At 37.4% G+C, this 144,179-nt stretch overlaps 4 protein-coding genes and 1 long non-coding RNA gene across 9 annotated transcripts; 4 read left to right on the top strand and 1 right to left on the bottom strand.

Annotated features, from left to right (window-relative positions):
* Window positions 1-42,600: 42,600 nt before the first annotated feature.
* Window positions 42,601-49,680, top strand: LOC307167379 (uncharacterized protein). 2 transcript variants are annotated; one of them, XM_079886431.1, is made up of 8 exons: window positions 42,623-42,808; window positions 42,879-43,018; window positions 43,236-43,449; window positions 44,813-44,966; window positions 45,052-45,112; window positions 46,409-46,483; window positions 47,531-47,567; window positions 48,254-49,675. In XM_079886431.1, exons 1-8 carry the CDS (start codon window positions 42,709-42,711, stop codon window positions 48,292-48,294), a joined length of 822 nt encoding a protein of 273 aa, XP_079742557.1. In that variant the 5' UTR covers window positions 42,623-42,708; the 3' UTR covers window positions 48,295-49,675. The 2 variants fall into 2 exon arrangements, with proteins under 2 accessions (XP_079742556.1, XP_079742557.1); XM_079886430.1 differs by lacking the exon at window positions 47,531-47,567 and having other exon boundaries at window positions 42,601-42,808; window positions 48,254-49,680.
* A 1,350-nt stretch (window positions 49,681-51,030) lies between these two features.
* Window positions 51,031-67,925, top strand: scn2b (sodium channel, voltage-gated, type II, beta). Of its 2 annotated transcripts, XR_013822860.1 has the most exons (6): window positions 51,053-51,550; window positions 59,443-59,609; window positions 60,295-60,505; window positions 61,776-61,971; window positions 62,059-62,126; window positions 65,025-67,134. XR_013822860.1 is itself a non-coding variant. In XM_079887017.1 (5 exons), exons 1-5 carry the CDS (start codon window positions 51,469-51,471, stop codon window positions 65,053-65,055), a joined length of 687 nt encoding a protein of 228 aa, XP_079743143.1. In that variant the 5' UTR covers window positions 51,031-51,468; the 3' UTR covers window positions 65,056-67,925. The 2 variants fall into 2 exon arrangements, 1 of the variants encoding a protein (XP_079743143.1); XM_079887017.1 differs by lacking the exon at window positions 62,059-62,126 and having other exon boundaries at window positions 51,031-51,550; window positions 65,025-67,925.
* Window positions 67,926-82,524: 14,599 nt separating this feature from the next.
* scn4ba (sodium channel, voltage-gated, type IV, beta a) lies at window positions 82,525-112,580 on the top strand. Of its 2 annotated transcripts, none has more exons than XM_079887091.1 (5): window positions 82,525-83,089; window positions 103,686-103,849; window positions 105,468-105,687; window positions 107,605-107,734; window positions 109,967-112,580. In XM_079887091.1, the coding sequence occupies exons 1-5, from the start codon at window positions 82,999-83,001 to the stop codon at window positions 110,058-110,060; spliced, it is 699 nt and encodes a 232-aa protein (XP_079743217.1). In that variant the 5' UTR covers window positions 82,525-82,998; the 3' UTR covers window positions 110,061-112,580. The 2 variants fall into 2 exon arrangements, with proteins under 2 accessions (XP_079743217.1, XP_079743218.1); XM_079887092.1 differs by lacking the exon at window positions 109,967-112,580 and adding an exon at window positions 108,882-108,960 and having other exon boundaries at window positions 82,599-83,089.
* A 4,321-nt stretch (window positions 112,581-116,901) lies between these two features.
* tmprss4a (transmembrane serine protease 4a) lies at window positions 116,902-133,706 on the bottom strand. Of its 2 annotated transcripts, XM_079887089.1 has the most exons (14): window positions 133,592-133,706; window positions 133,225-133,322; window positions 128,265-128,319; window positions 127,980-128,120; window positions 126,654-126,806; window positions 125,943-126,072; window positions 124,893-125,006; window positions 124,238-124,281; window positions 123,094-123,256; window positions 119,582-119,751; window positions 118,407-118,502; window positions 118,152-118,294; window positions 117,915-118,064; window positions 116,902-117,832 (listed from the first exon to the last, which is right to left on the bottom strand). In XM_079887089.1, the coding sequence occupies exons 1-14, from the start codon at window positions 133,617-133,619 to the stop codon at window positions 117,821-117,823; spliced, it is 1,497 nt and encodes a 498-aa protein (XP_079743215.1). In that variant the 5' UTR covers window positions 133,620-133,706; the 3' UTR covers window positions 116,902-117,820. The 2 variants fall into 2 exon arrangements, with proteins under 2 accessions (XP_079743215.1, XP_079743216.1); XM_079887090.1 differs by lacking the exon at window positions 133,225-133,322 and having other exon boundaries at window positions 133,592-133,687.
* A 6,251-nt stretch (window positions 133,707-139,957) lies between these two features.
* LOC307167378 lies at window positions 139,958-143,557 on the top strand. The gene is made up of 4 exons (XR_013822771.1): window positions 139,958-140,136; window positions 141,857-141,967; window positions 142,077-142,104; window positions 142,450-143,557. It is a non-coding gene; the product is annotated as an uncharacterized lncRNA (long non-coding RNA).
* The last annotated feature ends 622 nt before the right edge of the window (window positions 143,558-144,179 follow it).

Here is a 144,179-nt window from a genome sequence, read left to right as displayed (position 1 = left end):
GGAAGAGACATCAAAATTACAATTACTTTGGTACAAACAAAAATAATTAAATGTTGTATCAATGTTTGAGCATATAAACAGCCAATGTCCTAGTAATATGAATGCTAATAAGCAACTAGTTAATAGTGAAAATTGGACCCCAAACTAAAGTGTTACTAAAGTTTTTTTAAATCACTCAGATGATGCTGTTTATGAAATCCAATCACTTATCAGGGATTTTTTGTAGGCCAACCCAAAGAGTGATCACTTTATGAACTTTTTGAAGCATCAAAGTGGTAGTAACGTGGCTGTTAATGTAGGGACAGAAATTTCTCAGATTTCACCAAAAAGATCTTCATTTGTGTTCCAAAGATGAACGAAAGTCTTACGGTTTTGGAACAACATGAGGGCGAGTAAACGATGACAGAATTTTCATTTTTGGGTGAACTATCCCTAAGATATAGTTTAAGATCAGTTCTTAAAAAAGTGTCTGGCAAGAACAATATAAATGTTGCCACATGATTATATTATTCCATCAGAATAAAATTAGAGGAAAGAATTGAAAATATGACTGCTTAAAAGCATCTTTTTACAAGCAACATAAATATTACTAATATTTCATAAATAAATAAATTCTACTCTGAGCTGTTCTCAGAATTATAAATGTCTACTGCAGCTAAATCATTTTGCATCGAATATGTGGTGAGATCTCTCAAAAAAATAAGAGTTTACATGTTGTAATTACAACTTCAACGAGAATGTGAACACTTATTACAAGTCAGAACCTTATAATTACATATTTCCAACATGGCGTGAACGCACTTTTGTGATATCACCGGTAAGGTCATGGGTTAAATTCCCATAGAAGGCAAATGATAAATTGCACTCTTGATTGGAATGTAAGAAACTTCGGATAAAAGTGTCAGTGAATGTAAATGTTTCAGCGGGTCCTGCCAAAGAGATGAATGAATACAAACGGATAACTCATTATGCGTTCTAAAGAAACCCAACAAACCTTAAAAAGTCCCATCCAGCACACCTGGTTTTGACAGGCTCATATCAGGGATGGATTATGGGCCGCACCAGGTGGGTCCATCAGGAACCTTAAAAGCCTCAGGCCATGAGACTGCCAGACAAGGATGAACTCCAGGGTTCTCAGGGCATACGGTGCCAGCTGACCATTATACCCCCTGATCTCTCAGCATGTACACCATATGTGGGACACCTGCACCACTACAAGCTTTAAAGGCCTTCACAGAGTAACTCCAGAGCACCCATGTTCCTCTTAGATGACTATTATTAGTCTAACTAAAAACAGCCTTCAAAGCCTTAAAGTGATGAAAGTGGTGAAAATCAAGTTTTTAATGTTGTTTATATGACTATGTGGTGTTTTTAATATGCTTTAAGATATGCTTTCTCAAAAATGCACGTTTCCTACCGTCACAAACATGCAACCAGTCCCGTAAACGTGCAGGGCTTTTCTCCACTGACTTTTTTTGATGTTCAAAGTGTTTCTAAGGATGCTGATTTTTTAGAAGGCAGCTGTTTGACTCTGAGATGGCGAACAGGAACATGGTTTGTGTAACATTAGCAACACATGATTAGCTGTTTAATACCGTAGTCAAGCCAAAGGCTAATCATATCAATTACTGTTATGTGTCCGATGTAGAGAGCGATACATAAAACACATTACCATTCTGATATATCGACTTTTTGGTTCAAATTTTCATTAAATGGCTGAATTAAACCAATATTTCCACTTGCCATTGTGTAGTGTTTACTACAGTTGACCGAGTAGATCAGGTAGTTGGTGTTGAGTTGGTATGATTGAGCGGAGGGGGGACTAATTTGCATTTTAATTTTCGAGAAAAGTTAAATTCATCTTACATAATGCAAAATATAAGACATTAATTATTCAGGAATTGTACCACATGACATTTCACAACCCGAACTAACCTTGCCTTATGTCATATTATCTGATATTATATTACTATTATATAATAGAGTGCAGGACCGCATCCTAAAACCCAGAATCATGCATGTTTACTCTTCCAGCTCAATCGTCCCAAATACAATGGATTTTTTTATGCGTTCTTTAGTTAAATTTCTGAAATAAGTTACGTGGCTAACACAAGAGCAAAGTATTTTCACAAGTTGTTCTACGACAATACACATATACTGGACAAAAAAAGCTTTAGGTCATTGACAATTAAACCATATTGTCCTTGTCATTTAAAGTCGGATAACAGGTAAGGTCACTATAGTCAACAGACGTGGACTTCAAAGGGCCTAGCAGGAACATGAAAGTATCTTGTTTAGATGTGTAAAGGTCCTTGCATTATGTGTGAGATGACAAACAACCAGGCGAGCACTTCGGCATTTCTCTGCAATCCCTCTTCGCCTAAGCATGGCATCATTATATATCAAAAGCTCTTCACAGCACTTTCTACCTCACTGCGGAACCGTTCCTATTGCCACAGTGTCTTTCTCTAGTTTATGACCTCATCTCCAGCGTTCACCACATTCAACGGCTTATCTGCGATGCCATCATTACAGCTCGTGTCGGCATCCTGCCTTCCCTGCATACTTTATGTCTCGATTTATTTACCTATTATTCTGTGACTACGACGCTCCTGGAAGCTCCTTGGCTTCGCCCATGCGTAGTGTGCCGAACAGATCTCGCATGAGGCGTCAGCAAGTTGTACATCTTGCAAAGCAAGGCACTTTTTTTTACACCTTAATCTCAACCATCATTGGACGGAGAGACTCTGTTATTTGCACCGTAAAACATACTGTATACCAAACACCATTAAAGCAACTACCGATCCCGAAGGGAGGGGGTGAGTGAGCAAATCCTTGCACATAAGGTTTTGTACAGTAAGAATAGAGTTGGCTAGTGAAGGCGAACGTTTTTCGATTTTGAAACGGATTAAGTCCTCCTCCTCAATTTTTATCCTTCTTTTCTCCGCATAATGTGCTAGCAGTTTGTTTTGAGTGCCGCATCCTTCGCTTCCTTTCACTTCGATCTTCCTCCCAGATGGGGGCACGATTAATTTGGTTCATTCAGGCATTCTTGAGAAAAGAGTGAAAACTGCCAAAAGAAGGGCAGAAAGGATGAGAGAATCACTTCTGTGAGTCACAGGCAGTCAGCAGAGGGGCTCCATGCTCTGAGTACCATCGTAGCCAGCTTTCAGAACCTGAAGGCCTGGATTACCACCATAGTGCATTGTTAGGAAGACTGTAATGTCTTTACACTGCCTTAGACAGATGAATGCACAAGCCATAAAACATAATGCGATTAATTCATGGGTGTATTTTCACACTGCCCTTTCGTTTCACTCCTCCTCAGTCTATAGTGCAGGTGTGTATGTAAAACTCAAAGCCACAACCGGTCCTTCTTTTCTAGATGCAACCATCTGTAAAAAACGGCATCAAAGGTTATATAATAAAACCAGCCAATAGGCTGAAAAGAAAGAATGGGTCCTATACAAATTTAAAACCTGACTGGAGATTAACTACAGTAGTACAGAGTTTTGGGTCTCGGTAGTATGACATTATACAGTGAGTGACAGTAGAAATGTGTCAAATTTAATATAATATAATCATCAAATCTCAAATCACAATGATCAGTAGGTCAACAGTCAAAGTCAATGGGTTTTTGAATGGGCTTTTGGTTACATGACTGAAGGACCGTGGTTAACAAAAGCGTGAGATATTTTCATGTTTTATTCTAAAACATAAAATACATCAGCGATACACCACTCACTTAATTTTGTGTTAATTTGTGTTAAAAACACTTAATTAAAAGTGTTTATGTGTCTCGAAAAAGGCAATTGGGACCACAGAGGTTGTCAATGGCATTACATGTTAATCTGTTAAAGGCACAGTGTGTAAGTTTTGCCACTAGAGGTCGCTTTTTTAAAACAATAACAAAGACATAGCTTAATGATGCTGTGAATGAGCGTGGAATCATGGGAGTTGTCGTCTTCACCTCAAGAGCTGATGGAGAGCAATCCGACTGGACTGGGGCAGAAACTATGTTCATAGATAAGCTATTGTATTAAAGTTTTATTAATGTTACTGTGGTATGAAGCAGGGCGGGCCGAGAGACTGGGACATTTTACGTTGCTATTTTTATTGTGCTTACAGTATACGATACTGCTCTTTTTGTTTTGTTGTTTATGCATATTTTACAATTAAAGTTACGTTTAAAGTTCGCCTCTTTCATCCCTGAACTTGAACTTTGTTACTGGTACTGTTTTACTTGGTCAAAACCATCATACTAAAAATGCTGTATTACTGTTACTACAAATAAAGTGCTTTCTGATTATGCTTAAGTTTGTAAGATATTTAATTCACTGGATTATCAAGAACATAGACTTCTGGTTATGCATTATGCAAAACATTTTGTAAAATTTTCCAACATAAAAAGCAACGTAAAATAACTTATCACAATATAAGATTTTCATACCACCCACCTCTAGTGGCAGGTATAAATAAATTATTGAGAAGTGAATTCCCCGGCACCTTAAACCAAGGGTATAGCTGTGAGATATGTAGCGTAATTTCACGCTCTTCACTCTCACAGAATCTTTTCAAGAGTATGTGGGGTTTTTTTTGTTTTTTTTTTTTGTAGATAAGATTGTAGAAAGGAGGAAACCACTTGTCACCATTCTGAGTGTTTCATTTTCTATATATTTATACATCAGGAGGGAGTTGTGTTCCCGATGTGCTCCTGGAGGTAACTTCTGTCAGATTTGTTTGAATACAACAACAACACAGGGGTATAAGATTCCAGTCTGTGAAGCTTTAATAAAGGTTCTCAGCCCTCATGCAGCATCAATTTACTATCAGCTTGTAAACTATAAGATTTCTTGTATACCTTTACCAGCTATTCCTTCCGCTCAGTGCTTTTGTGTGTTTTGAGCTAGTTCCAAGACCTGTCTTTTGTCTGCTCATGTGTGTAAGTGGATGTAAAAATGTACAACAAAGGTTGTGAAGAGAAGTGTGATGGGTAAAAAAATATATATAATAGAGAAGTAATTCAGTGTAGGCTCCAGAGAATGAATAGAGGGTGTGCGTGTGTTTCTGTGTGTGCATGAAGAAGAGGAAAAGAGACAGACTGTTTCTATAATAGGAATTTTCCATGCAGTCTTGCAGGCTAATGTCCTAGATCCTCACTGCTCTGTTGACAGAGGCAGAAAGACATCTCAAAACACATCAGTGTGCTATTGAGTGGACACTGAAAACCATCAGTGACACCTGCCAGCTTTCCACACAGGAAAGAGAGCATTGACTAGTGGTGTGTTCACCTGGAACCAGGAATGTATTTCACAGTTATGCACAAGGAACAATTCCTTATAATATAATATAATATAATATAATATAATATAATATAATATAATATAAAAGTAAGCAATAAGGTACGAGAGGCTGTGCTGTATCATGAATAAGTCACGGCTGAAGGGCGTTGTTAGGCACGACGCGAAGCGGAGTACCTTATTGCTTTTATAAAACGGTTACCACACAATACAACTATAAAAGTCAAAAAATATGTATCAATGGAACTTTCATGATGTAAAATCACTAAAAGCCTTCCTTCCGCTGGAAAAAATAGTCCCTGACTGAACAGCAACAGAAGTTACATTATTTCGTCATTAGATGGCGACAAAGAAAGTCTTTACGAGTGAGTCTGTCAGTAGAGAAGACTTTGATATAGAAAGGACTGAAACTTGGAGAAGCAAGGCGCAACTTACAAAAGACTAGAGGGCAAGGGGAAACCCCTTAACTTTTAAAAGGACAAGATATCGCAGCGGACATTCAAACGGATTTTTTATTATAGGTCTGACCTGAAGGAAAATTCTATATCTACTATAAATGCAGGTACACTCATTTACTCAATCTCTCACAATACTCTACTCTATAAGCTTCAATGAACAATATCAGTGAGAACAAACATGTTTACGTTGCTAAGAGTGGTTTCTAGGGGTCTTTGCAATATTAGAACTGCTCCAAGATTCAGCACCCAAGGACGACTTCCTGGAAAACAGCCAGGGAAGCCAGGACAGCATATTACAGCCTCCGATAACACCAGAGCAACAGCCCCTTTAACCAGACACGTTATCCCTCTCTCCAGCATCTCCACTTCTGTGCTTCTCACAGAAAATGGAGGATCTGGTGTATGCTGGAACCAAACTATCCCACTCTTTTGCTGCAAGCCCCCAGATACCAACCAAAAAACGGCAGGCACCTCAACCACCAAAGCCTGAGGTCCAGCTCGCCCTCCCCCTCCTCCTGTGAGAGCTCTTCGGCCTCTGCCACAACGCCAGGGCCCACACCCTCCTCCATCTGCTCAAGGTGAACCAAAAACAACTGATACCAGCTCTCAGTGATATGTGTTGGGTCCCCGCTATGATAACAGTAACTTTCTCAAATGTTTACAGAACAAGCAGGAACCCAGTGTGCCTGTATCTTTCTCTGTTGCTGTTCTATTACAAGATAGAAAGTCTAAGGCCTTCAATAGCCGTACAGCAAACCCAACTAATCTGGTGCCTATTACACGTCAAACTAATATTGCTGTGGGGAAAAGTAAGACTGTTAAGTTAGCACTTTTAAACATTCGCTCACTTAAAAATAAATCACTTCTAGTCAACGACTTAATAACCACAAACAACCTGGATTTTATGCTTCTAAATGAAACCTGGCTAGAAGACAGCTGCAGTGCAACAGTCCTCAATGAAACATCCCCTCCTAACTTTACTTTTATGAGTGTCTGCAGAGCTGTTAAGAGAGGTGGGGGTCTAGCTGCTCTTTTTAAAGATATCTATCAATGTAAGCAAATATCATTTGGGAACTACCCGACTTTCGAATATCTGTGTTAAAAGGTGCTCCACCCATTTTACTTTACAGAACTGTTATCAACAATTACCTCAGAGTTTGACTGTTTTGCCATTGCTGGAGATTTTAACATTCACATAGATAGTGCAGAAAACAATATGGCAAAATAAATCAAAACTGTTTTAAAAACTTTTGATCTGACTCAGCATGTACATAGACCCACACACAATCGTGGACACACTCTAGATTTACTTATCAGTAAGGGTCTAAACATTTCATCGAATGCTATTAAGGATGTAGCACTGTCTGATCATTTCTGTATTTTCTTTGATATATTGATCTCTCCTGCCACTGAAGCTAGATCTGTCTGTCAAGAAGAGATGCTTAAATGAGAACACTAGTGTACTATTTATGAAGGCTATATCCTTAACACCAAGCATATCTGCTGACTCTGTTGATTTTCTCCTTGATTCTTTTAACTCAAAAGTTAAAAGTGTAATTGATGATATTGCTCCTGTTAAAGTCAGGAAGAAAAGTGGCAGACAAAAAGCACCTTGGAGAAACTCAACAGCAGTGCAAAATATGAAAAGACAATGCAGAAAAGCAGAGCACATGTGGCGGAAGACAAAACTTGTAGTCCATTATAACATCTACAAAGACAGCCTTCATGCTTTCAATATGGAACTAGGCAAAGCTAGACAGACTTTCTTCTCAAATATTATAAATAGCAATTTAAACAACACACGCACTCTTTTTGCTTTTTGCTTTGTAGAGAGACTGACAAACCCCCCAAGCCAGATTCTCAGTGAAATGCTCTCAGACAACAAGTGCAGTGAGTTTGCTTCTTTCTTCTCTGAGAAAATCAATAATATCAGAAAGGTGATCAGCACATCCTTGAGTTGTGCTGGGGTCAGACAGATCAGACCACCTGAGAAAGTAGTTACTATGTCTGATTTCAAAGAAATTGATGGCAAAATTTTGGAAGAAACCGTACAGCACCTTAAAACATCAACCTGCGATCTTGACACACTTCCCACATCTTTTTTCAAAAGTGTGTTAAACAGTTTAGAAGCAGATCTTCTAGAAGTGGTAAATGCCTCACTTCTCTCTGGGAGTTTTCCAAACTCCGTGAAAACTGCAGTTGTCAAGCCCCTCCTGAAAAAGAGCAATCTGGATAAGACCATATTAAGCAACTATAGGCTGATTTCAAATCTTCCTTTCATAGGCAAGATCATTGAAAAAGTTGTCTTCAATCAGCTGAACAAATTCTTATGCTCGAATGGATACTTTGACAATTTTCAATCTGGTTTCCGACCGCACCACAGCACAGAGACAGCGCTCATAAAGATAATAAACGATATTCGCTTAAATACTGATACAGGCAAATGATCAGTGCTGGTACTACTCGACCTCAGTGCTGCATTTGACACTGTCGATCATAACATACTTCTTGACAGGCTGGGAAACTGGGTGGGGCTTTCTGGGATAGTCCTAAAATGGTTCAGGTCATACTTAGATGGGAGAGATTATTATGTGAGTATAGGAGACCATAAGTCTGAGTGGACATCCATGACATGCGGAGTCCCTCAAGGCTCAATTCTTGCACCACTCCTATTCAACCTGTATATGCTCCCAATGAGCCAAATAACGAGAAAGAACCAAATTGCTTACCACAGCTATGCAGACGACACACAGATTTACTTAGCCCTATCGCCTAACGATTACAGCCCCATTGACTCCCTGTGCCAATGCATTGATGAAGTCAACAGTTGGATGTGCCAAAACTTTCTTCAGTTAAACAAAGACAAAACTGTAGTCATTGCGTTTGGAAACAAAGATGAAGTTCTCAAGGTGAACGCATACCTTCACTCTAGGGGTCAAACAACTAAAAATCAAGTCAGGAATCTTGGTGTGACACTAGAGTCAGATGTTAGTTTCAGTAGTCATGTCAAAGCAATAACTAAATCGGCATATTGCAAAAATATTGCAAGAATATTGCAAGAATTAGATGCTTTGTTTCCAGACAAGACTTAGAGAAACTTGTTCATGCTTTCATCACCAGCAGGGTGGATTATTGTAATGGACTCCTCACTGGCCTTCCCAAAAAGACCATAAGACAGTTGCAGCTCATACAGAACGCTGCCGCCAGGATTCTGAGCAGAACTAGAAAATATGAACATATCACACCAGTCCTCAGGTCTTTACACTGGCTCCCAGTTAGATTTAGGATTGGTTTTAAAGTATTATTACTGGTATATAAATCATTCAATGGCCTAGGACCTCAATATATTGCAGATATGCTCACTGAATATAAACCCAACAGATCACTCAGATCATTAGGATCATATCAGCTAGAAATACCAAGGGTTCACTCTAAGCATGGCGAGTCTGCTTTTAGCTATTATGCCAGCCGCAGCTGGAACCAGCTTCCAGAGGAGATCAGATGTGCTCCTACAGTAGTCACTTTCAAATCCAGACTCAAAACACATCTGTTTAGCTATGCATTTACTGAATGAGCACTGTGCCACTGTTAGTCCGACTGTTTGTACTGTACTGTATTTTATTTTATTTTTCTAAACTGTTTTAATTATTCTTATTTCTTTTTATTATTTTAATTTCTTCTATGTAAAGCACTTTGAATTGCCATTGTGTATGAAATGTGCTATATAAATAAACTTGCCTTGCCTTGCCTTGCCTTGCCTTTGGTAGTGATACTTAGAACCGGCGTTGGGTGAAGCAGTCATAGCCGTGTTTTATCATGAATAAAACACAGCTATTGACCAATCAGAATCAAGGACTGGTCTGGAACTTTATTATATAGTATACTATAATATAATATAATGTGACCAGTTTTTTCAAGTGTACATAATTATATACTTTTAATACAACAATATGCTGATGTTACATAATGCAATAATAAACCTGAACCATATTCATCTTTCAGCAGACACTCACTTATTATCTTCAATTATTTCCACCATCAGCACACTGTAAACACAATTGATTCGCAACCAACACCTATTATTACACAGCAAATTACAATATTGGACAAAAACTAATTTTCTAAATTTGCCTCATAAACTATATTCAATGACAAATCATTTTGAGGTAGAAGAACCTTTTTTCTTTAATAATTCGTTTACTTTTGCTGTCAGGAGCAAAGATTAACAACCCTCGTGGTCTTCAAAGGCTCTATGTGACTCATAAACACTATGTGTCTCATGTTGGGGTTTGGAGGAAGTGGGTCAGCGGAGTTCAGGGAATGGTAATTTAAGATATAATCTATATTCCACTGCTGATCATGCAGTCATGTGTTTTCTCCTGAGCTGTATCCCAGGGACATGGAGAGCTCCCCTAGGATCATTTTTACGGGATGTACATTATATTGTCTATTAAAAGTATCTGTATAAATGCAGATGGTTTGCACATTCAGCACTGTTTTTCCTGACCTCTTGAGCTGGTCTTCATGGATTCGTCTGACTCATAATTTTAGCACAATGAATGTTTGATTTCTACTATAATGCTGGGAGATCAAAATACAAATGTGTAGGCATCTCAGTTTTAACATGTTCAAAGCACCATGTAGAGGTTGATCAAAACATTTGCACAAGCTCGAGGAAAATAAAAGAGAAAAGCTGAAGTGTAAACACAGAGCTGGCATAGTAATAATGAAATCAAAGGATTTAAAATAAAATTTGGATTTTTGTGGCTTTTTAGTTTATATCTTTAGCTTTGAGGCCAAATATGTGTACAAAAGGCAGAGCAAATAAGCTTTTAGTAAATATGCTAACAAATAAAATTTACATTCTCTGAGGCTATTCAGAACCCATTTTTACATTCAACTACACTCTGCTTTTCCATTATTTTTCTATAAATACGAGTCTTTGAACGTTGCACTAGTGGCTTGCATCTTTTCAAGCATTCTAAAAACGCAGATCTCGAGTTTAAGTCCCCCTGTGGTGAAAATCAAGCTTTTAATATTGTTTTTATGAGGTGTTTTTAATATGCTTTAAGACAAACCATGTGCAAAATCATAAGTCAACACCATTGCAACACCGAGTATTTTCTCCTTAAACCTGCAGTGTGCAAAAAAGCGCGTTTTGAAATCGCTGGTGTTTACCTTGTAACCAATCAGGTCAACGTGTGATCGTCAACGAGTGGATCTCTGAGTTGGTCGAGTGAGTGGACAGTGGAGGCGGGGCTAATTTGCATATTCATAGAACCACATATACTAAATGAGGCAAGGGCGTTGAGTTATATTGAAGCATTCAATTACATTTGATTTTAAGGATTTTTTTTCAAGGAAAAACTTTTCAATATGTAATTTTGGTGATCAAAGATGAGTTTTAAGGAATACAGTTATTGACTACAGGGTGACTTCAAAACAAGTTCTAATGAGACCTTTTTTTTTTCTTTTTTTTTTTATTCCACTGCCCTGTACGTCTCCAGCCCTTTCTGTTGATAACTGATATATTGTGCTTCAGGTTCTACACTATATATTAAGGAAATGTGCAAACATGATTTTGAAACAGCACTGCATTCAAGAGTATTTACATTTTCTTTCCGCTTTAAACTCTCTATGCTGTTTATATTTGTTTTTCTTACTACCACTTGTCTTCCTTCATTCTTGCATCTTCTCACCTCCAGTCACATGTTTTATGCAGAGAGTGGGTGTTGTGGAGGAACCCTAGGGGTTTGGGACACGCTCTGACTCTCTTTCATTGCATCTTTATATCTTCATCTCTCTGGACTGTGAAAGCAAATTGCCTCTCTTTAGAGCTCCCCTCTATTCACTGTTTCCAGAGTGTAGGCAGAGGAAGAGGGAGGAGGAATAAAAGCCAGTTAGGATGGCCTTCAGTTACAGAGAACATGCTCAGCTTAAAAGAAAAGAAAAGAAAAAATACAGCTGTCATGATTGCAGCCCAATAGATAACTCTGTCCTCCACTTCAATGATATTGCCACGTAACTGCCGGCTGTTCAGGGCTCATTGTCACAATAACTTTCCGACTGGTCAAAGGATTTCTTAGGATTTCAAAGGACTTTCTTGGGAGTGTCAGCACATGACTACCTGCACACAGTGAAGTCATAACACATGCAGGACATACGGTATATCCTTGTTACCAAATGCCAAAACCATGCTGGACTTAATAAAGCTGCATTTATGGTCTTCTAAAGCCATATGATAGCTGTGAGAAACATACATTCAAACCTGGTGCATCGCAACAGTGACATCAGTGATCAAACTATGACTTAAAAATGACTTACATTTCAGTCTGTTTCTTATAAAAAGCTATCATACAGCTTCAGAGGACTTGAAACATGGTGCTCACCCTTGAGAAAAATGTATATGTGGCGAGCATGACGAGGCCGAGGGCCGTGAGAGATACGAGACCGGTGCGTCGCGCAGGTGTCGCTCATCATTAATCACGCCACCGGCCTCTCGCCGCTCTCTCATGGCCCTCGGCCTTGTCCTCGTCCTGCTCGCCACAGTACATCTTAGCACACTTTTAAAAATAGTAATAAAATGATATAGGCCTACTTTAAAATAGTACTGGGCGGTATATCGTTTTCAATTTCGCATACTATATGTATTAGGGATGATAAAGATTAATCAACGATCGATTAATTGTCTTATTGATGGTCGATTAAGCAAGGCCATCATTAGAGTGGGTAGTTTTGAGGTGCGTGCAGGTCATGCGCTAAACACGTGCAGAAAAAACACGTGGAAATAATATAATATAATATTAAGCAAGCATGCCATAGTTACATATTCTAAAGTATACGTATCAATTTTAAATGTCATATCAAATAACACACAAGTTAATATAATAAAGTATACCTTTAATATGTCAGTCAACACCTCAAAATTAGTGTACTATTTTAAAGCAGGACAAAAGATTCAAACTTAAAGTGTAACTTTGACGATTTTCAACCCATTTTTGTATTGTTACAATGTCGGTAGTGTGTGTAGATGAACAATATTTGCTCGTTCTCTGTCCAACAAATTCACATTTAATTGTTTGCAATAGTCCGCCAGAAGATGCAAAATGCGTCACAAATTTGACATCTCCAAGTCTTTCCTCAAAAAAGCAGTTTCTTTCAGGTTTCCCTGTCATTTGGCTTAAAACATTGTGTTCGTGGTCATCTAGTTTGAAATGTTGACTACAAAAGATTTTCTGCAGAGCCATTCTCTCTGTATTTATGTCTTTATCGACTGCCTACAATGCGCTGGATCCTTCACTGGAAACTAAAAGTAACTCACTCCCGCTAAACGTTTACTCTTTGAATTCCTGCACCTGGGAACAATATACAGTAAGTCGACATCATTTTAGCTAAAAGTTTGCTAAGAAGGATTTCCTACTAAAGCAAGGCAGTATTTGACTCTGGTCAAGCGTATCCATAGCAGACTGGTGAGAGTGGCCTTGGACGACAACATGACCAGCGCATTATGGGTGTTGAAGCTTTCCTATTTGGCAGAAGGGAAGATGACAGCCTTTTTGCTCAGGTAGCACCAATCTAATTTTTTCCCTCGCCTTTCTATTGTATAGGCAGCAAAACTTTATTGAAAGCCCATTTTGCCAGTGGTGAAGTACCCCTTCCAGTGGCCTTTTATTTCATTAATATTAAATTATCTGCACCCTATCTGCAAGTAAGATTTGAATTACACTACAAGTCCATATTCAATACAATTAACCAAACTTCTTTTTCACAAGGGCAAGTAGTACAGCCCAATTTTATAATGCTTTTATGGTGGTTGTATGACATTAAAGCTTAAAAACCCCTGCTCCCATTCAATTTCGCTTGAAAATAAGAGAACCCAGGACATTCTGCTATTCTTTTCTTTTTGTTTTCCATGGATGATGTTTCATGCAGCTTTGGAACAACATGGGGATCCATTTTTGCTTGCACTATCTTTTTAATACAGGCTGCAGTCATACTGTTAACAACAAAAGACTATTTCAGCGTTTTAATTTTCAGCATAATGTTGACAGGAAGTTTTTTCTTTTGTTGTTGAAAACTTGCAGTTAGCCGAGGGTCTCATTAGTCTCTAATACGAGGCGTCAAGTGGGCAAGAGCTACTGCTCCAAAGAACGAAATGAAGTGGGAATCAGCAGCAGCTGGTCTTCCTGATTGGATAATCTGTGTATCTTTGGTCTGGGCAGCCCACAATATGGTGGCAATTTCATTGCTAAGTATGCAATTACTGTGCCACAGCACTTGAGGTAAATAAGCGAAGGCGAAAAAGGTTATTATTCAGATCTAATGATGTAAGTGGACATAAACATCAATTACGGAGCTCTCCCACAGGTGCAGAACATTATGCTTTCAAAATTCACCGGAAACTGCAGTTTACATCTTTTATTGTATCATAATTCCTGTATACTGTTGTTTTCAGGGTCGCTTCAGGAAATCAGGGTCATTGAAAGTGGTTGACACGCAGTCTGTAGTTCAGAAGTGGAAATGAAATCCATCCCGCCGTGGCGTATGTTTTGACCCTCAAAAGCTCTTCTGGCACCTACAGTCGCCAAGAAACTGCCACTTTCTCCTCAAATCATTCATCTTGAGCAGCACTGCATCTCTCGCATACTCACTCCATCTCTCCTCTCTCCCAGACAATCAGCCATAAACACTTCACCCTGACTGGGGGCGAACCAACGATTTGCTGAAGCACCAAGTGCGCAGGATTAATACCTCTCATGAGGTGTAAATGAATTGAATTCACATATTTGGCTAATCAAGGGCAAAGTTTTAATTTTACCCTCTATAAACAGCAGATCTCTTTTACATACATTTCCACAGCTTTCTGAGGGGAAGGCGCCTGAAGGGAAGTGCGAAATAAAAAAAAAAATGGATGAAAATAATGCTTTTTAACAGGAACTGTTTAACAGGAACAAGGTTGCTCTGACATTTCAGTGGCGAGTGCGCTGATTCATTCCTCCCTCTTATTCCCGTCTCCACTCCTCAGCCCACAGATTTTTAATGCTGTAGGCCTGGCGGCCTGCTTGCCTGCCCCCACTTAGCATAAGAAAAACATTCTCTTAACCCAACGTTGTTCAGATGCAGGCAGAGAGGAGATTGCGGCTATACAATGCATCGTTCTACAAAGTGGATACTCATCGTGTTGTTTGGCAATCTCACTGCTAGTACTTATTTGCCATATTGGTTGGAAAAACATGTGAAATGCTCACAGCTCCTGCCATTGATATGAACACATAAATGACACAATTGTAACCATAGCTGATTACCCCAATATATCTGCGGAAAGGTCAAGATCCACGCATAAACACGAAAGAGATTTGACGGATGTGGCCAGTGCTGGGTAGTAACTGATAACATGTAATCTGGATTACGTAATCAGATTCCAAAAATCAAGTACTTGTAATTAGATTGTATTACATTTTAAAATGCTCGTAATCAGACTACAGTTACTTTTTTTATTTATTACATAATTACATGTTATTCACACAATGGCGTACATATTAAAGGGATAGTTCACTTTGAAATTAAATTTTGGTATGTTTTAGCTTACCTCAAGGGCATCCAAGATGTAGGTGTCTTTGTTTCCGCAGTAGTTTCAATTTTGATATTTTTAGGTCAAACCGTTCTTGTCTGTCAGTCATATAATGCAGGTCTATGGTCACTATCTGAAAGAGCATGCACAAAGAAGTCCAAATTAAACAATTCCCCATCGTAAGTGATGGCCTAAGACACGAAACGAGCGGTTTGTGTGAGATAACGAACAGTATTTATATCGTTTTTACCTCTACACAACCACGTCCAAGTGATCTGAGGGCGCGCGCTCCCTGGTGTGTGACGTGTGCACGCGTTAATCTGCGCTTAATCTGCGCAAGCGCCGGAAAGTGTACAAGAGGTAAAAACAATATAAATACTGTTCGTTTTCTCACACAAACCGCTCGTTTCGTGTCTTAGGCCATCAATGTGTACTTACGATGGGGAATTGTTTTAATTTGGACTCTGTGCATGCTCTTTCAGATAGTGACCATAGACCTGTATTATATGACTGACAGACAAGAACGGTTTGACCTAAAAATATCAAAATTGAAACTACTGCGGAAACAAAGACACCTACATCTTTGGATGCCCTTGAGGTAAGCTAAAACATACCAAAATTTAATTTCAAAGTGAACTATCCCTTTAACACAATAAATCATTTATAATTGATTGATTCTCCCTAATTCTTCTTTTTCATGTTTTAAATTTTCCTTATGACAAAAGGTTGAAATTCAATAGATATTAGAATCAACCAAAATAACTATAGAGCTACTTACAAGAACCATATATAAATACACTTGGTACTGCGTAATTTTCTTTCGCATACCCGGACAGCAACATAGTGCTGACCCAGATCCGGCCCATATCTGGTATGTGTTGAATCCACATGTACCAGATGTGGGCCGACACTATGTTGCTGTCTGGATGGTTTAGCATGAAGAATAATCAATACTGGGTTCCTTAACTGACCATTTATTTATATTGGAAAAATGCCAATTAAAGTTGGACACTATCAATTTAGCAACGACAGCAGAATAGCAAGGAACAGAACAACAGCGGGAAAAGAATATCAGACACAATATGTAAATATGACATTTGTTTCTGCAGTACTACCTTGCTATTATTTCTTAATATAAAAGCAAGTGCTTTCCCAGAGGCATTGGTTTCATTCAAACACTGTGCTAGAGCACATTATAATAGTGTTGTCATCCATAATGGAGTATGCTGAGAATTAAAAGATCAAACAGAATGTTTTTACAAAAGCTTACATGATACTCAATACAGATCAGTCCCTCTTGGCTAAAGCACAGTCTTAGAGTTAGAGTTGATCGCTTGCATGCTGACATTGACCCTTGACATTTATCCACTCACCTCTGGATGCATCCTAACACCCTGTTTCATTTAAATCTTGCCAAGGACTGTCAAGTGTGTGGTGATGCTAGCACAGCTGTAAATTATATAAGGGCATAACATTCAAATACATGAAGGCTCTTGGCTCAGGCCTGCCACAGCTCATTCTTTATCAGCCATGTTAAACATGACACATGGAGCTCACATGGGAAGTTCACATCGCTCACAGTCACGGCATATGTAGCAAAGTGTCACCCTCGCTACTCTTGTTATGCAAATCCCAGGGCCGAAAGATAAGAGATTGGCCGATGTGATAATGCTAGTTCAATTTGAACTGCGCTAAAAAGACCGGCGATGTTGCGTCTTGCTCTCGGCCTATCAGTGTCAAGAGCCCACTTGCAATCAGAGGAGGTTTCTTTCATGTTTAGGGCTGCTGTGAGTCTGACATTATTCAAAACTGCTGAAAGCAATACAATAGCTTTATGTGAATTTAAGGTGAAATGTGTAATTTAGATGCTGAAATACTTTCTCAGATCTCTGTGTAGGATATTCATAGTTTGACTTCCCAAACAGAGTAAACACTGTCAGTCCTGTCACACTTCAACATCTCTGTTTTTGTTTAAACATTTCAACATGTCAATTTCTTGCCAGCGGGATATCTTTTTTTTTTTTTTAAGCTTTAAGAACGTCACCATTCACTGTCATTATATGGGCCAGTACGAGTAGGCCATTTTTTTGTATTCTTCTTTTTGTGTTCCAAGAAGAAAAGAGAAAATCATACCATTTAAAAAACCCACCAAGGTTAGTAAACCCTTGAGAAAAAGTAGTACACTACTGTGTTTCCTGTGCTCGTTTTGTAGTTCCATCATTAGTTTTGTTAGTTGTTAATTAATTTACGCACCTGTTCTGTTTTCTGTTGATTACTCTGTCTGTGTTTAAGTCCTCAGTTCATTGTTTCTGTGTCAATGTTTTATGAGATTGTATTTCTGTTATTTACTCCAGCGGTCTCCTGCATGTTATTATTAAATAAAGTGTATTCGTTGATTCCTCGTCTTCGTGCGATTTACTACAACATTTTTGACATTTGTAACAGTTGTGTATGTGTCCCTCAATTGTCCTCCATTTGAAAAGATAATATAGTCACTGCTGGAAAAGTAAAAAAAAAAAGGCAAATATGCTGGAAAATGTGAATGTGCAGAACTTTTTGAAGAACAGTGGGCAGTTTAACTGCTCAGTACAAACAAGGGACTTGTGAACAACTACTGTATCACAAAATATAAAAACAGTCATGGATCATTCAGGTAATAACACAGTATAAAGAATCAAGGTGTATGTGTATACTTAAGAACTGGGTCATTTTTATAAATGCAGTTATTATTTTGTCTTGTGGATTATATGTAAACATCTGTTATGTGAAATAGTTTATTCAGGACAGTACTAAATAAAAAAAAAGATCCCTCTTATTTTAACATTTTTGCAGATATGTAAACAGAGCTAGTGTCACAGTGTCTCTGCCTTCTGTGATATTTGAAAAAAAATGGCCATACAAATTGACAACTGAGTTTATGAGAAATATAAAAGGCAACTGTTACACAGACAAGTCAATGACTATTTCTCCTACGTCACTCAGCTGTCAAGCTCAACCCCAAATTTAGTTGATTATTCCATCAAGTCATTCCAATCTTTAGCCAAAAAATCCATTCTCCAGATGGCCAGCCCTCTCAAGTGCTCTCTTGCAAATTCAACAACCTCTATGAGCTGTATCAATATTAATTCATTCCGCTTCCTGACCTTACCAGGGGCTCGTTACTCGACAAGCGGGGTCAGTCTGCGTTTGGCAAGTCGTGTCACGGAGTGGTCGGCTTCTAATGAACTGGACACAGCTCAAGCCGTTCTGTGCCATACCACCTCATTATCACTCTGCCAATGGCATTAACAGAAATGCTTGTCACATACAGAGCTGCTCTCTTCTGCTTGGAATAGCATAAATGTCGCTTGATTTAAAATGCTATCGATCTTAAAATGCTATCGAGTTACATGTTGTGAGATTTTTTTTTAATTTTTTTTTTACTGAGTTGCTTAAAAAGCAGTTAATGGACAATGGCACTCTTTAAATTTGCTAGAAAAAAATATATATATACACACATGAGTGACATAGTCTTACTGAAATGACCTAAATTCCACTTAATCTAAATAGGCTGCCACGAGCAAACTGCATTATTGGATGCTTTTCTGATTTTGATGGAAGTGTTGTCAAGAAGTATCAGCAATCTTGTCCTGAAATTTTTTTATTTGGAACAGTTGAGGAGTTGAGGTTAAGGGTCTTGAAATTTATAAATGTATTAAAACCGTATAATTAATTATAATAATTATATAATTATTATAGTATTATATAATAATGTGTATGTATATATATTTTTTTTTTTTATTTATTTATTTTTTTTTAAACCAAGTGAAGTTCCAAGTGAGTAGATGATGACAGAATGTTCAATGGTGAAAAAAATGGTAACCCTTTTTTTTTTTTTTTTTTTTAAAGGACCTTAAAGAACGGCTCTTGTTCATTAGCCAAAGCAGGCCGGTAATGAGCATCACAGGCTGAAATGGGGTAGATCACATTCTTTTTAAAGGTCATTCATGCCCTAAAATGCTGGGCTGGATGTGAACATGTTCTGCTTCAAATCTATTCACTCGCTCCCTCTCTCCCCCTTCACAGCACTGTACTCTCTAGTGGATGTCAGATGTCTTTCAAATAGCCAATTTCTGACACAAGGCCAGCATGCCGCAGGAAGCAGCTTTCAAAGTGATGGGCCCCAGGCGCCACTGGCCTGATTCAGCCCTACAAACAGAGAGGAGAGATGAGAACTAATCCTCAAATTAATGACTGCTTTGTTTCAAAAGAGAGACCTCACACGACTCATATTTCCTCACATGAAGATTGTATTTGTCAAACAAATCTGTGAGAGCTAGAAGCATTGGTTTCAAGTTTTGTAAAGGCTATGGGGTATATGCCAGTTGGAAGCGGGGAAAAAGGAAATCACAAATGAGATCTCATTTTTTCTTCTACTCCTGGACCGAAAAATGGAGAGCAAGCCTTTACTAGGCATATCAGATTTATCACCTGAGAACAAGACCCCAGTAACCTCATATGTGTCACCTGAAGACCCAGAAGAGAACTAATGTCACAGTCTAAACTCAAATTCTTCCAATACTTTGATTCTCCATTATCTGGACTTTGCTATTCACATTTATTTTATAGCGCCAACAATTGTCTCATGTTTTCCTATTTTTATATTTCCTAGGAATTTTTAGAAGAAACAGAACTGATACTTTAATGAGACCTGAGATGGTCATTACATCCACAAAGAATAACGATAGCGATATTGGTGATTATGATAGTGGTAGTGGAGATGATGATGGTGGTGGTGATTTTGACAGTGATAATTATGATGACTAGTGATGATGAAAATTGTAAAAAAAAAAAAAAAAAAAAAAATTGGTAATGATTGTAATGATAACGGTGGTGGTGATGATTAGGATAACAATGATGTGGTAATGGTAACGGTGAAAATTATGGTTATGATAACAGTGGGGGTGATGATTATGATGACAATGATGATGAGATGAAGATGGTGGAAATAATGAAAATTATGGTAATGATATCAGTGGAGGAAATGATTATGATAAGGATGAATGATGGTGGAAATTATGAAGTTATGGTAACAATGTTAATGATAAAATTGAATTGGTGATGATGATGACAATGATAATGGTGTTAATAAAAAAATTGTGAGAATGATAGTAATGACAACAGCAGTGGTGATGATGATTGTGATGATAGCAATGATGATATTTTGATGATAATAATCATGATGATGACAGTACTGATTAGGATGAAATTATGATATTTGATTAAATCTTCCTTTACCATCCCCGTTTTATAGGTTTTATATAACTTATACAGTACCACCACAAACCCAGCTGGTTAACTTCTATCATTTTGGCTCATGCTCTCAAGTGGTTTACTGACTGTAACTTTACTGTGAGAGAGAATTCAGAGAGGACAGCTGATACATCATCTGTCTACAGACCGCCGTTTGTGCCCTTGCATAATTGATAAGCCCCACGTTTACATATCTCGAATGAGGCACATGCTCTATGCCCAATGATGACTGGCGGTTTTCTCCCCCTGATCCCAGACCTGCACTTACTGAAACAAAACAAAGATTTTGTGGATCTGCTAAAGATATCATTAACTCTGCAGGGTTCATACAACAATTCTTACCATAAGACACGATAGGCACCTCTCAAAACACGCTTTATTGTTGGAGACGAGTCAGTTTGATAATATAGCTTTATCTTTCGGCTTATGCTTGGCTGCATTGTTGCACTCGCACAATAGATGTATTTTTCATTGAAAATGAATGAATAGTGGTGCTGTATATGTATTCCAGGAAGAGAAGCGAAGACAATCAAAGACATGGGAAAACACACACACACGTGGTAAACAAAGACAAGCACACTCACACACTGGAACGCACTTACACACTGGAACATAGACTTTGTTCCAAAGCCTTAGTCTCCTGCCTACATATACAGGTATCTGACTGAAACTATGACTAATCTAGATCTACAGAAACTTTCTAGTGTCAAATGCATGTGTTCGCGCACACTATCAAATGGAGTATCCTTTGAAAGGTTATATTTCTGGCTGTACACATATGCTAAGCATTTGCTGCTAATTATTATAGAGTAGGCTACATTTTTGTGGCATACATAGAGAGCTAGTTTGGAACAGAGCAATAGAAATGTATTTGTACATTGTAATAAAAACAGCTATGACAATATAACAAATCTGTATCTGTATCTGTATTTGTTTTTTTCAAAATCACAAATTTCAGATTAATACAGCACTAAAACCTTCCTTCAGAGACATCTAAAGCATAGCCCTTGCACGCCAGAGTCTTCCAGTGAAAAACAATTGCTACAGACAAGACAATTGCAGAAAACCATGACCATCTCAATGGCCTCCATCTTAGTGTTGTTCACAATTAGATGATTGTTTGGTCTGACTAGCAAAGCATTGTTTTGGCTGTGACATGCAAGATCTCAACACACAATCCTACGATATCTCACGACCAATTCGTACGAATTCGACGAGTGTGGGAAAATTGGCTAATTCGTACGAATTCGTACGACCTCACTCGTACGAATTTGAGCGATTTGTCTAAACTCACGTGATGGGTAGGTTTAGGGGCGGGGTCAGGGGTAGGTCATTCGTATGAATTCATACGAATTGGGTAAATCGTCAAATATGTACGATTTAGGAAAAATCGTACTAATTCGTACGAGTGAGGTCGTATGAATTCGTACGAATTAGCCACCTCGTCGAATTCGTACGAATTGTCGTGAGATCAGGCTGCACAATCCCATCTCCATTCCACAATGCCTGGTCAAAAACATTAGTGTGTCATCATAATTTATTTTTACTATATAATCAAACAAGCTTTCCTTAAGAAGTTAGCATTATGCTATGCTAGTGGCTAAGCAGCTTGCAAAACAAAGGCTAATTGAAAACAAATAAAGGGATTTGATTATTTAATCTTAATATAATGTGATATGCAATTCCAAAGACACTAATTATTATATTTTGATGAATAAGAATAAATCATGTTCACTTTGTTAAATCTTTATGTATTAGATATCAAACTGCAATGCAGTGATTGGTGAAAGGGAGTAATGTATGTCGTCATTACCTGCATCAACCCTTCATTAACCTTTATTGATCAAGACTATATAGTTCACTGAGTAGGGTCCAACATAGGTTATACAACAACAAAAAAATAGAACAAAAACAGATGTTATTTTCATTAAGAATGATGCTTATACGACTGTGAAGAGAGTGTCCATGTTATACAAACATTTGACTGAGTAATCTGTTTGTTTGTTGACAACAATCCCTTAATCCCATCCGCTCTGTGTGTGTGAAAGATGGATACATTAACAGAGAAAAAAAGAATGTGAGTTCAAGAGCATCGACAGGATGCCAGATTGTCAGAGATAAACTTGGGATGAGAAAACGGAGAACAATAAGAGTGAGCAACTGTGGATATTTTCCCATTCGAAAGATTATCCATAATATCAACACAAGCCGATCAGCCACATTGCATAAATAAATGTTTAGCTGTGTCAAGTGGGGGCTAAATTAATTAGATTTTTTATCTTTTTTATGAATTAGATGTTGTTTTCTTTTTTTAATTTCAGTTTTAATTTATTTCCATCCACTGGTTTGTTTAGATAATAAACATTAGTTTATATACTGTATATACAGTGCATACAATCCCTTTTGTCCATTGTCCATTTGTAATGATTTTATCAAAATAATTGTTTTGACATTAATACAAATTTTAATATAAATAATTAATAATATTTGTTTATATTTTTGCTATTAATTAATAAGCATATCATGTAATTTCAATTGGCCACCTCACCATTTTTATGGTCTACAGCACAAAGCCCTATTTCCCATTGATAAAGTAATAATATTCTATATAAAAAAAAAATACTCCACTTCATCTCCACTGTTTATTTACTGGCTGTGGTTTACGATCTGTCCCACTAATCTCCCAGTGAGATAATCACAGGCCCCTCATTTGATCTGGCCCTCCTGGGTGAGGTCTGGCCAAAGTCTCCCATCAGCAATTTCCTGTTGTCATTGATTTTGCTGTTGTTCACCAGTACTCAAGAGACCTAATGCTCGTTTCAGCTGGCCCAGGACCAGTTTACCTGGCCTCATGCACTGCACATACTAATGCAGCTGAGCTCCAAAGCGCTGACTTCACTTGAGCATTCAGGACAATGCAGAAAAAAAATGTCTCCTGATCTTGTGCATGGGGACGTGTGCTATTGCTAATCCCATTTAAAACTCCTCAACAGGAGTGAACGGTTGGAATATTCACGAGGTAATTAGAGGAATGCTAATTAATTCCTCATAAATTATTAACAAATTGCCAACACACATGCTAACATCTGTTTGGTTTTGGGGTTGCAGGAAGGCCTATGTGTTGAGTGGTACCACACTGCATTCTAGTGGGTGGTGATGGTATTACATCACATCCATTAATTGAATAATCTGGGTTAAATGCAAGCTAAACTCTATTAACGTCATCTAAGACAGGCTGTTGATTACTTACTATGATTAAGCATATCTCAGTCTGTAAAGTAAACAAAATGACAACACAAACTGGAGGTACATTTTACACTTTTCCCTACAAAAGTAATTGTCAAAGCAGCAATGCCTAAGTAGTGGATATGATACACAAAATATAGTCGATTAATTTATATAGATGATCATTTGTATTTGTATGTATGTAGAAAAGCTTTGAGATCAGAAGGAGGTAAGTGTGCATCACAGAGGAACTATTGAGAGGCCAGCTTGATGAACAGTGTTTAGGTTAAACAGGGGAACAAATCAATGAAGGGCAATCGATGGGGGGTCAGCTTAGATGGACTTTGCATTACATACAAAGATGTAGCTCTCAAGCGTATGTACACTAGAGGATACCTAGAGAATGGCTATTGACAGCAAGGTTACTATATAGCAAAACAAGGCTCTGTAATCAAAATCATTAATTTTCAGAACTTTCCTTTATACGGATAGCTCACCCAAAAATGAGAATTCTGTCATCATTTACTCACCCTCATGTTGTTCCAAACCTGTATGAATCATATACTCTCTTGGTTAGATTCTTATTTTGAATAAATAATAACTTTACGACCTCTAAAAAAGTATGCTTTATATAGTATGAATGTCTGTAGTAAGAATGTAATCTAGATGAATTACATTCGCCATACTGTCATTATCATGTGACCTACCAACGTCAGTTACGTCATATCCTCTCCCGTGGCCTCATGGGATAGTAAAGTGTCCATTGTATGCACACTTCAGAATCTAGCCAGAAGAAGTAGTTCATCTGGGTACTTTTTGCCTACTTCTTTAAGAGTATTATGAATTCAGACATACTTATTTTGTCACATACTGTTTTTGACCTACTATATATTAGGGAAGTATGCAATTTCGAATGCAGCCCAAGTGTGCTGCACATGTCCTGAAAAGTAAAGCCGAAACATTTCGATCACCCCCTGGTGGCTGTCTGCAGTATAGGTTATAGACCCCGCCCTCTGTAATCAAATGGGATGCCAGCCAAAAAAAACAAAAAAAAAACTTTAAATATTTTTTTTTTCCGAAAATGATTTCTGTCATTTAGGTAGTACTTATCACGCAGACCCATGTTCAAGTGTTCATTTTTAAGTTTGGCTTTAGTTATTTTATGCAATAAAAACAGGGTGTAACATCATAATTGACAGCAACTCCACAGACTCTGGATCCAAATGACTTGATCAACAACAAGCGTTTCTGGGATATTTTGGCTTCATTTTACTACAGTGAAGTCAAGTCAAGTCACAGACAATACAGATTGTTTCAAAGCAGCTTTACAGAGATAACAGGAAAATAATGCAACAAAGTTTGTTTCCAGAAGAAAATAGCGTCACAGTCCAGCTTAAGTAAGTTCAGTGATGTTTCTTTTTTTTTTTTAAAGTTATTATTATTATTCATTTAGTTCATTTCAGTTCTCCCCTGGCCAATGAACGAACAATGTATGATTATGATTCAGGCAGCATTATAGGTCTGAATTCAGATTGGTTTGGAACAATCAGGATATTATCCAGTTCCATCTGGTTGAAGATCGGAGTCACGCCGATATGGAGACGGGTTTGTTGAGGATCAGTGACGATAGCTGTTGTGTCGATGAGGCCTTCACAGGGGAGTTAGAAAAAAGTGTTTGTGTCTAGTTGACACAAAGTATGATTATGACAATGAGTGGGTCCTGACACGTGTTGTCTAACTCCAACAGAGTTTAGAATGTCTGTAAATGCTAATCCCAATGCGTCTTTTTTGTTATCCTCATGTATATTAAAATCACCAACAATTAGGACTTTATCTGCAGCCAGTACTAACTCCAATAAAAAACAAGCAAATTCTTTGATAAAGTCTGTATGGTTCCTTGGTGGCCTGTATACAGTAGCTAGCACAAATGTCAAGCGTGATTTATCATTTACACTAGATAGTCTTACATTAAGCACCAATACTTCATAAGGATTATATTTGAAACTAGACGTCAGTAATTCTGAATATATAACTATAGATTACAGCAACACCACCCCCTTTTCATTTTTATAACAGTAATCTTGGGGAGTGGACTCATTTAAAGTCATGTAATCGTTTGGTTTTAGCCAGGTTTCTGTCAAACACAGCACATCTAGGTTATAATCTGTAATCATATCATTAACAATAAGTGCTTTTGAAGTAAGGGATCGAATATTCAGCAACCCAAGCTTCATCATTTGTGCATCTGTAATATATCTATTTTTTATTTGTTGAACATTAATGGGTTTGGGAGTTTTTTGTATTTCCTAATTCAGGGAACAGACACAGTCTCTATATGATGATATCTAGGTGAAAGAGTCTCTATGTGATGGGATTTATCTGACCTTGGTGACGTGAGACAGCTAGCAGACGATCGCTTTAGCCAGTCTGTCTGCTTCCTGACCTGAGCTCCAATTCATGTTTGAGCTCTAAGACTATGTACCATATTACTAGAGAGAAGAGCGGCACCATCCCAGGAGGGATGAATACCATCTCTTTTCAACAGGTCAGGTCTGCCCCAAAAACTTTTCCAATTGTCCATGAACCCTATATTATTTTGCGGACACCACTTAGATATCTCTTCACTCCTTCGAACAGGAAGGGGGCCAGAGCAAATTACAGTGCCTGACATCGTACTTGCGAGTTCACATCTCTTTAAGGTTAATTTTAGTGATCTCCAACTGGCAAAGTCGAACATCATTAGTGCCACATGAATAATAATCTTAGAGAATTTACGATTAGCATTAGCCAGCACTTTTAAATTTGCTTTGCCTTCGGGCTCTCTGGCTCCCGGCAAACATGTGACTATGGTGGCTGGTGTCTCTATTTTCACGTTCCGTGTAATAGAATCACCAATAACTAGGGCACTTTCAACAGGATTCTCAGTGGGTGTTTCACTGAGTGGGGAGAACCTGTTTAATGTTGTAATCGGAACGAAAGGGCGGTGTTTTGTCCTGCGACTACAGCGTCTCGCGGTCACCCAGTTGCCCTGCTGCACGGGCTCTACAGGCGGAACCAAACAATGTACAGAGTTTACTAAGCTAGTCGCATCCAAAGCAGTATCTAAAGCCCTTGCACTCTTACTATCCTCGATTAAAGTTTGGATGCGTGTCTCTAGTTCTGAAATCATCTCCCTGCATTTTTCACATGTGTAGTCCTCACCGCTGACAGAGAATGCTATGCTATACATGTGACACAAATTGCAAGTGACAATAACATAAGACATAACTCACCGTGTTTGTTGTCTGATCCTACTCACCACAGTTGTTGATGGACTCGTAAAAAGCGCGAGCGTGCACGAGACGGCAAGCACAGATGGCAGGTTAACAGGCTAGTGAGATACTAGCGTGTTGTGCTAGCGATAATGATTTAGATAAAAGCTAGCAATGTCAGATTAATGTGATAGGCAATATTAGACAATATCTAATATATGTTGATGAGTAAGTTATATTTAGCAATATAAACAACAAGGAATGATAGTAAATAGAGATTCAAAGCAGAAAGCTATACAGAGCATAAAAACGCAAACCAGCAGCAAGGCAGACAGGAGCAATCGATCAGGGATTATTAATTAAGATTAAGATACAGTGGAAGGAAGTGCAATGGACCAACTAAACCAACTAACCAATGGATTCCAGAATTTGGAAAAAAGAGGCTGTCAATAAGGTTATTTTTAACCAGTGTTGTCCATTTCTTTTTACAGTCTGTGTGGACAGCTGTCAGATGAAGAAACATCTAAGTCAACAGTTAATCCAGTGCACTCAACAATGTCGATGAAACATTTACTGTATTTCCTCTAGAATGAACTTTCTCACAGAAAATGAATTGTTCAATCTTTCATAGTCTATGCAGTCATGTATGAGATTATACAGACACTTCTTCAACAATTAGCTATAAATCCTGAGTAGAACATCTCACAAGTGTTGTTACTCTGCAAGAGTGAGCCGGTTGCTGAGCAACAGCCTTCGCCAGTACCTTGGAGATAAAAGACATTATGTGAAACAGACTGATAATTAAACCAATCACAAGGATCTGTTTTCTTAATTAAGTGTTTAATGTCAGCTATTTTAATGAATTTGGGCATGTGACTTAGTAAAAGCATTGGGTTATTTTTACTAAGTCACATGCGACAATTTAACTTTACATTTTGAACATGAGCAGCATTAGAGGTACAGGATTTGACAGACATGTGCTGAGATGGGACCGGCCAATTGGCTAAAAGATAACAAGCTGTCAGTGGAAGGAACACATACTGTTACAGTAGAACAAGACAATCTCAGTTACTGCCAGGATCTTTGCAATTCCAACCACTATATGGAAAAGGAGCCTTTTTATATTCTTAAAGAACTGTATTCTAAAAGGACCTTTGAATTTAAAGAGCTTAATGTACTTTAAAAACATACTGTAACTTTCAGAACTCAAAAGTTCCTCCAATGTGCAAAAATATGTTTTTTTTTAAAACTGCATTACAAAAAAGTCTTGCTCTGGTGTAAGACAGATGAAGATTGAAGATATTAGCATATAACCACCAACATTTACATGTCAGCAACATTCTGTGTTCATTAACTTGGCAACTAAACTTGGCAATTACAATCAAAGACAAGAATAATATTAAAGCTGCAAGCAGCGATGAAAGGGCCCTCGCACCCGTGCCATCAACACTCGGTGGCTTTAGGAAGGCAGAGCATGGTTGGGAAATGTACATTTAAGGAGGTATATATAGTAAGAGTATGTCAAAGTCAGTTACAAAATGTTTTGTATAATGGTGATAATAGCATGCTTCATGACTCAGCTAAGTGTTGCTAGCATGTTCAGTCTGTTTCTAGCATGCTTAGTACACAATAATTATGTGGTTAGTACTGCATTACTGTGTTAACCATGTCAGTTTCTGTTGCCAGTAGGTGGCGTTATGACTATAACTGAATATGAGCATGGATGTGTGTTCAGGACAGAACTCTTATCAAACATGTGAAGTTTGGTGCAAATTGGACATTGCCTTCTTGAGTAACAACAAAGTCATGTTTCATTGAATTAGCATTCTTTAGAACTTAGCTAAGCATTGTTAGCATGTTTTAACATGTTGCTAGAACGGCATCAACGTGTTAAACATGTCACTTCCTGTTGCCAGTTGGTGGCGCTATTACTATAACTGAACATTCTCATGTAGATGTGTTCAGGCCATGACTCTTATCAAAAGTGTGAAGTTTGGGGCAGATTGGACATTCCATGCCTGAGTTACAGCAAATTCCTATTTAATTGCAATAATAGCATGCTTTAGCACTTGGCTAAGAGTTTGCTAGCATGTTTTAGCATGTTTCTAGTATGTTGTTAGCATGTTTAACACTTGCTGGCACTTTTTTATATGTTATTAGGAGTCCACAACAGTGTTAAACATGTCACTTCCTGTTGCCAGCAGGTGGCGCTATGACTGTAACTGAATATAAGCATGGTCATGTGTTCAGGACAGAACGCTTATCAAAAGTGTGAAGTTTGGGGCAGATTGGACATTCCATGCCTGAGTTACAGCAAATTCATATTTAATTGCAGTAATATCATTCTTTAGCACTTAGCTAAGTGTTTGCTATTATGTTTTAGCATGTCTCTAGTATGTTGGTAGGATGTTTAGCACCTACTGGCATTTTTTTATATGTTATTAGGAGTCAAGAACAGTGTTAAACGTCACTTCCTGTTGCCAGCAGGTGGCGCTATGACTATAACTAAATATGAGCATGGACATGTGTTCAAGAGATAACTCTTATCAAACGTGTGACGTTTGGGGTAGATTGTACATTGCCTTCTTGAGTAACAACAAAGTCCTGTTTCATTGAATTAGCATGCTTTAGCACTTAGCTAAGTATTGCTAGCATGTTTTAATATGTTTCTAGCATGTTTAGAACTCAATGGCATTTTTAACATGTTGCTAGAACGGCATCAACGTGTTAAACATGTCACTTCCTGTTGCCAGTAGGTGGCGCTATTACTATAACTGAATTTGAGCATAGGCATGCGTTCAGGCCATGATTCTTATCAAACATGTGAAGTTTGGGGCAGATTGGACGTTCCATGCCTGAGTTACAGCAAATTCCTATTTAATTGCAGTAATAGCATGCTTTATCACTTAGCTAAGTGTTTGCTAGCATGTTTCTAGTATGTTGCTAACCTGTTTAGCACTTGCTGGCTCTTTTATATATGTTATTAGGAGACCACAACAGTGTTAAACATGTCACTTCCTGTTGACAGCAGGTGGCGCTATTACTATAACTGAATATTCTCATGTAGATGTGTTCAGGCCATGACTCTTATCAAACGTGTGAAGTTTGGGGCAGATTGGACATTCCATGCCTGTGTTACAGCAAATTCCTATTTAATTGCAGCAATAGCATGCTTTAGCACTTAGCTAAGTGTTTGCTAGCATGTTTTAGCATGTTTCTAGTATGTTGTTAGCATGTTTAGCACTTGCTGGCACTTTTTTTATATGTTTTTATATGTCCACAACAGTGTTTAACATGTCACTTCCTGTTGCCAGCAGGTGGCACTATGACTGTAACTGAATATGAGCATGGTCATGTGTTCAGGACAGAACGTTTATTAAAAGTGTGAAGTTTGGCGCATATTGGACATTGCCTTCTTGAGTAACAACAACATCCTGTTTCATTGAATTAGCATGCTTTAGCACTTAGCTAAGTATTGCTAGCATGTTTTAACATGTTTCTAGCATGTTTAGACCTCAATGGCATTTTTAACATGTTGCTAGAATGGCATCAACGTGTTAAACATGACACTTCCTGTTGCCAGTAGGTGGCGCTATTACTATAACTGAATATTATCATGTAGATGTGTTCAGGACAGAACGCTTATCAAAAGTGTGAAGTTTGGGGCAGATTGGACATTCCATGCCTGAGTTACAGCAAATTCCTATTTAATTGCAATAATAGCATGCTTTAGCACTTAGCTAAGAGTTTGCTAGCATGTTTTAGCATGCTTCTAGTATGTTGTTAGCATGTTTCGCACTTGCTGGCACTTTTTTATATGTTATTAGGAGTCCATAACAGTGTTAAACATGTCACTTCCTGTTGCCAGCAGGTGGCGCTATGACTATAACTGAATATGAGCATGGCCATGTGTTCAGGACAGAACTCTTATCAAACGTGTGAAGTTTGGGGGAGATTGGACATTCCATGCCTGAGTTACAGCAACTTCCTGTTTCATGGCGAAACATCGAAATTTGTAAGGCCGCCGAGGACCCGCCCTTCGACGAAAACTCAAGATCTTCGCAATTTAACGTCGCAAAGGCCTTAAGATTACACTCACCAAATTTGAAGATGATCAGATTAAAACTGTAGGAGGAGTTCGTTAAAGTACGAGGCCTGAAAATGGCAAAAACTGCACAAAAATCTGAGAGGAAGTTCAAAATGGCTGACTTCCTGTTGTGTTTAGGGCTATGCTCCAAGAGACTTTTTTGTAGGTATTAGGTCATTACACGTATGTACCGAATTTCGTGCACGTACGTGGAACGTTGCAGGAGGCGCACTCCGTTGAACTTTTATAGGTGGCGCTATCGAGCCATTTTGCCCCGTCCAATTCTGAAACCTATATCAGATGTAAATTTTCGCCAGTTCTGACGCGTGTGCAAAGTTTCGTGAGTTTTCGCGCATGTTTAGGCCCTCAAAAATGCAATTCAATGCGGAGAAGAATAATAATAATAATTAAAGCTGCAAGCAGCGATGAAAGGGCCCTCGCACCCGTGCCATCAACACTCGGTGGCTTTAGGAAGACAGAGCATGGTTGGGAAATGTACATTTAAGGAGGTATATATAGTAAGAGTATGTCAAAGTCAGTTACAAAATGTTTTGTATAATGGTGATAATAGCATGCTTCATGACTCAGCTAAGTGTTGCTAGCATGTTTAGTCTGTTTCTAGCATGCTTAGTACACAATAATTATGTGGTTAGTACTGCATTACTGTGTTAACCATGTCAGTTTCTGTTGCCAGTAGGTGGCGTTATGACTATAACTGAATATGAGCATGGATGTGTGTTCAGGACAGAACTCTTATCAAACTTGTGAAGTTTGGTGCAAATTGGACATTGCCTTCTTGAGTAACAACAAAGTCATGTTTCATTGAATTAGCATTCTTTAGCACTTAGCTAAGCATTACTAGCATGTTTTAATATGTTTCTAGCATGTTTAGAACTCAATGGCATTTTTAACATGTTGCTAGAACGGCATCAACGTGTTAAACATGTCACTTCCTGTTGCCAGTAGGTGGCGCTATTACTATAACTGAACATTCTCATGTAGATGTGTTCAGGCCATGACTCTTATCAAAAGTGTGAAGTTTGGGGCAGATTGGACATTCCATGCCTGAGTTACAGCAAATTCCTATTTAATTGCAATAATAGCATGCTTTAGCACTTAGCTAAGAGTTTGCTAGCATGTTTTAGCATGTTTCTAGTATGTTGTTAGCATGTTTAACACTTGCTGGCACTTTTTTATATGTTATTAGGAGTCCATAACAGTGTTAAACATGTCACTTCCTGTTGCCAGCAGGTGGCGCTATTACTGTAACTGAATATAAGCATGGTCATGTGTTCAGGACAGAACGCTTATCAAAAGTGTGAAGTTTGGGGCAGATTGGACATTCCATGCCTGAGTTACAGCAAATTCATATTTAATTGCAGTAATATCATTCTTTAGCACTTAGCTAAGTGTTTGCTAGTATGTTTTATTATGTCTCTAGTATGTTGGTAGGATGTTTAGCATCTACTGGCATTTTTTTATATGTTATTAGGAGTCAAGAACAGTGTTAAACGTCACTTCCTGTTGCCAGCAGGTGGCGCTATGACTATAACTAAATATGAGCATGGACATGTGTTCAAGAGATAACTCTTATCAAACATGTGAAGTTTGGGGTAGATTGTACATTGCCTTCTTGAGTAACAACAAAGTCCTGTTTCATTGAATTAGCATGCTTTAGCACTTAGCTAAGTATTGCTAGCATGTTTTAATATGTTTCTAGCATGTTTAGAACTCAATGGCATTTTTAACATGTTGCTAGAACGGCATCAACGTGTTAAACATGTCACTTCCTGTTGCCAGTAGGTGGCGCTATTACTATAACTGAATTTGAGCATAGACATGTGTTCAGGCCATGATTCTTATCAAACGTGTGAAGTTTAGGGCAGATTGGACATTCCATGCCTGAGTTACAGCAAATTCCTATTTAATTGCAGTAATAGCATGCTTTAGCACTTAACTAAGTGTTTGCTAGCATGTTTCTAGTATGTTGCTAACCTGTTTAGCACTTGCTGGCTCTTTTTTATATGTTATTAGGAGACCACAACAGTGTTAAACATGTCACTTCCTGTTGACAGCAGGTGGCGCTATTACTATAACTGAATATTCTCATGTAGATGTGTTCAGGCCATGACTCTTATCAAACGTGTGAAATTTGGGGCAGATTGGACATTCCATGCCTGTGTTACAGCAAATTCCTATTTAATTGCAGCATTTGCATGCTTTAGCACTTAGCTAAGTGTTTGCTAGCATGTTTTAGCATGTTTCTAGTATGTTGTTAGCATGTTTAGCACTTGCTGGCACTTTTTTATATGTTTTTATATGTCCACAACAGTGTTTAACATGTCACTTCCTGTTGCCAGCAGGTGGCACTATGACTGTAACTGAATATGAGCATGGTCATGTGTTCAGGATAGAACGTTTATTAAAAGTGTGAAGTTTGGCGCAGATTGGACATTGCCTTCTTGAGTAACAACAACATCCTGTTTCATTGAATTAGCATGCTTTAGCACTTAGCTAAGTATTGCTAGCATGTTTTAACATGTTTCTAGCATGTTTAGAAGTCAATGGCATTTTTAACATGTTGCTAGAATGGCATCAACGTGTTAAACATGACACTTCCTGTTACCAGTAGGTGGCGCTATTACTATAACTGAATATTCTCATGTAGATGTGTTCAGTACAGAACGCTTATCAAAAGTGTGAAGTTTGGGGCAGATTGGACATTCCATGCCTGAGTTACAGCAAATTCCTATTTAATTGCAATAATAGCATGCTTTAGCACTTAGCTAAGAGTTTGCTAGCATGTTTTAGCATGCTTCTAGTATGTTGTTAACATGTTTAGCACTTGCTGGCACTTTTTTATATGTTATTAGGAGTCCATAACAGTGTTAAACATGTCACTTCCTGTTGCCAGCAGGTGGCGCTATGACTATAACTGAATATGAGCATGGTCATGTGTTCAGGACAGAACTCTTATCAAACGTGTGAAGTTTGGGGCAGATTGGACATTCCATGCCTGAGTTACAACAACTTCCTGTTTCATGGCGAAACATCGAAATTTATCAGGCCGCCGAGGACCCGCCCTTTGACGAAAACTCAAGATCTTCGCAATTTAACGTCGCAAAGGCCTTAAGATTACACTCACCAAATTTGAAGATGATCAGATTAAAACTGTAGGAGGAGTTCGTTAAAGTACGAGGCCTGAAAATGGCAAAAACTGCACAAAAATCTGAGAGGAAGTTCAAAATGGCTGACTTCCTGTTGTGTTTAGGGCTATGCTCCAAGAGACTTTTTTGTAGGTATTAGGTCATTACATGTATGTACCGAATTTCGTGCACGTACGTGGAACGTTGCGGGAGGCGCACTCCGTTGAAATTTTATAGGTGGCGCTATCGAGCCATTTTGCCCCGTCCAATTCTGAAACCTATATCAGATGTAAATTTTCGCCAGTTCTGATGCGTGTGCAAAGTTTTGTGAGTTTTCGAGCATGTTTAGGCCCTCAAAAATGCAATTAAATGCGGAGAAGAATAATAATAATAATAATAAACAGAGCAATTCCAAGAGGGTCCTCACACCATCGGTGCTCGGGCCCTAACTAGTTGGTACAGCAGCTAACAGTAATGATATAACTAACCAATGGATTCCAGAATTTGGAAAAAGAAACTGTCAATTAGGTTATTTTTAACCAGTAGGGGAAAGTTACTTTTAAGAGTAATGCATTACAATGTTACATTACTCCCTAAAAAAGTAACTATAATTGTGTTACTTTTTCTGGAAACGTTACGTTGAATTACTTTTTCTCACTTGGGCTGGGCTTGCTTGTTTGTTTTTTAATAACCAAAAATTTTTTTGCCAAATATAAAGGCCCTTTCACGACAAATGTGAAATAAAAAAAAAGCCTCAGGCTGGAGGAAATGCAAATTTATGAGTTTGAAAAAATGACACCTTTCAAGTTAGCTGAACAATTTTGTTGTTTTAATTTACACTAACTGTCTTTTTAAAGTTACATTAACTTAAACTCTTTCAGCGTAGCGTTTTTTGCGTCAGATGCCATCCCTGTACACGCAAACTGCCCGCGTTTAATTTTTCTCTCAAGATGTCTAATCGGTCTTGTTTCACGCGATGCTCGTAAATCTTTTTAAATTTGTGGACCCTATAGTTAATGTTGTCATGTATATCATCTCATTGTTGACAATGAAGTGTGATGTAGAGTCATAATTAGAATGTGTTTCGATGTTTTGCAGGAGAGAAAACGCAAGCTCCACTTGTTGCTAACTACTGAAGTTACATAGCTAGATTTTGTATAATTGGCAAATATCAACCTTTAATTCGAACTGACTACTTTAATAACATAAATTATATCGTTTTTGAAATCAGCAGATGTACAATTCCAATTTTTAGCATGAAGAGTTTGAATATAAATCCTGAATTCCTATTAGTTGCCTCACCCCGCACTGAAGCTTGTTGGCTAATAAGATAAGCTTTTAGTTCAGTGACCCGAGCTGCTACCGAAGAGCTCATGGTTTGTAAATTGAATTCACTTAAACGTGGATTTAGAACTAAATTTTTTTATGTCATGTTAGTTCATATTTCATTTACAGAGACAGTCTTAGGGCAATTATTGTGTGCTTTTCATAATATTGAAATTGTTTAATCTTCATCAACGTTGCTTAGAATTCAGCAGCGAGAGATGTGAGACTCTGCTGAATATAAATTTTTACAAGGTGATAGTGAACATACAGGACTAGTAGAATAAAACTCAAAATAACGCATCAAAATAATGTATTACATTGAAGAAAAAAATATAAAACACTGTACTCTGTTCTCATTTCTTATCAATTCACACTAATAGCTACAATGAAACTATGACCTTAAGTAACCATCATTTTACATTTTTGTATAAATGAAATACAGAAAAAGAAGAACACAGACCAAAAATTGCACAGTTCAGCACGTGCGAGCATACAGCACATGTGCTAATGCTAATACTCAATTCGGCTAATATTTTAAAACATACCTGCAATTAACATAGGTAGAAGCTGCACTACACAATGCATCAACGTTGCTCAAAAGTTGCTTAAATGAAATAAACACAGGCTCGGAGTTTAATCAGGTTAACACACATACTGTCCATTAGGCCTATATCATCGCAAATAACCAACACAGTCTCACCCCCAAACGTCACATACTGACGCGTCTTGACCAAACGGCAATATACGACGAAAAGGGTACCCCTAAAACGTCAGTATGTGACTATTCGGGTTATGGGTAGGTTTAGGTATGCGTTAGGGTACCGCTAAGAGGCGCTGCTGGTGCGCTTATGTCTTCGTCTCATATGGACGTTTTAGGGGTACCCTTTTCGTCGTATATTGCCGTTTGGTCAAGACACGTCAGTATGTGACGTTTTGGGGTGAGACCGGGCTGAAATAACACATATTTGACTCGACTGACAGACAAATCAAGTAAACTTGTGTGTAGTATAAAAGTCCAACCTTGCACTTGACAACAATCTAAACTCAATATGTAAGACGCAGTCGTTGATGTGACTTACCAGTAGTGAGAGATGTGAGACTCTGCTGCTGATGACGTAGCTGCTCCGCCCCGCAATATCGTGTATGCAAATGCAAGTGATGCAACAGCCAATGGCGAGTTTTCCCAATTTATGCATGAATTTAACAGCATTATTTAATCTCTGTTACACATCATTTTGCATGATGTGTGTCAGATTCACAAACAGTCTTTTCAACCTCATAGTATCATTATTTCTGTGATGAAATAGTTCAAACTTTCATAGAAGTACTGGGATAAAAGTTTATAGTTCAAATATAAACACTGATGTCTGTGGAAGTGATCAAAATAGAGTACTATAAATCCAATATTAACCAACCGCAGAACCAAACGTCATAGCAGTGTGAGGATGACAGCGCCAGCCTAACAGTCTGATGCCGGAAGTGGGCGGGGTAAAAGCATCTAAGGGGTGGAGATGGGTAGGTTTAGGGGTGGGTTTAGGGGTCAGGGGGTGGAGATGGGTAGGTTTAGGTATGGTATATGTAAGGTGGATATGTATGGTATGCGGTTCCGGCATCAGACTGTTAGGCTGGCGCTGTCGTCCTCACACTGCTATGACGTATGGTTCTGCGGTTCTGCAGTCAGACCTATCTCACTAAATCAGCTTTTAAAACTTGGCACTAACACATTTATCCATTACATCATTTCGCCACTAAGTGGCGACAGATGACTGTTAAAAATGTGTTTGTTATTGAATAATTTATTCAAGAGAGAGATACTCTAAATGTGATTCTTACATCCTGCTTGTTTATTACTGTTTAAATCACAAACAGTAGATTTAGAAGAAAAAAAACTGATTATAAATAAGATGGGCTGGAATTGCAAGGTGTGCAGAAAGATCCATCATTCCCGAGTCCACCTCATCAGACACTAGAGTGGAACACAGCCACTGCTCTAAAATAAATCCACTGCCATGTACTGTATGTATCCTGATTGCCCCTGCACATTTCAGACATTCAGTCCACTTAAAACTCATTTGTGTAGATACCATGTAACAGATAGTAGCCATAGTACATGTCAAAGTCAGACATACATTTAATTTAAATGTAGTCTGTGTACATTTGAAAAATCCATTTCTGAAGATGCACTTTTTAGTCTCCTCAGAGCCCGTCTTTAGAGCCATGAGAAGGTTGTTTGCCCATATAAGAACTGCAATTACAGCACCAATGTGTATTTGTCATTCAACTCACACAAGGTACACCATGCTGGTGATCCGTCAGATCTCTATCCAGAAACTCTGCCTCTCTCCTTTACTTCTGAATTTCTGATGCATATGTTAGATGAACTTGCTGGTAATGAAGATAATGATAATGGAGATATACAGGACAGAGATGAAAATGATGCACTGAGAAATCAGCTAAAACATAATGTTGCATCTTTATTTCTGAAGATGCAGGCTATTCTTTACATATCTAACACGGCTTCAAACGAAATCATTGAACACCTCAATGAAATATACTCATTATCACTGCTGTTGACCAGGGAAACTGTTAGTGATGGTTTTCAGAAACATGGCTGCAATGTCAATGCAGTTACATTGGATGGATTGGTCAGTGCTGTCATGGATTGTAGTGTTCTGTTCAGTGCAACCCCTGAATGTGCAGCGTTGTCTTCATTCAAACACAGAAAGTCATTCATTGAACACAAATATCCACTTGTAATGCCATTGCAGTATGACTAGCCGCAATCTGGACATTTCAGTATGTTCCAGTTCTTACAGTGATTCAGTCTTTGCAGGCTTTGTTGAATCCTTCAAATCAGGGAATATTTGCCGATTTTGTATGGCTACTACTGAGGAAGTGCAAATGAATGCAGTGAGTGATGGGACATTTTTCCAGAGAACTAAAGCTGAGCATGACATTCATGTTCAAAGTGTAATGCAAAATGACTCCATTGACAGTCACTATGGAGTGAAGAAAGACTGTGTTCAGCGTGAGTCACAAACACATTTCCATCCCATTACTGGTTTCCAACCAGACATACTTCATGATCTTTTGGAGACTATAGTCCCAAATTAATTATGTATTTGTTCTTAAAAGGTCACAGTTGATGGTACAGATTGTCAATGGCATGTTTGTATCATTTGGAGAAAGTGGAGGATTGCCAAAGTTCTTCAAAATATCACAGATTTACTTGGTGAATGGACTACTTGCACAACAACCTCCGCGTTCTAGTAAGTACATATCGGGAGTTTCAGATGAGAATGCAGATTATCACTGTTTTATGGCTGCCAATTGATTAAAACAATGAATAATGATCTCTGTATTAATTATCTTGAGCCCGCTGAAATGTTCCTATAAATATATTTTCTTTCCAACTCTGCATTCTGAATAATAAATAGGCTAAATATATTTATCCACTAAGCTGCAGCAGGCTCATATGCTCGTCTTCTCATTAACAGTTTTTTTTCTCTTTCTGACATTTCATACCTGTTAGGTTTACATTTTTTAAATGAAATTGACTATTAAAAGGATTGCTTGTGTGTGCTTGTGTTTATTCCAGTATTTTAAGATAGTTGAATGAATGCTCGTGAGGTGCCTGTAACGATGTTAAATAGGCTTGGCTATGTAATCAATAACGTACACAGTGTGAGGAGAATGACAGTCAACTACTTTTAATATTATAGCATTTGGGGCATAAACATGTAAATAGTGAAAAGTTTGACAGATATCCTCACTGAAACTGATATATGATGTTAAAGTATCTGTGAGCTCATCCAGATCGGTGGTAGCAGCTTCAAAAACTTGGACTGGTTTTGAAGCTGCTATCAGTGCAATCGAAGCAGGCCTGTAGATCCTGCTCTGCTTCATTAGTCCAGAATATACCTTCTCCTGTCAATCAAAAATGACAAAAAATTTTAATCTTATTGCAGACACTCATTTTAGGTGGCGTTTGTTCAACTCATTGACCACAGTACATTGAAAGTAAACATAACCGGAATAAGTGAGACGTACTATTTCCAAACAGAAGTGCGTCACAAAGCTCAGTGAAAGTGATCCATTTTTCCACTGTACTGACTATGACTGTTGGTATGTGGAACATCTTCGTTGCTACGAACTGTCCCCTATTGTATTAGGACTCACTCACAACTAAATAATACTGTGACATTGTGTGCCTACAGAATTGAAGGACACTTATTGTTGAGTACAAAGAGGTTCTTACCAGTTACACATAATGGAGACAAGTAAAATGTGGGTTAAATACATATTTTACATCCATCTATATCTAGTTAGAATAAACATTTCAGAATTATTTTGAAACTGTGCATTGAGTTAATGTTTGTAATGTTGCCTCCTTTTCCCACAGCACATCAGAAAGCACAATGTCTTGTTCAATGATACTACGTGTTGTTGAAGCTGACCGTGCAAGGAAAACTGAAACTTAGTGCACGGCCAGCCTCTGTCACTGCACTGATTCAAATTCTAAAAGACCAACTTCAGCTGGATGTAGAGTTCAGTTTACAATATGAAGACCCTGATTTTGATTATCAGCTACAGTAACTTCCTTGGATGACATGATTTCTAAGTTATCTCAAAGGGCAGTTGTTCATATCCTGCCAATAGAATCAGTTAGCTCCAGTAGGCTACTGTCATTCTGTCAGATGTGTCGAACCCTGAACGTCTTAAGGTACAGTATGGCCACGTGGTGATTTTCCAATTCCATGGTTTTCTTATGATGTCGAGCTGAGGTTCAGACAAGGAAATGCAGACTTGAAAGAGTCTGAAGTTGACCAGAGACCAAAAGAATGAAATTGTATTTCTGTCTGGAGTATTGGATGTCTGGAGGTAGCCGTCAATGCCGGGAAAATAAGTCAAGGCCATCCTGAGAATGAACCATCACATTCCAAAATTAAGAAACCAATGTGTTCTGAGGTTAATTATTTGCCTAACTTTCCTCAAGGGGAGGATGAAGCATCCCTTGAAACAATTCGACAGGAAATTACCCAAGAAGTAGAGAAGACAGAACAAATACTTGTTTCATTCACGAGAAAATGTTGAAAACTTTTGCTCTACGACGACAGATCATTGTAAACAGCAGCCCATCAGTGAAAGAGTTTCTGCACTTCTGGCCTGCACTGCATATAATATCTGAGTAATAACATTTTCTATCAGGTATACTGTGTGACTGATTTCAATCTATACAATGTTCATTCTACATCTTGGGTTCTTCTGATACTTTGCACCTTTAAAGCAGGTTCGGTTGACTCCACTGATTTTACTTTGTGTTATATCAATTAGAGCTGTGTAGAGATAAAACAAACCTAAGAATTTTGAGAAATTGTTATTTGCTAGCTTTTGGGCATTCCTTGGTCATTCCAGAATATATTGTCCATTGTAAATACGTTTCTTATGTTACCGTGAAACAGGTTTTTAAGAAATTTGTCATTTTATGGATGTTTACTGCAACTGTCTCAGGTCGGTTTTAATATAAAAAGAAAGTTGACGGTTGGGCATTCCTTGTTCAAAAATAAATTTCCAAAATGGTATTACATGTGTTTAAGTACTGATACATTTGACTATATTTATAGAATTTATACATTCTGATGTAACTTAGTTAAATAAAATGACAAATTTGATTTGCAAGAACTCAAAATAAAAAGTTCATCAACTAAAAGTTTTGTTAATTGCTATCAAAGCAATTAACATTAGGTTTAGGTTACCGAGTACTTCAAGTTAAGAGCAATTAACATGCATGAGTACCACTAACTCAAAATCTGATAGTTCAGTTTACTTAAAAATTGGAAACATAATAACTTTAAAAAAAATATGTAACTGATTCCCTCAAATGTTTTGAGTTTTGCCAACTCATTCGGGTTTACAGTCTTTGCAATCTGCATTTATGAAAGCCGCTATAGATGCTACAGCTGCCTTGTAAACTGCATATATATCCAATGAATGCAGCAACTGTTGAATCTTGAATCATATAAATGGTCTGATTAAAGAATAGGCCTTGTCAGCTGTGTTCAGTAACAAATAATTGATTATATATTCTCTTATTGTGACTCATTGTTCTGATGAATAATTCAATGCTTCAATCACAAGAGATTCAGATTGTGGTGTAGACCCAGATAAGCACTATTTAAACCTGATAACAACAACAACATCAAAAAAATGTCTGTATTGCAGAAGAATGCTAATGTTTTATTCATGAATAATATATTTAACAAAGCTGAGGGAATTTCTGACCCATGTAATGATTCTGTCTTCTCAAAAATAATGTCACGTTTGCATTTCTTCAAATGTACAGAAATGGCAAAGTGTTTTTGTGAAAGCTAAAGGTGCGGAATCAGAAAGAATGAATCGATAAATGTGACATATGTCTTTGGCTATTGCCTCAGGTGATGAAGCTACACGAAAACTTCATTTGACACGATGTCTCCGTTCTCCTGAGGAAAATGCCTTCAATCAAATATAGCTAACGTCAAATGGCACACTAGAGGGCAAAATAGTTCCTTTTTATGTGAAAAGCGGACCTTCATTTGACCGACCTCCATTTCTTAAAGGGATTGTTCGCCAAAAAAAATTAAAAATCCATCATACCTTTTCAAAACCTGTATGACTTTCTTTCTTCTGTGGAACACAGAATTAGACATTATAATAATGTACTTGTCACTATTTTAAGGATTAGATGGTCTGGAACTACACTGTATGTATGAACTGATCAAAGGAAACCCAGCATTGTCTTGCAGCGATGATAAGCACTAATCTTTTGGCACAAGAACTATGTTATTTTTTGTTCTTGATATATACATGTAAAAATGGTACAAGGGAGACACATCTGCCTCAGTTAGATCATGTGTTTAGGCCACAGAGGATGTGGTAAATGAACATTTCAGACACTGATAACCACCACAGAAAGTTTTTCACAGCGCTAAAGAACTTTTGAGTTGTAAGAGTTCCAGAGTCCATAAGATTCTTCTGGATCTTGTAACTTCTGCCTTACTTTTACAATATATATGTGTATATATAAATATCAATATTGTGTAAGAATAAACAAACTTTGGAGTGTCTTTGTATGCTCAGTGATGTGGTATTTTGCCCTACATATCTTCACAGGTAAGCAGAAATTCATTATCTATTTAAGCATATGAAACTTACTTTTTAAATATATTATTCATTCTTTTAGTATATGGAGCCCATGGTTGTGTGATGACAAGTTCAGACCAGAAGGTTAATGATGGTACAGATGTGAATTTGTCGTGTAATTTCATCCAATGTCCTGGACATCTGGATTTAATTTCTCTCAGTGCGGAGTGGGAATTCCAGGTAGGCTTATTTTTAGGTATACAAACCATCACAAATATACTTTCTGCACTTATGCAATGAATACTTTTTATTTGTAACTTTAAAACCTAAACTATTGTTAGTTTAACTGCTTCTATTGTTCTCATTTGTAAGTCGCTTTGGATAAAAGCGTCTGCTAAATGAATAAATGTAAATGTAAACTCATGCTTTAGTACTTATTATACTTTTTTAAACACAGACTATCTCTAATCCTGACAAAATAATCCTGTACTACATCAGCAATCAAACCGTATCAACACTTCCTGGTGTATATTTTCGCGGAGATGTCAAAATGGGGAGTTTTGATATATACCTCCCATCCGTGACCCATGAGAACAATGGAACTTACCTGTGTAGATTGCGTCTCAGTGGCAGGATCTTCAAGAGTCATACACATCTTATTGTCCAATCAGGTAACAGACCTTTGTTTGTTTTCTAAATGTATTTTTTGTTTATTTGGCTCTCTTTGGTGTAGTCATTGTGGATCAGTTATGTTCATGTAACAATGCAAGTAGAGTTTGTTTTATTTCCCTGAATATGCTGTGTATATGAACACTGTTAAAAAGTTTGGAGTGAGTACGATTAAAAAAAACACACACACACACACACCTTTATTCAGCAAGGACATATTAAATTGATCAAAAGTGTCAGTTCAGAAATGTATAATAATAAAAAGGATTCTATTTCAAATAAATGCTGTTCTTTTGAACTTTCTATTCATCAAAGAATCCTGAATTAAATTTAACACAATTTCCACAAAAACATTGAACAGCACTGATTTTACCATTAATAGGTTTCATTAACATGAAATAAGAATGAACAATACTTCTACAGCATTTATTGATCTTAGTTAATGTTATTTTCAACATGTACCAATACATTATGGAAATCAAATGTTGTGTTAACATTAATGCACTGTGAACTAAATGGACTGCATTTATATAGCGCTTTCACAGACCTATGGCCACCAAAGCGCTTTACATATAGCCTCACATTCACCCATTCACTCACTCATTCACACACCGACGGCGGTGTCAGCCATGCAAGGCGCCATCCAGCTCGTTGGGAGCAGCAGGGGTTAGGTGTCTTGCTCATGGACACCTCGACACTTGGTCAGGTGGAACCGGGGACTGAACCACCTTCCGGTTTGTAGACAACCTACATGAACCACTGAGCCACTGCCACCTTAACTAACATGAACAAACAATGAACAGCTTGATTTGTATTAACTAACATTAACAAAGATGAATAAATCCTGTAACAAATATATTGATCATTGTTAGTTCACGTTAGTTGATAACAAATGTTAACAAATGAGACCTTATTGTAAAGTTTTAATTAATAATAATAAGAAGAAGAGCTTCTTTTTGGAATAATGGCTGTTGAAAATATAGCTTTGCCATCACAGGAATAAATCATATTTAAAATATATTTAAATAGAAATATATATTTTAAATTGTAATAATATTTCACAATATTAGTTTTTATTGTACTTTTGATCAAATAAAGGCCTTTACTTTTCAAAAAAAAAAAATATACCGGTATATAAAAAAAAAATATATATATATATATATATATATACAGACTTTCGCGTGCACATGAGAAACTTTTGCGTGCTCATGGTTAAGAGGACAATTACTTTGGTCACCCCCTGTCGTTTCACAGAAAAGAAGAACAGAATAGAGTCTGCAGAGACTCACGCTGCAGAGCCAGGCGAAAGTATAAACAAGGCTTAAGAGCTCCAAACTCAGTTCTTCTCACCTTTTTTTTCTTCAGCACTGACCAGGAGAAACAGTCCAGATGTGATTCATCCACAGGCTCATCCTCCCTGGTGGCTGGCCCTGGTGTCAGTGGCTGGGTTTTTGTTACTGATTGGTAGTGGGTTTTTGGGGAGGGCTTTCAGATCAATCCAGAAAGGTGACGACTCAAAGTAAGTCATTGTCAGTCCACAGAGAGATGTAACAGCTTAAGGCATTTTTTCAGCTTGTCTTCATGTTGTGCTTTATATTCTATAGGCAAAATATGGAAGAGGTTAAAACCAGAGCTGCCACTGAAGACATGGGAATCACAAACAAGGTAACACTATCTTTGTAACTTCTGTATTTCTGCTCTCATTTCCTCTCTTTGCTTTCTGCACTCGGTAAAGAAAATTAATTGATCAAATTTTCATATATTCCACACTTTGTTTATTCTGTTTAAATCAACAAGGTTGAGGTTTGACTGAATGGGGTTTGAAGATGATTTTAAGCCAATGTCCATTTAAAGGGATAGTTCACCCTTAAATTGAAATTGTCATCATTTACTCACCCTGGTGTTGTTCTGCAATGGCAGTGAATAGAGATCAGCATTAAGCTTTTCAAAAATGACGCATCAAGCTTTTTAAAATTCTCCTTTTGTTGTCCATAAAAGAAAGAAGGGTAAACGGTATTAGGACAACACCAGGGTGAGTAAATTATGACTTCATTTTCATTAAGGGTGAACTATCCCTTTAAGGCAGGCCATCTCACTTGGCGGCCATCTTTGAAATGCCTCTCAGTCATACAAGTGCAGCTCATATTTCTTTGAATCGGGAAACATCAAATTTCAAACATCAAAAATCACATACTTCCCTATTATATAGTTTGGTGAAAAGCAGTATGTTACAAAAGAAGTATTCTGAATTCACAGTACACATAATAGAGTAGCCAAAAACCCAGATGACCTACTACTTTCAGTGAGATTCTGAAGTGTGCATACGATGGACACTTTACTATCCCATGAGGCCGCGGGAGAGAATTTATGAATGGCAGTGAAGCAACGCAACTGACACTGGTAGGTCACATGATAATGACAACACTAGTTACTTCCGGATTACATTCATACTGGACACATTCATACTATAGAACATACTGTTTTTAGCTATTTTTTTATATTTTAAATAATTACTTTTTCAAAATAAGTACCTACTCAAGAGAAGTATGTAATTTTGGATGCAGCATGACAGTTTTTATAGCATCCGGAACTTCTAGCGGCTGCTGCAGTGATGCAATGACTTTATCAATCAGGGTTTGGGTCTTTTTTTCTTTTTTTCTTTTTTGAAATCAGGACTTACCGGTATGCCGCGTTCCAGACAACCTGTAACCAGTGTTTTTCCAACTCGTAACTGGGAGTACATCGATCTAGTACGAGTTCACGGGTGGGAAGTTACGGGTTTTACTGCCGTTCCAGTGCACTTTCACGGGTATAAGGTTGGAAAAACACGGGTTACAGGTTGCCTGGAACGCGGCATTATTCCACCATACTACGCGCAGCACTTTCTCCCATTCATAAATAGTATGAGTGCACCGTCTTTGTATATCTAAAGTCTTTGTTTAAGCTTGTTTTGTGTCTCAGGTGGGATTCAGCTCTATGCCTGTTCTGGCAGATGAGAGCAGTCCTCCCAGTCCAGACAACATCTATGTTACCATGGTAAGCAAGAAATTAAAGCAAGATGTTAAATTAAGGAAATCAGATGTGAATATATTAATTATGTCATACTGTTCATACATTATTAAAATATTACTTTACAGTAAACACTACAAATAACTTTTTTCTGCTTATTTTACGTGATGTGATGTGGTTTGCTACTGTATGTCTTGTCAAACATGAGAAATTAAATTATGACTGTTAAGTAAAAAGAAGTGTGAAGTTAATCGCATCCAAAATAAAAGTTTGTGTTTACATAATATATGTGTGTGTATGGAGTATAATTATTTTCTATATATAAATACACACACATGCATATATATTTAAGAAAAATGTGTTATTTATATATAAAATATTTATATATAATATAAATTATATATAATATAAATTATATATAATATAAATATATATACACAGTATATACATGCAAATATTTCTTAAATATATACATGCATGTGTGTGTATTTATATATAGAAAATAATTATACACCGTACACACACATATATTATGTAAAAACAAACTTTTATTTTGGATGCGCTTAATCACGATTAATCGTTTGACAGCCCTAATATATATGTATATATATTATATATAAACTATACTTTTTTTAGTATTAATACAATAAAAAGAGTACACCTTCATGAATATGTTTAACACACTTAAGTACACTTTTAAAAAGTGCACTTTAATGTCAAATTAAGTTTTACTGAAAGGGTTAGTTTGTTCAAAAATGAAAATGATGTTATCATTTACTCACCCTCATGCTGTTCCAAACCCGTAAGACTTTCGTTCATATTTAAAACACAAATTAAGATATTTTTAATGACATCTTAGAGCTTTCTATCCCTCCATTGACAGCTACACAACTACCACTTTGATGCTTCAAAAAGCGATCATAAAACTAATCCATATATGAATTGAGCGGTTTAGTCCAAATTTTCTGAAGACACTTTGACTTTGAAGCGTCAAAGTGTCAGTTGCAGTGTTGTCTATGGAGGGACAAAAACCTCTCAGATTTCATTAAAAAGATCTTCATTTGTGTTTCAAAGATGAATGAAAGTCTAATGGGTTTGGAACAGCATGAGGGTGAGTAAATGATAACATCATTTTCATTTCTGAACAAACTAACCCTTAAAGTGCACTTTTTAAAAGTTCTCATTAAAGCTCATTAAATCAATATGTTTTAATATCTATTTAGCAGTGCTTTAAAGTATGCTTATTTTGATGTGCTAATATACTAAAGCACATGTTAAGTACTTGATTAGAATTTTGTGTTATTTTACATTACATTTTAAGTTTGTATATTTTAAATTGCAACTTTAACCATAAAAGTTTACCATGAATGCTTGTCAGTACATTCTCCAGTTCACTTTAACCAAAGACAATGGAATTGTCCAAAAAAATGTAAAAAAAAAAAAAAATTGGTGGAAATTACATCAAATCCCTCTTTAAAATATTTATTAAAATATTAATGCACGGTCAAATAAAATATTTTAATAGAATAAGTGTATATCAAATTTCATATTATTCAAAATAATAATAGCAGATTTAATACACTTCATCAAATGTTATGTGGACAGTAAACATATTAATTCATTTCATAATGGCTTGCACCTTCATTACTGTAAGTAAAATAATGTGTATATGTAAATGCATGCATCCCTTCATATGTAAACTGGATATAACAAATATTTAGTAGAGCGAGAATGTGTTCACAGGATGTAAAATGTTTTTTTTTTTTTTTTGTGTGTATTCTCAATTGCTGGAAGCAGCACGGTTTCCCATTCACACCAGACGCTCCGGTCACAGCTGAACGCAGCAGACGTCTTCCCTCTGACTGGCAGCCAAAGGATGAGGATCCTGTATATACCCACAGCCACTAAGATATAGATTCAGATAATGCCGTTTGGTGCAAAACTCATAAAAGATGAGGCACAAACAGAATTATTCATTTTTTGAATGGATGAGCGTAAAAGCAGTTTGTATTGTCACATAGTAAAATGTGTCTGAGGCATTGGTCCCCATCATTCTGTTCTGGTTAAAGGTACACTATGTTGTGTTTAAAAAAACAAAACTGTGAATTTTTGGAAGAACATTGTTTTGGTTGTGTTTTGTGACTGTGGATGAATATGTTTATCCTACTGTCCATAAAACATTCACTACTAGGCTTAAGAGATGTAAACAGTAGATGGAAAGGATCTCAAGGTGACTTGCTGAAGACGTTAAGCTATAGGCCTACACATTACACATGGTACTTCTTTGAAAATAAATTCCAGCACAGACCTACAACAACCATAATGAAATGAGCCTTCACAGTAGATAAAGCTTTACAATGAAATCTGTTAGAGAGCTACATGCGACAATTTATCTGTTCAATAAAATAACTTACTAACCTGTTGAGTAATAAAAGACGCCATCTCCGGATCGCTTTTACAACATTTCAAATCCCTCAGTTCTTCATCTCTGAAAAGCCAAGCCAATGTTCATTCTCATTTTATTACGAGCTCTGTCTGATTCTCCTGTTTGGCGTTTGGGTGATTTCCCGAGGTTTGAGAACGAGCGGCTCCATGTCGACCTCTCTCACTCGTCGTGACAACTAACCTCTGCCACTCACACCATATACGCGTCAAAGTAGCCGGAGCAACTTTTCTCTATTTACGATGCGAGACACGTGGGTAGTGACGTATGCATAATGCATGCAATTTCCCGCAAGATCCCATCAGGTCTAAAATATAAACACTTACCAGACTTACCATAGTGAATCGGGGTAAAACAAAAACATGTTTTGGAAGAAGGAAGGATTGATGATGTATTGACTCATTTAAATTTAATTCTGAATTAAAAAAAGTTACATAGTGTACCTTTAAAATATACATGTCAATAATTGGTTTATTTTTTAACACTGCCCGGTTGAGCTTACATTATCCCTATAAATCTGTATATATATATCTCTGAATATGCACGTGATTCGTTCAATGCCATTTTCATTATTTATGAAATTAGTAATTCATCATTACTTTTTCCTCTTTATCTTCTCAATGACTTCTCATCAGCATGAAATTACCACTTCTTCTAACTTCTGTCTCTATTGCAGACTCACGTATTCATGCTCAATCTGTCCTTTGAGATTTGTGGAACCACTTACCAAGTATTATTACCACAATAAAACTAGTGGCTAAAACCACATTGGCATCAAGGCACTCTCAGTGTACTCTCGTTTTACGCTGCATGCCTTAGATGGTAGATGCTTATGCATAAAGTCTATATCCTTAATAAGCAGCAGCATCATCATAATTGTTCAGCACCATTTTCACTACCCCCTGCTCATCTTTAGTGAGTGGGGTAAGATGAGCCTTTTTTTTTTTTTTTTTTTTTTTTGGTCCTCAAGATAAGAGAAAATTAGGCAGTACAATGAAAGTATCTAAAGTAATTTCAGGATGTTTCCAATAATTTTTTTAAAGAATGACAAAGGGTTCTAAAAATATGGCTTCTTATTTAAAAAAAAGTGTTCCTGTGGCTCAATTTACCCCAGGTTAGGGGTAAGTTGATCCGAGTCAGTGGGTAAGTTGCACCATCTGGGTGTAAACTGACCATCTAACTGAAACTGAATCAAACCCATGTGAAATTTTAAAGATAATTTACCTTTTATAAAATTAATTTTAATAATCAAATTTCCTTTTAGAAATAGCCAGATTTATTTTCTTAAAGCCAATTCAAACCACAGAAAACCAATCGAATTTGTAATTTCAATATATTTAATTTAATTGATTGCATTTCTGAAACAATATGTTGAACACCAAAGTTGTAACCTTCCCAATAACAGACTAAATAGAAAGATTGTTTTTACTTATAAAAATATAAGTAAAATATAATTAAATAAAAGTCACTGAAACTAATAAACATTTAGTCAAAAGGTTCTTGGCATGTTTTTCTGCAATGCCGAACATGTGAGGCCATTAGGAACTACAGGTGGAAAGATTTATATGATTATAATCTGGTGAAAAGCACCTTCTGGTTCTTATCAGAGAAGGATCTGGTGTAATTGTACATTGTTTTCTATCAAATAAATGCAAAAAAAAAAAAATCTAAATCAGTTGCATAATATTACATTGAAATTATAGCCTACCAGTTTATTCATCAGAGATTTAATTTAAGTGCCTTAAGGTGGAGCAAGCTAAACTAACTAAACTAAACTAGCTAGCTGGATTACCAATTCAGATTAATATTTAGCTAAATGATTTGCATGGTTTTATACATTGCTAAATCCCCAATAGCCTATGTATCATACATATTTTTAGACCTGGGCAAATTTCATTTGATGTAACAGCCATTACATCTGGTATGCTAAAATTTTACTTTGACAAGCCAAAAACAGTTTCAAAGTAAATGGGTGCCTTCCACTCCTCCCATGTGTTTCTCTTTTTTCACAGTCTGGCAGAAATGATGGGTGGTTCTAAAATATATAGTCACATGACAATAAAAGTGTACGGTTGCCAAGATAAAGGGGGTGGGTCAATTTACTCACTGGCTCATGTTACCCCACTCTCCCCTACACTTTAATCTCCATTAGTGAGGAGAGGTGGTCCTTCTGCAAGCTAGTGCGTCATTTTTTGGTTTTGCGTCAACGGCCGCGTAGATTTTCTTCGACTGATTTCTGATTGCACTGAATCGAAGGACATGTAATATATAGATGCGTCCTGTTTTTTTGTTTTTGTTTTTCATCTTGTGAAATTATTTATATACCGTTTTATGTGTTGCTATTATAGTATTTTATATTAATGCAACGGGGTTCGTTTGAAATCTCAATAAAGACAAATGACAAACCACAACCATAATATCAACCAGTGCGCTTGCAACAGACACTGCCAGCCACATCATAGCACAAAATAAAAAACATATCCGTGTTTTTTATATGATTGAAACGGAGAAATAGATCGCACACGCATTTTTAATATATATTCCGATTCGTTTATTGTCAGCGACCAAAATGACCATTTTATTGCATTCTGGGGGAACGCAGTGGGCGTCCGCTTTGAAATTATCCTGTGTTGCAATGGTGATGTTTTTGGGTAAGTAAAAAAAGCTTCTGCTATGGAAAAAATAAATAAATACGCCCACCATTAAAATTATCATTTGACATTTTAACGATTTCAATGTAGCCTACCAGCCAAACAGATGTGATTTCATTTATGTTTCCCTGCCTACAGCCTGTTATTAATATGATGCGAATAAGAAAGAATGCAGATAAAAATTAGGTGTAGGGCATATGTTATTACAGTACATTATAGCGTTTAATGGTGATTATTATAGCAGATTAATTGTCATTAATCAGCATTATATGCGTTTTATCGTGATGCCATTGTGAGCGCATTTAGATCAGATTATGAAATGCTAAGCAGGTCATAATTGGCCAAATTGTTTGCCAATTTATATAATCAAATGAACTCAAATGATAACATTTTGCATCATATAATACCATTTTGTTGACAACGCAAAAAATAAATAAATAAATAACTGCCAATATTGTAAGATAAAATTGAGAACGGAAGGAAAAGTGGGTGTCACATTTGATTTCGTCTTAACCAGATTAATACACATGTTCGCAGTATATAATATTTGAAGAACAGCACTTTTAAATAATAATAATAATAACAATAATGACAGTTAAATAGGAAAACATGGAGACAATACTGCTGGGTGAGGAAAGGGTGCTTAAAGGGATAGTTCATCCAAAAATGTTGTCATTACATTGGCCTTCTCACCCGCAAGTCGTTCCAAACATGAACTAGTTTATTTCTTCTTTTGAACAAAAAAGAAGATATTTCAAAGAATGTTGGTAACCAGACATGGTTGACCAATTGACGTCCATAGTATATTTGTCCTACTATGGGTCAATGGGTGCCGTCAACTGTCTGGTTACCAACATTCCTTGAAATATCTTTTTGTGTGTTGAACAGAAGAAAGAAATTAATACAAGTTTGGAACGTAAATGATGTCAACGTTTTCATTTTTTGGGTGAGCTATCCTTTTAATGGAGAGAAGTAATACTGAACAACAAAGTAAACAACAAAGTGCTTCAGAGCAAACCAATTCATTAATAAAATAAAGAGAAATAAAGATGTTTAAAAGAGACTCTGAATGTCTGAACAAACACACAAGCTAGCGAGCCTAGTGAAAATAAATAAATGTTCGTGAATAGGTTTACTGCTACAGATGTTGTCTCATGGGACTGCTGCTTTTGAAGGTTACATGAGGATTATTTATTTCAACAGAAGGCATACAGTAGGCCTATGCCCTACTTTCTATAATCCATACGGTATAGTCCACGTTTTTTTAATTAATTAAAGTTTTATTATTGAACTAATGGTTCATGTACTGTTGGCTTAACATAAAGGAAAAAGAGCTGCAAACACCAAAATAGTATTTTTAAAGTCCCCGTGAACCGGAAGTTGCAAACAACTTTTCTCTAGTGTTGTGATGTATTTCCAAGTGAAACGGAATATTGAACAGAGGGCAGGGTTTTACTTTAGCTCCTCCTTTTCATCTCTGCTCATAGCAGACTAACGGTTTGAGGGGAGTGGTTCAGCGTTTTCAACCCAAGCCGTCAAACTGACGTTATCAGAAAAGGAACGCCATTCCAGACCGGAAGTAACTTTTCAGATTTTGATTAAAGATAACCACGGCAAAAAAAAAAAAAAAAAAAAAAAAAAAAAATCTGTGTATAACTTGCACGGATTAATTGTTCACCATATGCTCTAACAAAGTAAATAGGGTCAATTTTGATTTCATGTCGACTTTAAAACGAATGCTGGGGAAGTTGCATTCAAGTTCAAGCGAATACAGTGCAGTTTTTCTAGAAAGTCACCAGAGGGCGTAAAACACAGCATTTCAGTGACAGTAGATGAACATGAGATAGAATTATAATAAAACCCAGTTTCACTAAAATATCTCCAAAGATCCTCCTACTTACCATCCTAAATGATTTAATGAGGTTAAAATATATCTCCATACAAACTTAAGTGCATCAACTATTAGACATTTATAATCTACTAATCTCCATTAAAAGTCAATTGGCACTAGAAGAGGCACAGTTAATGTCTTCTTCACATGCTCATATTTCATGTAGATTAATTAATTTATTGATTAAAAATGTATGTCAATTGGTTTGATTTTTTTTATTATTATTATTATTATTATTATTGCAATAGCATTCATACATGTCGCTTAAGTGTCCAGATATATTTTAGGACATGTATTTTTAAAACAAATATTAATGCATGGATATTCTCAGCTTTCATCATGTAGTCTAGAGCAGTGGTTCCCAAACCTGTCCTGGAGGACCCCCAACACTGCACGTTTTCTTTGTCTCCCTACTCAAACACACCTGATTCAACTCATCAGCTCATTATCACATGGGTTAATGAGCTGATGAGTTGAATCAGGTGTGTTTGATTAGGGAGACAAAGAAAACGTGCAGTGTTGGGGGGCCTTCAGGACAGGTTTGGGAACCACTGGTCTAGAGCACAGTCAATTCCACTGGCAAAATTATTTGCACATCAATAACACATTCAGCTATACAGATGCGGTATTGCGGTATTGCGGCATTGGTGCGGCATCCTATATTCTACAGGAGATTGAAGTTAATAATACATTTCAGTCGGCTTTCTGAAAAAAAAAAAAAAAAAACTGAATTATTCCACTAGCCCCAAAAGCTATTGAACTCAATTTCACTATATAAACCTCTTCTTCTTCTTCTTCTTCTTCAGTAGACTACCGTTCAAAAGTTGTTTTTTGAAAGATATGAATATTTTTATTCAGCAAGGATAAGGCTATAAAGTGCATAAAACAATTACAGTTAAGACAATGTTACAAGAAAAATCGGTTTCCACAAAAATATTAAGCAGCACAACTGTTTTCAACATCGTTAATAATAATAAATGTTTCTTGAGTAGCAAATCAGCATTTTAGAATGATTTCTGAATGATCATGTGACACTGAAGACTGAAGTGATGATGCTGAAAATTCATCTTTGCATCACAGGAATAAAAAACAACAGTTGATTTCAATTGTAATACTTAATATTACTTGTTACTGTATTTTGATCAAATAAAAATCCTCGGTGAGCGTAAGATACTTATTTCAAAGGCATAAAAAATTGACCAATCCCAATTTTTTTAAATGGAAATGCACTGAAAAAAAAATGATTCGTTGAATTTAATTTAAAAAAAAAGATGGTAAGTGGTTGCACACAATTGATTTTAGCTACATTTAAACAAATGCATTAAGTTGAACTAAAATTGATTAAGTTCAACTTAATACATTTGTTTAAATGTAGCTAAAATAAATTGTGTGCAACCACTTACCATAAAAATGTTTATTAAATTCAACGAATCATTTTTTCAGTGTGTATACAAAATTGAAAGATAAACTATAGAAAATATAAAAAGTCTACACTACTATTGGAGAAAATCTACCTAAGGATAATAGTTTACAAGAATATGTTTTACTCATTACGTTATTTTAGATTGCACAGTGCATGCAAATGTTGTTTTATTATACTTAGTCTTAATTTAAAGGAACAGTTCACTCAAAAATAAAAATTATGTCAGCATTTATGACGTCATTCACTGACGATTTCGCTTGAGAGTTATGGTCACTTTCACTTTCATTGTATGGAATATAATTGCTTGGACATTCTGCTACAATTACCTCTATTCGTCTTCTATGAAAAAAAGTTAATTATACAGTTTTCTAAAGACATGAGGGTGAGTAATTGATGCCAGAATATTTATTTTAGGGTGAACTGTCCCTTAAAATAGTGGATCAACGGATACAATCCAACTGCAGTAATATGACAGTCTCTGAGCCGAATATGACATATGGTAGATTATGAGAAAACAATTGCTGTTAACAAGCTTGTGAAGATCTGCTTCTCACAGAAATACAGATGTCTCGCTCTTCTCATTTACTGTGCAAACATACCATGTTCAAAGTTTTGCCCACGATATTTCAGTCATTAAGAAACTAAAATGTGGTGCATTTAAACCGTCTAAACAGATGTGTTGCCATAACATTGCTTTTAACAACCCAATACTGAAATAAAAGAGAGGTTTTGCTGTGAGTGCAGAGTGATACGAACAGTGAAATGTCCCAGCGCTGTTAGACTGTATAGAAATGTAACAAATTATTATTATTATTTATAATCTTTTATTGGAAAATGAAACAACTTTTTAACTCATAACTTTAACTTTGATAACTGCCTTAATCTTTTAAACAACTGAGACGATTGGGCTCAAACTACATTTAATAAAAGTCACCTGTAAAGTTTATAAAATATACAGTGCTATGCATAAGTTTAGACACCCATGCTAAAGTTGACTAAAAAGAGGAATAAAAAATCATCTTTTGGAAATTGAACTTCATGCCTTAATAAAAAAAATTAGGAAAAATCCAACCTTTAAGGACACCAATTTTCTTTGTAAATGAATAATGTATCGTAAATAAATAAATGTTCTTCCTTAAAATACAGGGTGCATAAGTTTGGACACCCCTATGTTAAATTCCCATAGAGGCAGGCAGATTTTTATTTTTAAAGGCCAGTTACTTCATGGATCCAGGATACTATGCATCCTGATAAAGTTCCCTTGGCCTTTGGAATTAAAATAGCCCCACATCATTACATCATTACATAGCCTTCACCATACCTAGAGATTTGCATGGTTTTATTTCAGTTAGCCTAATAGCTGGTTTGATTTGCATTGAGAGATGATCTTATGGAAAGTACTCCATGCCAATCTCTAGGTATGGTGAAGGCTATGTGATGATGTGGGGCTATTTTAATTCCAAAGGCCAAGGGAACTTTATCAGGATGCATAGTATCCTGGATCCATGAAGTAGCTGGCCTTTAAAAATGTAAAGGCCAGCCCTATGTTAAATTCCCATAGAGGTGTCCAAACTTATGCACCCTGTATTTTAAGGAAGAACATTTATTTATTTATGATACATTATTCATTCACAAAGAAAATTGGTGTCCTTAAAGGTTGGATTTTTCCTAATTTTTTTAATTAAGGCATTAAGTTCAATTTCCAAAAGATGATTTTTTATTTCTCTTTTTAGTCAACTTTAGCATGGGTGTCTAGCACTGTATATTACATCAGCATATGAGGGCCTAACTGAACGACTTCAGGGACTCATTTCAAGATCAATCATTTAATAGTTCATCTAATGCCAAATTTATGGAAAAAAAAAAAGATCAGTCAAGAATAGAAAATTATTGAAAATATGGGTTCGTGTATTATAGCAATGTCCATCAAAACCAACACGTTGAACGATGTTAACTAACCCACCGAAGTTTTTCTATTGGATTGGCGTTTAATTTTGCAGTGTGTTGAACAAATTTATTCTCACGTGCATTATGTATTATGTGCGTTATTGTCTCTGACAGACAGCATGTTAAAGCTGCTCAGCCCACCATTTTCTCCCTGCTCTTGGAAAGCAATAGCGTAGTCAAAACATCCGGTAGTGTGGGTTTTCCAGGGATGTCCTCGCTGGAACTCTCCTTCTTGTAAATACTACTGTGTATTGTGCACGTTATACAGTATTTTGACAGACATCGATGTTGTGATATTCAAATTATGTGGATTTGTAAGGTAATGTTTATTTGTGTCTTAGCCGGAAAGTATTCAGCGAAGTGATTTATGAGTGTGTTATGTTGATGTTTTTAGTTCTAATATTCTAATCGACAGCCGGTTTTTGACGGATGTGATAACGTGCATAAGGGCTGAACTGCGTTTGATTTTTGGGTAATTATAGACGTTAAAAATGTTTTATTGCGTAGTTCATTATACTTATTTTATGGAATGAAGTTTATTTCGTGGCTTAAATAAATTATTAGTTACTCAGAGACTGACATGTTTGGCTTGTCATAAACGTTACATTCAGCTGTCACGAATTCATTGACTTTGGAAAATAAAGTACAGTTTTTTTAACAGGAAAGGAGCGGTGTTTATGCGCAAAGTTGTTTGTATTTTCTCTTATAACAAAAATCTTTTATTTAAACCCTTGAAAATGCAAATCCTGTTGTAAATAATAGTGAAAAATCACTTTTTCAAACAATGTTCCATTATTTCCCCTTAGCAGATTTTGACAGATTTATTATTTGTTTGTTTGTGCATGCATATACAGCTCCACAATGTACCTTGTCCAGATTTCTCCTTTAACCATAACCTTGAGAGCAGGAAAAAGAGGACAGAGACAGCGCAGGGAGGGTGTAGGGATGGGGTTTGTCAGGAACTGTTGTGTGAGAGAGGGCGAGAGAGAGCTACACTGCAGTATTTTCTTCCTACAGCACTCTGAACTGGTGAATATTGATACATGCATCAAATCGGTTCCCTAAGAGTGGGCTGGAGACATCAGCAGTAGTCAGACCCTGTATTTCCATGCTCATATAAGCCCAAACAGTCATGTAAGAGAGTTTACCGATACATTGTAGCTTTTTAACTACAACAGTTAGACTATTATTTATTCAAATGCATGAATTCAGTGATTAAATGTGCATGGGGAATGCAAAGGAGTTCTAGCGTCTCTGCTGTAGTGCAGAGAGAAACCGACTAAATATACATGAGAGTAAAAGGGTGGGTGGGGACGACATTGACGTAGTGCCGGTATTGAGTAACACACCCGACCGAGTGCTGACTCTGCGTGTGTGTATATTTATGCTGAACATGCGTGTGTGTCTCTGTGTGTTTATTACAGCACACACTGAAAGCACAAGTAGGATACTGTTTCAGCAAAAAAACACTATGTATATAATGAATCCTTGTATATCTGTATAGTTCAAATGTTGCTTTGTAGGCACTCTGAATTTAACACACTATAAATCATTGTGATTACTAAAGGGATTCAAGTACACATGAGGTTTGTGTGTGTATGTGTTCTCCCGAACACAGCTGCTGTAGTTCTTGCTCTCTATCTGTGAGGACACCTGATTTTTTGAGAGGGAGGGGGACGGACTAAACTGCAGCACTTTGAGGGGGGTGGGGATGGGATGGGATGGGATGGGAGGGTGTGACGAAGTTGCTGCTACTACTGCAGAGAGCCGGGCCGATAAAGCATAACTGCTGCAGCAGTGGGAACTTGTCCAGAACTTGGTGCAGAATGGTGTCCATTTGGCACAATTGGCAGAATGGTGGAGAAAGTAAACCTTCCTGATAGACAAAATTATGACATTTTGGCTGTCGATTCAATACAAATAATGTCACCCAGTGTAAGCTTAATGCATATAGAGATAAAGAATTTCCCATGTTTTCTACATGTGACCACGTGTGCCACTTTTCCACCATCAGGCCAAACCTTTCTTATTGCTTAAACATTCCATTCTGTGCCGATCCAGCCGTGGTTTAATTTTCCTCTCTGGTACTGATAAAGGAGCTTTTTAGAATGTAATACAAATGCGTCAGTCATTGCCTTGGTTCTTTTAATTTCATTATTAAAGGAATGGATCACTTAAAATTTTAAATTCTGCCATAATTTACTCACCCTCAAGTTGTTTCAAACCTGTATGAGTTTCTTTCTTCTGCTGAACACAAAAGAAGATATTTTGAAGAATGACGGAAACTAAACAGTTGATGTACCCCATTGCTTCAATTGTATTTCTTTTTAGTATTACAAAATTTAACCACCCATTTACCTCTTCCAGTCAGAATTAAGAGTCAAAAATAGCCATTTTATTATAAGGTACTTTTTAATTGTTCGAAAGTTATATAATACCACTATGCAAATTATTTTGGAAGTTTAAAAAAACAGCTTTTTTATCGGTTGGCAATAACATTTGAACTCATTCTTAAATTAATGACTTCAAATTTAATTTCAGTGACTTTAGATGAAAAAGACGTGCACCAATCAGATGGCAGGAAAATCAAATGACAGGAATTATACATGTCTATATTTACATATCTTGCAGCCTGTCCAGTGACTTCCATGGATGTGCTGGTGCAACAACAGATCAACGCTCTCAACGGAACTGATGTTAAAATCCCGTGTGCATTCACCTCATGCTACAAGCTGGACCCCAAGCAATTTGCCATGAACTGGACCTATCAGGAAACACTCAACAGCACAGAGGAGATGGTGAGAGAAAATAAGAGACTTAAAATGTTAAATATAATCAAAATATTAGCCCCTTTCACACATACAGTCTTTACTGGTAAATTACCGGTAAGAGATCATGTGTGAACAGGACCTTTTCAAAAATACCGGTTAATTGGTTCCGGCAAGTAAGGGAAGTTGTAACAACACCATTAAATTACCAGTAATGTGTTCTGTGTGAATGCGGAATGAAGATTAACGGTATGATCGCGTACAATGTCGGAACGTGCTGACGTAAGAAGTCTGCTTTGGGCCAGTCATAAAGTTCTTATGGATATAATGTGATTACTCAGCACTGTTTACAGTAAGCTTTTTAATAGTTTTTCTATTTAAATGTGCACTCAATGATTTCTGACTGTTGCACTACATCTCACAGCTTTTTCAACGTGTCTCGCTCGAGACCCTGCCTTCTTTTCCACTAATCAGTGCTGCAGTTGCACTATTATAAATTGAACAGATAGTGAAACTAAAGCGGAACGCTGTTGCTTGTGTGAACAGCATATTTGTGCATTTACCGGTAAAGTCATTCAGGCAATTTTACGGTAATTTACTGGTATTGCTGTGTGAAAGGGGCTATTGAAATATCAATATTTACATAAATATTAGTTAGACGATTCTTTTGTTTCGTCACTTTTCTCAATCTACCTTCAATTTCTTCTTTTCCAAGTTCATGACCTATAAGACCAGGATAACACCCCTGAAGCCAAGCCGATTTGGAGAGCGGGCTATTTTTTCTGGAAACCTAGAGAAGAATGACCTCAGCATCACCATCTTAGATGTGCAGTTGACAGATGATGGAATCTACAATTGCTATGTGCGCAACCCTCCAGATCGCATTCAGGGTCACGGCACCATCCAGTTCAACGTCTTGACTGAATGTAAGACTTCAGCATGTGCTAATATGCTGTATGGCAAAAGTTTCGGGTCTTCAACCAGGGTTGCTTCAAGACAGACCATGATGAATGGGGTTTCATTATTGCAGGTGTTGTTAAGTCCAGGATTAGAATAGAGTGCTGCAGAGATAATATATTTTTGTTGGTCAACCCGGAAGTTTGCATCACCCTGGTTCCCTTGACAAAAATCAGATGTTTCTATTGGCTTTTGGATTATTGCAGAAAATAATCTCCTCAACCAACAAAAAGTGTATTATTCTTTTCACAAATTAACACAGCTTCTATCATTTTAAAGCCTAAACGCAACCGGCAGGAGTAAAAAGCTAAACATAGGATATAAACGAACTACAGCACGGTCGCATTATTTCAACATCACCATCACTAAGTTTCTAATTACTCTCAGTCTTTATTTAAAAAAATAACATTTTGCCTAAAAGTTTGAGTTAGAATAGTTTGTGAACACAACAAAGCTGTAAAAGTGGACTAGCGAGTAAAAGAGTTCGGTGTGATGACAACCTTTGTAGTCCTGTTTAGCCACTTTAACAGTTAAAAAAAAAAAATCACAAAGGGGTTTCACTGATATTGTATATGTTGTAAAATAAAACGTGTAAATATATTGAACTTGTGTTTATTACAAACCTTATTTCAGGGATTTAACTAAAAACCCATTGAATTCATTGACTTCACTGACTTTGTGTTTTGGCCGACAAACATGTCATTCCTTCAGCACTTTATTTATTCGAAGAAAAAACACATTAATACGGTTTGTATTCATAGTTCATCACAATGAAACAACCTTAACTTGCTCAGAAAGATTTAAACTCTTGCTCCACTAAGGGTACATTTACACGACTTTGATAAACGTTGTTTTTTTCGAGTACAGATGACAACATTATCAAAACGATCCCTGTTCACACCAATCCTAGAAAACGATTAAACCGCTGTATGCATGCATGCACAGGCCAGTAGCTGGCGATGTCACTATATAAAGAAACACTAGAAAACTATAGAAGGCATTAATAACTACTGTCTGCTCTAGCACCCCTAATGGCAACATTGAGAATGCAACCGGTAGATTTTAGCTGGTTAGCATAGGCCAGTTAGCCACTGGAGGTAGAAGTACTCAATCTTGGCCCAGAAAGATTTTTCTTTTCTTTTTTTACACTATTTTACACTTTTTTCACTGAAGAAATATGCTGCTTTGGTGAAGTTTGCTGTTAGCATCTCTTCTTTTTCTCTACTTTCCTCTGCCCAGTGCCACCACCAAGGGATTCGACTATTGCTGTCGCCATCGGGGCATCTGTGGGGGGCATTCTTGCTTTGCTCATTCTGTCCATGGTAGTGGTGAAGTGCATTCGTAGACATAAGAACCAGGAGCTGATCTCAGACGAGCAGAAGATGGAAGAAGAGGGCAAAGTAGATGGAGAAGGAGGAACAGAAGAAGCAACAAAGTAAGATTTTTTTCTTCTTCTTTTCTTTCCCAGTATTTGAGTATTTCGTCTCTGTAAACAAACTGCTTACTTTGAATCCTGAAACAGACAGCCCTAACCCGCCATCTTAGCCATGGAGGCCTAACGTATGGTGGAGCTCCATCCTTCACGTTCTGGTAAAACTGATTGCTAGCTAGTGTGTCTTGGTGGTCATGTGACTGTGGTTGACAGTGGCTCTTTCAAGTTCTCTTTCCATCATTGTTTCATCAGTCTGTCCTTCTTGTTTTTAGGTTGAATTCTGAATTCTCTGGTTGCAATCAGTCTTTGTAGTCTTTCTTTATCTGGTTAGGTTCTGTTGTGTCTGTTTGTGGTGGTTGCTGTCAGTGTTTTTCAGCTAACGAAATAACTGCTCTTGCAATATATATATATATATATATATATGAAGAGTTCAGATGCAAAAGCCTCTAAGTGCCATCTGAAATTTTCTTTTAGAATGATCATTTTTATCAAGCTTGTATATTTAAGTTCAGCAATTTCACTTAAATGGCAATGAAAATAACCTATTAATTGTCATTTAAGTGAAATTACTGAACTTAAATATACGAGCTTGATAAAAATGATCATTCTAGAAGAAAATTTCAGATGGCACTTAGAGGCTTAGTATAGTATAACACCATACTAATACTGTGTTTGACCCCCTTTCGCCTTCAGAACTGCCTTAATTCTACGTGGCATTGATTCAACAAGGTGCTGAAAGCATTCTTTAGAAATGTTGGCCCATATTGATAGGATAGCATCTTGCAGTTGATGGAGATTTGTGGGATGCACATCCAGGGCACTAAGCTCGCGTTCCACCACATCCCAAAGTTGCTCTATTGGGTTGCGATCTGGTGACTGTGGGGGCCATTTTAGGACAGTGAACTCATTGTCATGTTCAAGAAACCAATTTGACATGATTCGAGCTTTGTGACATGGTGCATTATCCTGCTGGAAGTAGCCATCAGAGGATGGGTACATGGTGGTCATAAAGGGATGGACATGGTCAGAAACAATGCTCAGGTAGGCCGTGGCATTTAAACGATGCCCAATTGGCACTAAGGGGCCTAAAGTGTGCCAAGAAAACATCCCCCACACCATTACACCACCACCACCACCAGCCTGCACAGTGGTAACAAGGCATGATGGATCCATGTTCTCATACTGTTTACGCCAAATTCTGAATGTCTCAACAGAAATCGAGACTCATCAGACCAGGCAACATTTTTCCAGTCTTCAACTGTCCAATTTTGGTGAGCTCGTGCAAATTGTAGCCTCTTTTTCCTATTTGTAGTGGAGATGAGTGGTACCCGGTGGGGTCTTCTGCTGTTGTAGCCCATCCGCCTCAAGGTTGTGCGTGTTGTGGCTTCACAAATGCTTTGCTGCATACCTCGGTTGTAACGAGTGGTTATTTCAGTCAAAGTTGCTCTTCTATCAGCTTGAATCAGTCAGCCCATTCTCCTCTGACCTCTAGCATCAACAAGGTATTTTCGCCCATAGGACTGCCGCATACTGGATGTTTTTCCCTTTTCACACCATTCTTTGTAAACCCTAGAAATGGTTGTGCGTGAAAATCCCAGTAACTGAGCAGATTGTGAAATACTCAGACCGGCCCGTCTGGCACCAACAACCATGCCACGCTCAAAATTGCTTAAATCACCTTTCTTTCCCATTCTGACATTCAGTTTGGAGTTCAGGAGATTGTCTTGACCAGGACCACACCCCTAAATGCACTGAAGCAACTGCCATGTGATTGGTTGATTAGATAATTGCATTAATGAGAAATTGAACAGGTGTTCCTAATAATCCTTTAGGTGAGTGTATATATATATTACAAGAGCAGGTCTTGTGCAGTTATTTGGTTTGCTGAAATAAACTATAAATATATATACAAATACAACAATGCAAGTGAATCACTGAATCAGTATTTTGAACGCCTTAATTGAAAGTAATGCCTAATAGTGGAGCGGCTAAGTGATATAATTGTTCAGTTTATGATACAAGCGTGAAAATTGGCATGAGCAGTCTCCATGGGTCACTTGACAAGAAAATTGTCCGAGCCACTTGAAATTTCAAGATTTTTCATTTTTCAAGATGGCCGACACCTTAGTGGAGCAGTTAAGTGATATGGTGGTTTATTTGGTGATACAAGCATGAAAATTGGCATGAGCAGTCTCTGATGGTCACTAGACAATAAGCCACCCACAGCTACTTGAAATTTCAAGATGGCGGCCATTTTTCAAGATGGCCGACACCTTAGTGGAGCAAGTGATATAGTGGTTTATTTGGTGATACAAACATGAAAATTGGTATGAGCAGTCTCTGATGGTCACTAGACAATAAGCCACCCACAGCTACTTGAAATTTCAAGATGGCGGCCATTTTTCAAGATGGCCACCACCTTAGTGGAGCAATTAGGTTCATGGCAATTTTCATGCTTGTATCACCAACTAAATGATTTCTTAAGCCTAATTGCTCCACTAAGGTGGTGGCCATCTTGAAAAATGGCCGCCATCTTGAAATTTCAAGTAGCTGTGGGTGGCTTATTGTCAAGTGACCCACAGAGACTGCTCATGCCAATTTTCATGCTTGTATCACCAAATAAACCACTATATCACTTAACTGCTCCACTAAGGTGTCGGCCATCTTGAAAAATTGCCGCCATCTTGAAATTTCAAGTGGCTCGGACAATTTTCTTGTCAAGTGACCCATGGAGACTGCTCATGCCAATTTTCACGCTTGTATCATAAACTGAACGATTCTGCCAAACATAAGCACTTAGCCGCTCCACTATAAGGATTCACAGAAATTATATTTTCGAACTTTTTGGAACATTTTGGAATTGTTTCCGACAGAGGTTCTGGCAAATGAATAATTGACTTAGTATTTTAAGCCCAATTCATTGAGACTATCAGAAAAAAATAATGATCTTGAATCAGATTTCCCAACTCTAATGGGATTTTCTTTTCCTACAAAATTATTAAATATACTGTTAATAATAAATTCTCACATTTCATTGTCTTTCTTTTACCTTTCAGAAATTTATGCCTCCTGCCTGAAGATATGTAAAATTTGTTTTACTCTTCGTCTCATTCAACATTCCTCAGTTTTCTTGTGTAGCGACCAAACATGTCATGTTAGGAAGATCTCTGCCACAGTGCCATGACGTCCAATCACTGGTGAGAAATCACAAAGGGTTTTATACTGCCTCTTCCACTCAATATGGCAGGCTAATGTGATAACAGTGTCCTACAGAACTGTTTATTTGGTCCACCCTTTTTACTGCCACTATTAGCACTATAAATATTAGCCATCCAGTATTTCTGCTAAGAATTTTCTAAAAGGGAGAGTTTTAAATTATACAAAGTCCTCCTTTATAACTGCCAAAGTTACCTTTATGGTGTTTATACATTTTGACAGTTTCTTGAGAAATCACTGCCCTCAACGTCCTCTTTAAGTGGATGCAGAAACATAACGTGTGTGTTTGTGTGTGTGTGCCTTCTCGTTGTGCCAGTTTGCAAAATGTTGTGCTGTTTTTACAATCCAGCATGTAAAACTGCAGAATATTTTGCAGTGATACCTTGAACCTACCAAAATGGCAGGACCATGACTATCCATCAAAATCTATCATTTGCTTGTTTATAGCACATAACACACCTCCAAAACATGTACAATCATTGCATGACAATTTTCTTATACATGATACACAAAAATTGCACAAAACAAATCATTACTTTGCATAAGCATCTGGCACATTCTATGAATAGAGTACACTTTGGTGTCCCATGACTTTTTAAAAGCATTAAGGCCCTGACACAAAAAGCAGATGGTCGGCCATCGGCCAACATCGGGCCATCGTTGAACGTCAGCTGGCCCAGTTTTTGTGGCGTGTTCTGTACCGTCTGCACTAGTTTGTCGGGGTGGGGGGTATTTTGGCCGATTGAGCACGTCATACCTGAGCATTCCAATGCACAACTATTTTCAGAACTTGAGCTGCTTGAAATTAAAAAAGTGATCAGCATGATTGATATTTAATGGGAATGTGGCTAATGTTTCCACTTTTGAATGACGAGTATAGACTATTGATACCTGCTGATATAGACAGTTGTTTTCTTACATGCAGGTGGAGAACGCTAGTTGATAGTCGCCTGTAGCCTTTGTGGTGTGTTCAAGTCCAGCTTTTTAAGGTGACAACACAGTCGGCTTTCGTCGACGCTAGTTCTTTAACATCGTCTTGGTGTGTCACGGCCTTTAGAGGCACAAATCCCTTGTTGTTTTGTTATGACCTATTAGAAACCGTATGCTTGTTATCTAACATGAAACTAACTTAGCATGAAGAGAAGTTTTTTTTTTTAGTCTGTTCCACCTCAGAGGACTTCACTTTCTTGACTATATCTAAAAATTAAAATTATAGAAGAGTGACATAATTTTAAAATATGGACATTGAAGTTTTAACATTCTGCTAATAGTAAAAAATAAGTGATTTTAAATTCAATTTTAAAAACATTTTTTCCATTACAAAAACAAAACGTGTAACATTCCTTGTGAGGCCCAAATATTAAGCTAAACTGGACCATTTTACTGCATGGCAGAAATTATGAATCGAAAAAAAAAATATATCAAACAAATATCCTATGGAGCGACAGCATTTATGCCAAATTTGCAACCCTAAAATATTTTTTTCAAGTTTCAGGCATTTTGTACCCTATTTATAGAAAATGCCATTTACAAAACACTGCTTTCACACACAAACATCGTCATTTCAGGTGCAACACTTATGTGGCATTTGAAACATTCTGTTGGATACGTTTTGATAAAAACCAAAAAACTAATTTGATTGTTGATATTATTGTGTTTGACAAGTATGTTGTGGTGTGTTATTTGGAATGTGTGAACTTATTTTAAATTAGTATCTATATATGTTTATTTTTTTCTCTGTACTGAATTTATGAACACTTCATTTTTAACCTGATAATCAGTTTTCACAGCTAATCTTATAATCTGAAAGAGGCTTAAAAAAGGTTAAAATTGAGTCTTAAGCTTGTGCAAGTGAAATATGATTGAATGTGTCAAATTTAAAAGAAAATGAAACATTTGGGTATACAGAGGTAATAATAACCTTTTAATGATTCACTGAACGTTTTTCCCAAAAGAAAAAGAACAAAACCAAAAACAGATATTTAGTTCTGTTTATAAAAATTCTGTTTCCATATCAAATGTGTTGGGAATCCATTTTGATTGTTAACTTACTTTCAGTGGACTCATAGTAGTGGACTATGGACTGTCTTGTAGATTATGTAGGGAAGGGGCAGTTCCCCCATCTGCTAAATCGAACAATTTCTGCAAAGAATAGCCTCGATGTTATAACAGTATGATTTTGTGTTATGTTCAGGAAACGTGAGAAGTATGTTTTAATAGTTTAATTCAATAAAAGTAAATAAATCTAAATCTAAATATATATGTATGTTGTAATCTTGAATGATGTTGAAAAGTCTGTCTATTTAAATTGAAGCAATTAATAGAGATGTAGGTTAGAACATTACATTCATTCAATAATAAACAGTGCTTCTTTGTTCTGGCATAAAATAAAAAAAAACAATATATACTGTACAGTATTTGCCTTCAAACCATAACAGTTTAAACTACTGTAGTACTTATTTTACTTCACTATTTATAGTTACTTGGTTCGCATGCTGTAAAAAAAACATTATTCAGCACAGGCCCAAAGCCTGGAGCCACAGTGATTTTGAGCCTAGGAGGGCTCACCCTTAGCAGGGCAAAGCCAACACATTTGTTGGCTTCTGTTCAGGCACTCTTTAACTCACTGAGTGCCCTTCTGATTGGGTTACGCTGCTTTTTTTTTTTTTTTTTTTTCACTGCAAATGTATTATATTACACTTCCACATCATCTCTTATAAAATTAATCATGGCTTTACTACAAATAATAATTTAAAAAAAAAAACATGGTTATCCATGGTTACCACAAATAAATCATAAACCATTGCTACACTAACCATAGTTTATCCATGATACAACTGTGGTTATACAAATGGAAATCAATCCACCAAAAAAACATGGTTACTACACGTTAACTATAACAAAACCATGGTTAGGGATATTGTATTTTATGGATCATGACATGTTATATTGCTTCTTGTTATATCACTAACAAAAAATGTACCAAAAATACATGGTAAATCCATGCTGTTGTACCACTATAATTTGCTGTTACCTCTATAATTTTTTGTATGAATGTATTCTTATTTATGTATTCTGTTTATTATTATTATTTTAATTTAACATGTTTAAATCAGTGTTAATTTATTGTGTTATGGACTCTACTGACATTTACATATTGTGTAATCAGAACTGTTAACTATTATTGCTATGTATTCAATTATAATTTCATACAAAATGACGCTTAGTTACTTTGTTCACGTGCACATATAGATTGTGAATTATACTGTTTTGTTTGTATGTTTTACGACCCTGTGGATTTTTGCAATTGTGTAGATATCATAATGTAAGTTTAACATAATGTGAGTGACACAAAGATACTCCAAAAGGATAAAACATAACCATCAAGCTCATATTTTGATTTGCTGCACAGCAGTTAACATTAAGCCAGCTTTTGAAATACAGACTGTGGCACAGTGATTTTATGGCTGGTGCATTAATGGTTGCCATTCATAGGTTGAATTGCCTTCATCGCCAGGCAACATCTAAATCCCTGATTATATTTTAATAATTTTGTAATTATAATTATATAATTATACTATAGGTAGATTATAGCACAGATATGTAACCATGATACCATATTGTTGATTGTACTGCCTTGATGTTTTCTTTAATGCATTTGCCTACACATCAAGATCATACAAACATGTATATGGACATAATCAATAGCAGCACTCCAGCGAGGCTGGTTGGAATGGCTTGGGGACCAGTTTTTGCATTTTTCAAGCATTTTTCCATCATGCATGCCTCTGTTTTAGTATCTTTCTGAAGGTCTAACCCTGGCCTACTTTAAATACATATGCTTGCGCTTCACCATAACAATGAGCTGCATCACTGATTGTTTTTCTCCAATAAAAACAAAGAAAAAAGTATTTTGTGTCTGTTTTTTTTTTTTTTTTTTTTTTTTACCTTTCACTAAAAATATTTGCATTTTCACTGAAAACATTAGCCTAATAAATATTTAAAGGATAGAAAATTTAATGGAAATGAAAATTCTGTTGAAATGAAAATCAGTTACTCACCCCCATGATGGTCAAAACCCATTAAGCTTTCTTTCTTCTGGGGAAAACACTTGAAGATGATCAGTTCCTTTAAAATAAATATCAAATATAAAAATTATTGTAATTACTGTATTAAAATATTGATTATTTTTTAGTTAATTACAGCCAGCTGAGCTACTTTCAGCTATGTTGTCAAAAACAGCAAATGTTAGTGCTTGGCAATATGCATTACATGGACATTTGGAGCAGGTAGGCAGGGCAGGTGTTTTTAAGTAGGTTATACTGAGAGAAGCTGACAGAGGGTGTTGAGGGGGCAGCGTCTCTGCAGTGTGATCAACACTATATAGCTACTGCTGGAGAAAATTGCAGCACAGGCAAAAGTGAAGGTGAATATAAACAGTAGATATTCATCAAAGTGCCAAATTCAACTAGACCACAACATCATGACAACTTGAATATCAAGACTGAAAATCAACAAATTAAGTTAAACCATGAATTATTTGAGATGTGCATCTATTGATCATTAATACTCCAATCCAGATAAAATAAATAAAGTTTTATTTTATTTTTTTTAGTTTAAACATATTTTATTTAAATGAATCACATGTAATGTTGGGGGTGCTGCCACGGTGAGTCAGCAAGACAGATGTAATTTAAACATCTGGTGTAAAAACCCTTCAGCAACTCAATCTCGCTGCAATTAGTCCGTTTTTAGATACACAGATGTGCTTGTTTCTTCTTTTTCTTATTTATATTGGTAATTATGTGTATAATACTCAGACAGCTTTATTTATTTATTTATTCTAGAATGACCAAGTCAAATTCCTCATAAGACCAATCTTGCCTGATGTGTAACAGCACTCTTATGTGTTCTTTTTAGAAAAGGGCAAATATTATATGTGTACAGATTTGGGCAATCTCACAATTATGTGTTTTTATTTAATTTTCCAATTGTATCAACTGTTTCCATAAGGATTACTCTTTCGATCTTCTCATCGACATGTCTCTAATATTACAAGAGTAAATTTAGAAATGTTTCAGCAATGCTTGGATCTGTACCAGGGTTATTATAGTTTTGCATTTTTCATTAGTTTTTATTTTTATTTCGTTTTGACTTTTTGTTTTCAAATTCAGTTTAGTTTTAATTAGTTTTTAAAGTGGGTTTGCTAGTTTAGTTTATTTTTTATTTTTTGAAAATGCTTAGTTTTAGTTTAGTTTTTATTAGTTTTAGTGTTAGTTTTAGTCTTTTTTTGTAATTTGGGTTATTTGTCAGGGGCAAGATTAAAAAAAGTCAGAAAAAGTATTGTGTAATAATAAAAACATAATACAATTTTAGAAAAAAATTCACACCCCATTGAAATTCCTTTACCTCTTACAAAATCCACACGCTGTACCAAAAATCTACACATCTTCTATACAGAATTCACACCCTATACAAATACCACAGCTGTACAATTTTCACACCCTATACTAAATTTACCCTATGGGGAGAGTGGGGGGATTTGTGCCAGGGGGGAAGTAGTTCCACCCCTTGTTTCTGGAAAACCATAGAAGAAATTGGTCATGTGACCACATAATTTTGAAAAGCAATCACTTTTACTCATCCTCCAAAGAAGAGAGACACATGGCATGAGAGTTAAGCACATTTTAGTGCAAAAAACTGTTTTTTCCCTTTCAAAGTAAAATTTCTATGATTAAGGTTTTTTGATTGTAGTGTCTGAACAATTATAGACAAGTTTGAAAACATTTCACACATGTTTTAGTGCTTTAGTAGGCTACACAATGAGTCTATACAGTTAGCATGATGTTAGCTCTTAACTGCTGGATCATGCTAATTATTCAAACTTGTGGGTCTGGGGTGATTTGTGCCAAAGGGCCTGGGGTAAGTTGTGCCAGATCCAGACCACCTAGAGACCTACATACTCACAGGGGATAATCTTGAGAAGTGAGGAGATGGGCATGCCTCATCATTGTTTGACTTAGGCCTGCCTGCTATTTGTTTAATTTAGCTAACACTGATTTCAGTTTTGACTTTGCACTATGTTATTAAAGATAAGTTTTATTCCGTTTTTAAGTGGCCTATGTCACAATGTTTAGAAATTAGCCTAGTCACTTTATTCTTATATGTTACATAATTGACAGACAGCGCTGTCAACAGGCATCTATTGCCAAAGCCCTTTTGCCTGAAATGAGTCACAAATATCATATATTGTGTTGCTATGGTGCTCTAAATGGTTGCTAGGGCGTAGCTTGATAGCTTCATAATGATCCTGAGAGACTGATTGGTCGTCTGAGTAAAATGAGCCCGCCCCCTTATCTCTATGACACTGTGATCCAGAGTTATGTTCAATACAAAATCCCTATTCAATTGACCATAGTAGGAAAAACGCATGCTATGGTATTCCAGGGTGACAATATCTAAATAAACCTTAAATGAGTAATTTTGTATTGAATTTATCTTGCTTTCATATAGCATTACAGTTCATAACATTAAAATTTTCTGTTTTACTTAAGAAATCACTGGCACAATTTACCCCAATGTATTCCCCTAAAGGCACAACTTCCCCCGCACCAGGGGCAAGTTGTGCCATGAGACCACTTTTTCCCCAAAAGCTATATTTCTGAAACAATTTATTTCAGATCCAAAGTTATTGTTCTCAGGGATGCACCACATCCTGAAATATATGTACATCGTTAAGTTGAAGGAATTACTGCCATGGCCTCACTTTAAAGTCACTTTGAGTAAAAACTGGCACAACTCACCCTACTTTCTCTACAGTCAATAGCCTACTCATCTGGATTGAAGCAGCAAACATTAAGTGTAAAAGTAAAAAAATGACATAACATTATTTAATATTTGAATCAAAGCTTATATAGTGTTTTGACATCGACAACCACAACCAAAAAGTGCATTTTACCTCAAACTTGCGACTAGTTAACTTTCTAAAAAAGGCGCAATCGCTTCTCGGGTCGACATTAACACACTGACAAAATTATATTCAGAATGTAAAATATTTTGATACCACTTTTTAATGTGTGATTGTAAGGTGTTCACGAGATAGAGATACTAACCTTTAGCGAACTGGCTTTCAACGTCGAACGAACACTCGTTCTCATGGAGACGCGGTGTGCACGGAGGGGAGGGGCTGTGTGTGTGTGTGTGTGTGCGCGCATGTGAGAGACGCATGAGTGACAGAGAGACGGAGGGAGAGCAGGGAAAGGAAATGCAGCTGAACGAATACGCTGCGTGTTTTAAATAGCGTTAAAAAATGAAAGACCTTGACAAAGACGAAAACTAAGGACATTTACTCTATAATTTTATTTTATTTTAGTTAGTTTTGCCAAACACACATTACAGTTTTAGTTAGTTATCGTTTTTTTGTAATGCCTCGTTTTTATTTTTATTTCAGTTAACGACAATGTTTTTTCCCTCCTAGTTTTCGTTTTTTCGTTAGTTTTCGTTAACGATTATAACCTTGATCTGTACTGGTGAAGAACCAAATGTTGTTTGATCTATTTTTTAATTTTTTTAGTAGCTTTGTCCATTCTCTCTTTTTGTCCCTTTCAAATAATTTTTTAATTAATCCAGATTCATGAAGTTCCCTTTCGAATGGGAACTCGCACTGCGTTCTAGGAAGCTAATGGGGAATGCCTCAGTGTGACCGGTGTCTGAAGAACCTGTTTAAACGCGACATTTGTATTGGCCGGTGACAGCCTATTACGTCGCTACTAGTGCGACCATGATGTATAAGAAGGCACAGTGAGAAAACATGTCATCTTCTTCTTCGTCTTCAGGGACTGTTTTGTTTGAGTACATGTAGTGGTAAGAAAGCATTTACTATGATGTGAAGATATTTGACACCAGATGGCGCACAAGACTTGTGTGTTATTTGTTTGGGCAAGGAGCATGCATGCTCAGTCCTCGAGGGGGCTGTTAGCGTGCACTGTGAGAGTTTTTCTTTGAAAAGCTCCACTCTCGTCTGTCCTTCTTCTTGAGAGAGGGGGGACAGGGACCTGTAACCCAAGGTTCGGGTCCTGCTCTCGCTGAGGCGGGAAGGAGACCGAGATTGTGGGGCTCTCAGGTGGAGCTCGCTGATGAGTTTGAGAGCGGTATAAATCTGTTGCACTCAGCGGCTGACAAGAGTGAGCTGCTGGAGGAAGATGTGTTATCTGTCACATCTTCTGATCTAGCAGTCAGTGTTCTGTTGAAAGACATGTTGAAATGTCTGAGCCCTCCTTGCCTGCCGTTATGGAACGCGCTACGGCCAGACTTGATCTGCCGTGGAAGCGCAAAAAGGAGACAGCTCGTGGGAGATGAGTTTTTATCTGGACATAACTGCCCAGCTACCGTGAGTCTTCCATGTTTTCCTGATCTCCATACTGAGATCGAGAAGGCATGGAAAACTCGCATCCATCTACATCAGCGTGTAAATCGTGCAAGGCTTTCCTATGGCCTCCTTTTATAAATAAATGAGCATCAAGTTGAGGGATTCTCTTTCCGCCTACTTGATAGACTTATTTTAGTAAAAGCTTAATTAGTACTTCCCTCACTTGAGGTATTCAGAGTACTCAGCTCCCCTAGAGCTATGTTTCTGCTCTGTAGGTCCTGGTGAACCCTCGGGTTAAGCAGTGTCACTCCCCTCACTTGGAGGCTCATTATGTTGAGTCTTGCTTCCCAGGACTTCCGTCTCTAGAATCCGGTGTGGTGTGTGTTATGAAACCACACAGAGACACGAAGGCTGAGGATACACATGCAGTAGTTTATTTAGAGGGTAATCCGCAATTGAAAATCCAAACATAGGCTAAGGTCAAATACCAGCAAGAAAGTCCATAAAATAATAGAGTCCAGGAAACACAAGCAATGAATAATCCAGAGCAACGAGCAGAATAAATCAAGACACGGGAAAACAGGATACAATGGCTGAGAATGACAGACATAACATACGCAAGACTTAACGAAGAGTGACTGAGAAACCAGGCTAGAAATAGGCAGAGGTAATGAGGTAAATGAGACACAGCTGTAAACAATCATAGATGATTAGACCAGGCAGAGAGTTATGGGTAATGAAGTCCTTAATAGAGTGGCAATAATCTGGGGTGGAGTTCCCTCTGGTGGCAATCAAGGGCACTCCAGCTGGTGAATGTAACACAGCCCCCTCCTAAGGAGCGGCTTCCAGACGCACCTAATATGGTCAGAGAAGTCCATGAGGCAGGCGGAGTGGAGGGCCAGGTCCATGGAATGGAAGAGGAACTGAAGACGAAGGAAGAGCAGGGAACCAAGGCGGAGCAGGCAGGACAGGTGGCCGGGGCAGCGCAGCCTGGATTGAAGTTCACCCCAGCGATGCTGGAGAACAACATGGCGGAGCAGATGACCACCACAGCAGATTAGCCGGGACTGAACATCCTCACAGCAGATCAGAAGACCACCACAGCCGAGTTGACAGGAGACTGAAGACCCCCAGGAGGGAGCAGAAGACCACCTTAGCAAGACTATAGATGGAGCAGGCAGGGCTGGAGTATGGAGCATGGAGTATGGTGTAGTTGGTGGATCTGGCAGAACTAGAGACTACCACGGCTGATCAGGCGAAACTGAAACAAATCACATTTAGGTTAATGTTGACCTCAGGGGCCAGGTCAAAGCAGGCAGGGTGTTCCAGATTGACCTCTGTGGTCATCTCAGGGCAGGTTGGAAGTTAATGAATGACCTCTTATGTCGTGTCTGGGCAGACAAGCAGTTCAGGAATAAGCTCTGCGGTCGTGTTGGTGCAAACAGGCAGTTCAAGAGTGAACTCCATGGTCTGGTCAGGGCAGACTGAAAACTTGGGGACGACCTCCGTGGTCACATCAGGGCAGACTGGAAACTCATGGACGATCTCCCTTGTCGCATTAGGACAAACAGAAAAATCTGGAGCTGAAGCGGGTTCTGGAGCGGACTCATGGGTTGGAGTGGGCTGTGGAGCGGACTCATGGGCTGGAGTGGGCTCTGAAGCGGACTCATGGGCTGGAGCGGGCTCTGGAGTGGCGGCCATGTTGGAAACAGGCTCTGGTGCGGCAGCCATGTTGTGAATAGGCTCTGGTGTGGGAACCACAGGATGGGAAGGTACAGAAAGCACAGGACTTACAACCATTATAACAAGACATTCTGGTGACCGTGGTGGGCCGGGGCTTGGTGTGTCCTGCCACCAACCCACCCCCAAAAACAATTTGTTAGGGGAAGGATCATCCTCTACTTTCCCAACAGTGAAGGAGAACCCAACTCAACTACAGTGCATACTCCAGAAATTCAATCAGCGACCCTCAAAGACCATCACAGTTGAGCTTAGAGGTCAGAGAAATTCACAATGTCTAAGAAGTCCTGGATGTGGTCCTCAAGAGATCTATTGCATTGACGCAGGCAGATGATTCTAACTGCTGGATTCATCTGTAGCTAAGTCTTCTGTTATGAAACTGCATGGAGACACGAAGGCTGAGGATGCTTAAGTGTTTATTTTTAGGGGCTAATTGACAATCGAAAATCCAAACACAGTCTAAGCTCAAATACCAGGAAGACAGTCCAAAAGGAATCACAAGCAAAGAATAATCCAGAGCAACAGGCAGAATGAATCAAAACACAGGAAAACAGGACACAATGGCAGAGAATTGCAGACATAACAAACTGGTTATTGCCTTTCTGAGATACCTTCTCATTGTAGGCCTCTGCTAGAGAGCTGAGTCTAGAGATTCTGTTTAAGCAGACAGGTTGTAGGCTGACTAGGTTAAGATAGAATGATGTCAGCCCCCCTGGTGATTCTAGGGGTCAATGCTTATGTCCCCCTGAAGTGATAGGCCAGGGTCTTTTTTTGTCCCTGGTCATATTCCCTTAAAGGAATCTTTCAATAGGTAAATGAGTCCAAGCCTTTGAGCTCTGCCCTGGGTCAAGTCCTTCCGTTTTACCTTGTGAGGTGAATGGTATGAGTGAACTTCCTGACTGAGGCATGCAGCTTGGGCAGTGGCCGTAGGGAGTAATGTCGCCAACAGCGAAATACTGGTGTGTACCTTTGGGGAATTTTACTCTGACAATTAGGCCATTTGAGTCTTTAGGGCTTAGCCACAGCCAATCTAGCATGCACTCCCCTCAGCATGGCGGAGTGGGCATTTGTTCCCCATTAGCGTCCTAGGACACAGTGCGAGTTCCCATTCGAAAGGGAACATCTCTAGTTACAAATGTAACCTTGGTTCTCTGAGAAGGGGAACAAGTCACTGCGTCTCATTGCCATGCTTCGGGGCTGCCTGCATGGTCCCTTCAGATGAAGAAGAGGATGACATTTTCTCTAGGTGCCCTTCTTATACCTCACAGGGACGTCATAGGCTGTCGCCAGCCAATACAACTGCCACGTTTAAACACACCCTTCAGACATTGGTCACGCTGAGGTGTTCCCCATTAGTGTCCTAGGACACAGTGTCTCGTTCCCCTTCTTAGGGAAGCAAGGTTACATTTGTAGCCCGAGACGTTAGTCATTTTTCATGCGCAGAAAGAAATGTGACTATCACATACTGTAAGTGTAATAACACCGTTTGAGGCTTGCCTATATCAAGCTTAAACTGAAGCATTTTTATATGTTTTTATATGTTTTATATGCAATTATATGTATTTGTATTTATTGTTTTGCATAGCAAATCCTACAAGTACTTTGTATTTGTACTTTGATATATTTTCCTGATATTACTTTTCTTATGAACAAATAACAGTAATTGCAATACCAAATCACATTTTTAAATAAACTAATTGAATAATAATATCAATAGAAACTCGTATTTGATGAGAGTTTTAATACGCAAAACAATCTCTTGTACACTGATATTTCGCAAGACATGCTTTGTCACATCAAAACCTTCAACTCTAAGTATTTGTTTGTATAATAATAATAAATATATATATATATATATACCATACTATAACCATGCTAAATTTCCACATGAATTGTAAGTTACTCTTTGTAAGTGTAATGAATTGTACGTTTTTTACACATAAATAATTTATGAAGTTCTGTCAGGAAACCTAAAAATGTGCTTCACATGGTAACATCTAAGTTAGCTGATTTAATTGATTTAACGTCACTGAATCAACCTGACTGACTATACCAACAAAAGTCATTTTTATGTTTCGGACAAGGTACAAATAGTTCCTTAATGCCGGGGACACATGAAACATTCTAAGACTGAACTGAACACACTTACAGAAAAAAAAACGTACACTAAAGCCCGGGACACACCAAACCGACGCCAAAGAACTAGCGTATGAAAGCCGACTGTGTTGTCGCCTGCACTTGAAAGCTGCACTTGAACACACCGAGAGAACTACTGCCGACTGTCAGCTAGAATGCTGAATGTGTGTTCTGCGCCTGCGTGTAAATTAGACAACTGTCTATTTCTGCAGATATATTCATCTATATTCGTCATTCAAAAAGGGAAACCGACGCTGCAGGCTGCAGATACACAAACCATAAACAGTGCGTGCTTACCGTTTTGAATATCAATCCTGCTAAACACTTTCTTTATTCCACTCCGCTCATGTTAATATTGAAATATTCGGCAAGGAACACTCAGGTAAGATGACGTAACATTAGAACAGCCTTCTATATAGCCTACCATTTGACTTCTTTGCTCGCTGTTTTGCTATTATTCTCGTGCACTGACTCAATGACTCACTGAACAGCCAATCAGAGTTCCCTCCTAAACGCGACTGCCTGACGCCGATTCAACTTGTCAAATCGGCCGAAAAAAAAGCCGACGAGGTCCAATTTCTGCCGACGGTGCGGAACACACCGAGAAAACTAAGTCGGCCGACGCTCTAAAACGGCCCGACGTTGCCCGACGGCCGATCGTCGGCTTGGTGTGTCCCGGGCTTTACAGTTGCCAATGCCTGGAGCAGATTTTAAACACGACTATGAACACAGACTGAACGCAACTGTCTCTGACTCTGAGCATTTGGGCATGATCAGTCGTAAGTATCAAATTACATTTATAATCGGCCTTACAGTTGTTAAGTGTGTCCCCGGCTTAAGGAAACAACTTCTTAAAAACAACTTTTTAAAGCTCTGCAATAAATAATAATGTAAAATACAATGAAATAAAACATTTACACATAGGCTACATTAGTATTAGTGAAGAGAGTTTAAAGAGATTCAGTTGCATTTATTCAAGATAAAAATGACTTGTACTTACCCAGTTTTGAACCATCAAACAAGTGCTCTTAAATTTTAAAGTGCAATTCTGTAAGTGAAGCCTGTCCTGCACATTAGTCCAAACTTCTCCTCCCCATCACATTCCACGCATCATAAAGTTGTAGAAAAAGAGGGAGCAAAAGAGAAACCGAGGTAGGGAGGGCTGCATCCTCCTGCAGACTCTCTTGTAGTTGTTCCTGGGATGCTAAAGGTCTGAAGAAATGCAGCATTGTACTTTAATGCAGAGTGAGTGAGTGAGTGAGTAAGAGAGAGAGACTGAGAGCGAAACACATAGAAGGAGATTCTAAGGTCACTGTTAACTTGAAATGCAGAGACTCTCTTACTCTCTACCTCTCCGGCTCGCTTTCTCCCTCCTCCTGCTGTTCTCCACACCTCTTCTCCTCCGCCCCTCCCCGTTCCTCTCCTTTCCCGTCTGGCGAAGTTTTGCAACATCATGCTCCCCTCGCTGGTGCAGTCCGGGGAGTCCAGCATCATTGATAAACAAACATTTCACCTCCAGGATGCTTTCCAGTATTTGTAAATCATTAGTTTGATAGGACAATTCGACGTGTGGCGTCCCGTATGTGACTTCCAGGTAAAATCTATCCATCCATATTAAGGTCACCGTAATAAAACATTATTTCCTTTTTATCTTCTATTGAATGGCCATTCTCAATCAGAAGCCAATGATAGTGTTTCTTGCTCCAAAGTGTCACCAACCTCTGTCTAGTTAATGCCTTCCTCCATTCTTCAACTAGGAGTGGGTCTCTCTTGTCCAATCTCTCTCTCTCTTTCACTCTCTCTCTCTCTCTCTCTCATTCTTTCTGGTTCTATACTGTAGATTGCAATATGGGAATTGCTCTCTCTCTCTCTCTCTCTCTCTGAATCTCCACCCTCACACTAGCACACATACATATGCTGTGATATGGACTCCCAAGGTCACATTGTCCTATAAGTATGTGTTAGTGTGTGTGTGTGTGTGTGTGTGCGTGTGTGTGTGTGTGTGTGTGTCCGACCACAGGGGGTTGATATTGAGTGCTCTCCTATAAATCACAACGGCCCACACAGGATGATATTCTTTCAGTCAGATATCTGAGTGTGTGTGTAAACATCTCTGTTTAGATCAGATGTGAAACAGCTGCTGTCTCTTTTTTTGGTATCACATCTGCATCGAGCAACAACGTTGTTCTTCCGCAAATGTTCCCGATCAAACCTAAAGATTCCCAGTCACAGTCATCAAATAAAATAAAAAAAACACTAAAATGTATTAAAATATAAAAAATGTATCTTTTCCATATATTATTATAAACCAACCCCATATGCACACTCAGAATATGTAATAAGTAATATAAGCGAGACATACCTGGATGACCTACCGTCATTCTATTAGATATCCAAAATGGCAAAAACAGCAAAAAAGACCTGCATATTGTAAGGGTGAAAGAAGGGGAAAACTCCAGATGTGAGAAGTGACTGTCTTTCCATTTTTGCCATTTTGGATTACTGTGGCCAGGATAATATCCTGTTTGTTGCTGTGTTTTTTTGGTGACTTTTCATTTAATTCCAGATAATATATAAAAGCAAGAGGTATTTATTTTAAAGTAAAATAGCAGAAACACACTTTAAAAAACAATTAGTTTTTTAGGTTTAAAAAAAAAAAGTATATATATATACTGGTCAAAATAAAGTCCAAATTTGAGCACCTCGTAGCGTCTTGAAGCTCTAACATTTGCAGACCACTGCTTGATATGATGAACTAATGAAATAAAATAAATACAATTTCAGGCTGTCCTATGCCTTACTAGTGAGTCATTACTGATATGTTGTTTCCCTTTTAGACCACAAGTCCAAACCACATATGCTTTGAACGACCAAAGCAATTGACTAGTCAAGTGTCATAGTCCATAAAACTCTGACCACAAGGCCCCCAGTCCACTTCTTCATGTATTAAGCTTTCCATTTTAACAGCTGCACTGCTGGCTCATCTGGCGTTCAATCCAATTGTTACAATTCTGGGGGGATGAGACCCAGATAATCAAATAATCTATGGGATAGTGCATTTCAGATTGCTTAGACTCAGAGCCAGACCTTTTATCGGAATAAACAGCCTGATCTCACGGCAATTCGTTCGAATTCTACGAGGTGGCTAATTCGTACGAATTCATACGACCTCACTTGTACGATTTTTGCTAAATCGTACATATTTTACGAATTTCCCAATTCGTATGAATTCATACGAATGACCTACCCCTGACCCCGCCCCTAAACCTACCCATCACGTGGGTTTAGACAAATCGTACAAATTCGTACGAGTGAGGTCGTACGAATTCGTACGAATTAGCCACTTTTTTATCACTCGTACGAATTCGTACGAATTGGTCGTGAAATAGCGTTGGAATAAACTTATCTCCACTTTGCAAATGATGTTGTGGACAAGAACCAACAATTCAGATTGGAAGATATGTGGATGACATGTAAAGCAACGATTAACGATACAATAATGGCTAATAAAACAAGAAATAAACACCAGAGATCAAAAAATCTGTCTGCACTAATTTAATAAGTACTTAAAATTGCACTCAATACACAATATACAGTTTTGCTCATGGATCTAATTAGTGCCTCATGCATCTATCTCTCAAAGATTTTATGGCACCAACCTTACAAAGTTTAAAGTATGTTTAAAACATGATGTGCACCCTGGAGAATTTGCGTAGCATTCAGCCAATCAGAGCTAGTGATTTTAGCCAGCTTCTGACATGTTTGTGTGCAATATGCATGAGAGGGTCAATGAAAATACTGCGGTCTGTGGGTGTGTTGTATAAAGCTGAGGCTACAGAATGCTTAGCTCGACATTTTCTCAAGCTATAAATATCTAGTATGTAGCTTGTGATATGCTTTAAAAAGGATCTTGCTAATCATAAGTTAATCATATTTTTTTAGCTAAAATAAACAATAGCAATTGACCTAAGCAAATAAAGTGTTATTTTACAAGTTGTTTTATAATGTTATTTTATTTATGAATGTTATTTAATGAATGCAATCTAAATTATTATTATGGGGACCAGGATATAAATGTCATAGAGGGAAGATCTGCACAAACAGCCAATCGAGTGTTTACAAGCCTAAAATAGCCACTATGGAAAACAAAACTGTTTAGAGGCATTACAACAGAGATTAAAACGGCATCATAAATTATGCACACATAATATATTTAATATCCTGAATGAGCACAGCTGGGATACTACAGGACTCTCAAGTGTCCATTACTTCATATTTAAAAATTCAGTCAAGCTAGGCAGTGTTCGATTGAGCTTCTCTTCCTGGAACTTTAATCATTGATCCAGTCCTGCATTGTAGGGTGGTTTGTGGTTGGTTTTACTTCAGACCTGGCAAAGCTCCAAAGAGAGAAACAGACTGAAAGAGGTAGACATCCATAGGAGGGAGGAAAAATCACTAAGGGAATCTTTGTAATTCCTTAATTGTTTTTCCTAGATGTCAATGAGATTAAATGGAGACCTTTGTTCGCTCCTGCTTCTCTTTACTAGATAGGCTTAGAATACAACTTGAATACAACTTGAAACTGGGATATATCAAATTATATATAACAGATAAATAAAAGGAAATTCATTACAGGGACATTTTTGACCCCTATGTTTTAAATATCTGGACAATTTGTGTCACTTTTAGTGGCATTTTTGCCCTGAAACGAGATTAATTTCTGACCTTGCTCCTGAGATTTGAAAGAGCAATCTCTGAGCAATAAAATATTATTGTGGGCAAAGCAACAAGCTCAGACAGAAAAGTAAGGGAGATGAAATTCGGAAGGCGGCAGTAAATGAATAATAATAGCGTACGCAGATATAAAAACAGAAAGGGGCAGAAAGAAAGAGTCCTATGTGCTCACAGGCACTGGCTATAACGGGACACACTGAAGGTTTTATGATTTTCACAGATGTGATTAGTCTAAAAGACAACCCCCCCCCCCCCCCCAAAACACACACGCATCCCCTCCTTATACACTCTCCCGCCCTCCCTTATTTCTCTCTCTCTCCCTCTCGCTCGTCCCGTACCTCTGCAGTGGCTTATTCTTTCCTGCGCCGGCTACAGACACACACCACCCCCCCTTCACCCCTCCTTCAATATGCTCCTCTTCAGGGGTAAGACCAACAGTCTCTTCCGACAGAAAGTGGAGCTCTGTGCTGCAGCTGCTGCTGAATGAATGCAGCGTTTCCTGCGTCTACAACCACACTGAGTGAGAGAGAGAGAGAGAGACAGAGAGAGTGTGTGTGTCAGCGAGACACTGCCGCAACTGAGAGCCACTGATCTGAAGATCAGAACAACGGATCAGGTCCTGCCTTCGTATTTCTCGAAGTACTGCTGCAAAGGGAGATTTAGGACAGGAAGGTACTCCGCAAGCCTTCCCCAGCTGAAAGTCTTTCTGAATTGATTTTGGGTCTTCCTCATATCTAAAGTATCCTGAAACAAGACACACAGCGGAAGACTCGACCAGGGACAGACAGACAGACAGACAGACAGACAGACAGACACACGAGGGCAGACAGTCTGACATGGAGTTGCAACGAGGTAGATCCTTCCTGCACAGATGTGCGGGATCCGGCGATGTGGTCCACGCAGGTCTGGTCGTCACACTTCTGATTGGTAAGTCTCTTGTAGTCTTTCCCTACTATCCCACACTTGTACCCCTCTCTAGCCGTTTAATCTTAAGCCCACCTTCCTACGCTTTCCAAATGGGGCAGCTGCCAATATGCTGCAGTTTTTGCATGGCTTGCCCAACTCGAGACTTTTTAAACAAGCTGGTTTACTTGTTGCTGTTTGTGGAGCTTGATTTCCTAAAAGATCTCGAGTTTCAATGTCTCGAGGGGCTACAGTCTGGGAGGACTAGGTTCTCTCTCATACCTCTGGTCAAAGAGAGGGATAGAGGGAGAGACAAATCATGTAAAAGCATGTCGGTATGTGGTACATATCAAGAGGGCATAATCAAGTTGGCATCAAACCTCTTAAATCAGTCGATATTGAATGTGATCATCAGTTCCACCTGTGCATTTTGGTTTATCGAAGTTCATTCTTAAACGTCTTTACCTCCAGCGGAGTAAATACATCTCATTAAGTTACTAAAATAAATAATCAGGTGACTTTGCTATTTCTTTTCAATCGCCCTTTCAGCTATGTCTGTTGTTCTCTGGGCCGTGACCTGTAAAGTTTGGGGGGAATACGCCCTCCACAGTCGATGTGGGTTTTTTAATGACTGATTCTTGAACTTTTACATTTGGTACCCCAAATCTTGATTACATTCTTACTGAAAGAATTTCTTCATATTTTCTTTTTTCTGCAATGACTTTTATATCAATATCCGATGATCTCACTGTAAAAGCATAATTTTTTTTTTTTTTTTTTTTTGTGGGATGTGGCTTCCTGCTTGGAGTGTCTATGATGTATTACACTGTGCGAGTCTTGAATCACACTGCACAAAAATATGCTGAGCCCACTGAATTTCGCCGCTGAATTACATTAATTATGTTTGAGCAGGTGGGCCTGATTCTTCCAAGAAAGCCCCCCTCTCCTTTCCCTTTACTGCTTGTGAAGGTGAACCAGAGGCCGTTAAACTAGGTCATTTTCACTCTCTTCTTCATAGTATGAACTCGGATGGTTAATATGATCCTCTGCAGAGTTCCCGGTGGACTCGGGGAGGTATGATGAATATGTTCATGGCACATCCGTCAGGTTATGAGAAGGTGCACCACTTAGGGGCGAATCATCATTTTGACAAACGACACAGTTTTACTGATAATTTGATTACACATTATTCTGTTGGTGTGCCTGCAATTGATAGAATGTGATGTTAATTGCAATATGAACAACACTCATTCATGTATTATCAGAGTTCATCAGATCGGTCTGCTTCCACGCCTGTAGGGAAAAAAATGGATTGAGAAGGAGAGAAGGTCAACTATTATTAACTACTACAAACACCTACACCATAGTATTTAACACTAAATACTTTTTTTGATACTCCATCAGGCCTGCGAAAGAAGAGGCTTTACTTGCTTATCAGGGGAAACGCGCCGAGACGTTTAGGTGACACAGGAATATTCTGAGGCCTGGAAGAAATGGTGAAAATGCTTCAGTTCTGGTCTTAAACAATTGTCCAATACAGTTTATTGGAACACCAAATGGACATGCTCCTGCACTTACTAATATTACTAATTAAATGAAAAGAACACACAGTTTCTCCTGTGCAGGAATGGATAAGACTTGGGCTCTATAAATAGTCTAAGAGCACATGTGTGTAATATCATGGCATGCGGAACGTGTGAAGAACATTATCTCCTCTACCGTCACTAGTCCATCACAAATGTGATTAGGAGCTCACATGCAAATCCCTGAACAGAATCATTAGCATCATTGAAAATTAGCAACATTATTAAATGACTGTAGGACCCACCAGATTTCAGGGAGAATATATTTATTTATTTGCGGTTCCCTTACGAATTTTCTTTTTTTTTTAAGTGTGTTATTAGTATTCTTCTTTTAAACAAAAAATAAGAATGTATACTTTCATTCTATTTTTTGTACTTCTCAGAAATGTTCTTTATGTACTTCTCAGAAATTTACTTAAAATTGCACTTAAGTATACTTGACAAACTGACAGAAGTATATTTGGCCTACTTGTACTCAATCTTTTGATCGACGTATACTTAAAAGTATAATTAAGTATTCTAAGTATGCTTGGCTCGTATTTACTCTTTTGATTGAGTATCCTATTAAATAGTGTTTTCACATAGTTTTAGTCTTTTTTTTTCTTATCTCTCTACAGATAAAACGTTGATGGGATAATTACGTTGCTACGCGGAAGTGATAAATAATTATTTATTATACATTTTTAAGGCCAGACAAGTAGTTTGTTAAGGGTTGGTTTGTAAAGAAGGACTACACACCTGCGCACATACACTCACCTAAAGGATTATTAGGAACACCTGTTCAATTTCTCATTAATGCAATTATCTAATCAACCAATCACATGGCAGTTGCTTCAATGCATTTAGGGGTGTGGTCCTGGTCAAGACAATCTCCTGAACTCCAAACTGAATGTCAGAATGGGAAAGAAAGGTGATTTAAGCAATTTTGAGCGTGGCATGGTTGTTGGTGCCAGACAGGCCGGTCTGAGTATTTCACAATCTGCTCAGTTACTGGGATTTTCACGCACAACCATTTCTAGGGTTTACAAAGAATGGTGTGAAAAGGGAAAAACATCCAGTATGCGGCAGTCCTGTGGGCGAAAATGCCTTGTTGATGCTAGAGGTCAGAGGAGAATGGGCCGACTGATTCAAGCTGATAGAAGAGCAACTTTGACTGAAATAACCACTTGTTACAACCGAGGTATGCAGCAAAGCATTTGTGAAGCCACAACACGCACAACCTTGAGGCGGATGGGCTACAACAGCAGAAGACCCCACCGGGTACCACTCATCTCCACTACAAATAGGAAAAAGAGGCTACAATTTGCACAAGCTCACCAAAATTGGACAGTTGCAGACTGGAAAAATGTTGCCTGGTCTGATGAGTCTCGATTTCTGTTGAAACATTCAGATGGTAGAGTCAGAATTTGGCGTAAACAGAATGAGAACATGGATCCATCATGCCTTGTTACCACTGTGCAGGCTGGTGGTGGTGGTGTAATGGTGTGGGGGATGTTTTCTTGGCACACTTTAGGCCCCTTAGTGCCAATTGTGCATCGTTTAAATGCCACGGCCTACCTGAGCATTGTTTCTGACCATGTCCATCCCTTTATGACCACCATCTACCCATCCTCTGATGGCTACTTCCAGCAGGATAATGCACCATGTCACAAAGCTCGAATCATTTCAAATTGGTTTCTTGAACATGACAATGAGTTCACTGTACTAAAATGGCCCCCACAGTCACCAGATCTCAACCCAATAGAGCATCTTTGGGATGTGGTGGAACGGGAGCTTCGTGCCCTGGATGTGCATCCCACAAATCTCCATCAACTGCAAGATGCTATCCTATCAATATGGGCCAACATTTCTAAAGAATGCTTTCAGCACCTTGTTGAATCAATGCCACGTAGAATTAAGGCAGTTCTGAAGGCGAAAGGGGGTCAAACACAGTATTAGTATGGTGTTCCTAATAATCCTTTAGGTGAGTGTATATATCACGCGCATACCTATAGACTAAACACGTGATGCGCATGTGCACTCCGTCGACGGTTTTGCGGGTTTGTGTTTTTGAGGTTTGCACAGAGATAACCTTTTTTTCAAAAAATGTCAAGGCTTGCACCTTGGAATCTATTTCAGGGTTTGCGTTCTCGAGCGTGACGCACAGTGACGCACTGTTTTGTGCGGATGAGCGGGCCGGAGTGCGTTGAGTGTTTTCTGTTAGAACGGTGTCGTGTTAACAGCCCCTAAGTTAATAACTAATGATCTTTGCAACGGAAGTGAATCAATCAATCAAAACTAACTTTAGCTGGACAATAACTTAATTCTAGAGCTGCTGTAAAGCCAAAACAAATCTCATACTGTAATTTCCTATTATCACTGTAAAGCTGCTTTGAAACAAACTATATTGTTAAAAGCGCTATATAAATGAAGGTGACTTGACTTGACTTGACTTATAAACTTACACTGTTTGAAAATATGGATTTATAATGAAAATAGATATGTTAGCTAAGTATCTGAATTTTTGTGTAGATATATGAATTAACTTCAAATCTACTTGACTCTTTCCCCTCTTTTCCTCCTTCGAAATCCTTTTCGGACATAGTCTTTGACAAAAATGCGATTTTTTTCAGCTTTCTGTTAAAAAATGTTGCTTTTTTAAAATAAAATTTTCCCACATTCAAGTGCTGATAAAAAAATGATGCATGAAGCTAAATGTTTTTAAAATGGAAAGCGTTAAAGTACAGTTAAAGGTTTATTTCAAGTTTAAAAAATGGATATCTAAATAGGAACATAGTAGTACATTTAAAGTGCATAAATAATATATAAGCTAAATAGTAAACTATAATTATGGTGTTATGTTCACTTTAAGAAAACAGACAAGTTGCAGTATATAACTACTAAACTAGTAGTTCCAGAAAAAAACAGCTCAGTTCCAGAAAAAAAAACAAATTTGTGAGACAATTGGTAAACAATGGCTGAGTGTCTCACAAATGGTGCACAACATCAAGTAATTGCAACATCCAATCAAAATAATTACTTTTGAATGGCCGTTATTGTTTTGATGATGATGTAGTAAAAGCATCTACTGGCAGGAGCTAAAAGCCAAAGGTAACCATCTAAATCTTGCCATCCCTGCAATGCTAAATATGCTGTGTAAATGGTTTGTCTTAACATTCTATTTGTTGAGGCTGCATTGAGAATGACCCTGGCCTGAAAGGGTCTTTGGTTTACAGTAAGAGCTGTCGGCTCTAAAGTTTGTGCATGATATGCTGATGTCATAGGATGTTCTGGGCAAGACGTGGAGTTCTGTTACAGAGAGCAGTCATTGTTATCCAGCACTCTCCTCAATTTCTTTCACTCAACTCCTCTCTTTTTTCTCCATCTACTCTATGTGTCTTATTAAGTAGCAATATGAACCTCATTCCAGTACAGATTAGTGTTTGTGGTGTATATTATGGGTATTGATTATCTCCCATATATATATATATATATATATATATATATATATATATATATATATAAAACGAAAATGTACATAAAGTCACATAAACAAACAGACATGTACATGCAATTGTGTGTATATTGTATATGAAAAAGGAAAACAAAAACAATTCTTAAGTGGTGATTAAAATATTTATTGGGTAAAAAGGGAAAATAAATTAATCTTAATAAATGATTTATTATAAATATTGCACAAAAATATCCAGTGATATTTCCAGAAAGGATTCTGGTGTACCTTGTCTCTCATTTCTACTCAGTTGTTTCATATGCTCCCAAATGTTTCATTCATTATATAGTTGATTTGTATTTATTTCATTTCTGTTTTTAGGATCTCTACAACTTCATTACCTTCATATAATAAATTATTGTGTGGCATCTTATGACTGATTTTAAAACATTTGACTATCTTTTTATTATCTCATTGACCAAATAAATTAGCAGCACACATGTGCTGTACTGTAAACAAATATTCATTTTAAATTAACTTTATAGAATCACAATTGCTCAAATCCACAACTGTTACATTATTCGCTATTATCTTGCAATGAGGAACTTTAACTTATAGTCAAGGGAATGGCTTGTCTGGGATAGAGATAATGAGATATGATAGTTGACTGAAAATTGATGGCCTGAATACAGGAAAGAAAAAGATGCTTATGAAGGTCAGAGTAATGGGAGAAAGGGGGATTGTTTGCTTTAATTAGTTTTGTTCTCTAGAGTGATAGTCAGTAGAAAGGTGGGTGTAGATTTAAAGGGAAGTTATTATGTGAATCAGATCTATGACAGAATAATATAATTTATCTTAGAAACCTTAGGGTTTTTGTTTTAAACTGGATAATTTGGTTGTATTGTTTTTGTTTTATTTCATCTTAACAGTAGAATTTAAACAATTTTGGCCTTTAAATAGCCTTTTGGGTAATTTTTATCAACCATTTATTTATTTAATTTACTAAAGGAAAAAAAATAGCTTATTCTCAATTCACACTATGATAATATAGTCAAGACCAATGTAATTTTTGTATTATTTATCGTTGCATACTGCTCCAAGACTTGGGTTGAAGGTCCAAATGCAGCTTTATTGGGACATGCCACAGGGTCAAACACATGGTCAAACAATCCAAATTAGGGATTGTGTTTGGATCCCTAGCAGGCAGAGCAGGTGACCAGGGCGAAGCAGGAAGAGCAGGTGACCAGGGTGGAGCAGGCAGAGTAGGTGACCAGGGTGGAACAGGCAGAGCAGGTGACCAGGGTGGAGCAGGCAGAGCAGGTGACCATGGTGGAGCAGGCAGAGCAGGTGACCAGGGTGGAACAGGTAACCAGGGTGGAGCATGCAGAGCAGGTGACCAGGGTGGAGCAGGCAGAGCAGGTGACCAGGGTGGAGCAGGCAGAGCAGGTGACCAGGGTGGAACAGGCAGAGCAGGTGACCAGGGTGGAGCAGGCAGAGCAGGTGACCATGGTGGAGCAGGCAGAGCAGGTGACCAGGGTGGAACAGGTAACCAGGGTGGAGCATGCAGAGCAGGTGACCAGGGTGGAGCAGGCAGAGCAGGTGACCAGGGTGGAACAGGCAGAGCAGGTGACCAGGGTGGAGCAGGCAGAGCAGGTGACCAGGGTGGAACAGGTGACCAGGGTGGAACAGGCAGAGCAGGTGACAAGGGTGGAGCAGGCAGAGCAGATGACCAGGGTGGAGCAGGCAGAGCAGGTGACCAGGGTGGAGCATGCAGAGCAGGTGACCAGGGTGAAGCAGGCAGAGCAGGTGACCAGGGTGGAACAGGCAGAGCAGGTGACCAGGGTGGAACAGGCAGAGCAGGTGACCAGGGTGGAACAGGCAGAGCAGGTGACCAGGGTGGAGCAGGCAGAGCAGGTGACCAGGGTGGAGCAGGCAGAGTAGGTGACCAGGGTGGAGCAGGCAGAGCAGGTGACCAGGGTGGAACAGGCAGAGCAGGTGACCAGGGTGGAGCAGGCAGAGCAGGTGACCAGGGTGGAGCAGGCAGAGCAGGTGACAAGGGTGGAGCAGGCAGAGCAGATGACCAGGGTGGAGCAGGCAGAGCAGGTGACCAGGGTGGAGCATGCAGAGCAGGTGACCAGGGTGAAGCAGGCAGAGCAGGTGACCAGGGTGGAACAGGCAGAGCAGGTGACTAGGGTGGAACAGGGTGGGACAGGCAGAGCAGGTGACCAGGGTGGAACAGGCAGAGCAGGTGACCAGGGTGGAACAGGGTGGAACAGGTAACCAGGGTGAAGCAGGCAGAGCAGGTGACCAGGGTGGAGCAGGCAGAGCAGGTGACCAGGGTGGAGCAGGCAGAGCAGGTGACCAGGTTGGAACAGGGTGGAACAGGTAACCAGGGTGAAGCAGGCAGAGCAGGTGACCAGGGTGGAGCAGGCAGAGCAGGTGACCAGGTTGGAACAGGGTGGAACAGGTAACCAGGGTGAAGCAGGCAGAGCAGGTGACCAGGGTGGAGCAGGCAGAGCAGGTGACCAGGGTGGAACAGGGTGGAACAGGCAGAGCAGGTGACCAGGGTGGAACAGGGTGGAACAGGTAACCAGGGTGAAGCAGGCAGAGCAGGTGACCAGGGTGGAGCAGGCAGAGCAGGTGACCAGGGTGGAATAGGCAGAGCAGGTGACCAGGGTGGAGCATGCAGAGCAGGTGACCAGGGTGGAGCAGGCAGAGCAGGTGACCAGGGTGGAACAGGCAGAGCAGGTGACCAGGGTGGAGCGTGCAGAGCAGGTGACCAGGGTGGAGCATGAAGAGTAGGTGACATGGGGCTGGTTTCACAAAGCTATTTTAGACCGATCTATAGTGTTAGACAAGTCTAAAATTTGCTCATAGACTAGTCTAATGCAAGTTAGACTGTTTCACAAAAATAAAGACTGATTTAATTTAGACCAAAAAAATTAGACACCTTACCCCCAGGCTAACTTAGGTCTAAAGGAGGTCGCACACCGGACGAGAAGCGCAGCGCCACGTCGCATCTAGGACAACTCGAGGTATCGCACACCGAATGCACATTTTCTAATTTCATGGCCAGCGATATTGTTATGTTTAAGGACATTATGTAATTAAGATAATGTCTGTAATGTCATAACTATGTAATGATTGTACTGTACAATTAAATACAATCGTTGCAAACTAAAGTCTGCAGTCTGAACACTTTACCTCAGAGCGTCCGTTAACTGAATGAATTGAGAATATCACCTGAAAATCCGATAACATCAGCAGTTTTCATCCACGCAGCTGATTTCTGTAAATGAAGGTAAAACTAAATGTATATTGCAGGACAGGGTGAAGTCAGCATATACATTAACGACGATTTGAGACAAATATGAGACAAAAATGTAAATGCCGCTCTGTGGCGCGGCAGGATTTTGAACAAGGTCCTGAGCCGTTGCTGGGCGCTGCGGACAGACGCTGAATGGCGCCGCCAGTTTGCACTGCGTTGAGATTTTATGCAACAGGAACTTTTCTGAATGCTGTTGGTGACACAGTGGGTCTCAGCAAAACTTCTGTGTCACAGGTGGTATACAGGGTATCTTGTACCATGTTTTTGCATCTTTTCTGTACGTCTTTAACGCTCCGCTCAATGATCGGATTAACGCTGTTAACTGTCGTAGCAATCTTTTTCCAAATTAAACATTTCTTCTTGTTACTACATTCTCCGCTAAATTGCCCAAGTAAAATGTCCTTGTAACTGTTATACTCCTCCAACAAACACATACTGATGACCTCCATGACAGAGCTGGCTGGGCTAAAACCACCAAAACATAGCTGATGACCACTATGGTGGAGCAGACAGAGCTGGTTACCATCATGGCGGAGCTGAAGACCACCAGGGCGTAGCTGAGGACCACCATGGTGGAACAGGCAGGACTGAAGACCACCAAGGCATAGCTGAAGACCACCAGGGCAGATCAGGAAGAACTGGAACCAAGAGCACAGCAAGGTTAGGGTTTGGACTTTAGGGCTGTGTCAAAAAAGGCAGGATATAACAAATTGAGTCTTCAATCACAGTCTCCTTGACAGATACTCTGGAACTTAGAATGACCTTTCTGGCCGAAACGATACAGTTCATAGGCAACCTCTGTGGTCGTGACAGGACAGACTGAGAGTTCATAGACGACATCCGTGGTCGTGTCAGGCAGACTGAGAGTTTGGGGACAACCTCCGTGGTCGTGTCAGGGCAAACTAAGAGTTCGAGGACGACCTCCATGGTCATGTTAGGGCAGACTGAGTGTCCGGGAACGACCTCTGTGGTTGTGTCAGGGCAGACTGTGTGTCCGGGAACGACCTCCATGGTCGTGTCAGGGCAGACTGTGTGTCCGGGATCGACCTCCGTGGTTGTGTCAGGGCAGACTGAGTGTTCTGGGTATTCAGGAGTGAATGCCACCGCCTCAAGACAAGCTAGAGAGCAGTGTGCAGTCCAAACACACATAATGGCAGATGCTATCACTGGCAGAGCAAACAACGGTGGTATAAACTCTGGAAATGCCGGACTTTAAAGGGCTGGGACCACCAGGATGTCATCCGCTCGCACAGACATCAATGGTTGGTCCACTAAACTGGAAGCCAGTCTCAAAGCACTAGGAACCACTTCAGTAGCTTGAGTTGCAGCATCCATGACGGCTGGAGACTCTGGCGTGGTGGGTACAGCATGAATGTTAATTTCATCCTCCACAACACCCACAGAAAAATCAGAGCCACTCGGCTGCAATACAAGATCTATATAATGTTCTGGAGTCCAGTGAGGATTATGCAATGGCATAAGCAAACTGAGCGGCTCAGATAGACGAAGATGAAGATGATGAAGACCTCTAATGATAAATGTATAATTTCTTATTGAAATCTCTGACTTATTTCAAACTTTGCCATTTGGCAAATCTGAGCACAGTTTGAGCCAATGAGACACTAAAACTTTAGAGGAGACACGTGAGATTACTGAGGTCTTCTTCACAGAAAAACAATCTGGGAGGTTGAAGCTGAATAAGATTCTACAATATGTCCATAAAGACATCTCATTTGTCATTTTTCTTTCCTGTGGGAATCTGACTAACTGACTGCCCATCCATAAGAAACACTAAACAACCTGGATCATCTGTTTGCAGGTCATCCATCAATAAAAACGGAAACCACTTGACAAAGTGACTTGTGGTAAAATGATCAGAATGATGCCTTCCCCATCTCAACGCAATGCCGTAATCTGTACATTAAGTGAGAAAGCATTACTGTAAACCAGAGCCCCTCTCGCTTATCCTGTAGACTACACTCAGAGTCTCTCATGGGGAATTAGGGCCAATGGAAGGAGATGGGGTGAATGGGGGTACAGAGAGAAGATGGAGGGATGGAGAATGAGTGTGGAAGAAAGACCAGCAGCAATGGTGATTATATTGTCTGCTGCAGTATAAAATTAATTTAGTCATTTAAGAGAAGACGAATGCAAGAATGCAAAACTGCATAAAAACCTGTCACGTGAATATAATTATACAGTAATTATTAATGTACATTCACACACAATTTTGGCAACACTTTTCAAAAAGGTTTCATTAGTTTCATCAGTTACCCAGACAGCAACCTAGTGTCGGCCCAGATCTGGCCCACATTTGGGCCGTGTGGAATCCACGTGTACCAGATGTGGGCCGGATCTGGGCCGACACTATGTTGATGTCTGGCTAACTACTTTAGTTAACGTGAACTAAGAATGAACAATACTTCTAAAAGTATTTATTAATCTTAGTTCATTTTAATTTCAAAATGTATTAATACATCATTCAAATCATATTAACATTATATTAAATGTTAATAGGTAAAATATGAAATGTACAATATATTTTTTTACCAAAAGTTTAGCAGGAATTTTTTTTTTTTACTGTGAAGAAAACCATGAAGTGAAAAGAAATGGCTGGATATGAAGAAAGGGATAAAATGGCAGTGTTAAGAGTGAGTAGGAGGAAATCTAAAGAGGTAAAGAGAAAGAAGATGTAATGGCTTTGAGGAATGTGGAGCACTTTTAGCTGGATGCGGATGGACGAAAGCCACCTATCAGAATTTCAGACAGTTTAAAGACCTGGGATAAAAGGCAAAAATAAAAGACAAATCAGAGTGTTCCCCACATGCTGACCTTACCCGGAGGTAAAAGTGAACTCATCCTGAAACAGTTCACTCAGCATAAAAAAAAAAAAGGTCTGAGTTGAGAAGATGAATTATTCACTGATGTCCAGCTTTGCAACTACTGTATTAGGAGGGACCATTATTCAGGTGGCAGGTATTACTGTATTAAAACTACACTTAAATTAATTTAAATCCATTTCAGTTCCAGTTTCAGTCTTTCTCCTCCGTCTGTTGCCACCCAACTCACCCTGTCAGAAGGCAAAAAGTGTAAACAGTGAATATAATCCAAAATAATCCCTTCACATTCCCATCAATCCTATATATATTGTATACATGGTGAATGGCACATAGTGCAATATATAGGGGATAGTGAATTATTCAGACAATGTAAATATGCTTTCAATCGGGTGAATGAAGTCTGGTTTCACGTTAGTATCACCACAGAAAACGTATCGGACCCATTTGAATTCTGCAAAGATTGCTATATTTTAAAGCGAGATTAGGAGGAAACTGCAGCTTTACTGAGCTCAACGGCCCAGGCCGAGTTGTGATACAAACTAAACGCTATTGGCTATTATATAAAGGGGAGGAGCTGTTCAATATGCCCCGCCTTGTTTTCGTCAACACATTGACTAATGCTACGTGTTTCAATGCACTTCAGTGGGCCTTGTATGTAATATAGAAATGTATATTTATATTTACAAGTACATATGAGCATATATATTCATGAAGATATATTAAACTCCCTGCAATTTGTACCTTGATATCACGCAAATATTTCTGCACGTTTTCGCTCGTGTGATTGTCAAACTCGCCTTTTCTGCTACAGCCGCCTTGTGAGTGTATAACGCGCCACGCCATTATTCACAGCTAATAAAGAAAAATAGGCAAACTAGACAAGCGTTTGTTCAGAACTTGATTTTAGTGTTGTCATAGGTACCAACTTCGGTACCAAATTGGTACTGAGCGCAGGAGCTGAAGACTAAAATGTTATTATTTAATATTATCATTCTTTATTTGCATTCATAATAATTTGTAACCACTGTATTCTGTGAATCATAGTGTTCTTGGATATATGTGCAAGAGTGGGAATGGGTGTGCTGGAAGAGTCAGAGGCAAGGATGTGTATGCAGTGTAACAACTTAGTTTCCACGTAAGCATTTGCTGACTTAAGGATTGGGTGTTGTTCCTCTGAGCGTATAAAACTCAAAACTCAACCTCATCCTCTATCAGCGGATATATTAGGGATCCACTGATAGACACCTGTTAGAATAAAAAACCCAATTGTACTGCGCATGTGTCGAACTCGGCCTTCCGCGCATGTGCGGTTGAGTATCGATATATATATCGAGCTGCCATTTGATTCTGCTGATTCATGCATTCTGCCTATTCGGAAGAATTTGTTGTCAATGCATTGGAAAAAAACAGTTGGCACACTAAAGGCCTGTTTACTTCAAGAAGGATAATTATAAAGATAATGATAACATACTAAACAAATAAACTTATTTTATTTCAGGTAGTTTCCAAGGCAACATTTCTCATTTTCATTTAGTTTAACTTGCCCCCCGGTTTGAGACAAGGCTAGTCCCAGACTGAAATGCATGTTTTAACTGAAAGCAACTTGCACTGACATATCTTAAAATATGTCACTGCCATTATTTCTCAAGATGCCCCCAGTTATGTGTTTTTATAAGGCACTGTTTTAAAAGCTACTTAAATGTCATAATTGAATTAAGGCCTAATCCTGGCTTAATCTAAGCCATGTCTGTGAAACCAGGCCTTCATGTACTAAAATAAATTAAACTAAAACTGAAAAGAAATTTGAAAAAGGTATGTGAAACTGACAAAAATGCATAACAAAATTACTAAAACTTTAACTAAAATTAAAACAAAACCAAAAAATATTAAAACTAAAATCAAATTTAAAATAGTAATAAAAACTATAATAGTATCTGAATTATACTAAAACAACACTGCTATGCACACATACAAAAGATGAGATCATAAATTTACTTTAAGGATGCAGAACTATTCATAAACTTTGAAAACAAGCTTTAAGTTTATGCACCACAGATCCAGAGTCCAGGCACAACAGTGACCATGAACTTTCTCATTCTGCTTTGGTGTTGATAATGCCATCATGGCACACAGAATGGCATGTCACCTACGCTAAACAGATCAGAGTGAATATACAGGGTGCCTCAATTCACTCTATAAATAACATATAGCAGCACCCCAAGGACAGCTAAGGCACAACTGTCGACAGACAAAGGCAATAAATAACATGGGCCACCGAACATTTACTGTTCAACAAATCAGAGAGATAGAGAGGGAGGGAGGTGGGGTTCAGGTATTCCTAAAATGAGATTGGGTTTTAATTAAATTCCACAGCGACTGAATGAAAACATTGTAGGTTTTAATAATTAAGTTGAGGAATTTATCCAAACACAACGGCATTGAAAATGATGAAATGGAATGGAGACTGTAGGGATGAAGGTTAGCGTTTAATTAAACCAGTTTGTAGATTAGACACATCAAGTCATATGATGGACACACGCAAGTAATCTGCTGATTTAGTCATCATTTCTTTCCCAGAGGTTCAACATTGGTATTCTTCGTAAGTCTGCTAAATGAATAAAAGTAAATATGCAGAGCCAGAATGGCACATTTTGGCAGACTTCCCCTTAATTATCATTGCGTCTTGTGGTGTTTGGAATAATATCTATTCAGTTTCCTCACTATGACTGGGTGGGCAGAGTTTTGTTGAGGTGTAAATGTAAGCGGTTGCAATCGGATCCACACTGCTGAAGGTATCCACAGCAGTGAGAAGTCTTGTTCAGCACTTGTTCTACAATTGCTTTGGTTGGATTAATTATCAAAATCGCTGGGCTGTTAAGTCATTCACTGTTGTGATGAAAAGCAATAAAACGATTTGCCGGATTGCAGAGGAACAGACATGTTCTTGCTTTCCACTTTCTTCTGCTCTTTTTCAGGATAGAATGTTTGCAAACACTTCCTTGCCATATGTGCTAAAGTAGACTATTGTTTCTCATTTTTAATGTTTTCTGCACTAATAATATAATAGCAGGCCTAATAATTTATTTGGTGTGAAATATGTGCCTTAAAAACATGCTAACAACATTTTTAAAACATTTTGGGCCCTATTTTAATCTAAGCGCATGGTCTAAAGCGCACTGCAAGTTCACTTAGGGCGTGTCCGAATCCACTTTTGCTAGTTTAACGACGGGAAAAATGGTCGGCGCACCAGGCGCATGGTCTAAATTTTATGAGAATTATTATTATATTATATATCTCATAAATTATTATGAGAATAGGGACAACCCTTTTAGACTCTAAAAGGGTTGTCCCTATTCTCATAATGAGTAATGGGTGTGTTTTGGGATTTACATGTGTTAACCCAATCAGAGTCTCATCTCCCATTCCCTTAATGCCAGTTGCGCTCGCTCACGCCATGGCAGATTCGCTATTTACATGACGGAATTTGATAGTGGAAAGACCGAAGCCGTCTCCAGAGCGCAAACGGATCTGCTCGTGTGCAAGGTAAAAGTGCGCAAGCAGACCATCAACGGGACAAGCCGGATTCCACCATATCTTTATGTACACAATAATCATATTTTACATTGTAATCCTTTTATTTTAAAGCTACACTGTGTAACTTTTTTAGTTGATTCTTAGCAAAAAACACTTAGTTCTTTCAAAAATATATGTGCTCATTAATGTATATTTACTTCTTTCAAGTAATAAAGTATTCTCTTAAGTTTATAATCTGCCATTGAAAGTACATACGGGTGAGGGGTTCGAATGCCGGTCGCCATGTTGCCCCTCCATCTTGAAACTACATTAGCCAAAGAGGGACATACCTGTAAATTCAAGCTTCGCCTTTTGCGTTTTTCACTCAGTGATACCGTGACGAATGCGAGGGGGAGATTACTCGCGAGCTCGCGAGTGCCGGCAGATTTGAAAGATGTGGTGTGTGTGTGTGTGTGTGTGTGTGTGTGCGTGCGTGCGTACTCACATTTGAAAGAGAGAATTAAAACGTCAACGCGACAGACAAATCAGCAAGACCATAGTCAATATTGGAGTAACTTTAACCAAATGGAAAGAGCTCATGAGGAGAAAATATTTTAAAACGGACGCCGAGGTTGCCTGCTTTCTTCTCGACAGGTAATTCAGCCCATAGACATCATATAGGTAGACGCCCTATCGACCGCTACTGCCTATTGGCACGGACGAGCCGTGGGGCCGCCATCTTAAACCGGTCAACCGCTCCGCTCAGTGTAATCTGTTTGCCAGGTGTCAGCACATTTAATTAATCATATCTCACTGAATACCGAAACGATTTTCACGCGGGGTTTTTTGCTGCAAACGTCATACATGTAGCTATGATACAGGACACATTGCATATTTTATTCACAAAATACAATCAATAGTACGGTAATGTTAAATGTTAAATCTAACTTGTGAAAAGTAATCCCAGAGCGATGGTCCGCCGATTTGAGCAGGAATATGTTGCACAGTGCTCTGGCGTCTACTGCTGCTATGCAACGCAAATAGGAGTATGACCGGTTTAAGATGGCGGCCGCATTTCTTGCGCCCAGCGGCCAATAGGGCGTCTAGCTATATATGATGTCTATGATTCAGCCTGTTGTAATTCATTTGTGTAAATTCGAAGTTTTATAGTTGCTTGTCTAACCATAGCATGGTTGTGCATAACGCCAGAACGACCTCTAGTATAACTTCATCCTCGCGTCAATGGTGAAAAAGTATTGTTTACCTTGTAACATAAATCTGTGCTGCGACAGATCACAGGTAATGAATAGTTTTAAAGGTGCAATTTTTTAAGCTATATAAAAAAAGGACACTGTAAATTTTAGTTATTTTTAATTGCTTTTACTTTGTACACATTGTAACATTAGCCTAATCTGATTATGCTGGGATAGCCGATTCCAAGGGTGACGTTTACCTCCTGACATCTGTCCTGTAGTTTTATTCATTTTAGACATATTGTTTATTATTGTCATGGACGAAGTGATAACTGGAAGCCATGTTAATCTTGGAATAATACGGCCACCGTAGGAGTTAAAACGCTCTCGGAATTGAGAGGAACAGAAACTAATTTTCACTGGGTAGTCATATACAATTTCACCGCTAGATGGGGGTAAAAATCACACAGTGTAGCTTTAAATATTAGGCATGTTTGTGTGCTCCTGTGCATCCCTGTGTGTTTAATAAGCAGAGTGTACGTGCGTTGTGGACCCGCCTATAGGCGCACATTACTAACGCGCTCTTTAAATAACAAAAAAATATATATTGCGCCATTGACTTTTGACCAGGTTTCAGTTGGTCAGTGGCACAGTCTATTTTTGTTGCCTCAGAATTGCAACCCGCCAACAATGCGCCAGAACACACCTCGTTTTCAGACCAGCACATCCATGGGCGCACAAATGCTCGCAAATGCATTTGCTATTTAAACAACGTGGTGCAGGAGTGAAAATGATAACTGTTTTGGACTGAAACTAGCAAAAACACTTGCGTCGCGCTTGGTGCTGCATTGCGCCGGGTGTAAGATAGGGCCCTATAAATGTGCTGCCACATTAAGCGCTGTTCTGCGAATCACAGGTGAAATCTAGTCGTTTAATAGGAATCTATGCAATCGGGAATTCCATATATTATAAATAATAATCAAAACTTACGTTTCCAAAACATTTAAAACCATATCTTTGTTAGCTCAGAACATTAGCAATGTGCTAAAACATGCTAGAAGCATGCTAGAAACATCATGTTCGTAACATGTTTAGCAATGAAACATGCCAAAACATGCTAGAAACAAGTTAGCACAATGCTAAAACATGGTAGAAATGTGCTGAAACATGCTAACAATTTTTTATTGGTATTTCTATCATCATCTTACCTTCTTTCTGTCTGTCTGACAGTAAAACCTTCAAACCTCAAGCTATTAAAACTACTTTACACTTTCAGGCCAAACATCAAAATTTGTAGTTAAACATCAAATCGTTATATCATTATTCTGTCTTGTTAATATTTCAGTTACGATACATTTACGATATGATACATAAGTTTACATGGGCACAAAAAAATATAGGCCTATATTTGTAGCATTATAAATTGACCTCTTTATGGTATAATTCTTTTAACAGAGACCATAACATACAGTATTAGTTGATTGAAGGAGAGAAAGTAATCGAGAACAACATCTTCTGCACATCAGTGATCCGCACAGTGTCTGTATGTCAGTGTGATGACAGGCTCAGAAATGAACTCTCTGAGCTTTAGAGTGGCCTCATCGATGAATAAGTGCACTATAATGGCTGGTCATCCATCTATGAGCAAAGCTAGAGGGATCAATAGCCAGAAGGCAGCAGACAGGAGGCAGGCATATGATCTTGGTGAAGAGGCTGTTATCTTCCTTGAACCCTGGACCTTAACAATCAGCGTCATATAAAGTGCCACACAAGGCTATTTGATCTGAACCTGCTTGCCTTAAGTTTGACTATGTCTCAAATCTTCTGACCAAAGTTGCTGTTTTTGGGCATCACAGCCTTTTTGGATGTAAAGTCTATCTCAGGTTAAAGGTAGAAAAATTATTATCTTCTGAGATATCCTTTATGGTCAACCCAATCCCACAATACATTTTGAAGAACTTAGAAATAAATCCCTCAAAAAATGGAAGAGCAAAATATCAAAATATATTGTTTGCAGTGATATAAAAATTCTGGCCAATACCGATATTTTCATTTTATGATATTTTCATTTTATTTCATTCATATTTTCATGATTTTAATTTAAAGGTACACATTGTAACTTTTGACCCTCTAGCGGTTAAAAAACAAAACTTCATGCATTTTGGAGAAAATTGTTTTGGTTGTGCTTTGGATCTGGGTGACTGTGCCGATGAATATGGTTATCCTATTTCTAATAAAACATTAACTACTAAGATTAAAGCTTGGGTAGGTTATTTTGGAGAGGCTAACAATAGCAGGCTAGCTTTAAAAGCATAAGATCCCACCCTCCCTCCAAAACACATGCACGTGGACAGCCAGAGCAGAGTCTGCAAAGCATCACGAGAGACGGCGTTAAATGACCTTATATCTCATGCTGCAGATTAATTTCGGCGATGATAGTGTTGCCATGGAAACGCATAATTCCGAGGAGAGAACAGAGTCACTGGTTGTCATCTCGTAATTATGGTAATTACTACATAGTGTGAACGCTGCATTAGCTTGTTGTTTTGGTTCAGGAGGATCTGTTAAAGGTGACTGCTGTTTGTTTGAGGCGATTGGTCACTGTCTGTCTACAACCCTGCATAGCCTCATGGAAAGTGCTGATGACGTGTGATGGTGCGCGGAGGTATACAAATACATATGTTGTCAGGCAGGTAGGACATCCTATTATTGCATTCGGACCAAATGCAATGATTGGACGAACATGTTTTGGTCCTGAGACTTCCACAGAAGACATATTTGAATATTTAGACCACTTCTATAATTGATTGCTATCAGGATGTGAAGAGAGTTTCAACCTGTATAACAAAAAGTGTTTGTGAAAAACATAGCCTACCCTATCTTTAAGATAAATAACCAGTTTAGATGTTTAGGTTCAGTTCAGTATCTCAAGCTGAGCTGAAGACGTTACTGTTGTTTTACCCATAGACACTGTACTGTTTAAAAATGTATTCCAGCACAGTGCTTCAACAACCATAATGAAATGACCCTTCTCAATATATTTAATACTGTACAATTGACTCTGTGAGAGCTACAGTACATGTATGGCAATTTATCTGTTCAATAAAATACCCTACTCACCTGTTGAGTAATAAAAATGCCATCTCTGCATCAATTTTAGAACATTTCAAATCCCTCACTTCTCGCCAAGCCAATGTTGATTATTGTTTTATTACGGCTCTGTTGTGTTCTCTTTTTGTCAGCAGAATCTCCTATGTTCAGCGTTTTTTTTTTTAAACTAGTGATTCCCCGGAGGTTCAAGATTTAGCTGCTCCATGTCGACCTTTCTCGCTCGCTGTGACAACTAACCTCTGCCACTCACACCATACAAAGTAGCCAACGTTTTCCCTATTTATGGATATGATGAGACAGGCACTGACAATTGATGTACTGTATGTGCACAATTTCCTGCCAAAATCTTCACGCCAGGTCTAAAATGTAAACACTTAATAATAGGCTTACCATAGTTAATCAGGGTAAGACAAAAACACATTTTTGTAGAAGGATTGATGATGTATTGACTGGTAACCCGAAGGTTGCGGGTTCGATCCTCAATACCGGCAGGAAATAACCGAGGTACACTTGCCCTGAGCGCTCCCCGGGAGCCATTGCCTACAGCTCCATGTGTGTGTGTCCATGGTTTACAGTGTGTGTTCACTACTCATTGCTCCTGATGTGTGTGCTCAAACTTAGATGGGTTAAATGCAGAGGACAAATTCCAAGTATGGGTTGGCCTTCACATGTCACTTTAACTTTCACTTTATAATTTTGAAATGTTTAAGATAAATTATAACATGTTGCACCACAGGACAACCACTTGAAATTAAGTCTACTACACTTATACAGTAAACAAAAAAAAAAAGTATTGATATGATATAGTTCTATCTAATGGAAAAATGTGTAGGCCTTAATCCACCCCAAAACAGTGTGTGCTGTGTATTTTTGTGCCTAGATTATAAAAACGACAACCTAGCTACATGCTTAGGTACATCTTGTGAAATTAAACACTGTGATGGAAGCATTTAAAAATAGTCCTTCCCGCAATGGCTCTCAGCTACGGCACATGCTACGAATACCAGAGCTGGGTTAGAAAACAACTCTGCATGTCATATTGAATGGCTCTTTTTCTCATTGGGAATGCAACATTTATGAACTGATTATTAACCCTGATTGTGAGTTTTCAGTCTGTCAGCAGATTAAGCAGAATATATAATTTTTAAAAAGCTGGGTTGTTTCAACTCATGTTTGGGTCAAATGTGGACAAACCCAACCTTTGGGTTTAAAAATTAAATAAAAAAATGTAAACCAACGGTTGGGTTTGTCCATATTTGGCCCAAACATGGATTGAAACAACCCAGCATTTTTTTAGAGTAAGCTGTTTTCCTCATGGGGACCAAATCATTTCAGGACAAGGATTTCAGAAATTGTTCCCCACATACTATGTACTTATTATAGTAATTACAATAACTGGGTCATAACAAGGTACTAACCCTGAACCTACCACTAAACCTAACCATAACCCATGCAGTTACCTTATATTAACCAGTACACGTAAGTGCACATACTGTAAAATAAAGTGCAACCACTGCATCTTTGTGGGGAACCATACTTGTATCTCGCAATCACTGGCAATTGTTTGTGTTAGGATGATAAGTCTTGATAATCGATGTTCATCTCTCCTCCATGTCTCTCAGGAGTGTGGTACGCTCAGGCTTTGGAGGTGAATACAGGGAAGGTCAATTTCATAGAAGTGATGAATGGAAGTTCAGTGCTCTTACCCTGCACCTACGCCAGCTGCATAGGCATTAAAAACCTTTACTTCAACTGGCAGTATAAGGACAATGGGACAATGGTTAAGGTGAGACATTCAGCCGTCTCTCAATCACATTGATTTCATGCAGCTCATGCTAACAGAAGAGCATTTTTACAGTTTTTTTTTTTTTTTACCCATTTCACAATAATGCTTCACACAGCTATCTTATTTATCTTACACAGTTATCGAACTTTCATCTTGGCACAGCAGTTCATTTCGCATAAGAAATGTGATATCAAATCAACTCATTCTTCCCTAATACTATAGCAAATGTTGTCACCTAATAAGCACAATTTGTCACTCATAAAACAATACTAACAACATCTACCATTACACAGTATTTATTTCATAATATTTATTTATAAAACAAAAATTACACTTCTTGACTCTTTAGAATTCACTGCAGTGTTTTACATGATCCATGTTTACATTACATTACAAAATTATTCCTAATTTTTATTCTCTTTTGAATAGATGGTAATGACATTGAAAGATTAAACATGTGTAGGTGTTCGGACACGTCTAATTGTGTTTAGTATTTAATTTTTTAGACTTTTTAAAATTTATTTCAATATGGTTTTAGTGTCAAAATATTGCAAATTACTGTCTTGTACAGTTTTGTATTATGCTAGGTTTTGAAAGTTAGTTTAAAAGTTTTGTTAAGAGCATATAATCATGCAAATTCGCCTGTACATATAGTTTTGGCAGTGGTTTTGTGAGAAAAGTGAGCATTTGTGTAATTTGAAAGAAGTAGTAACTGAATGCATTTTGTGCCAAAGCAATGATAAAATGGTGACGTCTGTAAACAAATGATTAGTTTGTTACATTTCTATATATAATTTAATCACAGTTTAAATAACAGATTATTTTCATCAAACAATGTGAATTTTTGATGAATTTTGATTTCTGACACAAACAGCAATAAACGATTTTGAGACGAAGAACATCTAACTGTACATCAATCATTACTTATCAGAAATCACTGGTCACAGATCAGGTATTAGAATGAACATGGTTTACTTACATGTTGTGGCATTACTGTTGAGTCCCTATCGTAAAAAGTCTGTTTGCAAAGCATGCACCGAAATTGCAACTGATTTACCAAAGGTTACACAGTGAAATGTACAGAATTCAAATAAATATTGCTCAACTGAGACATTCACATTGTTGAAAATAAATAACCACATTCCTAGCATTATGATCCTTTGGAAGGTAATGTTATTTTTAGTCCAGTGATCCTGTATCGCTCTTCAATCCTCATCATATCACTAACACGCCAGTGGGCGGGGCAAAAGTTGCGATGATGAAGTAGGCGTTGATCTTCTTCTGCAGAGGCGTTCTTTCAAATATCTATGACGTCATAAATCGCCACATTCCAAAAACGAGTCGTTTTCTGAGCTTGGTTTCAATAAAAGCTGTTTTTGAGACAAACAAGGAAGTTTCAGTTCTGAAACTATATATTCTTATAGTATGATGACCTCTTATGTCAAAAGCTCAAGGAAAATTTGATTCCTCAATTCATGACCCATTTAAACAGTGTATATTTTGAGAAATATTTATCTTGAAAAGTGAATTCAAGCAAAAATAAATACATAGCACTTAGTTTGATGTTTTGTTTCTAATGCGGTGACATTTATTTATTTCCCGTGTTCTGTTCCCTCAGCTTTGTGAGGCCACTATCCCAGCAGAAGGAGTAGAACCTAATGTAAAAATCTATCATGAGCGGGTGGAGTTTGTTGGCTCCAGCAAGAAAAATAACATCTCCATCTTACTGCATAACGTCACCTTCGAGGACCAGGGAGAGTACATCTGCTTCGCCCGCAACCCTAAGGAGAGGGAACGCAACCATAGTGCCATTTTCACTCTTTATGTGGTGGACGAATGTAAGTTTCGATTCTCAGTTTTGCAAAAGGTCTTACCCTAGTGAAAAAAATTGTATACTTAAGCACAATTGATTAAATTTGTATACTTAAAGTCTGTTAAATTGGAACAACTTATTTTATACTAAATGCATTTTAGTTGTCCAAAAGTAGTGGTGAAGTTCAACTTGTACTTACATTTTGAAATACAGGATTCACTCAGTATAAACTTCAAATGTATTTTGGTGACATTACAATTGCAATTCAATTACAGTACACTGCAAGAGAAAAACTTGAAGTGTGTTATTGGCATCATTATTGTGTGCTTCAAATACAATATCTTTATAAATAATGGCACAGCTTAAGATTGTGCCTTTTACTGACATTTTACAGACACATCCAGTAGCCTATAGGCCTACCAGTAACTTCCTTATCCGGTGAACATCAGTCAGACAGTGGGAATAGTATGTACATTGATGTAGGAACCACTACGGATGTCACGTTTATGTTCAGTTAGTGTCACCTTCATGGACTTTTATTTGTTTGTCTTCAGTCACATGTTTCCTTTGTTCTATTTTCCCGCCACTCATCCGTCACCATGGACACTAATCCTCCACCACAGCTGCTCATCATTCAGTTTGTTATCTCTGTGTGTTTAGTTCCTCTGTTTTCAGTATTTAGTGTTGGTCGTTGTTGTGTATGCGTGTGTTTTGCTACATACTGTTACACCTGTTCACCCTTTTGTTTTATTATACTATTTTGATATTTTGATCCTGTCTTCAGTTCCTCATCCTCATCCTCATCTTCATCCTCTGACAACAGACTGGATTCGAACCCGGAACCTCGCTGCCACACAAGCTCACTCATTTTACTAGTTGCGCCACCACGCATATATGCAAGCAAAACTGTGGTTAATTTGTGTTATTTCTATACTACTATAAGCAAACTGATTTTTCTATCAGTCCATGACAGCACAAATGATACCACAAATTGGTGAGAAAAGTCTCAATTTAGGTGTAGTAAGCAGTGCGTGAAAATAAACGCGAAACTGTATAGAACATGAAAGTGCGTTAACTTGAGGCTGTTGAAGAAATAAAGCCAGCAGACACAACATTAAATATAATCTGCAGAAATGCACATTTGAAAGTGCAACGGACCATTAAAGTACCATTAATGGGAAAAGTGTATTACAGTATATGTGCATTGGAGTGTATTAGGTATACATTAAAGTAAAAAAACTTCTGATCAGGTACGTGAATTTCTTTCACCATTTCAAACTGACTATATGTTGTTGTTTTTTTGGTCATAATTACATATATTTACTTCTGTAACTACTTTCTATATGTAAGTAAAGCTGCTTTGCAACCATGCAACATTGTGAAAAGTGCTATAGAAATACATTTTTAGCCTACCCGATATTCAAAGTGTGGGTAAATTATTGAAAAGGTAAAGGTCATAATTATAAAACTTTATTCTTGATTATTTTTTTGCAACTCTAAACACATTTCCTGTAAATTTCTTTTATCCAGGCGATATTATTTTTATACTCAACAGGTAGAACTTGTTGTAAAAACAGATCATTGTATTGTACATTTAATCAAAACAGGTCAACAGAGGATTCAACAAAACTAAATTACTGAAGTAGTACTTAAATATTTAACAAATTAAAATTATTTATTTCATTTACTCATTGTTATATTTTCGCTGTAGGCAAAAGTTGTGTTTGGAAGTTCTGCCCTTACAGCATCTGTTAGCAGAAACAAACTAGATGTTTCAATTCATACCTCATATTTTTAGTTGGACCTCAGCACTATTTCTGATAACTAAAGTGCTTAATATATTTACTTTTCACTAGGGTAATTATATGTATTTTAAACAGTGTGTTTTTTTCATAATGTGTTAAAGCTCTCAAAGCATCTCGACACGTGTTTGTCTTTGCAGTGAAAGAGGTGGACAACACATTGACCGTAATCATTGTGTCCGTGCTCGGAGGGGTCATAGGCCTGATCATTCTCATAATGGTGGTGAAAGCTGTAGTCCTCGCCGTTCTAAGCCAGGTCCAGGAGAAGAAGTAAGTCAGTTTTATCCTGAGTCAAAATCCATACGGTAATGAATGTTCCCTTACTTTTTATGACTAGATTATAACCTAATCAATGCATTTTAGCCTGCCTGCCCTTGGTTGTGTGTTAAGATCCCTTACAAAAAAACAAGTGTACTTCAAGTTCATTTTATTAAGTATACTCAAGTTCAAGTATATTTTTGTAGCAAGTAGTAGAAAGTACTACTTGTAAGTGTACTATTTCAATACTACTCAGGACTAAATTGGCCCACTTTTTAGTGTATAAAAGTACACTTATTAGTATACTTTAAGTGTAAACTTTGTGTACAAAACTATTTTACAAATACATTTTTTGTTTGTACTGCAACTATACTACAGGCAAACTTTTATACTGACCGTTTACTAGTTAAATACTTGTAGCACATTTTTTTAGTTTATGAAAGTACACTTTGAAGTATGCTCTCAGTAAACTAGTTGTTTAGTAGCTCTATTCTGCAATTAGTCTTCTTTAAGGGAACTTAACATCATACTTATTGTTTACTATTTGTATTTATGTTATTTTTTCACTTTAAGTATACTACTATGTTCCTATTTCAGTATTAATTTTTATACATTAAATAGACTTTTAACTCTTTACCCACCAGCATTTTTTTTAAAGTTGCCAGCCACGCCAGCATTTTTTTTTTTTTATTGTCTTCACACATCTTTCATGGCCCCCAGAATATTTTGTTGTATGAATATCTGAACACGCAATTTATCAAAGGAAAGAAAAGAGCCTCTGCTCTAGAATATATAAGCCTCTGCTTAAGAATGCGTGATTTCATTCTAGCATCATGCATTCTTTTTTATCAACACTTGAATGTGGGTAAGTTTCATAAAAAAAAAAAAAAAAGCAACAACAACTGACTACTCCCGGATGGGGTTCAGAACGATGATCAAAACAAAGAATGAGTATCACTTTCATCAACACCCCATAGCTTGCCCATAGTCCTGTACCTCTTCCTGGGTTCGACATTTCATTCTGTAACATTAGGTAGTTTTGATTAATATACCGTTTATTGTCTGATGATCACGTTAGATTACATGCATGTCAGCAATCGCTTGTTTCTGCTTCTTCTTCTTCTTCACCTGTTTTGATCTGGAGATTCTGTACTTTCAGAGCATGTGTAATAGCGCCCCCTACAATATAACAGTGAAAGCATGGATTGCCAGAAAATGTCATCAATGGCTTGGAAAGAGTTAAGTAGATTTGAAGTAAATTCTTATGTACACTACCAGTGGACTAGCCTACACACAAAAAAAACCAAAACAAAAACAAAAAAACACACATACTCAAAATTAGGAACATATCTGCTTTCTTTATAAATCAATATTTTTAAACAATGTAAGTTTCTAATACAGTATTAGATAGATAGATAGATAGATAGATAGATAGATAGATAGATAGATAGATAGATAGATAGATAGATAGATAGGCAGTGGTTTGCAACATCACGAAAAAATATGCAGAGTCATCTTCCCTTCTGTTCTCTGTAAATGGTGGCATGTGTGCTGCACACTAACAGAAGCGACTCTCTAGGGTCCAGTGCTCTTCTGGTGACTTTGACATGGTGACTGTTATAAAACTCCCTGTGAGACCAGAGAAAATGTCAAAAAATATCATTCTGTCATTTTGAGTAAATGTCAATAACAAGGCATTCTGGGTAATGGTGATAGGGGTCATCCCTCACAGGACAACATTTCTCTATATCCTCTGTCTGAAATCAAATTCATTACAATCCCGAATCATTCTTAAGAACACATTATCATTAAAAGAGTAACATTCTTGAAAAGAAAACTTTATGAAGTAGTTTAAAATTAAGAAACATAAAAACATGAAATTATGTCATAAGGGACTGGGTGCGGTCACATTATCAAAAATGTCATGGGCAATAGAAGGCCCATTGTCTGTTGTCAGTAGAGCAGTGAAGCACAGCTCACACAGAACTGAACTTTCGGGTTGGTCAGCTTGGTGAATCCATGTGATCAGCTTGAATCAGTTGTGAAATTTACATGGGTAAATCGTTTGTCCTTACGCAGAATTCCCAATCTCACGTATTCCTGAAATACATGACTATTGAAAATTCTCAGAACACCAGTAAATGTGACCACACCTTAAGTATCAGATAAATTGACATTTTTATGTCAAGGCAAAGTTACAATGTCCTACAATGTATATGTCTTTTTTTTCCCTCTTTCCTATAGTAAAGAGTGCCTTGTGAGCTCTTCAGGGAATGACAATACAGAAAATGGCCTACCGGGAACCAAAGCAGACAGCAAACCAACACCAAAGGCATGAAAACAGCATGTATGTGTACATATGTAAGCATATGTATACATGCATAACTATAACAGATTGAAAGAAAGTCATAACAATGGACAGTTTTATTCTCTTTATCTCATGAGAAAAATGCTATATAAATATGTCACCATATATTTTAGACTGTGCTTGAGGAAAAATATGAAGTGCTGTAGGCTGGATCACATACCCTTTGCTGGACAGAAAAGCATTATTGAACTACTAACAGAAAGCAGATGATGGGTGACGCTTTGGTGTGCTTGCATTCTGCTCTATCTTGTCTGTGAGACACAGCACACTCACACTGCCTTCTTCACAAACTGCCATATCCTTTCAATGCTCGACAGCACAAGAACCACATAACGAAATGTTTCAGATAAACTTTTCTCGTGCAACTTTATACATCTTCTTCACACTGCATTCCAAACGATCCTGAGGTGGAATCACACACAAGCTGATAAGTCAGTAACAAAAAAAACGAAACAATTTACGCATAAAACCATGGGTGCCTCTTGACATTGGAATATGTTTACCACCAATTCAAGCAGCTAACCGATTCTGATTATTAACCTCTCCGACCAATTTTACAAGTGATAATGAGTCATAAAGAGCAGGATGCGAGTGCACTTGAAGGCCAGAAACACACTCTACGCAATAGCACCCCTTGTGGCAATGCTGATAATACATACAATGCCATTCATTGTAAATTGTGTTCTTTCGTGTGTTAAAATTAGGTTGCGTAGAGTATTTTTCATGTCTAATAGCATTCTTTAAATGGTCAGAAAGGGGAAAAAATACTTACCAGAGATGCAGATAAGGGTATATCCAGGATCCAGCCAAGCACAGTTTATTCTATTCATTTCTTTTTCATGTTTTCTGCTTTAGATAAAACACAGGTGCCTGTAAACGCTTCAAGCTCCACATGCTTCCTGGGAGCCTTCAAATGCTATATAAATAAATAATACAATGCTCACATTAAAATAAAAAAAGCATAAAAAACAAAAACAAAAAAAAAAACCTAGAAAATAAACACCAATATAAAGACAATCCCCAGAAACCAACTCCCTGTAAATGAATGATCTTCTGATGCTGCTTTCAACAAAAATAACCAATAACTTTTCCTAATGCATGTGAATGTTTTATACAGTACATCTAGTGTACTATGTATCCATTTCTCCGAATCGTGTTCTCGTCTTTCCTTGCGTGATCTAAACATGACTGATCAATCTGTGCTTGTCGTATAGTTCATAACATCATACCATCCAGACTCCACAGGACATCATACCGCCATTGTTGCTAACTGCTAATGTTGACTTTTGACATCTGAACGAGCAAGCTAGCAACCTCTGTGCGCTAACCTGCACCTGTCCTCACAGATGCTATGCTAAGAATACTGTTTTCATATCATCACACTATACATAAACAAGTGAAAAACTTTTGTGACAAAATATAATGTATTGTAATACCTCACATGCCTCTCAATGGCTACTTACATGTGACTAGCATTAGCGTGAACCTCTCAAATCTTCTCATAGATCAGATTAGCTCGATGCTAACTTACGAAAACACGTGCAGAGATGTTAAAGCGAATTCTGTTTATCAAAACAAGCCAACTTTCCAAATGTTTCAGGAGTTATTTAAGATTCAAGTGCCAAAACAGAACTGCTAGTGGAACGGTGGATGATTTAGCTGTTGCCTTCATCTAGTTTCGTTTGTCTTCCTCTTTCCTTTTGTATTGGAAACCCCATAAATGCACAATTCTCGCTCATATCCATATCTGGTTTAAGTATAAATATTTTGACAAATTCATAACATGTGATGAATGTCACTTTGCGATTGTTCAGCAAAAATGCAATGAAACCCTCACTAGTCTTCCGCCATAACCCAAAGATGAATGTACGCAGTGGTTGTAGTTATGGCAAATTCAGAGGGGTTGTTTCTGGGCACTTTATTCATAAAGATATATGTTTTGAATGTGCATTGTATATGTAGAGCGAAGAGAGATGTAGAATTTATCGCAGGATATTTGAATATGAAGTTGAATAGCTGCAGTGGTGATATCACGAATAGGGGAACAGGAATAATTTGTCTCTTTGAATGGCTGTATCTCTTATATGTGCACATATTAGCAGTCTTCCAAATCACTTGACTCTCTTTTAGAAATCAGGGGGCTTTGGCAATCTCAACTGTTTGGGATGCTTTTGACAGAGCGGTATGAAATCCAAGTATTTATAGACAGTTTTCATTTAATCCCTTTAAATTGTGTCCGTAAATGTGTCAAAATAAGCCATGATTTGGAGAAAGGGTTTGGTGCCGCTCTGTCTGTCAGATGCACTGTAAAGTCATGTGATTAGCGCCGAGTGTCCTAACTGTTGTTGAGCTGTTCGCATGGCCTCTTTGATTGATTTTTTAAATATGTTATGCTTCTTACAGCTTGTTGCCTTTTGTCATTTTCAGCCAGTGTATTTATGGATTAAACGATCACATAAACAAGGAGATTACGTAGACCAGCAATATTGTAAAAAAGAAAGGAAAAAAAAAAAAAAAAAAAAAACATGGATGCATAGGCTCTTAAGAATGGACTGTTGTATGCAAATGAGCAACTTTAACTTTTAGTAGAGCTTCTTTTTTATTATTTAGCTATTTTAAGCAATCATGTTAACCCAATGCCTGTTCTGCTCATTTTTTGTGACTTTGTATATATCTTTTTTCATAATGATTTTGCATTTATTAAAATCAGATATTTATTGATTAGTATAATATGGTGGTTCTCAACTGGTTTTGCTTTTCACCGGACATCAGGTGACGTAAGAAATAATGTTTATTGTACAAAAGTAAACAATAATGCCTTCAGAATCAAATACTGAAAGTTGTTCATTTTCCATGAACTGCGCAAAGATCTAAATGCCGTATTTAACGTAGTTTTGTTCGTGGTTTTGGAGGTCACAACCTGTCTGTGTAGAAATCTTGACTACCTTCTACCAAGTGGCAGGTAAAAGATGTGTCAAAATACCACAGAATTATTTTTCTTTTCTTCCTAACTTTATTATTTGGCTATTTTGTAGCTGTTTTGTATTTATATATCGAGTGATGCAACTATTTTCCCTGCTGTTGTGCAGTAAAACCAGACATGTGATCCATTTGGCTCCATTTGATTTGGTTGGCAGACAGTTGAGAACCACTGGTATAGTGCGTAGCTGTGTAGATAGACACAAATATGCAGTCTCTTGGTCGTTTGCTCATGTCTGCTGAAATAGTTGGCTCAGCTCAGCCAAATCTGTGTTCGGTTAGTAATGTCTGAGCAGGCTGCATAGCTGCAGTGTTGCAATGCAGCACTCCATCCATGAGCCATGAATCTGCACACGTCATGCAGGTTGCGTTTCTCTCTGGATCTGAAGGACCATGGCAGGGAAAACTAAAGGGAAATGTCTGATTTATATCATAAAAAGAGCATACTCATCCAAACAGGCCAAAATATTATGTGCTATCGAAAGTGTATACATTTTACTTACTCAAAATGCATGTCACATACTTAACAGCTACTACTTTAAGGTAAATATCTACAGCTGCATTTTCAGGCAGGCTGCTTGATCTGGGTAGAAAGAAAATATGGGATTTGGAATATAAAATGTGCTTTATGTGCGCAGTTGTTCCTCTGTGTTTTGCAGAGAGAATTTGTTCTACATACGTGGGTTGTCCAAAACCACTTGCACTCTTTTAAAATTCTTGTACTTATATTCATTTGAGAGTTTGGCTCTTTTCGATCTGATCCTATACGGGAGCAGATTGCCATTTTGTAAAGTTGACTTACAAAATAATGGATTTCCAAGAAAAACAAAAACTGGATTTTACTGCCTGGGTGTCTCACTCTCACTGCCAAGCCAAGAGAGTGTGAGGACTGCTATGAGCTCCAACACATTCCAAGACACTCTGTCTCCCTCTAGTGGATTTTAAGACTTCCAACATTTTTAAATGATTCAATGATTCCAGTCACACTGGCTATGTTTGGAATGGCAAATTAGCAGTGTTGGGGGTAAAGCATTACAAGTTACGTTATCAGATTACTTTTTTCAAGTAACTAGTAAAGTAACGCATTACTTTTAAATTTTAAAACAAAATATTTTGTTACTTTTTCAAATTACTAACGGAAGTTACTTTGTTTTCCAATGTATTGACTGACACCTCTCTTGTCTCCATGTTGAGAAATCGCGAGTAGGTGCTGAGGTGTTGTGTGCGCTGTGTGAACATGACACTTTATTGTAGTTCTAGACTACAATGTGAACATGCTCATCTCACTTGCACAAAAACAGCTTCAGTATTCCTTAAAATTTAATAAAATACAATCTCCGAATATTAAACAAACCTGCAATAATTAAATATGTTAAAATACACAAATATACTTTATGTATTTAAACTCACTTTATTAACCAATATCTTTGCTGCTGACTTTTGAAGATCCAATTTAATCATACTAATAATCAAAAATGACTTTAGTAAAACATCACATCACAAAACGTTTAATTTTGTTTTTGTTTATATTGCTCATGTAAGAGTGTTGAACTTTCTTATCCTGCGTCCTATTCTTCCGTTATCCAGAATGGCAGCACAGCTGAAAGGTTTATTCTTTTCACTTTTGGTGTGAAAGGGCCTTTACAGTTGCCAAAAAAAACTTTTTTATTTTTTTTTATTAAAACAAACAAGCAAGCAAGCCCAACCCAGGTGAGAAAAAGTGCTGCAAAAGTAACGTAACGTAACATTTCTATGAAAAGTAACTAAGCAATGCAATTAGTTACTTTTCTAGGGAGTAACGCAATATTGTAATGCATTACCTTTTAAAGTAACTTTCCCCAACACTGCTAATAAGTTTACTACTTACTGCATACTGCACAGTATACATTGAATACTGTACACTTTTTTAAAAAATAGTATGCTAAACAGTATGCATTATGCTTCACTGTTTTCACATGACTTAAGTCTTAAATTTAATTCACTAAATGCCATCCAGTTGGAAATAAAACATATATTTTCAATTTTAAATAACATTTTGTGTAAAAATGAATAGGAATAAATCCAGAAAAGATGTTAAAATCAATCCCACTATATTGGGTGCATTGCATTGTGGGATACCAATTCTAGCATTATTTATATACTATTACCACATTTATTAATATGTTAAGTTAAAAAATGTTTTAATATTTTAAATTTTCATTTTGATTTTACTTAGTTCTTCATTTTGCCAAGTTTCGCCATTTTTTAAGCTATAGGTCTTCATATAATATTCATTTTTTCTTTTGTTTCTTTTTTTTTTTTTTCAATAACCAAAAAATGATTTTGAATAGTTTTAACAATAATGACACATGCATACTGTACACGTAAGCAAATGTGGTAGGAATCACATCCGTTTTGAAAACTGCATATTGCATACTGTAAAAAATAGTACTAGTAGAATGCTAGCATGCTAATCCAAACCTAGCCATTGTATAAGAACATATGTAGAGTTTTAAAGTTTATATTTTACAGATGTGCATAAGTATTCTTTGTGCACTAAATAGACTAGACAAATTTAAGAGATTTTAATCCTATATGTAAACCAAGATAACAGCCTAAAGGATACAACTTTCAAAGCTACTTAAACACAAGCCCTGCTGTACCACCCATCAGCACACCCAGGAGAACGTTCCTTTCATTAAACTTCTCTTCTTTAAGGTTGTAATGGAAGTGGTTAAACAGGTAAAAAAAAAAATAATACAAAAGGTAAAAAGATCCGAATGAATAGCATTGAATAATAGTTTTGTGAAAACCGGCTCTGGCTGAGCACTTTAAACGCTTATAGACACATGTCATGTACTCAGAAAAAAGAGAAAATTTTAAAGAAATATATGTATGTACAGCTTTTGTCTTTAAATTTACCTTTGTAAAAACATGTCATATTCCCTTATCATAACTATGCACCGCAGTAGATTTCTCTGGATTGTAAAGAATAAACTAATAAATATATCACTATGAGAAATAAAGGTTTGCAAAAAAATATTACTTCTTGTGTTTGTTTGCTGGGTTTTATTTGCTTGGGTAATCACATTTGTTTTGTTTGGTCATTGACGAAACCAAAGTTCCTTTAAGGCAAGTCATTTCACTCGGCGGCCATCTTTGAAACGCCTCTCGGGCAAAGATTTCAGTCATGCGAGTACAGCTCCAATCTCTTTGAATGAGGAAACAACAAATTCTTCAAAGCCGTTGACCACACGTCACTTTATTATTCGAAATTCGACATTACAGACACAAAACTGTACAATATTTACAAAGAAATATCCTTTACTTTCACAAGTAGGGTGAATTCAGGTAAAACGCGCTACATTTTTCACACTGAGATGACTCTCAACAAAGTCCTAATTACACAAGTCCACCCTAAATTTAAAAAAACCAACATCCATAAGTTAACAGTACATGAAAACATGTTTGAATGACATAATTTTAGCTTTGCGTGCAATTTAAATGAACATATCAAAAATCGAATGAGTCTTACAACTCAAGAATCGAATACTACCCCACAAAGGGAAAAATGTGACGACCACTTAATCCTGGTCTTAATAGTTGGCCTCTATAACTGATGCCATAACTTGTCCATTAAGATTTGTTAAACATTTTAAAAGGCACTCATAGTATTTTGGCTGAGTAAATGAGCACTGGCGTTAATTCAAGATTATAACATAGCACCTAGTATAAAAGTCCTCAGACCTCAGAAAAGTAAAGTACAGGCATCTTAAGATGAGAAAAAAACAGAACCCTCTTGTGGCTGCTGTCTCAAAGTGCATTTTAGGTCACTTTGAATTAAAGAGACAGCTCCTATAAAAATAAAATGTCACCCTCATGATGAGAAGCTGTTCACTGAAGGGCCAATGAGTGGAGCATGATTTCCAACTCCCACTCCCTGGATGTAATCTGGAGCTAGAAGATCTAACCATATCCCTCCACCTGTTAGATCCACAGAGGTCAAGATCCACCCATGACGCCCAGAGAGGAGGAGCTGGACCTCATTTGGCACTTGCTCATGACTTTATGATGTTCCTTCTTCAGCAGAACACAAATGGGAAAAAATGTAGCAGAATGTCCAAGTTGCTCTTCTCCATACAATTAAAGTGATCGACAAGATCCTCCTTTCAATCTTAAAATTAAAGGTTCTTTATTGGCATCTATATTTCCATGAAGAACCTTTAACTTTCCATTTCCAGAAAAAGTTATTTAATAATTAAAAAAAAAATGGTTCATCTAAGAACTGTTCAGTGAAAGGTTCTTTGGGGAACCCCAAATAATAAATATATGGAATTGCTATGAAAACCTCCTTTTGTAACCAATATTTCTAAGAGTTTGTGCATTGTATGTAGGAGAGAAGCGTGAACATTCTTCAAAATGTCTCCTTTTGCGCTCCACCGAATAAAGAAAGTACTACAGGTTTGGAATGACATGAGGGTGAGTAAATGAATGAATTGTAATTTTTGACTGAACTGTTCCTTTAAGATTGCATTGTCCCAAAAGATGACATTCACTTGTCTCCTCATTATACATACAATATACGTTTCAGTGTGCAAAATCTTTTTCGTGGCACCTTTAAGTCCCTGAGTATGCTGACCAACAACTCCCACAGCGATTCCTCCGCACATTTGTGTAAATCAATATATCTTTGGTACCATATCTCCTTTTTGTGCATTGAGGACTTTGTGAATTTGTACTATGGGTTTGATGGTGTCTTCTCCATCCCAGACTCACGCAAACTCCTGAAGATGATAAGCAACCATGAGTATTCCAATATTATTAGGTGTACACAAACACAGTAATTCCTGAACAATATGCTCATACCTGCATAACTGAATGGACCCAGTCAAGCATCTTGTCCATATTGGTGTAGACACCAGGACGATTTACTCTGGCACAACCCACACCCCAGCTCACTACACCCACCAACATCCAGCGGTCAGATGAATACACCAAAGGACCACCGCTATCACCCTTAGAGAGAGAAAAAACAAACGGTTATACTAATAACATTATCACACTCGTATGAACTAATGGTACACAGAAAAGCAGAAAACGTACCTGGCACGCATCTACTCCTCCCGTCAGAAAACCTGCACAGATCATCCTAAGAGTGATAGAAGAGCCGTACACCGTAGGACTTTGGCACTCGGCTCTGTCTATCAGAGGGATCTGTGCCTTTTGTAACTTTGGAGACACATTCCCTGCAGGAAAAACAGCCAGATAATGTTAAATACTGAGAGAGGCCTTTGATGGCAAGTCTATTTGAATCTGTCAGGGAGGAAAAAAAATGGAGGATTAAAAAAAGCCAGGAACCTTTTTCCATCAGATGACCCCAGCCAGTCACAACCAGATTTTCGTCTTTTTTAAGGCCAAGATCTTGAGGTGGCAGGCACACCGGCCTACGGGATTCTGAATGGGATGAAAATAATGATATTAGTACCAATGCTCATGGTCGAAAGATAACACAAAACACTGACCTTGAAGGATTGACAGAGCATGGTGGAGAAGGGATGTTGAGAAGCTGATTATAAAAATTCTGTTTTATCTAAACTAAATTATTCTATTTTATCTGAATTAAAATCAAAAGTGGATTTGTCAATAACATTGTAATATACAGTATAAAATGACAAATTGATATTAACCCTCTGGTGTCGGTCAAAAATGACAGATTTCTTTTATTTCAATGAAAAGAATGTACTATATTTTAGTTTTGTGTTACTAAATGATATTGATGCAGTAGTTATGTCCAATAATGATATTGATGCAGTAGAATGCTTTGGAGCACAGACTTAAGTTTGGTCTCTTTTTAAAGACAATTGGCAGATTATTGCTGAAGTGAAAAAAGGTATTAAAAAAAGTTAAAGAATTTTAAGTTTGTTATGAAAAATCCACATAAATACTATATACAATTTTTTTTTATGAAATATATATTTTCCAAAACATGTTTTACTCCAAAACAGAGTATGTTGTGTTCCAAATTTGAGGTTGATATCTCCAAAAAATTGCTTTCAGTAAGATTTTGTTTTGGCACAATATCAAACATATCCACTAGAATGAAATTTGTTTCCCATTAATTTCCAATGTGGTCATTTAAAAAAAAAAAGGTTTGATTATTTTTGTTTTTCAGGAACATTCGACCTTTTCGAATCATGTCCAGAATTTATTTTTCACATATCAAGTGACAAAACCCAAGTTTTGTACCATTATGTATTTCTGTTGAAGTAAAAAAAATGTATACACATTTTATGATATATATATAAACTAATATGTATATATCGACCGAAGAGCACCAAATGGTTAAATTATTATAAATGTATTGATATTATTAATCTGAGCATATTGTTTAGTTTTCTTAAGGAACTATAATAAGTTGTACTGTGTCAAGTGCAAAAGAAAGTAACTAAAAAACTCTCCAGGTCTTAATTCTTCATATTTAGGCATCCTGAATTTTTGGGTGAGTTTGGTGTGTGTGTGCTTGTCTGATTTACCTCCCACAGTGATAGGTGACTGGAGTCTTATCATGGCAATGTCATAGTCGTTCCGTCCTGAGTTGTAATTTCTGTTGACGATGATCTTATTCACAGAAGAAGCTCCAGAAGATCCCAGATATGTGATTCCAGAGACTACATTCCATTTGACCAGTGCCTTCTTACCATCCCTGAAAAACAGAAGAACAATGTGACCATCTTAAAAGCATTGTCCTTTTAGCTTACACCCTGTATTAGTTCTATTTACAAAGCTTCAATTTACTGTATGCTTCAGGTAAGGTGAACAATTCTTTTTTTGCATGTTGAATGAAGAATGACGTACAACAGTCTCTAAACCAGATGAACTTGTTAGGGCTATGAATGATTTTCAGAAATGAATGGTTTTTATAAAGAAATATTTGAAGTAAGTGATAAAAAAACATGTTCACTTCCGTGACTCATATCTTCCCCATGTAACAGACATATGTAATTAGTAGACATTACTTCATGTACTAAAATATGATAGATACAAGTAACTAACCCTAACTCTATAGTAAGTACATGTAGTTAATTAATATTACTAATTACTTCTCTAAGCAAGTACAATGTAACTACGTCACCTTAAAATAAAGTGTAACCCAAAGCACTTATTGTGTACATACATGCATGTAATTACAGCTGTTATTACATCTATAATTACACCGTGAATTTTAAAACCATGATTTACATGCATACCATTAACATAACATTTGCATAGACACAAATAACACTGACAGCATTATGTTATTTAATGTGAAGACTAGAGTATAGAAACTAACTATAGTTTTCAAATGATTTGTAAGTATGTACTTCATTATACTTCTTAAAAAGTGTACAGTATACACTTTTTTTTTACGCAAGTACATATTTGTTAAAGACTCCTAATATAAAGTGTGACTGGTTGTGCCAACTAACTGAATGAATACAACCTATTCATAGTTTTCTATGACGAAACAAGGCTTTCCTCCATTTCTCGCCAGCCATTTTTCCAGGTTTGTACTTAGTACCAATGTATTAAGACTGATATTAATGTATTAAGACTGATATATGTCTTGTTGAGTGTTTTCTCATAGGAAACCATTATAAAGAAAACGCTTAACCATTCATACTCTGGGTTCATTTGCTCGACTATAGTATGCATTATCAATAAAGTTTATACTGAATTTGATCCTTTTTTTAGTACATTAAGGCACTTTAAGTGTTTTTCATGTTTTCAGTGACTAAAATAATGCATAAGGTGAGTATGTGGATCACAGGTTCTCAAAACTTGCATTTTGTTCACTAATTTTTGTTTTTCTTCTTTTGAGAGATCTAAATAGTTGTGGCTTGAAACAGATGGAAAAATTGACAGGTCTGTGTTGCTGTTTCATGGATGTTTTGATGATGTCTTTGCACTAGTCAAATGACTTAAACCTATGAATAGGGACTCTGTTGATGAACCAGGCTTTGATAGAACTGAGCTACAAATGCAAATACAATGCAAATACTGTACTTATTTTAAAGAGCTATTTCTACCTGATTTATACCACCAACAAAAAATTACCTGATTTAAAGGGATAGTTCACCCAAGAATGACAATTAGCCCATGATTTACTCATCCTGCAGACGGCCGTACAACGTAATGACGAACACGGTTGCCCAGCCCTGTTTGTTTGAACCGTGAGAGGCGTCAATTGCCGTCATTACGTTGTGCGTCAAGTTCAAGTGTTACTCTTTTGGCGTAAATCGATGCGTACGGCCATCTGCCGGAAGCTAGTTATTTTAATCGATAAAGATTTAAATATGGATATTTTTCTTACACAAACGCATCGCTTCACTTGAGAAGGCCTTTATTTGATGGACTTCCAAAGACATACAGTCATTCACTCCCATTATCAAGCTTGAAAGAGCCAGGACATTTTTTTATAACTCCGATTGTATTTGACTGGAAAGAAGATTGTCATATACACCTAGAATGGCTTCAGGGTGAGTAAATTATGGGCTAATTTTCCTTTTTGGGTGAACTATCCCTAAACTCATATAATGTATTGTTGGTGCTATAAATTAATGTATTTAGGTTGATTCAGTGATAGTACATAATATCTTTGACTTGAATAAAATCTGTTAATTTAGATGTTACAATTTTAGCTTACCATTTTTTTCAGTGTACCAAAATAAATGATTAAAATATGCATAATTAACAATTGATTATTGATCTTAAATGCAAAAGTCATATTTATTGTAATTTATAAAAAAGGCACATCTCAGGGGATACTTCGAGTAGAAATATTATTACAAATTAAACTTTACAACATTAACTGTTTTATATTTGAAAATATTTTAAAATGTAATTTATTCCTGTGATGCAAAGCTGAATTTAAAACACAATTACAGTGTCACATGATCCTTCAGAAATCATTCTAATATTTAATAACACTCTTTAGAAATCACAGGAGAATAAACTAACCCAAACACATATAATACTGACAACATGGAACAATGAACAGAGGAAACCTAGGGTTTAAATACACAGGAAGTAATAAAGAAACAAATGACTGACAAGTGAATGAAATTAGTAACCAAGGCAACAAGCTGGCACATGCTAGGAAATTAGGTCAACTTACAATGACAAGGAACACGGTCAAACAGGAACAGGGTTAACAGAACCAAAACACAATTATCTCATTTATAAAATGTGCCACATCAGGGTCTAAGCAGACATACACTACACACTTCTCCTTGTGGTAGAGAGTTGGAGATTTGTAAATCTAAGCAATCGCTCGCCATTCTCAAGTAAAAGGATTTGAACATTGACTGGTGCTCTTTTATATGTAAATGACATTAATTAGGCAGCATATACAAGTCCGAGATCTGAAACCATTCAGCTGCGCACAATTTCACAATCATTTGCGATTTATAAACTTCACTTTTGGAAGAAAGGCGTACGAATGTGTTTTCGTTCTCTGAATCACACGTAAACGCATATGAGAAATGATTGTAAGACGTAGGACGGTCCTAAACGGAGCATACACATTACAATTAGATTTCATAGTACCTAATTTACGCACATTTGTTTCATTTGTTTCCTGTGTATTTGTTATTAAAGATTGTTCTAGTTGGATAATATCGTTGTGCGCTTCGTTGCAAGCCACTCACCCTTTACAGTCTCCCTGTTTCCACAAAACAGTTAAGCAGCAAAACCTTTTCAACATTGACAATAATGATAATAATCAAAATAGTTTCTTGAGCAGCAAATCAGAATATTAGAATGATTTCTGAAGAATCATGTGACACTGAAGAAGACTAGAGTAATGATGCTGTAAAATCAGCTTTGACATCACAGGAATAAATTACATTTTTAAATGTATTGAAATAGAAAACAATTATTTTAAATTGTAGTAATATTTCCCAAAATTACTCTTTTACTGTATTTTTGATTAAATAAACCAGCCTTGTTGAGCATGAACGTGAAAAAAAAAAATGTGTATTTTGTATTATATTGTTTATACACCTACCCATTGAAGCAGTGGGCCGCAGTGACCACCCAGTTTGGAGACACCAGTGACCCTCCACAGGTGTGCTGGCCGTTGTTCTGCAAGCTGACTTGCCAGGGCCAGTTCTCAATGATAGCGTCCTGTCCACCTACAATCCGGTCCTGGCTTCTGGACTTACCACAGTCTACAAAATAAAAACATCCAATAATTAAAACATAAAAAATAAAAATAAAAAGACAAAACAATGTGTTTCCTATCATAACAAAAAATATATATTATAATAATTAATATAATATAAATATAAGTTCTGTCGACAGTATTTTAAACATTGAAGCGATAGTTCAACCTAATATAAAGCTGCATGTCTGCAGTTCTCTTTCTGTTCTTTCATTAAAACATGCTTTAGCATGTTGAATTGCCCAGTCCAGATTACTGACTCTGTCAGTGAACACACCTCTGAATTATTTGATGTTGTATCATTAGAGCTGTTCTTGTTTAAAGGGATACTCCACCGTTTTTTCATATTAAACTATGTTATTCCCTTAACTAAGACGAGTTGATACATACCTCTCTCATCTCAGTGCGTGCACTTAATCGCTCTAGCGCGCGGCGACACTTTGAAAGCACTTAGCTTAGCCCAGTATATTCAATGGTATCTAGCAGCAATGAATTTAGAAGTTACCAAACACATCAACGTTTTCCCTATTTAAAAACAGTTACACGAGTAGTTATACGACCAAGTATGGTGACACAAAATAAAACATGGCGCTTTTCTAAGCGGGTTAAAAAGGTTAACTATAATGTATGGCGGAATAGCACTTCTGGAAGTACTTCGACTCGGCGCAGTAAAAAAGTCACGCCTGATCCTCTTCCTAGTGGGTTCCTAGTGGGAAGAAGATCAGGCGTGACTTTTTACTGCGCCGAGTCGAAGTATAACTACTCGTGTAACTGTTTTTAAATAGGGAAAACGTTGATGTGTAGTAGAAAAAAGAAGTGTTTGTTTGAATTCTTCTGTGTTGTGCAATTACTACAGCCACTATTTGTGACAGGTACTGGGCTACTCTGCAGCGGTTATCGTCCCGCTCAGTTTAAAATAGGCAGAATATAAACACTTATTTATTGACTAAAGCCCTAATTGGTTGTTGGATTAGGACTTCATAGTTACCTGAGCACATTAACGTGACGACTGCTCCCGTACTGCATACCTTACTGAGAATGAGGAAGAAAACATGAGAGAGTGAGAAAATGTTTACAACCAAAAATTTATTAGGTTTGATTATGAATTATATAAATATGAAATAAGTTTGAGGTTGCTGTATATATATATAAAATCATTTAAAAGTAGATATTTCAAGCTTTCTATAGATATATTTCTAATGTCTGTAAGGCAAGTAGCCTATACTCGTTCAGGGAGACCGAGACGGCAGAAAGCGCATCCTGTTTCTTTTCTTTATTTTACAAAAGCACTACGTTTTGTTGTTTTTGTGAGTGTTAACAAATAAAATTAGAAAATTAGGAATGATGTATTACTCTTATCTGTATGACAAAAAATGACAGAGTATTTTAAACTGAAAAAAAGCAAGTTATCGCGCCGGCGGCTCCAATAAAGCGCGCCATACTTTTGCTGCCTTTCTTCCACACTCAGCACGAACACTTGAATATCTGCCTTATAATAGTGCTTAAATAGTGCCACTTTTTTCTGAAATGCTTCGTTTACAAATTATGTATGTGCATATTTCTTTCAAATAGGTGACACTTGGTTTGATTATCTAATGCAATGACAAGTGAAGAAATGTATAGACATGAGTATCTATACTAACCGATCCGTTACGGTGGACTGGAAAGTCTGGGGTTTAGATGAACCCACCATACAGAAATCCATCTTCAAATCAGAGGACAAAAGACCCACTTTAACTGTGCTGAAAGACGGATTACTGAAAACAAAAAATACAAGACAATGGAATTTAAACAATAAAATTATATATTAATAATAATTAATAATAGAACTATATTCTATTATACGTTTATTTAGCACTGAAGTCAATAATCCAAGACTTGTTATTCTGATAATAATTGTAGTTTTGCAAACTTTCAGTATTGATGCATTTCCAGTTTTCTCTTGTTGTTAGAGTTAGTTTACTCAAGAATTTAAACAATTGTCATTAATTACTCACCCTCATGTTGTTCCAAACCCATAAGACTTTCGTTCATCTTCCAAACACAAATGAAGATATTTTGAATGAAATCTGACCTCCATTGACAGCCATGCAACTACCACTTTTATTCTTCATAAAGCGATCATAAAACTAATCCATATGAATCGAATGGTTTAGCCTACATTTTCTGAAGAGACTTGATTTCTATATATGATGAACAGATTGAATTTAGGCTTTTATTCACATAAAATCATTGATCAGCGTACATAACCAGAAGTTTAACGTGCGAGAACAAACGTTATTGGTTCTTGAGGAAGCTCAAATGTGACATTTAACACGAGAATGAACCTCATTGGTTCTCGTGCATCAAGCATGCTTGAGCTTCCATTTACCATATCTGATGTCTGAGTTCATGAATGTTTATACGTGAATAAAAGCATAAATTAAATCTGCTCAGCATATAAAGCATATAGGTTTACTGTCTTTTTATGAACTTTTTGAAACGTCAAAAAGGTAGTGGCTGTCAACAGAGGGACAGAAATCTCTCAAATTTCATTTAAAATACCTTCATTTGCGTTTCAGATAAACAGATAAACGTAAGTCTTTCGGATTTGGAACGACATGAGGGTGAGTAATTAATGACTTTGTTTTTTTTTTTTTGGTGAACTAACCCTTTGAGTGTAATGACAACATGATCTGTGGACCAATACTCACACTGAGTAGCCCAGCTTTTGGCACGCAGTCTCTGCATGTTGTTGGGTGAAACTTTCTTCACATACACTTTTCCATTTATTCTCAACGGAGCTGAATACCTGAAGCACACTATTGGTTGAGATCAGCCGTACTGTGCAGAAAGAAAAACAGTTTTAAAATTCAGACATTATAAAAGATTTATATTCATTATATGGTGGATATATTTGAAATATAAATCTAACTCAGCCATGAAATTCTAGATGGCGCAGACTGATAGGTCTTTTACATGCCATCTGCAAGCAATCACACCATTACCACTTGGACACAAGCTGATTGGCCACTGCTGATTCTGTAGCCAATGAGATTGCTTGCTCAACATTTAAATAGTCCAGTTCAGTGTTCACCGGCTAGAACCCTCCACATCCCCCAGCACCACCTGCCCAGATCTGCTATGGGATTTATGTATGTCTATTAATGGAGCATCAGCATATCTTACATGACCAAATCTATCCATCCTCCAAGACAATACACATTGCCATAACTATATTATGTATACATATATATACACCCTCAGAAAAGAGGGTGAGGTTGGGGCATTTGGCTTGTTTGTCTTGAAACAGGACACACAGGTTATATCTGTGCTGACTGCACGCATGTCTGTGAGCAGGTATGTGGGCGTGTGTCTGTGTGTGGGTGCATGTGTATGTGTGTGTCTGAACACAGGTGACTTACGGGGGAAGGTGGAGTTGGCTCCAAACTGCATTACACAGGCTGACTCATCCTCCGCTCCACTGCAGTCCTCCTTCCCATCACAGGCCTTCTCCAGCGGAATGAACTTAACCGATTTTGAGCAAAAATAATACTTGCTGTCGATCAACTGCTTGACTACGTCATGAGGAAGAGGAATGGAAACAGCATTTGTTAATAAAGCAATTAAATGAATCAGTGTTTATGTTTCTTGAGTCACAAACGTTAAAGGAGTGACTAAATAACTGTTGTTGATGAGAAAAAAACATTTTGACTCATTGTTATTGCTAAAAGTGAGGTGGAAGGTTATGACCAGAAAAAAAAAAGTAGGTAATTTTCCCTGGCCCACATTAAAATTACTGGGTAGAAAACATTAAATGGAGAGGAGAGAGGGGCTAGTTGTCACACAGGGGTGTTTGTCAGAGGGCTTTATCTAGTTGATCTGTGTTCTCAGGACAAGGGTATTTTGGGCAAGTTGTCACTTTAAATATTATACATGTTATACAACATTATAAAATGTTATAGGATATATTAATGTTATAGAACATATGTATTCATTAAAAGTATTAATGCATTTAATATAACAATACATGTTGTATTAATACATGTATGCAATGTATTACAGTTTTCACATTTTAGATATTATAAATTTATATATAATGTCATATGTTTTAAATGTCATAAATTTATACAATGTATTTATTACAAATTTCATGTTTTGAATGATATAAATGAATCCTATGCATTAATCTTAACATTTATACATTGTATTAATTTGAAACATGTTTTAATTGTTAAATTTATACAATGTATTTACTGCAATTTTCACATTGTGAATGTTATAAATGTAAGCTGTGTAATGTATTATAGTTTTCATTTTAAATATTATACGTTTATATGCCGTATTAACTGAATTAAGCATTTGAAATGTTTTTATTGTTATTAATTTTTTTGATGTATATGGTTCAATATTTATGCATTTTAGCCTTTATACTTTTGCTGTTACAGAAATTGTTTTACATTTCATAATTGTTTAATTTTGCTAAATTGTAATAGGCTGTTTAGTGGCAGGTTCCAGTGACAACTTACCCCACTTGATGTAACAACTTTACATGCTTGTTTAATGAACTTTATCTTTCAGTAACAGAGGAAATGTCCAATGACTTTAAAGTAGTCAAGACTTTAGAGTCCCTTTTTGACTTTCAGACATACAGTATTCACTGGAGTGAAAGCATGACAACTAGGCCCTGGCCTTCCCTGTATCATAATCACATGAGCTTAGAGATTTGGTGAAAATGACCCACAACTTACTGAAGAAAGCAGCCACTGCCAGAATGGCCAGTATAACCACCACGATCAAGACTGTTACGATGATCTTTTTCGCTTTTGGACTTCCCGTGTTTGGAGCTTTTGGAGTCGTCATTGGTTTTCTGTGTCTTCCGGGCTGAGCAACTAGAAGATAATATGAAAATGATGAAAATCATTGCAAACTTTCTTTCTTGTAAGACACCCACTTGAATCATGAGTATTATAAAGGAGGGTATTGATAAATCGCATGAATCAGAGATTGAAAAATCGGGTGACAGATTACTGTACCTGGTTGAGGTGGGTTTAAGGGTATAGTATTCTCTTCAGGAACCGGAGCTTTAGTCTGAGAATGAGAATGAGGAGGAGAGAAGAGGAAACGGAGAAAGTTAGAAATCATTTTGTTATTTCTATGACACATGCACCCCTGAAGCTTTATGACTCAGTTTTTGATATCACTTTCAATGTGTCACAAGGGATTTTTTTCAATCTTTCTTGAAATCTCAAAACTTCCTTGTAAACCGTCCTACTCAGCTTAACCATGTAGGCCGCAATTTATCTGCAGTAAGTAACAAACAGTTTGCTGGATTTATACGATCTGAAACCACAAAGAAGAAAGTGTGGTAGATGAGGTACAACGAACATTTACATTTTTCACTGAAACCTGGACTCTAAAAAAAAAAAAAAAAAAAAAGTTATAAAACTTTGCTGCCACGTTTTTGGTTATATAGCAACATTTTCAAATCTCATCTTCAATTTTACACCTGTTAATCTTGTATGGTTATTTCAGTTACTGATATGGAAAATTACATTGTTGGTAGGCTGAGACCAATACTCTCATGGCAAAGCAGGAACACTTCCCTTGTACTTATGCAAATTCAATTTTTGATTGTATCAGATCAGACATGACTCCTGACATCACTAACACAGCTGGATGTAAACCTTAATAGATAGACCTATTGAGCTGCTGTTTCAATTTTAAGAGCATTTTTAACTTCTTACGTCAAAATAATTTCTCTTTAGAGCTGTATATTAATATAATCAGGTGACTGTTTTTAAAAAAGGGGACATTTGTAATCACCACAAGCAATTTAAAGAAAAATCATTGTAATTATTAAAATAGTGTTGAATTTGTATTTGTATGTGTATACTATCAAAGTAAGATACACCAGATTTGTCACATTTGAGAATGTGAAGTGACTCTTAACATCAGCCTGTCAGTCAAAACAGTGATTAACACTTAATGAGAGTAACGGATGAGTCCAGACAGCTCTGTTACTGAAAAAACAACCCCTAAAATAACAGCCAGAACAAATAGTCTCCAAAAACATCTAGTCTCAACAATAACAGGAGTGGTGAGCTCTGCAGATTCGTTGTCTCCGAATCTAATACTGTGGGAGAAAATACAGCCTGAATGAATAAATCCTTATTTAAATAAATGTGTCTAAATACACTTAATGCTCATGTGCTGTAAGTTGATTCCCTTAAAGCTTCAATGGAAATTATGTTTGTAATTATTGATTAAATAATGGAAATTTATATATATATATATATATATATATCTTTTATATATCTTAACATATAGAACAGCATAGTTTACTATTGAGATTTCACTGTATGCATCAAGACTAAAAGTTGAGAACATTTTAGAATATCAGAAACAATATTTAATATTTAAGACAATTTTATAAAAATGTTGGATAAGTGTGCAAATATAAAAGCTTTCGAACTAAATTAAAAGCTTTCCCAAATTCAAGTTAAGTTATTTTACTTGAACCCTTTACTTTGCAAGTTGCACCCAGAATTCGTGAACAACATTACAGTAAAACAACAAATGTCTCAGACTTTCTTTTTCGTCATCATACAATGTACAAACTTCTTGAATTTCAGCATATCTAGAAACCAAGGAGTTGACAGGATAGATATGTATAGATAGATATGTCAAATCTTAAGTTGGGACAAGCAAATAAGCTGCCAAATAATATTTTTTGAACTTTAATGTCGTGAGAGAAATAATGGACTGTGATTTTTCAAAGTGATATTTGAATCGGGATTTGGAAATAATGGATCGATTTGGCAGAAACTGAATAATTAAAATGATCCGAATTCCAATTTATCTTATTTTTATGACACTCATGCCTCTCTAATTAGCCTCCAATCGAGTTTCAAACTGATAAGCCAGCCACAGGTCAGTTTCACTAGTAATACATTTAACTGCCACTTTGAACTGAGGTCAAGAATGTGGTGTGGCAGTTTCTGAATTTGTGTTGTCTTGTGGTCCTTGTATCGGTGAATGAGTGACTTCTCAAAAGATGGAAGTTGTCCTACAACACAAAGCAATGCAGCATCCCCAGTGTTTTTAATAAGGACTTAGTTTTTGGGTGTGGTGTTCTTAATTTATGAACCACAAGGAGGGAACACACCTTAAACATTCATTTGTCTTCTTAAATCAAAAGAGATTTGATAATGGCTTTTTTCCACTAAGCATTTTCAAACAATATCCTCAGAACACTCCTTTGATACATAAAAAAAAAAACTTACACCCCAACCAAATAAGAAAGACAAACAGGAACAGTACATCAGAATTTCTAATGGTTAGGTTACATTCCCAGTATGCACTGCGGTAGGGCTGGGTAGTATGATGATATGCATGATGATATGTAGTTGTAAAAATTATATTAACTAATACAACATATATTGAGACACCACATATAGTGTAAACTGCAATTGTCTAATATATATTAGTTGTATTAGAACAGAAAATGACCTAGTCTGCATTGGTTCAGAAAAAAATTCAGAATACATCTTTGTATTGTAAACAAACACTGTTAAATAGTGTCAAATATTGGTGATATTTACAGAGCAAATAAAGTTCAAATTGAAAGGTTCACACACAGTGGAGCTTGAATCCCCCTGTCAACAAATACTGAAACCACAGAAAGTTCTTTGAGAGACAGAGACTGAAAGGGGAACTTCATTTAAATGGGTCATTAACACTAGGAGATCTGGGCAGAGAGAAACCATCATGCAAATTGTGAGGATAGTTTGAAAAGAATTGTTTACTAATAATGTTAACAGTAAAATGTACAACTATATTGTGTTGATGCACAGAACTAAATATCTAAAACTAAATATCTAATAACGAATCTTGTAAAACAGTAAGAGTGGCAGTTGACAAGAAACTACGAAATTATAACAAAATAGCCTTGCTGTGATAGTCTGTGTTACCTGTGTTACACAGTGTTCAGTCGTACACTGATAACATCACTTGCACAGCGCAGCACATTTTTGATTTTTTTTAATATAATTTTGTTCAGTTAAACAGCAGGCACTACAATTAAAAACATAATGATACTGGTATTACTGGCGTCATCACATGTCGATTAACTGGTGGGAAAATATATCAAACAAAGCATAATGTCAGGTAAGAATATGATGGATAGCATAAGTGTTTTGTTCTAAATTATTTTCCACCCTATTCAGTATATAGATATACAAAGAAAAAAAAAAGTTTGGTGTGGTTGCTTTGAGAAAGATCTAGTCATACAATAGGGTAACTCAACCATTATTGACTCCACACCATTCCAAGTGTTGTTGATCTATATTCTGGTATATATATATATATATATTTATTTATATTTATATTTATATATTAATAATCAGCTAGTATCAAAGTGGACTCCTGCCAAAGCGGATTAGTTACACATGACAACAGCTCCTTTCAAACTGCACCCAATTATTTGTTGTTAATGTCTCAGTTTTTGCATTTAAACCTTCAGGCATACTGATCTCACATTGGCCAAAACATTTGATCAGGAACCAGACCTATTCAAATGACTGAAATGCAAAGTAGGATTTGAACAATGCACACAAGAATCAACAAAAAAGTTTCAAAAAGTTTCTACAACACACACACACACACACACACACACACACACACACACACACACACACACACACACACACATATATACATATATATATATATATATATATATATATATAATATGTATATGCGTGTATGTATATATGTGTGTGTGTGTGTGTATATATATATATATATATATAGGCTATATATATATACACATATACACACAACATATATATCATTGCACAAGCCTTCATTACTAATGCAAACACATCCTTGTTAGAACTAGAACGAATGAATGACATTTAAGTTATTGGGAGTAATATGGTACGCAGCACGATGTATGATATAAAATTGCTTTCATATAACAGTTGAATAAACAAGAACTTAATACTAAGTTACTTACATTTATACACAACCAGTAAATTAGTACACACTGTAGTGCATTTCGCTCCTGAATTATTCTGTGTTTCTGAATATATTGGTTGAGTAAATTATTCAATGACTCGTTCATAGACACTTGTTTTCCTTCCAGAACAATTCATTTTCAATTAATCATTTGAATTAATTATTCGATGACTCACTTCGAATTAAGACTTTCACATGTTTCATTTCTGAATGAATCGGCGTTGATTAACGAATAGATTAAATGAATTATTAAGACAGTCACTTGCCAGCACTTACTAGCCTAAAAAATGCAACCTGTAACGAGATACTGAAAAATTCCACCACTAATGCACAGAATGGCAGTCTGCATCCGAATATGCATATTCCCCTACTATATAGGTGAAAATCAGTAAATATTGAAAAGAGTAGTATTGTCTGAATTCACAGTATTCATAAAACAGTAGATGAAAAGTACCTATAGGCGAGATTCTTAAGTGTGCATCCATTAAACACTAGTTTAGTCCCATGAGGCCAAGGGTGAGGATTTGGGAATGACAGTGACACAACGCAACTGACAATGATAACAAGATTTCATTTATTTTGCTAGATTTACATTGCTTTCACACTGGGCTCGTTTGTTGCGGTCCGAGCGCGATTGTCCCCAGTCATCAACACTATCCGTTATGTTTTATGTAATACATCATAATCAGCTAAAACGCATGCGCAGGTCACTTTACTTCCTGAACAAGTGCGCACCCGAGTCCGTGTTGCTTTCACATTCACGCGAGTGCAACCGAACTCAGAGACCACCTCCTCCTCCAGACAGTTTCGGTACCCCGGTGCGCACCCGTGTCCGCATGACAGCGTTCACATTGGCGAACCGTGCCCCGTTCCGAACTAAACTGCCAGTGTGAAAGCACCAGCGTAGGCTACGCTATCAACTGCACAGTGAAAATTGCTTCTTTGAGTAGAAAGAATCAGTTCAAACTAACTCACCCTCATGGCTCTGTTTCTTCTGTCGACGGGTTTCTGCAATCTGCCGGCCGTACAGAACACAGCAGAAGACAGGGCAGTGGAGACCGCAGAAGCCACCTCTATACCAGCAAAAAATACCTCTTAATTCTACGATACTCCTTTTCTTAGTGCACTATACTTCTCTTTTTCCGTAAGTTCTTCCTGGTCTTGCCTTTCGCACAACAATTCCTGCTACCTGATCTGCCTTAATGCTGTTTCAAACTCGCTGTGCTGCAAGTCTTTAGAACGTTTTCACCCTCTGCCCTCCTGTGCAGATTTGTTTGGAATTGGAGTTTCTCTGCGCCCAAGCAAAACCCTTACCTATGTAACACAACACCACCCATCTCACCTAGATATGTCGCTCCTCCTCGCTGCATTCAATCACTTCCTCGTTGGGAGGAGGCCAAACCCTGTACGTGGTTGAAGATTATCTGAACTCAGGGGTGCTGTCTGCACGGTTTAAAAGCGCTTTTACGATCAGGAAGTGGCTCTCAATTTCCTGGATCTTTAATCGAACAGGTTTTAGCTGTTATTACTATTCATTGTTTATCATCATAATTATGATCTATTTGAAGTCTTTTAATGATGACTGCTCATCCGTTATTAATGTAGATCAGGAATATGCCGGTTGTCACACTGAAATAACTGACTGAATCATTCATGTTTGCTGCTGTATCATTGCTCATCATGTGAGAAATAATATGTATTCACTCTTTGACTGCTGTGATCTCTTTCTATTCTCTACTTTTAAAAAATAAATAAATAAAAAATACAAAATTTACATTGAGAAATTAATTTCTGCATGGCTGTGTTTTCTTCAGTTGAGCCCTCTCAGCCAATAGTTGTCACATTTGTTTTGATTTGATTAGGTCTGATTCACTTCATTAAACTTCACGAATCATATTATAATACAATACTATATTTCAGTTAACTTCACCTTACTTCACTCATTTCATGGTACTTCAATTTGCTTCAACTCACTTATTGATTTCACATTACATCACTTATAAAAAAAAAAAATGTAATTTGGATCAATCTATTTCTGTACAATCAGTTTGACTCTCTTTGGTTTGGTTTGGTTCTCTTCCCTATATTTTCCTGAAGTAAAAAAAAAAAAAAACACTACCTGTCTAAAAGTGATTACCTGTCTACCTGATTAAAGTTTATTAGTGTGTAAATATATTCTCATTTGATTTGATTCAATTACATTTGAATTTGCTTTGCTCTGATTCAATTAATTTCACTTTACTTAAATGACCTGACAGAGTATAGTTTATGAGTGTGAAACCAGATACACATTTAATTTGGTTTGATTCAAATTAATTTGGTTTAGTTTGATTGGATTCAGATTCGATTTACTTCACTTGCATGCCTTTTATCATTGCTGAAAACAAATGCAGATAATGTTAGGGCTGGTGAAACCTGCCCAAACTGGCACCTTTGAGTCTTATTTCCATTTAGAAGAAAAAATACTTAATAAGGCTAGCCAAAGGATCAGCATTATATTCAAATTTTACCTCAATATGCCATAAACTCACATCATGTGCGTATTTAACTTTCTCTTTTACAGCGTGCCGTCTCCTCCTTTTCTAAACTCAGTGATCAAATCACTAAACTTTGCTATAGTTCAAAGGTAAACAAACACACCATTTATATAACCAAGTGAACCAGATCAATGATCATTTGACCCTGGTGCTCTGTTATCACTGTTATTTCTATTCTTTAAAGAGAGAGAGAGGACTCTAAACTTTGAGTGACATGTAGAGAAAAAGGTTCTCTGTGAAAGTTCTCAGTGGGAAAGTGATCATGTTTCTATTAAGGGTCAGGTCAGTGTGACCTCTCCTTGACCGGTGTGACCCCATGATACTAGTGCATCTCAGTCTTGTGTTAGGAAACTGTGTGTAATGAATTCCATTGACACAGCCTTTGTTTAACACATACCGGCCATGATCTGATATGTTTACCTTGTTAAACATGTTGTTGACACTGCCATCATTACAAAGCAAGTTGCTCTGCCACTATTGTGATGTAGTGATACTAGAGTCGCATGTGACTCAATGACTCAATCTGTTTTTGTATTTCAAATCATTCTTCAAAATGATTTGAGCAAGAATGTGAAAAACAAAGTCAGTGAGAACATGAATAAGAATGTTGCTCAGATATTTGAATATAAAATAGGAATCACAACGGAGCACTGCAAAGCTGACACCAAACTGCAGCGTTAGCCCAAGGTTAAAACAATGTAAACACTGTTTACTGTAGACAGGATTGAAATTTGAATTAGAGCTCTCAGCTCATATCCTGATATCTGATAAAGGAAAATGAGCTCATATTACTTACTGGAATATTGTACAATGTCAGTGTGGAAGGAAGTGAATGTCTATAGATGTGTTGCATCATTAGCAAAAACCTTTAATTAAAATAGGTTGTGTATCTCTACGTATTTAATCACATAATTAATCATACGGAAGGGCAAATCTGAGTGTTGGGATAAATGTTTCATTCAGTTATAAGGTAATCATACATTGTGACTGATAATATGCTACTAATATATTAGCCATGACCGGCAATGAATACACTCACTGACAACAATTATGCTTTATTTTAAGTCTTTTAAGTATGACAGCTCATAATATCAGTTTTTAATGTAGATCAGGAATATACCAGTTGTCACACTGAAATAACTGACTGAATCATTCGTGTAATGCTGCTGTATCATAGCCTGACTACGTCAGACTTCGTAATTCCGCTCAATTTCATTTCGCTTCTGTACTCAGTCTGAGATAGCGTAATAGCTTTCCGTTTTCCTCCGGCCTGAAAACAGCCGGCCAATCAACGAACAGAGAGCGGGCTGAGAGCCGTGACGACATAGACACTGATTGTACCGTGGATAAGTAGATTTACTTCACATAATCTGCAAAAGTCATTCACAGCCATGTTCACTCCGGTATTTCGCTCGATGGTTTTGTTTTCGCATCATACATGTGTTTACAGTGGAAGTTAGATGCGGCTGAGCATGCGCATAACACACGCCATAACCAAACGTTATGTGATTGGCTTACGGGTAACCAATGATTTTAAACTTCAGACAAGCGCCCCCCCCCCCCCCCAACCCCCCCCATGACTGATGAAGATGGAGCCACTGGAGGTGGAGACCCAGGTGGAGCGGAAGAACCCACATGACATTGATGGCACTGGAGACCGAGGTAGAGCCATGGCGACGAGCGTCTGAGGTGGAATCGGAGCTTGAGGAATGAGGCGCAGCCGATAGGACTCAGGACGAAGGTGGAGCTGGGGGGGGCATGGGATGAAGATGGAGCCGAAGGTGCAAGCAGGACAACGTCTGACCAAGGCAGAGCCGATGGGAGCCGTAAGGACAATGGTTTCTGGTGGAGCTGTGGACAGGCCAATAGTGGCCTCTTGCAAATCCTCCTTCTGCATCTCGCATGGAAGGGCTGGCTAAACTCTGGGTCTGGAGTGGGGCTAGTGTGGTCCTCAGCCAGGCTGATGGTGAACGCTGAATTGTTGTTCAACAGCACCCACTCCACGGAAGCGGAGAAATCCTCCTTTAGTCCGTCCACTGGAACGCATGCCTTAGACTGCTTGCTCAGGCTGGCGTAGAAGAAGACAGTCCGGGTAGTGACTTAGGCACGCTAGTATGCTTTCCTGTAGCTCAAGCAGTAGAGCATTGACACTTGCAACGCCAAAGTCATTGGTTACGAATGTAAAATGTGTACCTTGAAATGCAATGTAAGTCGCTTTGGATAAAAGCATCTGCCAAATGCATAAATGTAAATGTGGTATGATGAAGTCCCGGGTATGTTGTTCCAGTGGACGGTCTCCCGTACATTTTTTCAAAGTAATATACATATATACAGTATATATATATATATATATATACTGTATATGATTTTTTTTTTTTTACTTTAAAAAAATGTAATAACACAAACAATAGATGTTCATAGGGCCCTGTAGTAGAGGATGGGTCCCCTGGGAATCTGGGTAGTCATTTATTTATTTATTTTATTCTTTGATACTGCAAAATTCTATTATTATACTTGCTGTTTGGTTTAGCACAGGCAAAGCGGAACATTCTACACACATCCTGCCTAAAGCAAATACACACATTTACTAAAGGAAATCTGAATTAAACATACCCTAATTCACTTGAATTATTCTGGTGCTATTAATTACAACCCACAGAACAATTAGTCCAATTCCCTTAAAGATCTTACAACTTTAGAGATATCAGATGGCTTTTTTATATATATATCAAGTGCTCTTATAAAAGATAACATTTAATATTAATGAACAAAAATCAACTAACAGACAAAATAAGCAGAACTTACTGGGGCTGTATTCCAAAAGGATCTGATGTCGATAAAGACTGGCAGGTTGTGTTAAATCCTACTCTCTGCTCTTTCTCTCACGTCCTCAGTGGTCATGGATATCAGTCTTCACTAGGCAAACCAGTATCAGAACAAACATATTTAAGAATCAAGCCTCTTTATAACCACCCCTTGCTGCTTTTTCCCTTTCCACTGAACTGCTTTGTCCATATATTCTTGTCATCTTTTTGTTGTAGTATGTGCAAGGAATGAGATATAAGGAAGTGCTCGTGTTCATTTTCTCTTTTGTGTTTTTATCTTGCAAATAAGAGCTCTCAACACATCCTGATATTTGATCTACAGGAAAATATGCTCAGATTACATCATTACCAGAATAGTATACATTGTCAGTGTGGAAGGAAGTAAATGTATATAGACGTGCTGCATCATTACATCCAACATAATTAGGACACACTGAGTGTTGGAATAAATGTTTCAATCAAATAAGGCATAGATTGTCAGTGGTAATCATTATATTAGTTCTTATTATATTAATATAATACAAAGACGTAATGAAAAAACACAATAAATGAAAAAATATATATATTATAGTGTTTAAATCTTCGTATCATTTGTTTTGTGTGTGGATATTTCAGATATAAATGTATTATAATATTTGCTTGTGCACTGTTTGTACAATAGTAGTCATCTGTTTAAAGTGTTTACTTTATGACTCCTACCAAGGCTCAGTTTCGAGAGCCCTCATTTTAAACCACTAATGTAACTGTTATTATTGTAATATTGTAGCCTGCGAGCTGCACGTGACAGGTTGTGGTATTTGATTTGATCTCTGTGTTCAAAACATTCTGAGAACTCTGCAGTGAGCGCGGCATCCATCTGCATCTGTTTGTGTGCAGGGCGGCGGCACTGTTTTCATGAAATTCACAGTTTTGAAATGAAGATAAAGAGGTGCAAAAGGGGAAACCCCCTCTGTAGAACATCATTTTCCTCTTAAATTGAAAATTAATACTTTGATCCTCCACCTCACATTACATTTGACCTAGTGATCTGTTTCAGACATAAAAAAGTACCTCACTCTATACTGTGTATGTGGTTAAGATATTCTCACTTGCTGAGGGTAAGAGGAAGGGTGGTTTTGAATTTTAATGAGACATTAAAACTTCAGCATGTGCGATAGCTGGCAGATAAAAAATAATAATAATAATAAATTACTGCAAATGCATTGAGGCTGGTTAGAATAACGTATTGTCAAAGCATTATTCAAATATGAAAAGTTTCATTATTTACTCATATGACTTTCTTTCTTCTGTGGAACACAAAATTAAACATTTTGAATAATATTGTGCTCTTTCCATGCAATTACAACAAACAGAAATTGGGGTTTCCACATTTCAAAAAATGTGCTAAAGCTCTTTAAAGTATCAATTCATGTGTTACTGTTCTAGTCTTATGAATAAAATGTCAATTGTTATTCAATGATGATCTGTTGACCATTGTGACCAGATCACTGAGTCACTGAGTTGAACTCAAGAAGAGAATCAATCAGATTTGTGAACATGCGGTTCTGTGAATTGTATCAACCAATTAATCGAAGAGACATCAGAGACTCATTGTGGGGGATGGGGGATGGGGGGGGGGGGGTGATAAATGCATGACTGTTCAGTGGTTAACTCTTTCTCATTCACAAGGCTAAACTTTATCTTTCTGGTTTTGTATGTCTTCCCTCATGTTTCCTGTACTGTCTTATACAAGCTACTTTTAAATTAAAGGGAATTTGATTTCATTCTGTGAGAGAAAAGCCATGATGGGAGTCTTTTTTTGTGCTACATCACTCCACTGAATTAGAAAATCACAACTTGTGGTCAAGTTAGCCACCAGCCTGCTGCATTTCATTTAGTGAACAACAGAGGGCAGCACGTACCACATGCACATGTACCTAAACCGCTCCACCCCCACAAAGTGTGCACTGTAACGAATGAGAAAGCAGAAAATCATTCCATCTGATTCATAACCAGACAGGTGACATTAAACTAGGTGACAAACGTAGGTGTATATAAGAATATGGCGTGAAGACATTCTGTGACATACTACACATTTACCAGAACAGAAAGTTTATTTCAAATAAAACATTCTAGTACTTAAGAATGCCATATTTGTACTTAAATCACCTCATGAAAATGAAAATGGAAACAGAGCGTCAAACTTGGTGTGACTGAAAGAGATGCCATCAGTGATAAACTAAACTATGTAGCCAGTAGGCTAAAGAAGCAATCAGAACAAGCGATAGTAGTCAGGTGAAAATGAAGCACCAATGTGAAAGGGTGGGCCAGACAATGTTAAAAAAGAGAATGAAGACAGACCAGTTTAGAAAAAAGCAGCTTTTCCCAGTCTACAGACGCACACAAAGCAAGTTAGCGACATAGCAAGTTAGCACTGTATTAGAAAAAGAGTTGTTTTTCTAAGATAAAAGGAGCATCTACTTCAACTCTTCTTCAGGGCACATCATAACAAAAGTACAGCTATTCTCAAGAAAAAGGCATCATGGGTAAGAAACTCAATACTGCTGTTCATAAAAAAAAGTTCCTCTAACCGGAAGACATCACATTTCTTAGGTTTCAAGCATTTAAAAGCGCTATGTTAGTCTTATGACAAATTTATTGTGAAGTTGCTTTGGATAAAAGCATCTGCTGAGTGAATAAATGTTTTTGTTCGACTTTTAAATAGCACAGGTCTATCACGCGTTAGGCAAAGCTAATAGGCCTTTGCTTTTAGCAGTTAGCACTTAGCATTCAGAAGATGCAATTGTTGTGATTAATAGTATTGCAACTATGTTTGTGTCCATGTTTATGCTGTGTGTTTGTGTTTTTTGTCAAACTATTAGTAACAAGTTGGAAAACTCAGAATATTTTTTAAATTACATACTGTTGTGATGTATGCCAGAACTATGCAGGTACCTTTTGGAAACATATTTCAACATACTATTTGGTACACACTAATTCTAATTTTGAATAGAGGGTTTTCACAACACGTCATCAATCCGGAAGTCGGCCATATTGGCGGCACTGAACGTAAACAATGCCACTGAACTGAACGGACTCGCAAATTTGACTGATTATTGCTGCCAATATCTGCATTGGTTTCTATGGCAATGACGTTGCGTTGATGGAGGGGTTTGCATTTGCAATAAAGATGTTGTCTTATTTAAATTTTACAACATGGAAATGTGTAGCCGCCGCACTGGACTACTGCGTTTTGAGCCTGCTGCAGATCTGAAGGAGGCTGGTATGCACAGCTTTTTTTCTGCTCGTCCGGCACTTTGCAACAACACAGCCTTGTTTTGGCAGCGACTTTCAGCATGTTTCCTATAACAACGTCTGACGTTTACATTTTATGTGGTGTGAGAAAGTCACATAAACCACGCCATATATTCTCTGGCTCTGTAGGTTGAACACTACTGACAGTTTCAAAGTGTGAGATTTTCTGTTTTGTTGCCATAGAGCTCTTAAAGCTCCACCATCTTCTAGAAAGGGGGCAGGGAACAGCAGCTCATTTGCATTTAAAGGGATACACAAAAACGGCATTGATAGATACCATCGTTGTTTTATAATTAAATTTTTTAAATAATTTTTATTTTTTACTGTTTTACAATTGTTGTTTAATGTCCAGAATTGTTAATTATCTTGCTCCCTCATCCTTAAAAGCATTTGTTTCTTCGCGTACAGAAAATGTCTTCGTCAAGAGCTTCGTCAAGAAGTGAATGTGAAGTACATTTTAGAGTAACTGAGTTTGGTCGATCAGCTTTTTCTGTAAGAGCTGTTAATAATATGTATATTGGTGGATGTACGGTAATAATTTGGATTCCACTTTTTGTTGTTATGTGATGGATTATATGTCAGAGGTTCTCAACTTCAGTCCTCGGGACCCGTTGCTCTGCACATTTTGTATGTCTCCCTTATTTAACACACCTGAACCAGATCATCAGCTCGTCAGGAGAGACTCCATGAACTGAACTGAGTGTGTCAGATAAGAGAGACATACAAAATGTGCAGAGCAACGGGTCCCGAGGACTGAAGTTGAGAACCACTGTTATATGTCATATATATTTTTCATTTGTGGGGGGATTTTATGATCTTTTGGTTTTGATCTTTTGATCTTTTGGTATGTAATGTGATTTACAGGCACAGCAGATGAAATTTAGTTTTGTAGCTAATTCTGGGGCAGTTTTTATACTGTCTGAATTAAATAAATAAATAAAAATCTTCCAGATACCTCCACATCGATTGGGATAGCTGTGGCGTTTGGGATCTTGGGATTGTTCCTTTTGATATGTTTGATGCAGATATGCTGCAAGAAAATCAAATGCTGCAAGCGCAAAAGTAAGCAGGATCCTCATTACTGTCTAAAGAAAAAATAATAATAATCAATGTCCTTGTGCAAACTGTGAGAAAATAATTATGATATTTGCTTCCATTTTTTCCTTAACAGACCACTCGGTGAAAGACAAAATTTTAAAGTAAGTGAACTGACTAATATTTGTTTGTTTATGTGTGTGTGTGGGTTTGTGGTTCAGGTAAACCCTATGTAATGGGGGCAAAACTTGCTCCCCATGAGGAAAACAGGTAACATCATATATGTTTTTTGAAAATGTAAAAGTGGAGAAAGTTCTTTGTAGGTTTATGGGTAGGGTTAGGGGATAGAATATGTTTGTACAGTATAAAAATCATTGTCGATAGAAAGTCCCAATAAAACATGAAAACCCAACGTATGTGTGTGTGTGTTAATGGTATTCTGTTTAACAGAATAAATGTGGAATGATTGGTTGCTTATTTTTAACTTTAAATTGTGTGTATCTCTACAGGAAAGTCAGGATAAAGAATTTGTCTCCGTTTTCAATCAGCAGAATCGTTGACAAGAAATAATGGTCATCACTGCTCATATATCATTCTCTCAATGCCTGTAAATAGTGTACATGCATCCTGAAAGAATCTAATTTAGTCCATGTTTTCTTTATTTACAGCTCTCGTTGTAACCGTAATTATTTCCATGTTATGATGTGATAACACCTGTCAATTTATTTATTTTTTATTTCTGTGAAAAGTGTGAATCACGCTTCTGAAGTGAAGGTGTCAGTGATGGGGATGATTCATAACTGGTTATGATCGCTTTCCCACAGCTAGGGAAAAGCAACACACCTTGTTTTATTGAGAACGCTTCTCTTCTCTTGTTTTTCTCATTCTCTGACTCAAAATTTGTCTCCATGTCTTGCTTTTCAGTCTCACCACAAAAACATAGCGAAGCCTTTTTCTCAAGCTGAACCATTTCCACATAAAAATAACTTCAAAGGTCACCATATACATTGATGAAATGTCAAGTGTCTTCAGTTGCAGTAGAATGATCACATCATCCTCCTTGTGATTAATGACGTCCTCTAGTCTCGGGTGATATATTTCCTGTTAAGCAATATAATGTGTGTGATGTAATTTGGATCTGTATTCCTATACATCAGAGGTTCTCAACTCCAGTCCTCGGGACCGGCACCTACTGGTGTAACTGTGTAACTCTCAGAAAGAGGTTTTAAATGATAGGACGAGAATTAACTGATGTTGAACTCTTGCTCTGCACATTTTGTATGTCTCCCTTATTTAACACACCTGAACCAGATCATCAGCTCGTCAGGAGAGACTCTCCACTTACTGTCAGATAAGAGAGACATACAAAATGTGCAGAGCAACGGGTCCCGAGGACTGAAGTTGAGAACCACTGCTATACATCATATCTGATGTCAAGGAAAATGTGGTCATATTGGAATATTTCTTTAGTTTAATGTATATGTGTGAGTGTGTGTGTGCGCATGTATGCGTGTGTGTGTGTGTGTGTCGAAATCTGCTAAGAGGTAATTAAATGTATGAAATCATGTAAAAATGTATCATCTTTTATTGGAAAATTAAACATTTTATCAAACTTTGATAATTGCCTTATTATTTTAAACAAATCAGAAGATAGTATTCAAAGTACATTTTATAAAAAAAAATCACCTGTCAAGTTTATTATATTTCATCAGCATATGAGAGTACAGAGACTCATCTCCAGATCACTCATTCAACAGTTCATATATTGCCAAAATGATGGGGCGGGGGTGGGGGAGATCAGTCAAGAATAGAAAATTATTGAAAATATTCAAACAAAAAATGTCAGAATCAGTTTGTAAATAAAACACGTCCGTCAAAAAGAACACATTATACAATATTCACTAACTCGCCAAAGTTGTTCTGTTGGATTGGTGTTTATTCTCTTTAGCATGCAATGTGAAGTATTTCCCAGATCATTCCGAATCAATTTCAGTAATTGACGAACAAATTTATACTCACGAGTGTTATGTATTATGCGGGTTATTGTCTCTGACAGACAGCATGTTGAAGTCGTTCAGGCCCCCATGACGTAGTCAAAACATCCGTTAGTGTGGGTTTTGAATGCATGTACTTGCTGGAACTCTACTTCGCATAAATACTACCATGCATTGTGCAAGTTATATTTTGACAGACATCGATGTTGTGATATTCAAAAGATGTAGATTTGAAAACTGATGGA

This window comes from Squalius cephalus (genome assembly GCF_949319135.1).
Source record: "Squalius cephalus genome assembly, chromosome: 11".
In the NCBI taxonomy this organism is placed as follows: Eukaryota; Metazoa; Chordata; class Actinopteri; order Cypriniformes; family Leuciscidae; genus Squalius; species Squalius cephalus.
Note: the sequence above shows the minus strand (reverse complement) of the source record. Positions and strands in the feature narration are given on the sequence as shown.

Bases quoted from the DNA above. Each gene is read 5' to 3' on its own strand.
- scn2b (XM_079887017.1), top strand. From the start codon at position 51,469: ATGACCATTTTATTGCATTCTGGGGGAACGCAGTGGGCGTCCGCTTTG. The intron at 51,551-59,442 runs GTAAGTAAAAAA...CATATCTTGCAG, and splicing joins TGCAATGGTGATGTTTTTGG to CCTGTCCAGTGACTTCCATG. The intron at 61,972-65,024 runs GTAAGATTTTTT...TTTACCTTTCAG, and splicing joins GGAACAGAAGAAGCAACAAA to AAATTTATGCCTCCTGCCTG.
- LOC307167379 (XM_079886430.1), top strand. From the start codon at position 42,709: ATGTGTATATATAAATATCAATATTGTGTAAGAATAAACAAACTTTGG. The intron at 42,809-42,878 runs GTAAGCAGAAAT...TCATTCTTTTAG, and splicing joins TGCCCTACATATCTTCACAG to TATATGGAGCCCATGGTTGT. The intron at 44,967-45,051 runs GTAAGTCATTGT...TATATTCTATAG, and splicing joins CAGAAAGGTGACGACTCAAA to GCAAAATATGGAAGAGGTTA.
- scn4ba (XM_079887091.1), top strand. From the start codon at position 82,999: ATGGAGTTGCAACGAGGTAGATCCTTCCTGCACAGATGTGCGGGATCC. The intron at 83,090-103,685 runs GTAAGTCTCTTG...CATGTCTCTCAG, and splicing joins GGTCGTCACACTTCTGATTG to GAGTGTGGTACGCTCAGGCT. The intron at 107,735-109,966 runs GTAAGTCAGTTT...TCTTTCCTATAG, and splicing joins AGCCAGGTCCAGGAGAAGAA to TAAAGAGTGCCTTGTGAGCT.
- tmprss4a (XM_079887089.1), bottom strand. From the start codon at position 133,619: ATGCAGCGAGGAGGAGCGACATATCTAG. The intron at 128,121-128,264 runs GTACAGTAATCT...ATTATCTTCTAG, and splicing joins CTTAAACCCACCTCAACCAG to TTGCTCAGCCCGGAAGACAC. The intron at 125,007-125,942 runs GTGAGTATTGGT...TTTTGTTTTCAG, and splicing joins CAAAAGCTGGGCTACTCAGT to TAATCCGTCTTTCAGCACAG.